Here is a 139,961-nt window from a genome sequence, read left to right on the forward strand (position 1 = left end):
CGCACTGCAACCTCTGGACGGGGGCGCTTTGGGCGCCCCCCGGTGGACACTGGATGGCACGCCGCCCCGGCCACCGCACTTTAACATCTGGACGGGGCCCTTGGGCGCCGCCTTGTGGACACTGCAAGGCACGCCGCCCCAGCCACCACACTGCAGCATCTAGACGGGAGCCCTTGGGCGCCGCCTTGTGGACCCCGGCGGGCATGCCGCCCCGGCCACCGCACTGCAACCTCTGGACGGGGGCCCTAGGGCGCCCCCCGGTGGACACTGGATGGCACGCCGCCCCGGCCACCGCACTGCAACCTCTGGACGGGGGCGTTTTGGGCGCCGCCTTGTGGACCGAGGCGGGCACGCCGCCCCGGCCACCGCACTTTAACATCTGGACGGGGCCCTTGGGCGCCGCCTTGTGGACACTGCAAGGCACGCCGCCCCAGCCACCACACTGCAGCATCTGGACAGGAGCCCTTGGGCGCCGCCTTGTGGACCCCGGCGGGCCTGCCGCCCCGGCCACCGCACTGCAACCTCTGGACGGAGGCCCTAGGGCGCCCCCCGGTGGACACTGGATGGCACGCCGCCCCGGCCACTACACTGCAACCTCTGGACGGGGGCGCTTTGGACGCCGCCTTGTGGACCCCGGCGGGCACGCCGCCCCGGCCACCGCACTGCAACATCTGGACGGGGGCGCTTTGGGCGCCGCCTTGTGGACCCTGGAGGGCACACTGCCCCTGCCGCCTCGCTGACCTCTCTGGAATATTGCCTTTGGGAGCCGCCTGGTGGATACTGGGTAGAACGACACCCCTACGGGTTCGCTGGCCCCTCTTGGATTTTGCCTTTGAGCGTCACCTGCTGGACACTGGGGAGCACGACACTCCTGCTCCTCGCTTGCTCCTCTAGGGGCGCCCCCTTGTCGACATTGTGAGCACGACATCTCTGCTGCTTCGCTGTCCCCTCTGCGATACTGCTGTCTCTGTGCGTCCCCGTGGACATCGGTGAGCCCGACACCCGTGCAGTCTCGCCGTCCCGTGCGCTGAGAGACGTCACGTTGTGGATAGAGCCCGGAACTGAGTTCTAATTCCACATCCTCCACGTGTCTGCTGTATGACCCAGGTCAAGTCACTTCACTTCTCTGGGTCTCACTTCCCTCATCTGTTTATTGGGGATTGAGACTGTGAGCCCCATGTGAGACGGGGATTGTGACCTACCAGATTTGTTTGTAACCATCCTCGCGCTTAGCACAGTGCTTGCTAATAATAATAATAATAATAATGTTGGTATTTGTTAAGCGCTTACTATGTGCCGAGCACTGTTCTAAGCGCTGGGGTAGACACAGGGGAATCAGGTTGTCCCACGTGGGGCTCACAGTCTTAATCCCCATTTTACAGATGAGGTAACTGAGGCACCGAGAAGTTAAGTGACTTGCCCAAAGTCACACAGCTGACAAGTGGTAGAGCCGGGGTTCGAACCCATGACCTCTGACTCCAGAGCCCGTGCTCTTTCCAGTGAGCCACTCTGCTTCCCTACATAGTAAGTGCCTAACAAGTACCACCATTATTCCCTTCTAGTCCTTTGTGGGCAGGGATTGTCTTTCTTTATTGCTGAATTGCGCTTTCCAAGCGCTTAGTACAGTGGTCTGCGCACAGTAAGCGCTCAATAAGCAAATACGATTGAATGAGTGAATAAGGACCCTCTGTGATATTGCTCTCTTTGGGCGCCCCCTTATGGAGATTCATGAGCACGACATCCCCGCGGTCTCGCGGGACCCTCTGGGATCTCGCTGTCCGTCTGTTGGCGCCCCCTGGTGGCCACTCGTGAGCACGACACCCTTGCGGCTTCGAAGTCGTCTCTGCCGGCGGGGCTTCGCTGAGGCTTCACCGTGATACTGCTATTAATTCATTAATTTATTCAACCGTATTTATTAACCAGGACGTAGACCAGGAGTCGGCGGCGAGACAGGCGAGATGGAGGCTAAGACTAAGCCCCCAGACTAAACCCCCCTTCCCCCTCCCCATCGCCCAGACTCCCTCCCTTTGCTCTACGCCTCCTCCCCGCCCCACGGCACTTGCGTATGTATATATCGGCAGTTCTATTTATTTGTATTAATGGCCGTTTACTTGTTTTGAGGTGTGTATATCTACAATTCTATTTATTTATATTGATGCTATTGATGCCTGTTTACTTGTATTGGTATGTGTCTCCCTCATTCTAGGCTGTGAGCCCGTCGTGGGCAGGGCTCGTCTCTCTTATATTGCTGATTTGAACTTTCCAAGCGCTTGGTACAGTGCTCTTGCACACAGTAAGCGCTCAATAAATAAGAATGAATTAATGAATGACTAAAGGAGGCCCAGTGAGAAGACCTCCATGCTATTGCGGTCTTTGGGCACCGCCTGATAGCCATGGGAGAGCAGGACACCCCAGCGGCCTCGCTGCCCCCTGTGCCCGCGGGCCTTCGCCATATTTACTGGTAATAATAAAAATAATGATAATAATGATGGCATTTTGTTAAGCACTTACTATGTGCAAAGCACTGTTCAAAGCGCCGGGGCAGATACAAGGTGATCAGACTGTCCCTCGTGGGGCTCACAGTCTTAATCCCCATTTTCAGATGAGGTAACAGAGGTCTAGAGAAGTTAAGTGACTTGCCTAAGGTCACACAGCTGACAAGCAGCGGAGCCGGGATTTGAACCCATGACCTCTGACTCCCAAGCCCATGCTCTTTCCACTGAGCCATGCTGGTATTTACTGTCCAGAGGGGAAGACAGATATGAAAACAAACACAGATGTGGACATAAGTGCTGTGGGTGGGTGGATAAAGGGTACAAATGTGAAGCGGTGGGGTCTAGTAGATAGAGCATGGGCCTGGAAGTCAGAAGGTTCTAATCCCGCCTCCACCACTTATCTGCGCTGTGACCTTGGGCAAGTGACTTCACTTCTCTGAGCCTCGGTTACCTCATCTGTAAATTAAGGTTTAAGACTGTGGGCCCCATGTGAGACAGGAACTGTGTCCATCCCAATTTGGTTGTAACCATCCCTAGAACAGTGCCTGTCACATAGTAAGTGCTTAGACAGATGCCACAGTTATTATTATATTATCATTATTATTATTAAATGCAAGTGAAAGGGCAATGCAGCAAGGAGAGGGAGTAGGGGAAATGAGGGCTTAGATGGGGAAGGCCTCTTGGAGGAGATGGGATTTTAAACAAAAATGATTATACAGTCGACTCCGGGAAGCAGCACAACCTAGTGAAAATAATAATCGTGGTATTTGTTAAGTGCTTACTATGTGTCAAAAACTGTACTAAGCAATGGGGTAGATACAAGATAATCAGGTCCCATTTGAGGCTCACAGTCTAACTAGGAGGGAGAACAGGTATTGCATCCCCATTTTGCAGATGGGGTCACTGAGGCCCCGAGAAATGAAGTCAGTTGCCCAAGATCACACAGCAGACGAGTGGTGGAGTCAGAATTAGAACCCATGACCTTCTGACTCCCTGGCCCATGCTCTAGCCACTACCCCATGCTGCTTCTCTGCTGTTGTAGTAAACGTTTAACGAATGCTACCATTGCTATTTATTCTGATTCCTCGACTTGTAAACATTTCAATTTCTGTAAGCTACTTGTAGGAAGGGGGTGTGTCTGCGTCTCTCTTGTATTTTTCTCAGTGCTTAGTACCTTAGAGAAACATTTTGGCCAGATGAATAGAGAACGGGCCTGAAAGGCAAAACGACCTGGGTTCTAGTCCTGGCTCCTCCACTTGTTTACTGTGTGATCTCAGTCAAGTCACTTCACTTCTCTGTGGCTCAGTGACTTTATTTGAAAACTGGGGATTAAGACTGTGAGCCACATGTAGGACAGGGACTGTGTCCAACCTGATTAGCTTCCATCTACCCTTAGAACAATGCCTGGTTAAGCACTAGTAAGTGCTTAACAAATATCATTTAAAACTACATTAAATAAGGGAACTGCTAATATTCCCTACTGGGTCTATTTAAGTAAAATTGAAAAAGCAGCATGGTCTAATGGAAAGAGCACAAGATGGGAATTACAAGTCCTGGGTGTTAAGTCCTCCCCCACTGCCCACTGTATAACCATGGACAAGGCATAAGATTTCTCTGTGCCTCGGTTTTGTCACCTGGAAAATGGTAATGAAATTCCCCTCAATCTTCCTTTTAGACTGTGAGTCCCATGTGGGACAGGGCTTGTGACTGATCTGATTGTATTGTATCGATGTCTGTGCTTGGTACAATAATAATGATGGTATTCGTACAGTGCCTGTCATTTAACAAAGTGCTGGGGTGGACATGAACAAATCGAGTTGGACACAGTCCCTGTCCCATGTGGGGCTCGCAGTCTTAATCCCTATTTTACAGATGAGGTAACTGAGGCCCAGAGAAGTGAAGTGATTTGCTCAAAGTCACACAGCAGTCATGTGGTGGAGCTGGGATTAGAACCCTTGACTTTCTGACTCCCAGGCTGTGCTCTATCCACTAAGCCAATTTATCACTGTTATTAGGAGACTGTAAGCTTGTTGTAGGTAGGGAATGTATCTGCTGATTCTGTTGTATTGTACTCTCCCAAGTGCCTAGTACAGTGTTCTGCTCAGAGAAGCATTCAGTAAATGCCACGGGTTGAATGACTGATTGACTGTAAATTCTTTTCTCTGGTGTTTTATGAGGAGACATCTGGGCTGGGATTCGTGGTCGGGGCTGCTGTCCATAGGCCAAGGAGTCCAGGTTTTTAGTCTTTGCAAACTCTCCTCTTCCTCCTCCTGCTCATTATCATCATTATCACAGGCACCAGATTCTCAGTCATGTGTATGAGAGGCAGCATGGCCTAGTAGATAGAGCTTGGGCCTGGGAGTCAAAAGGACCTGAATTCTAATCCTGACTGCCACGTATCTGCTCTGTCACGTTGGGCAAGTCACTTCTGTCTGTTATACTGTACTCTCCCAAATGCTTAGTACAGTACTTTGCATACAATAAGCACTCAATAAATACGATTGAATGAATGAATATTGTTATTCTGTACTCTCCCAAGTGCTTAGCACAATGCTCTGTACGAAATAAATACTATTAAATGAATGAATGGACTGACAGGTTAGGGGCAGAGTTGGGATTAGAAGGCCTTCTGTACAGAATTTTGTATAAAGTAAGAGCTTAATAAATACCATTAATGATAATAATAATAATTGTGGTATTTGTTAAGTGCTTACTATGTGCCAGGCACTGTACTAAACACTGGGGTAGATACAAGGTAATGGTGTTGGACACAGTCCCTGTCCCATATGGGGCTCACTGTCTTTATCCCCATTTTACAGATGAGGTAACTGAGGCCCAAAGAAGTGAAGCGACTTGCCCAAGATCACACAGAAGACAAGTGGCTGAGCCGGGTTTAGGACCCATGACCTTATGACTCCCAGGCCTGGGCTCTACCCACTAGGCAATGCTGCCACCCAGGGAGAGATAGGAATGTCTGTTGCTTCTACTGCTCCCCAGTCATCGTTCAGTTGACAGTGAGAGTGGGAAGATTTCAACAATTGAAGTTGTGGGTATATTTGGGATTGGAGTGGGCTCGTTTGATTTTTCTTTCAAACCACCTGGCCCTTTTGTCTCCTGTCAAACCCAACAAGTTCCTTCTTGAAAAAGCCTCCAGCTGGGCTACTTCCTTCTTCACCTGCGGGACAAAACCCAGCCCCACTAATGCTTAATCCTGGCAGTCGCACCAATGATTACACATTGGGTTGGACACTGGGCTCGAAGAAAAAGCCACTGATGGAGAAATTCACTCCGACCTCGTCAGTGACCGAGAAGGACAAATACAGGATACACAGTCCCATGTGCACATACCTGCACACACGCACAAATAATCAAAGTCTGTCCCTTGTTGCCCTCTAGACTGAAGGTCCTTGTGGGCAAGGACCGTGTCTACCAACTCTGCTGTATTGTTCTCTCCCAAGCGCTTAGTACAGTCGTCAGCACACAGTAAGTGCTCAATACATATCAGCAGTTGATAGACTGATTGATTGGATGGCCAAGGAGCCGTGCCAGGGTGTCCATAGCGTGGAATGGTCAGTTTGCTGCAGGGAGGCAACACCATCCGCCTCTTTATTTAGCCATTTCCCTCCTACTTAGACTAGGACCCCCATGTGGGACCTGACTATCTTGTATCTACTACAGCGCTTAGTACAGTGCCTGGCACATAGTGAGCTCTTAAGAAATACTGCTTTATGAGAGCAGATCAGGTTTGTGAATTGTGTCTGAGTTTTCCTTTTTGCCTTTCTGCCCTCCACACCGGTGAACACACATAGGAAGCGGCAGGATTCATCGGGGCTCATTAGGTCTAAAAGGACACATGATCCTCTGCTCTACTAGGATGTGGATTGGACACTCTGGTATAGCCAGGGATATCTGAGATACCTGATTAATCAATAATCTCTCTAGACTGGAAGCTCACTGTGGACAGGGAACTTGTCTGCCAACTCCGTTGTATTATACTCTCCCAAGTGCTTATAGTACAGTGCTCTGCACACAGAAAGCACTCAAATGCCATCGATAATGAATATCTGCCTTCTCAGGTTATTTCCCCCAACCACGACTCTTTTTGTTGTTGTGGTATTTGTTAAACACCCAATATGTGTTAGTGCTTTCTGTTCTGAGCACAGGGTAAACACAAGTTAATCGTGTTAGACGCAGTTCCTGTTCCTTATGGGGGTTCACCACCAAAGTATGGGGAAGAAAGGGTAATGAATACCCATTTAACAGTTGAACAAACTGAGGCACAGAGAAGTGAAGTGACTTGCCCAAGGATTTCAGCTGTCAAGTGGGGTGGAGCTGGGATTAGAACCTGGGTCCTCTGACTCTCGGGCCCGAGCTCTTTTTGCTAGGCCACAATGCTCCCAGTACAGTGCTCCTTCCTGAACTAGCAACCGTAGACTCACATCCTCTCAGAGAGGATGTATAGTGCTTAACAAAGGATCATATTATTGCGGAAAGAGCTGGGGCTGAAGAATCAGAGGGCCTGGGTTCTAATCCCATTGTGGGCAGGGATTGTCTCTCTTCATTGCTGTATTATAATTTCCCAAGCGCCTAGTACAGTGCTCTGCACACAGTAATGCTCAAAAAATACAATTGAATGAATGAATGAATAAATGAATAATCCTGGCCCTGACACTGGCCTGCTGTGTGACCTTGGGCAAGTCACTTCAATTCTTTGGGCCTCAGTTTCCTCACCTTTAGCATGGGTATTCAATTCCTGTTCTTCTTCCTCTTTAGACTGTGGGGCAAGTAGTTTGCCTGACCTGATTATTTTGTAGCTAGTCCAGCACTTAGTACTGTGCTTTGCATATAATTAGACCTTAAAGAATACTATAGTTAGTCTAGTCTTAATTTTGATATTAAAACGAGAGTTCTGTTTTCCTAAAAGTTGTCGTGTCTTCTGCTAGAGTATAAGCTTGCTAGGTTGTAAACTCCTTGAGGGCAGCAATCATGTTTATCAACTTTAAGATACTCTTCCAAGGGCTTAGTACAGTCTTTCTGCACTTAGTAGGCTCTCAGTACAATCGATCCATCAACAGTATTAATTGAGCACTTACTGGGTGCCAGGCCCTAGGCTAAGAGCTGGAGAAAGTTCACTAGACAATTACTCTCTCCCCCTTCAAAGTCTTATTGAAGGCCCATCTCCTCCAAGAGACCTTCCATGATTAAGCCCTCCTTTCCTCTTCTCCCTCTCCCTTTGGCGTCACCCCCCCCCCCCCGACTGGCTCCCTTCATTCATCCCCCCCCAGCCCCAAAGCAGTAATATCCATACCTGTCCTTTATTTATTTCTATGGATATCCGTCTCCCCCTCTAGCCTGTAAGCTCGTTGTGGGCAGGGAACGTGTCTGTTTATTGTTGTGTCATACTCTCCCAGGTGCTTAGTCCAGTGGTCTGCAAAGGATAAGCACTCAGTAATTACAACTGAATGAACAAACATGATCCCTCCCCTTGAGGAGCTTAAAATGTGGGGGGGGGGGGGGGTGGCGGGACACAGACATCAAAATAGAGAGAGGGAAAGCGGCAGAGAATAAGGATAGGGACCAAAGTGAGAAGCACTGCATTCTTCTGATGGATGGATTTTTTCTTTCTTGGTCTATCTCTTTCATACACAAGTGCACACCCACACAAGCACACACATTTATATATTTACCCTTCATATCTGAAGTCGACACCCCGACAGTGAAATTTATTTGTGGGAATGAATACGGTTATAAAGTTTGCCTAGGGGACTGACAGTCTCTGACCACAGCAGATGCACACAAAGATTGTCCCTTATGCTGACATGTTTACTACTTGCAGCCCTCTGTTCTGTTTTCATTTTCGCTTCTGTCTCAAAATTCTCTCAAAGTTTCTATGTTCTTTCTTTTTTCTTTCTTTTCTTTCTTTTATCCTTTCTTCCTTTCTTTTTCTTTTTTTCTTTCTTTCATATGGTATTTATTAATTGCTTTCTATATATGAAGCTCTTTGCTAAACTCTGGGGTATATATAATAATAATAATAATATTTGTTAAGCTCTTACTATGTTCCAGGCACTGTACTAAGCGCTGGGGTGGATACAGGCAAATCGAGTTGCACACAGGCCCTGTCCCATTTGAGGTTCACAGTTTCAATCCCCATTTTACAGATGAGGTAACTGAGGCCCAGAGAATCGAAATGACTTGCCCAAGTTCACACAGAAGGCAAGTGGCAGAGCTGGGATATAAGATAATCAGGTCGTACAGTTCCTATCCCACGAGGACTCACAGTCTAAATAGGAGGGAGAACGGGTATTGAATCCCCTTTTTACAGATGAGGTAATTGAGGCATTGAGAAGTGAATTGACTTCCCCAAGGTCACCCAGCAGGCTGTCATCCGGTTCTTCAAAAAGGGGCTGGTTGGGGGTAAGGGTGGGACCCCTGTTTGGAGAATTAGTGTGGCCTAATGGATAGAGCCTGGGCCTGGGAGTCAGAAGGACCTGGGTTCCAATTCCAGTTCTGCCACATGTCTCCTGTGTGATCTTGGACAAGTCACTTCACTTCTGGGCCTCAGTTACCTCATCTGTAAAATGGGGATTAAGAGTGTGAGCCCCATGTGGGTCAGGGACTGTGTCCAACCTGATTAAGTTGGATCCACCCAGTGCTTAGAACAGTGCTTGGCACATAGAAAGCGCTTAATAAGTTCTATTAATATTATTATTAAGTCACTGGAAGAGCTAGGATTAAAGCCCAGGTCCTCCAACTCCCAGGCCCAGGTTCTTTCTATTAGGTTACTCTGTTTCTAAGAGCAGCCCCTTTCTGAATAGCAGTACCCCAGGCTTGTACAACTCTTGAGAAGTCTCCCAGTTGCTAGGATCCCGCATTATCTGACAACGCGTCTTATTGCATCCTTAAAGCGCTCCCTCTGTCGTACTTGATTTCCATCAACCCTTTTCAATCAGGCAAACATTGGCATTTTCTGTGAGCTCCTTGTGGGTAGGGGGCCGGTCTGCCATCTTGGCATAGTGGATAGAGCATGGGCCTAGGAGTCAGAAGGTCATGGGCTTTAATCCCAGCTCTGCCAGTTGTCTGCTGTGTGACCTTGGGTAAGTCTCTGGACGTCAGTGACCTCATCTGTAAAATGGGGTTTGAGACTGTGAGCCCCATGTGGGACAGGGACTGTGTCCAACCCGATTTTCTTTTAACCATCCCAGCACTTAGTAGGGTACCTGGCACATAGTAAGTGTTAAACAAGTACCACAGTAATTATTATTGTTATTACTCCCTCTCCAAGTGCTTAGTCCAGTGCTCTGCACACAGTAAGCTCCCAGTAAATACCACTGATTGATTGACTGTGAGTTTACTGGGTGCACAGCACTGTATTGAGCACTTGGGACGGCCCAAAGCAAGAGTTTTCAGATATGATACCTTCTCTCAAGGAGCTTACAATCAATCGGTTGTACTTATTGAGTGTCTACTGTGTGCAGGACACTGTTCTTACAATCTAGTGTAACCCATTTCAGACCATCATTAAGTACTTGTTTGATGAGCCCACGTCCTTCATCCATTCATTCAATTGTATTTATTGAGCGCTTACTGTGTGCAGAGCACTGTACTAAGCACTTGGAAAGTACAATTGGGCAACAAATAGAGACTATCCCTACCCGTCTCTCTTCTACCACTTTTGTCCAAACTCTCTGAATACATTGTTTTCTCCTGCGGCTTCCACTTCTCTTCCAACTGTCTCCTCGACCCCTTACAGTCTGGCTTCCACCCCCTTCAGTCTGCTGAAACTTCCCTCTCAAAGGTCACCAGTGACCTCCTCTTGCCAAATCCAACGGCCTCTACTCCACCCTGATCCTCTTCGACCACTCAGCTGCCTTCGACACTGTCGACCACACTTTTCTCCTGGAAACATTATCTCATCTTGACTGCACTGACACCGTCTTCTCCTGGTTCTCCTCCTATCCCTCTGACCGCTCATTCTCAGTCTCTTTCGTGGGCTCCTCCTCTGCCTCCCACCCCCTAACTGTAGATGTCCCTCAAGGCTTAGCTCTGAGTTCTCTTCCATTCCCCATCTACATCCCCTCCCTCAGAGAACTCATTCACTCCCAGGGCTTCAACTATCATCTCTATGTGGATAATTCCCAAATCTACCTCTCTGGCCCGGACCTTGGCCCCCATCTCTGCAATCTCTCGTCTTCTCCTGACTTCAAGACTTCATCTCTACCTGGATGTCCCCTTATCACCTCAAATTCAACATGTCTAAAGCTGACCTCCTCACTTTCTCTCCCTCACCCTGTCCCTCCCAGACTTTCCCTTCCGTGTTGACCACACCACCCTCCTCTCCGTCTCACAAGCCCACAATTTGGGCATTATCCCTGACTCATCTCTCTCCTTCAACCTGCATATTCAGTCAGTCAGAAAATCCTGCCTGTTCTACCTAAGTAATTTTAATAATAATTGCGGTATTTGTTAAGTGCTTACTATGTGCTGTCCCAAGCACTGGGGTAGACACAAGCAAATTGGGCATCTTCAGAATCTGCCCCTTCTTCTCCAGCCCAACTGCTACCACACAGCTCCAAGCAACTCATCATCATTAATCGTATCTGTTGAGTGCTTATTGTGTGCAGAGCACTGTACTAAGCACTAGGCAGAGTACAATATAACAGAGCTGGTAGACAGGTTACCTGCCCACAGTGAACTTACAGTTTAAAGGAGGAGATATAAATAAATAAATTATGGATACGTACATAAATGCTGTGGGGCTGAGGGAGGGGTGAATAAAGGGAGCAAATCCGAGCGCAAGTGCAATACAGAAGGGAATGGGAGAAGAGGAAATGAGGGCTTAGTCAGGGAAGGCCTCTTGGAGAAGACGTGACTTCAAAAAGGCTTTGAAGGAGAGGAGAGTAATTGTCTGCCAGAAATGAAGAGGGAGGGCATTCCAGGCTAGAGGCAGGACGTGGGTGAGAGGTCAGCGGCGAGATAGAAGAGATCAAGGTACAGTGAAAATGTTAGCAATAGAGGAGCCAAGCGTGCGGGCTGGATTGTAGTAGGAGAGCAGTGAGGTGAGGTAGGAGGGGCAAGGAGATTGAGTGCTTTAAAGCAGATGGTGAGGAGTTTCTGTTTGATGCAGAGGTGGATGGGCAACTACTGGAGGCTCTTGAAGAGTGGGGAGACATGGATTGAACATTTTGGTAGAATAATTATCTGGGCCGCAGAGTGAAGTATAGACTGGAGTGGGGAGAGACAGGCAGCTCAGTGAGGAGGCTGATGCAGTAATCAAGGCGGGATAGGATAAATCCTGGGATTAAGGTGGTAGCATTTTGGCTGGAGAAAAGAGGGGAGATTTTAGCAGTGTCGTGAAGGCGGAACGGACAGGATTTAGTGACGGATTGAACGTGAAGGGGGAATGAGAGCGATGAGTCGAGGTTAACACCCAGGTTTCGAGCTGGTGAGACAGGAAGGATGGAAGAAACACTCCTCATGTCCCATCTTGACTGTTGTACTGGCTTCCTCTCTGACCTCCTTGTTTTCAGCCTCTAACTCTCTGAGCCATACTTCATTCTACTGCTCCACCTTGTTTTTCTGCAAAATTGCTCTGTGCCTATCCACTCTTCAAAAACCTCCAGCGGTTGCCCATCCACCTCCACATCAGACAGAAACACCTCACCATCGGCTTTAAAGCACTCAATCGGCTCTGTCCCCCGACAACCTCTCCGCGTTCCCCTCCTATTGCAACCCAACCTGCCCACTTTATTCCTCTATTGGACGCAGCTTGATCTTGTCTCTTTGGCTGTTGACCCTTTGCTCACATCTTTCCTCTGGCTCGGAACTTCTATCCTCTTCATATCTTCCAGACTCTAACTCCTCCACACTCTTCAAAGCCCTAGAGACTGTTATTTGTTTATTTATTTATTTATTTATTTATTTATTTATTTATTTATTTATTTATTTATTTATTTATTTATCTATTTATTCATTCATTCATTCATTCATTTATTTATTTATTTTATTTTAATGTTTGTCTCCCCCCTAGACTGTGAGCTCGTGGACAGAGAATGTGTTTGATGTTATATGGTATTCTCCCAAGCATTTAGTACAGTGCTTTACACACAGTAAATGCTTAATAAATAATAATAATAATACACTCCACTAGACTAAAATTTCTTTGTGGAACGTATCTCCAGCCCTGCTATCTCTCCCTCTCTGCAGTCTCGTATTTCCTCCTGCCTTCATGACAGCTCTACTTGACTGTCCTTCTGTCACCTCAAGCTTAACATGTCCAAAACAGAGCTCCTTATCTTCCCACCCAAACCTCCCCCCTGACTTTCCCATCACCGTAGACAGCACCACCATCCTTCCTATCTCTCAAGCCCATAACTTTGGTGTTATCTTTGACTCCTCTCTCTCATTCAAACCACACAGTCAATCCGTCAGTAAATCCTGTCAGTTCTACCTTCACAACATCGCTAAAATATGCCCTTTCCTCTCCATTCAAACTGCTACCATGTTCATCAGTGTATGGCTTAGTGAATAGAGCATGGGCCTGGGAGTTAGAAGGTCATGGGTTCTAATCCTGACTCCGCCACATGTCTGCTGTCTTGGGCAAGTCACTTCACTTCTCTGGGCTTCAGTTACTTCATCTGTAAAATGGGGATTAAGAGTGTAAGTCCTATGTAGGACAGGGACTGTGTCCAAACTGATTAACTTGTAACTAACCCAGTGCTTAGAACAGTGCTTGGCACTTATTAAGTGCTTAACAAGTACCATTATTGTTAGTAATTATTATTAATATTACAGATTATAAATAATAATTTCAGCATTTATCCTCTCCTGCCTTGATTACTGCATCAGCCTCCTTGCTGACCTCCCAGCCTCCTGTTTCTCCCCATTTCAGTCCACACTTCACTCTGCTGCCCAGATCATTTTTCTACAAAAAGGTACAGGACATGTTTCCCCTCTCCTCAAGAAACTCCAGTGGTTGCCCATCCATCAGGGCATCAAACAAAAGCTCCTCACCATTGGCTTTAAAGCATTTAATCTTCTTGCCCCCTCCTACCTCACCTCGCTACTCTCCTTACTACAATTCAGCCCGCACTCTTCACTCCTCTGGTGCTAACCTTCTCGCTGTACTTCAATCTCATCTATCTTGCCGCTGACCCCTCGCTCACGTCCCGCCTCTGGCCTGGACCACCCTCCCTCCTCAAATCCGACCACTATTATCCCCCTTCTTCAAAGCAGGCCCATCTCCTCCAAGAGGCCTTCCCCGACTTTCCTCTTTTCCCACTCCCTTCTGTGTCACCCTGACTTGCTCCCTTCATTCATCCACCCCCGCCCCAGTCCCACAGCACTGATGTCCATATCTACAATTTATTTATTTATATTAATGTCTACCTCCACCCCTGCATCCCCAGCCCAAGACTGTAAGATCATTATGGGCAGGGAATGTGTTCTATAGTACTCTCCCAAGCACTTAATTTGGTTCTCTGCACACAGTAGGCACTCGATAAATGCGATTGAAAGACTCTGTTGTATTGTACTCTTCTAAGTGCTTAGCACAGTGCTCTGCACAGAGCAAGCACTCAATAAATACCATTGATTGAAAGAATATCTACCCCAGGAAGTTTAATCTCTCATCTCCTCACCCTATTCCCTGCCCCCCTACCACCTGTGTCACTTGAGCATTTCTTTTAATGGCATTTGTTAAGTGCCTGCTATCTTCCAGGTACTGCGCTAAGCGCTGGGGCAGATCCAAGCTAATCAGGTGGGACACAATCCATGTCCCATATGGGGCCCAATCCATGTCCCATATGGGGCCCACAGTCTAAAACCCCATTTTACAGTTGGGGGTACTGAGCCTCAGAGAAGTAAAGTGACTTGCCCAAGGTCACACAGCAGACAAGAGGCAGAGTGGGGTTAGAACCCAGGTCCTTCTGACTCCGAGACCCAGGCTCTTTCCACTAGGACATGCTCCTTCTCAAGTGTTTAATAGAGTGCTCTGCTGACAGTAGGTTTCTATCAAAGAAGGGGCGTGGCCTACTGGATAGAACACGGGCCTAGAAATCAGAAGGACCCAGGTTCTAATCCCTGCTCCACCACTTGACTGCTTTGTGACCTTGGGCAAGTCACCTCACTTCACTGGGCTTCAGTTACCTCATCTGTAAAATGGGGATTAAGATTGTGAACCCCATTTGGGACATGGACGGTGTCCGACCTGAGTAACTTGCACCTATCCCAGCTCTTAGTACAGTGTCTGGCTCATAGTAACAAATACCATAAAAAAATGCCATCGATTGATTGGGAGTTGCATCCAAAGGAAAATACCCTTTGATCTGATGGTACGTAAGTGACAACACTGATGGTAACGCTTGAATAATAACAATAATAATAATAGTATTTGTTAAACACTTACTATGTGCTAGACGCTGTACTTAGAGTCCCTGTCCTGCGTAGGGCTCACAGTATCAATCTCTATTTTCCAGATGAGGGAACTGAGACCCAGAGAAGTGAGGTGACTTGCCCAAGGTCACACAGCAGACAAGTGGACCAGCTGGAATTAGAACCCATGAACTTTTGACTCCCAGACTGGGGTGGATATGAGCAAATCGGATTGGACACCATCCCTGTCCCATGTGAGGCTCACAGTCAACTCTACTGTATTGTACTCCTCCAAGTGTTTAGAACAGTGCTCTGCCCACAGAAAGCACTCAACCAACACCATTGCATTGACGTGCTTTAAATAAGGCTTGGAAGGTGGGGAGAGAGGGATCATCTGTTGGATTTGAAGAGGGAGGAGTTCCAGGCCGAGAGGCAGAGCATGGGGGAAAGGTCGGCTGCGAGATAGACGAGATCGAGGTACAGTGAGTAGGTTGGTGTTAGAGGAGTGAAGTGTGCGGGCTGGGTTGGAGTAGAAAATCAGCAAACTGAGGTCGGAGGGGTCAAGGTCAGTGTGTGCTTTAAAGCCAAAGGGAAGGAGTTTCTGTTTGATGTGGAGGTGAATGGGCAACCATTGGAGGTTCCTGAGGAGTGGGGAAACGGACTGAACAATTTTGTAGAAGGCGATCCGGGACAGCAGATGAAGTAAGGACTGGAGCGGGGAGAGACAGGAGGAAAGAGAGGAGTCTGATGCGGTCATCAAGGTGGGATAGGATAAGTGTGGGGATCAATGAGGTAGCAGTTTGGATAGAGTGGGCAGATTTTATTGATGTTGCAAAGGTTGAAATGACAGGATTTGGTGACAGATTGAAGCCTTTGGTAGAGATAAGGTAATCAAGTGTCCCACAAAAAGGCTTGAGGTCTGGGTGGGAGAGAGCATAGGTATTGAATCCCCCATTTTAGAGGTGAGGAAACGGAGCCTCAGAGAAGGGAAGCGATTTACCAAGGTCACACAACAGGTGAGTGGTGGAACCAGGATAAGAACCCAGGTCCCCTGGCTCCCAGTCCTGTGCCCTTTCCACGCTAATAATAATGTTATCATATTTGTTAAGCACTTACTATGTAATAATAATAATAATGTTGGTATATGTTAAGCGCTTGCTATGTGCAGAGCACTGTTCTAAGCACTGGGGGAGATACAGGGTCATCAGGTTGTCCCACGTGAGGCTCACAGTCTTCATCCCCATTTTGCAGATGAGGTAACTGAGGCACAGAGAAGTGACTTGCCCACAGTCACACAGCTGACAAGTGGCAGAGTTCTACGTGCTGGGGTAGGTACAAGTTAATCAGGTTGGACATAGTCCCTGTCCCAAATGGGGCTCACGTGGCAGTGGATAGAGCACAGGCCTGTGATTCAGAAGGTCATGGGTTCTTATCCTGGCTCCACCCCTCGTCTGCTTTGTGACCTTGGACAAGTCACTTAACTTCTCTGGGCCTCAGTTACCTCATCTGGAAAATGGGGATTGAGACTGTGAGCCCCACGTGGGACAGGGACTGTGTCTAACCTGATCAGGTCCTCCCTACCCGAGCGTTAGTAGCATTCAACAAACAGCATCATATCATCGTCGATGGAATTTATTGAGCACTTATTATACGCAGAGCGCCCTGCTAAGAGTTTGGGAGAGCACAATATACCAGACAGGAAGTCTCGTTCACCATTCGCAACAAGTTTTCGGTCTAGAGCGGGGAGACCGCTAACAGTCTGAGCCTTTATTGAGTCAGGAACCCGCACAGAGCATGTGGGAAAGCACAACACGGTAGAAGGGAGGAATTCCCCACCCACAAGAAGCTTTCAGTCTAACGGGGAGGACGAAGGCCTTCTCTCCACCGGCCGCCCAGGGCGGCTCTCGAGCGTAGGCTGCGGGCCGGGCCCATCGGTGGTCCGACCCTTGGCTCCATCGGGGGGGACTCTCAGGGGTCGTTGGTGGCCGGAGCGAGCGGTCCTTTGCGTGGCTCAGTGGTAAGAGCCCGTGCTTGGGAGTCGGAGGTCACGAGTTCGAATCCCGGCGCCCCCACTTGTCGGCCGCGTGACTTTGGGCAAGCCACTCCACGACTTGGTGCCTCAGTTCCCTCATCTGTAAAATGGGGATGAAGACTGTGTGTCTCACCGTGGGCCAACCTGATCCCCCCGTAACCCCCCCAGGGCTTAGAACAGCGCTTCGCACATAGTCAGGGCTTAACAAATGCCATTCTTATTAGTCTCGCCTGACCCTCGTGGAGACCGGGGGAGCGGGAGGAGAGTCAGGTCAACTGGGCCCCAGGGGGAGGGGAAGGGACGAGGCGTGGGCGTCGGACGGCGGCCGGGGTAACCGCCGCCCGGCCCTCCTTCGCCCCGCGGGAGGCGAGGAAACGCGTGGGGTGGGCGGGGAGAGGGCGGCCCTGGCGCGGCGCGGTCCCGGGGGCCCGACCCTGTCCTGTCCCGTCCCGTCCCGTCCCGTCCCGTCCCGTCCTGTCCTGCCCTCGGGAGCGGCGCGAGGCCCAACCCGGAAATGCGGCTCCTCGGGGCGGCCGCAGGAGGCCGGGCGGGGCCGGGGATTCCCGCCGAGCGACGCGCGGCGCGGCCAATGGGCGGCGGGCGGGCGGCCCGGCGGCGCCGGAAGTCCCGCCCTCCGGGCGGCTGAGGAGGGCGGGGAGGGGTGTGTGTGTGTGTGTGTGTGTGTGTCGGGGGGGCGTGTGAGGGAGCGAGAGAGAGAGAGAGAGAGGGAGGGAGGGAGGGAGGGAGGGACGGAGGGGGAGGGCGGCGAAGGCGGCGGCGGCGGCGGCGGTGGTGGTGCGGGCGCGGGATGAGGGCGGCCATTGCTGCGTGTCGGCCGCGGGCAGGAAGACGCTGAGGCCGGGAGCGGCCGGGCCGGGCCGGGCCGGGGAGGCGCCCATGGCCAGGACCACCAGCCAGATAGTGAGTGGAGGAGGCCCCCTCGGGCCCGGGGTCGCCGACGCCTGAGGGGCCGGGGCGGGGAGCGGGGGGCGGGGGGCGGGGGCTTGGCTTGATTTTTTTCGGGAGGGGTTCCCCCTCCTGAGGAGGAAGAAGAGGAGAGGAGGGGGGTCCCCCCGAAGCGGGGCGGGCGGCAGCCGCGGCTCCACTCCCGCCCGGGCCGGGGGGGGGGGGCGGTTGTTGACATCTCGGGGTGCGGGGAGCAGGACCGCCCGGGGGGTCGGGGGGCCGGGGGAAGGGGGTCGTCTGGCGGGGAAAGTTGGAAAGAAGGCCCCTGCCCGGACGATGGGGGATCGCGCTGGCCGGAAATTTGATTTTCATTCCCTAGAAGGCTTGAATGAGGGATGCCGGGAGCCGGCCTCGGAACCAACCCCCGCTAAGCAGGCAACTGTCACCCTTATTTTCTCCTCCTCCTCCTCTTCCTCCCCTCGTCTGACTCGGAATGGAGACGGAGCCTTCGGCCTTCCCCGGGGAAGAGGGGCAGGGTGGAGAAGGAAAAGGGGGCCCATTCCTGGGCAGGGCAGAGCCGGGAAAGTCCTTGGCGTGGCTCGCCCCCACCGACGGGGTGGGGATGGGGGTGTAGGGGAAGGCCCTCTCTGCTTGAATAATGATGATCATTTCGGTACTTGTTAAGCGCTTTCGATGTGTCAGGCCCCGCTCTAAGGCTGGGGTAGGTACAGGGTCATCAGGTTGGACGCGGTCCCTCGTCATCCCCGGTGTATGTGTGTATGGGAATGTCCTCTCTGCCTCAGTAATGACAATTTCGGTATTTGTTGTTAAACGCTTACAATGTGTCAAGCCCCGCGCTGAGCCTGGGGTAGGTACAGGGTCATCAGGTTGGACGCAGTCCCTCGTCATCCCCCGTGTGTGTGTGTGTGTTTGTGTGTGTGTGTGTGTGTGTGTATGGGAAGGCCCTCTCTGCTTTAATAATGATCATTTTGGTACTTCTTAAGCGCTTACTATGTGTCAGGCCCCGCTCTAAGCCTGGGGTAGGTACAGGGTCATCAGGTTGGACGCAGTCCCTAGTCATCCCCGGTGTATGTGTGTATGGGAATGGCCTCTCTGCCTCGGTAATGATAATAATTTCGGTATTTGTTAAACGCTCACTATGTGTCAGGCCCCATAGTATTTATTGAGCACTTACTATGTGCGGAGCACTGTACTAAACGCTTGGAATGTACAAATCGGCAGCAGATAGAGACAGTCCCTGCCCTTTGACGGGCTTACAGTCTAATACAGGGTCACCAGGTTGGATGCAGTCCCTCGTCATCCCCGGTGTATGTGTGTATGGGAATGCCCTCTCTGCCTCAGTAATGATAATAATTTCAGTATTTGTTAAACGCTTACTATGTGTCAAGCACTGCTCTAAGCGCTGAGGTTAGTACGAGGTAGTCAGGTCGGACACAGTCCCGATCCCAAATGGGGCTCGTACTCTTAATCCTCAGTGTATGTGCGTATATGTGCATGGGAATGCCCTGTCTGCTTTAATAATGATGATAATTTTGGTACTTGATAAGCGCTTACTATGTGCCAGGCACTGCTCTAAGCCCTGGGGTAGGTACAAGGTAATGAGGTTGGATACAGTCCCTGTCCCACATGGGGCTCATACTCGTAATCCCCAGTGTATGTGTATATGGGAATGGCCTCAGTAATCATAATAATTTCAGTATTTGTTAAATGCTTACTATGTGTCAAGCACTGCTCTAAGCCCTGGGTACAAGGTAATCAGGTCGGACACATGGGGCTCACACTCGTAATCCCCAGAGTATATGTGTTTGTGTGCATGGAGATGCCCTCTCTGCTTTAATAATGATAATAATTTTGGAACTGGTTAAGCACTTACTGTGTGCCAAGCACTGCTCTGAGCCGGGGGTAGATACGGGGTGCTCAGGTCGGACATGGTCCCTGTCCCACATGGGGCTCACACCCATAATCCCCAGTGTTTGTGTGTAAGGGAATGCCCTATCTGCCTTAATGATAATTTTGGTACTTGTTAAGCGCTTACTATGTGCCAAGCAGTGCCCTAAGCGCTGGGATAGGTACAGGGTAATCAGGTCAGGCACAGTCCCTCTTCCACATGGGGCTCACAGTCTTAATCCCCATTTTACAGATGAAGTCACTGAGGCCCAGAAAAGTGAAGTGACTTGCCCCAGGTCACACAGCAGCCATGTGGTGGAGCCAGGATTAGAACCCACATCTTCTGACTTCCAGGCCCGGGATCTTTCCACTAGGCCACGCTGCTTCTCAGACATGTGTGTCCCCGATTAGACTGTAAACCCTTCAGAGGGCGGGGACTGTCTCTATCTGTTACAGATTTGTACATTCCAAGCGCTTAGTACAGTGCTCTGCACATAGTAAGCGCTCAGTAAATACTATTGAATGAATGAATGAATGTGTGTGAAGGATGGGAGGGGGGCGGGAGGACACAGAGTGTGGCTGTGGGAAAAACCCGTGTGGCTGCCCAGTCCGCTTCCGGCAGCGGTGGGCTGGTGATCTGATCGTGTGGTAGTGTTTGAGGAAGAACGGGGGTGGCAGGTGGGCATCCCAGGACCCCTTGGCTGGATCCAGGCTCCTGCACCAACAAGATGCCCGAATAATAACAACAGTAATAATAATCAGGGTATTTGTTAAGCACTTCCTGGGTTGCAGGCGCTGTACTAAGCGCTGGGGTTGATACGAGCAGATCAGATTGAACAGAGTCCCTGTCCCGCATGAGGCTCGCAGTCTCGATCCTCATTTTACAGATGAGGTAACTGAGGCCCAGGGAAGTGAAGTGACTTGCCCTAGGGCACACAGCAGACAAGCGACGGAGCCGGGATTTGAACCCATAACCTTCTGACTCCCAGGCCCGGGCACTATCCACCAGGCTACGTTGCTTCCCTGGTGTTAGGACCCGAGTATCGCCTCAGGTCTGAGGAGTGGCGGGGGGGGGTGGGGGGGGGGGGTGGTCCACAGCCGTTCATACCTTGTGTTGGATTGTGAAATGCGTGATGTAAGAATTTTTTTAGAAATTTTGATTGCAAAACTTGTTTTGCGATGAAAATCCACCCCCGCCCTCTCTTCTTATCCCCTCCCCTCGCATCCCTCTCCCCCTCCCCACGCCACGGAGTGATCCCATTGGAAGGGCCTCGGGAAGGTGGGCCACCGGTCTACCCGCACTCTTCCCCGGAGCCCAAAAAGACAAAGGTGGGGGAACCTATTCAATCGAGGAAGATGGCAGTAATACTAACAATAATAATAATTGTGGTAGTGAAGTGCTTACTCTGTGCAGTGCACTGGGGTAGATACAGTACCTGCAGATGGGCCACAGTCCCCCACATGGGGGCTCAAAGTCTGAGGAGGAAGAACATGTATCGAATCCCTATTTTCCAGGTGAGGAAACTGAGGTCCAGAGAAGCGAAGTGCCTCACCCAAGGTCACACGGCAGGCAGACGGGATCCAGTAGGCGCTTATTGTATGCCGAGTGCTGTAGTAAGCGCCGGGGTGGGTTCGACGGAAACAGATTGGACACTGTCCACGCACCACGTGGGGCTCCCAATCTGAGGGGGAAATGGTGAAAGACGAGTGGGATGAGGCGGACTCTTGTGACCCGCGGGGAGAAATGCATAATAAGCCACAGCGGCGTGGGCGATCAATCACAGGACTGGCAGACCTGGGGACCGGCTTCCAAACTCAACTTTCACACAGTGTCACCCTTTTGCAATGAAAGGTGTGTACTCCAAATGGGACGGAGAGGGGGCGGGGAGATGTGTGTGTGTCTCTATCTCTCCAAATGAGAAAGGTAGGCTGTGTGTGTGATGTGTGTGCATGTGTGTGCGCTTATATGGGAAGAAGAAATTCCTTCCTTAGCCAGTGGCCGAACAGGATTTGGCCATCCCCTTGTATCCAAAGCTCCGCCGGTGACCGGAACATAATTTGTCTTCTAAGTCATCACCACGACCTCTTCAGTGGAATGAAAGGAATCTGGTCGGCGGGGCTTTGTGAAGCAAGTGCCTTCCCTGAGGCCTCCCCTGCCCCTCGGACTTAGGGCCGGCGCCTGGTCTCGTCCCGTCCCCGCCATCCAGGATGCTCCCCGGCCAGGGGACCCGGGACCTCTTGGTGCCGTAGGCCCAGAGCCTCGAATCCATAACTTCCGGCGGCCAGCGGAGCCCGGAGGACCGGCTGGCTGGCAGCTTCTAACGACTTGGGCGTCCGTGGTCCGAAAACCGGTCCCAGTCCCCTCGCAGGCCGATTGGACGGCCGATCCAGGGGGAGAGCAAGATCTGAGGCTAGGGAAGGTACCAGTCGTTCAGATAGTGAAGGGGCTGAGGTGGTCTGGATGGGGACGGCTCTTAGTCCGTTGCTTAACCAGCCCAAAGGACTTTCTGGCTGTAGCCAGTAGGGTGGAGTTATCATTTATTCCGACATTCTTAGGGAGCGTGTCCTAGGTGCTGAAGCACCTGGTTACATCCAGGATAATCCAATCGGACACTGCCCTGGCCTCACTTGGGCCTATCAGGCCTACAGAGGGAGAGCCAGGTGTGTTCTCCTCATTTTACAGATGGGGAGACTGATGCCCAGAGAGGTGAAATACCCCGTGCAAGGTCACACAGCAAGCTGCTGGTCTTCTGGCCACCTTGTACCTTTGAGCTGATGTCCTCACTCCCTGACCCCGGGTGTGCATTATCCTCTCCCAAGCGCTTAGTACGGGGCTCTGCACACAGTAAAGTGCTCAATAAATATGATTGAATGAATGAATGACCTGGTGCTGTTTGGGGCAGGTACTTGGAGTTCACTTGCCAAAGGAAAAGGCCAGCCCTTTTTTTAAAAAAAAAAAAAATAAAGTCACATCCTCTTGGTTGGCATTTCCAGGTCAGGGCTGTACCTGGTGGCGTACCCCCTCCCCACCCCCGAGGGAAAGAGGCGGAGAGAGAGAGAAAAGGGCTCAACGCCTGGGCTACTCTCACACTGTGCTGGTGCTGCTTCCACCAGCCTTCCCTCTTTTTTTCTGTCTTCCCCCATAATTAGAAGAAAAACTGTGGTGTATTTTGTTAAAAGCCTACTATGTGCCGAGCTTGCTGCAGTGGATCCAAGGTCATCTGGTAGGACATAGTTCCCGTCTCACAAGGGGCTCAGAGTCTAAGGGGGAGGAAGAACTGGTGTCAAAGCCCCATTTTAAAGATGAGGAAACTGAGGCCCGGAGAAGTGACGTGACCTGTCTGAGGTCACCCAGCAGGGGGCCCCTGACTCCCAGGCTCTGGCTTTTTCTACTAGGCCACTAGGAAAAGTGGCCTCCTCCCTCCCCCTCTCCCCACTGTAGTGCAGGGTAGGTTTGCCTGGGATAGCGAGGTGGCCCCTGACCAGGCCAGAGAGCCCACGGGGTTTTTAGGGATAATAATAATAATAATAATAATAATTAATACTGATGGTACTTGATAAGTGCTTACCATGTGCCAAGCGCTGTTCTAAGCATTGGGGTAGTTGCAAGTTAATCAGGCTGGACACAGTCTCTGTCCCACATGGAGCTCACACTTTTAATTCCCATTTTCCAGATCAGGGAACTGAGGCCCAGAGAAGTGAAGTGACTTGCCCAAGGTCACGCGGCAGACAAGTGGCTGAGCCGGAATTAGAACCCAGGTCCTTCTGACTCCCGGGCCCGTGCTCTATCCACTAAGCCGCACTGCTTCTGGGTTTGTCCTGGTCCACTAAGGGGAGTGCCCAAAGGTGGTGACGGCAGCAGCTGTGGCATTTATGGAGCACCCACAGAGGGCAGTGCAGTGTGCTTTGGGAAGGTATCTGTCTACCCATTTCCGTCATAGTGTCCTCTCCCAAGCGCTTAGAACAGTGCTCAGCACATAGTAAGTCCTCAACGTATGCCACTGTTTGATTGACCGAAGGGTGTTCACTGCCATCTCGCCGACTAGACGTTGGAGGGGGGAGGGTTGGAGGGATCGCGGGGAAGCAGCGTGGCTCAGTGGAAAGAGCACGGGCTTTGGAGTCAGAGGGGAGAGAGCCGGGCCTGCCCTACTACCCAGCTCCTTCACCCCCTCTGGGGAGGGAGCCCGTTTCTCCTTGGGGTCGGACTTTCCCGAGCGCTTAGTCCAGTGTACGGCAGTGAGCTCTCAGTAAATACCGGGATGTTGATGACTACTACCGCTACTTCTGGACTAGCTGGAGGGGAAGATCCGGCCAGTTGGTTCTTGTACTTTCCCCTCAGCTGGTGGTGGGAGACCGACTGTGGCAGGAGAGCCCCGAGGGGCCGAGGTGACCCGGCTTTACTTGGTTCATCCTCTTGTCCCTCCTCCTCCTCTTCCTGAGTCCAGGATGCTTCCTAAATACCCGCTTCTACCCCCCCACCAGGGTGGGCTCTCTGAAGGCCGAATTGCCTCCGGCCGGGTCACAATCTTCCTGGGGCCAGGCTGGGGCCTCGAGTGGTAACACTTACTAAGAAAATGGAAGTGGTCGCATTTTGAAGTGTGAGGATTGGAGGCTTCCGAGCTCCATTTTGCCGCTACGGGTGGCTGGTGGGGAGGGGGGGTGTGCCACCATTGTTGGCGGGAGAGGAAGCAGCCCCGGCCGGGGGTGCCTGCCAGACCCCCTCCTCTCCACCGTCCGGCCGAGCGAAATTCCCCTCCCCACCGTCCCGCCGAGCAAAGCCGGGGCCACACGTCTTTTCATTGATTTTTTTTTTTTTCTCCCCCATCTCCCTGCGGCAACCCACCCGCTTGCTCGAAGATTGAGAAATAACGGCCGGGACTCCAGGCCGCATGTTTTCGAAGAAGCGCCCGTGTGGGTTACGCGCTGACTCAAAAGGATTTTGTTTTTCGCTCCCTCGGCCCACTGGTGGAGTCCTAGAAGTCTGAGGGGAGAACATCTCAGCCAGTCAGCCAATCCATCCGTTGGTGCTCTTTATTGAGCTCTCACTGTGTGTGGGGCACAGGGCTAAGCCCAGGATCTCATGCCAGCTGGAAGCACGATAGCCATGGCTCTCAGCCCGTCAGCCTCACCGGCCCCCTCCTTGGGCCCAGTCGGTTTTTCCTGCTTTCTTTGGCTCAGATTTTCAGCTTTTTAAAATGGAAAGTGCTTAGTACAGTGCTCTCCACACAGCGCTCAATAAATACCGTGGAATGAATGAAGTAATCTCCCTCCCCAACGTTAACACTCTTTACTTATTTAGAGTTAGTTACCCTAAGTCAGTTTGGTTCTCTTTATGCAAGAGTTAAAGCACATGCGCGCTCTCTCTCTCTCTCTCTCTCTCTCTCTCTCTCTCTCTCTCTCTCTCTTTCTCACTCTCTCTCTCTGTCTCTCTGTCTCTCATAAACTACAATTTCTTGCCACAGAACCTAGCCTTATTTCGTTTTGAGTTGAACCAGCGTAAGAGCATCAATTAGGTCTTACTTAATTGGACCAATGGTCCTCCCAGCCCAGGACCCTCTGCCAAGGAGCAGGCGATGATAATAATAATGGTGTTTACTAAGTCCTTTTTTTGAGTGCCAAAGCACCATGCTAAGCACTGGGGTAGATGCCAGAGGATCGGATCGGACCCAATCTTTGTCCCCTTTGGGGCTCTTAGTCTGTGAGGATCGGGGAGAACCGGTCACTGTACCGAACGAACTCACGGGGCCTCGAGCCCGTCGGTTTCGTCGCTGACCCCCTGCCCACTTCCTCCCTCTGATGGAAACTCCCTCTCCGCTCATATCTGGGGGTTCACCACTGCCCTACCTTCAGAGCCCTTCTAAAAATCCCATCTCCTCTAAGAAACCTTCCCTGCTAACCCACCATCCTTCCCCACCCTGTTTGCCCTCCCTTCTTCGTCACCCGGGCGCTGGGGTCTTCGATGCTCACCCCACCCCCATAGGCACTTATACTCCTCTGCCACTTCCCCTGTGATTGATTTTAGTGTCTGTCTCCCCCTCTAGACCATCTGCTCCTTGTGGGCAGGGATTGTGTCTATCAACTCGACCGATTTGGACTCTCCCAAGCGCTTAGTCCAGTGCTCTGCACAGGGAAGCATTCAATTAATATAATTGAATATAGGAAACGTTTGCTGACTGCCCTCCTAAACATCCTCTGTCCCTGCCTCTAGTAACCCAATATGCCCTCATCACCACAGATCCCTTAATTAGATTGAGTGCCTGTTGTATGCAGAGCACTGTACTGAGGACTTGGGGGAGCACAGTGTTATTGGTAGATGTGACATCTAGTGCTTACCATGGTCTAACGCTACTGGGCTGGATGGATACAGGCCTTTCCTGATGAAGCCCTCTTTTCATTCCTTCATTTAATAGTATTTATTGGGTGCTTACTATGTGCAGAGCACTGGATTAAGCCCTTGGGAGAATACAACAATAAAGAGATACATTCCCTGCCCACAATGAGCTCCCCTTGAGAGGAGGGGAGACAGATGTGAATAGAAATAAAAAACCTCAGAGATAGGGACATGAGTGGTGTGGGGCTGGGAGGTGGGGAGAACAAAGGGAGCAAGTCAGGGCGAAGCAGAAGGGAGTGAAAGAAGGGGAAAGGGGGGCGCTTAGTCAATGAAGGCCTCCTGAAGGAGAGGGGCACATCTTTTCCTCGGCTCCCTCTCCGTTATGTTTCGACCGTGCACTTGGGAAGGTGACCTTTGGGCATTTGATATTTGCCCCACCCTCAGCAGCCCAGCACTTATTACACGTCTATAAATGATTTATTTACATCAATGTCATTCTCCCCCTCCAGGCTGTAGGCTCATCGTGGGCAGGGAACATGCCTTCCAACCCTGTTCTACCCTCCTCTTCCAAGTGCTAAGCGCTCAATAAATGTCTCTGATGATGACTTAAGATGGTCAGATTGGACACAGCGCCTGTCCTACATGGAGTTTCCATTCTAAGAGGGAGGGTGAGCAGGGATCCTATCCTCAATTTGCAGATGAGGAAACCGAGACCTAGAGGAGGTGAAATGACTTACCCAGAGTCACCCAGCCAGCCAGTGGCAGGCCTGAGACTCCAGTCCAGATCCCCTAACTCGCAGGCCCCTGGTCTTTTCACTTTCATTTTGTATTGTGCCTTTCTAGCTCTTTCTGCCTCAAGAGAGTTCCCCCTCAAGGTCAGTGACACCTCTATTTGTCAGGGAGTTTTCCCCGGCAACTTGGGAGAGCCCTGACACCAGAAAGCTCAAGGAGCTTCCAGTCTGAGCGGGAGGGCGTCTAGATCTAAAATCCATGCCCTCTTCTCATCCCCTCCCTCAGAGTGACGAGTTGGCACTTCCATTCCCTCCATCTTCAAAGCCCTTCTCAATCGATCAGTCGGCAGTATTTGTTGAGCGTTTGCTGCGTATGGGGCACTGTGCTAAGCACTTGGGAGAGGGCAGTAGATCAGAGTCAGTAGATACATTCCCCACCCAGGAGCTTCCAGTTTACAGGAAGAAATCGCAACTCCACCAGGACGCCATCCTTGATTCGTCTCTCATCTCCCCGCCCAGTGTGCCCCTCTCCTGCCGCTTTGGCGTTTCCACGCCACCTAAGGGGCTTAAGCAGTGCCAGCCCCCTCCTCCTCCTCTTCCCGGAACATTTAGGTTCATATCTTTTTACTCTCTTACTTCCTCCTGTCTGTCCATTTTTGTCATTATCCGCCTCCCCTGTCCGCTTGTAAAATCTTCGAGGGCAAGGATCGTGTCTACTGATCTGTTGAAATCTCCCAAGCGCTGGCACGGACCTCTTATCACGGTAGGGTCTCAGCAAATATTACTGATTGACCTACTGATGTGGCATTGCTCTCGATGTTGGGAAACAGCCTTGTGGAGAGCAAGGCCCCCTCTTGTCTCTGCTCCATCTCCGGAGAAAGAATCACTCTCCCCTCCGTGTGTCCGACAGCTCCTTGTGGGCAGGGAATGTGTCTGTTGTTGTATTTTACTCTCCCGAGCACTTAGTAAGGTTCTTTGCACACAGTAAGCGTTGAGTAAATACGACCGAATGAATGAAACCTGAGGCGGGGTCTCATCTTTCCTGTTGTCCCATTTCTCGGAGGTCAGGGTTAATAATAGCAGTAATAACTGTGGTACCTATTAAGTGGTTAGTCTGTGTACTAAGCGCTGGGGTGGATACAAGCAGATCGGGTTGGACACAGTCCCTGTCCCATGTGCGACTCTCAGCCTCAATCCCCGTTTTCCAGATGAGGTAACTGAGGCCCAGAGAAGTGAAGCGACTTGTCCAAGGTCACACAGCAGGCAAGTGGCAGAGCCAGGATTAGAACCGACAGGGCTATTTTACGCGGAAAGCAGGGTGGCCTAGTGGAAGGGCCTGGGAGTCAGGGATGAGGGTTCTAATCGTAGCTCTGCCGGTGGCCTATGTTGGGACCTTGGGTAAGTCACTCCTCTAAACTCTAAGCTCACCATGAGCAGGGTCTACCAGCTCTGTCATTTTGTTCTGTGCAGTTGTACTGAACAGCGTGACCAAGTGGAAAGACCCCGGGCCTAGGAGTCAGAAGGTCATGGGTTCTAATTCCGGCTCCACCACTTGTCTGCTGTGAGACCTTGGGCAAGTCACTTGATGTCTCTGGGCCTCAGCGATGGGGAATCAGAATTTGAGCCCAATTTGGGCCTGGGACTGTGTCCAACCTGATTAATTTGTATCTACCCCAGTGCTTAGAACAGTGCTTGGCACATAGTAAGCGCTTAACAAGTACCATAATTATTATTATTATTAGGACCTGGGTGCTAATCCCAGCTTTGCCACCTGACTACTGGGTGACCCTGGGCAAATCACTTAACTTCTCTGTGCCCCAGTTTCTGTCTGCATAATGGGCACTCAATACCTGTTTTCCCTCAGACTTAGAATGTGAACCTTGGCTGGGGCAGGGACTATGTCCAGCCTGAATTCCTTGTATCTATCTACCCCAGGGCTTAGTACAGTGCTTAGCACGGAGTAAAGTGCTGAACAAATTTCACAATTCTTATTACTCCTTCAACTGCTTCGTACAATTCTCTGCACACAGTAAGCGCCCAATAAATACATTTGACCGTTTACCCTCTTGGGTCCTCAGTTTCCTCATCCACAGAATGGGGTTGAGATAGCTGTACCCAATCCTCTCTGGTTATCGCCTCTCTACCGCAGCACTTTGGGCCGGTGCCTGGGCCCAAGTATGCTCTTAATTGCTGCCGAAAAGAATGAAAAATAAAAACAAAACTAAGTCTTCCATTTCTGCTCATTCTTCCCTTCTTCCGAATGTGAATGGGCAAACCATCTCGCTAACTCGCCAGTCAGACTTTTACGGGGGTCATTTTTCCACCCCGTGCTTAAAGAAACTTCCAGTGAGGCAGTGGAGGCTCTGTGGCCTCACTGATATCTGGACCACCTCTTTATTAATTTTTTTAACGGTAATTGTTAACCAGATACTCTGTGCCAGGCACTGAACTAACCTAATCAGGTTGGGCACAATCCCAGTCCCAGGTGGGACTTCATCCCCATTTTACAGATGAGGGAACTGAGGCCCTGAAAAGTGAAGCAACTTGCCCAAGGTCACCCAGCAGACAATCAGCCAGTCAGTCGTATTTATTGAGCATTTACTATGTGCAAAGCACTGTACTAAGGGTTTGGGAGAGTACAATAGAATGGACACATCCCCTGCCCACAACGAGCTTACAGTCTGGAGGGGGAGACAGACATTAGTATAAATAAATAAAATTATGGATAGGGACATAAGTGCTGTGGGACTGGGAGGGGGCATGAATAAAGGGAGCAAGTCAGGGCAACTCAGAAGGGAGTGGGAGAAGAGGAAAGACAAGCGGCAGAGCCGGGATGAGAACCCAGGTCCCTCTGGCTCCCAGGCCCGCGCTCTTCTTACACTGGGCCACGCTGCTTCTTTTGAACTAACCTCCCACCTCTTGAACTCACGACCCTTGTGGTAATGTAAAAATGACGGTATGGATTGAGCGCCCCTTGGGTGCAGCACTCTGAACTGAGCCATCACAGGCCTGGACTCTTCCCACTGGGCAACACTGCTTTTCTTGAACTCACCTTTGCACCTCCTAATAACAATAATAATAATGATAGTACTTATTAAGCGCTTACTATGTGCCAAGCACTGTCCTAAGCACTGGAGTAGGTACAAGTTAATCAGGTCGGACACAGTCCCTGTCCCACATGGGTTTCACACTCTTAATCCCCATTTTCCAAGTGTGGTAACTAAGGCCCGGAGAAGTGAGGTGACTCGCCCAGGGTCACGCAGCAGAAGTGGAGGAGCCAGGATTAGAACCAAGGTCCTTCTGACTCCCAGGCCCGTGCTCTATCCACTGAGCCACACTGATTCTCTCACTTGAACTCCCCACTCTTGTGGTAACAATAATAATGGCGGTATGGACAATCCCTGACCAACAATGGGCTCGAAGTCTAAAAGGGGGAGACAGACAGCAAAATAAAACAAGTAGCCCAGTGGTGCCATCGAGGAGAGCCCGTCATCCTGAGGGGAGAGCGGCAACCAGGAGGGTCACATGGGGCCCCCCTTTTTATGGTATTTGTTAAGCGCTTACTATGTACCAGGCATCATTCTAAGCACTGGGGTAGATACAAGCTAATCAGGTCGGACACAGTCCATGTCCCATTGGGGCTCACAGACTTAATCCCCACTTTTACAGATGAGGGAACTGAGGCCCAGAGAAGTGAAGTGACTTGCCCAAGGTCCCCGTAGCCCCTTGTCCCCGAGCCCTTCGGTCTCCAGGGACTTGCCAATGAATGGCATTTATTGGGCACCGCCTCCGGACCGAGCACTGCATTAAGCACTCGGGAAGGTACAGTAATAATAATAATTATGGTATTTTTAAAATGCTTTCTATGAGCCAGGACTGTACTAAGTGCTTGGGTGGATACAAGGAGATCAGGTTGGACACAGATCCTGTTCCACTTGGGGCTCACGGTCTCAATTTTACAGATGAAGTGACTGAGGAACAGAGAAATGAAGTGACTTACCCAAGGTCACACAGCAGACAAGTGGTGGAGCTGGATAGGGTTTGGTAGCCCCATCCCTACCCTGAAGGAGCTCACCGTAGCTGTGGAGTTGCGACTGATCTGGCCGGGCGACCATCTGCGGCCCCCACCTACCTGGACTGCAGGGTAGTACCCGCCCCCCCCCAGTGGTCATCGCTACCTGTGAGAAAGAGGGTGGGGCTCCCGCTCACCCACTCTCAAGTATTGGACTCTCCCAAGCGCTCAGTACAGTGCTCCGCCCCCAGCAAGCTCTCAGTACCATCGAGTGCTGGAGACATTCTGCAGTGAGGTTTATTCGTTCACTGTCGTATTTATTGAGTGCTCAGTGTGTGCAAAGCACTGTACCAAGCATTTAGGAGAGTGTAGTACCCCAACAGACACGGTCTCTGCCCATAACGAGCTCACAGTCGGGCCACAAAGCTGGAGTCCTCCCGGGAGGGGAAACCTTGGGGATCAGGCAAAGTCAAAGTTTGGGCGGGAGAGGGCTTCTCCAGCCACTGCGGGCGTTTATGAGACTCCTACTCTGTGCTGAGCACTGTGCTCAGTTCTGGGGTAGACGCATCAGATTATGTTGTACTCTCCCAAGTGCTCAGTACAGCGCTTTGCACACAGAAAGTGTTTAATAAATACTGTTGAATGAATGATAGAATGAATTGGACAATGGACCCCATCCACATGGAGTTCACCATCTGGGGCTGGGGAGTCTTCTCTCATTGTGGCAGGGAACGTGTCTGTTTATTGTTGTATTGGACTTTCCCAAGTGCTTAATAAATATGATTGAATTTTGCAGGAGGGGAACCTGAGGCCCAGGGAAAGGAGTCGGGGCATCCCGGTCCCTAGCTCCGCCTCTTTGGACCCCAAGGGCCCTGTCCAGCAAGAGGTCTAGCCATCGGGCACCCCCCCTCGGCCCGGGCTCCTTGGACCTGGTCTCTGAGGGTCCAGATCCCTCTGGCTGCCAGACTGCTAGAGCCCCACGGGGCCGTGCGGACCGACGAGGCTGCACAGCGTCTCCGGTTCCCCCGATTCTACCTCTGTTCCATCTTGGACCCCAGACCCCAGCCTCCTTCCACTCAAGGCGGTGACTTTCCATCTGGTAGGAGTAGAACCTGTTTGGAAACTGGCCTTGAGGGAGATCTCGGGCGGAACGTTTTTCGGGATGGGTTAAGCCTGATTTGTGTGTCTCCCCGCCCCACTCTTGGAAACTAATTTTCCCTGGATACGAAAGCTTAAAGCTACAGGACACCCACAGGAGGCCCGGATTCAAAGTCAGTCTGCCCAGAAACGGGGACCCTTCAGTGAAGACCCCAGCCTCACCCTTGTTAACAAACGCCCCCCGGTCCGTGACTCAGCCGTTATCGGGGAGCACGCCCAAGGCGGGCCAGCCCGGGACACTTGACATCTACCCTGGCTCCGTTTTACCCACCTCAACCCCACCTGCCCAGCCTCAGTTTCTCTAGACTGTAAACTTGTTGTGGGCAGGGAATGTGTCTGTTTAGTGTTGCATTATACTCTCCCAAGAGCTTAGAACAGTGCTCTGCACACATGAGGCGCTCAGTAAATACGATCGAATGAATGAATGAATGCCAGAGGTAGCAGTGGTGAGCTTTTTGTGTTGGAGCTCACTCTGTTTTATTGGAGTCTCCCAAACGCTCAGTACAGTGCCCTACATATAGTTAATTCTCAGTAATAATAATAATAACTGTGGTATTTGTTAAGCACTTACTAAGTGCCATGCACTCTACTAAGTGCTGGGGTAGATGCAAGATAATAGGGTTGGACACAGTCCGTGTCCCACATAGGACTCCCCGTCTCAATCCCCATTTTACAGATGAGGGAACTGAGGCCCAGTGAAGTGAAGTGACGTAACTAAGGTCACACAACAGACAGGTGGCAGAGCATGATGAGAACTCAGGTCCTTAGTAAATACTGTTGATGGATTGATTAAAGGATCTCACAGACAAGAAGCAGGAGACAGACATTAAAATGCACTCCAGTTTGGGGAAATAGCGTATAAGGATATGAACACAAGTGGCCTGGAGCTGGGGTTGGAGTGAAAATCAGACCTAAATGTATAGGCAGTTAAGAAGGGAGGGAGAATTGGGTGGGGAAATGATGGGGTAGTCAGGGGAGGCTTCTTGGAGGAGATGGGATTTTAGTAGGGATTTGACGATGGGGAGGGGGTTGGTCTGTTGGATCGATCAATTGTTGGGATTTATGGAACGCTTACCATGTGCAGATATGAAGCGGGAGGGAGTTTCAGGCCAGAAAGAGGGTCTGGGCAAGGAGTCGGCGGCGAGATCGAGGTCCGGCGACTAGGTTGGCATTAGAGGAGGAGAGATGCGGACTAGGTGGTGGTAGGAATTCAGCGAGGTAAGATAGGGTGAGCTCATTGGAGCCTTAAAGCCGACGGCCTGGATTTGTATCCCAAGCGGCGGTGGGTGGCAACTACCAGAGTTCCTCTAGGAGTGGGGAGGCGCGGACTGAACGTCTCTGTAGAAGAGTGATCCGGACAGCGAAGGGAATTATGGACCGGAGTGGGGAGAGGCTGGAGGCAGGGAGTTCAGCAAGGAGGCTGAGGCAGTAATCAAGGTGGGAGAGGATAAATGCTGGAATTGATGTGGTAGCAGTTTGGATGGAGAGAAAGGAGAGGATTTTAAAGATGTGGTGAAAGCCAAACGGACAGGATTCGGTGACCCTCGGGGAGGACCAAGTCTGATTTAGGTAATTATTATTATTATATGTTAATTTATTTTTATTTAGTCGACGTAGTCCGATTTAGTTGAGTTAGCTCAGTGTCGGGCCCGGAGTAAATGCCCAGCGGAGACTCTCCCGAGCTGACTGGCCACCGAGCTGGTCGCAACCAGCCAACCCAGCTGCCCTCGGCCACCCGGCCTGCAGAGACACTCAAGGTTATAATGTGCCCATCGGAGAAGTCCTCTGTTGGGTATCGGACAAAATTCTTTCTCGCCCCGGTGGGTGCCCCCAGTCTCACTTCACTCGAGGGGTACGGCCCCAGGAAGGTTTTCTTGGAGACTCTCCTCCCCGAGGGCCAGGGGCGGGGTCCTGTTCCCGTTGGCACCTCCCGAGTGCTCAATATAGCACTTCGTGCTGTCAGTACCACTGATTAGCCGCCTTCAGCAGCTCAACTCTTTACTTATCGTCGGCTTTAAAGCACTCCATCCCCTTGCCCTCACCTACCTCACCTTGCTGCTCTCCTACTCCCACCCAGCCCGCACACTTCAGCCTACTCACCGTACCTCCATCTCACCTATCTCGTTGCTGACCCCCTCACCCACGTCCTGCGTCTAACCCGGGAGGCCCGGCCTCTTCACATCCGACAGACAATCACTCTCCCCGTCTCAAAACCTTATGGAAGGCGTGTCTCCTCCAACAGGCCTTCCCCGACTAGACCCTCATTTCCTCTTCTCCCACTCCCTTCTTTGTCGCCTTGCACTTAGATTCGCTCTGTTTATTCAATCCCTCCCTCAGCCAACCCAGCACATACGTCTGTGGCCGTAATTTATTTTACTTATATTATATCTGCCTCCCCCTTTAGACTGTAAGCTCGTTATGAACAGGGATCATGTCTACCACAGACTCTGTTATATTGTAGTCTCCCAAGTGCTTAGTCCAGTGCTCTGCACACAGTAAGAGCTCAGTAAATACGATTGATTGATCGGCTCAACGCTGGTCCCCCGCCAAAGGCCAGTTTTATTCCCATCTTTCAGGTTACCCTCTTTTTCTCTCGATTCCTCCCACCTGGCTTCGCACTCATCCTCCACCTCCAAGCAACGTGCCCTACCGTTATCGTTCTTGTGTCTCTCCTGGGCATTTACTTTGTGCCAGGCACCACGCCAGGTATCAGATGATGGGCCCCAGCCATCCTCATCCCCCGACAGGGCTCACGGAAGAGGAAACGGGCCCAGAGAGGTTAGGCGATTTACTCTAGGTCACCCAGCAGGCTAGGGGCAGAGATAGTAATAACAGTGATAATGATAATTGTATTTGTTAAATACTTACTGTGTACCAGGCATTGTCCCGGGTGCTAGGGTGGATTTAAGCAAATCAGATTGGGCACAGTTCCTGTCCCATATGGGGCACACAGTCTTAATCCCCATTTTCCAGGTGAGGGAAATGAGGCCCAGAGAAGTGACCCAACAGACAGGCGGCAGAGCCGGGATTAGAACCCATGTCCTTCTGACTCTCAGGCCTAGGCTTCTCTGTTGAGCTCTCCCAAGTGCTTAGTACAATGCTCTGTACACAGTAAGTGCTCAGTAAATATGATTGAATGAAGGACTGAATAGTTGGGACTAGAGTAACCAGGGACCTTAACTCCCCACCCACTGCCCTAGCTCCTGAGTGCCCATACTGCCCGTCTTGGTGGGTCACCCAGGGCCGCTCTCCATGATCTTCCTCCCCATCTGATGGGCTGGTCCCAAGCTGCCCCAGTGCCCTGTCCCTCCCAGATAAATGGGGACAATGTCCCCCTTGTTCCCCACCCCCCCAATTTCCTGGCAGCTCCTCCCACCAACCATTTGTAATAATAATAATAATAATTGTGGTGCTTAAGTACTTACTCTGTGCCAGGCACTGTACTAAGCACTGGGCCAGATACAAGCAAATTGGGTTGGACACAGGCCCTGTCCCATAGGAGGCTCACAGTGTTAATCTCTATTTTCCAGATGAGGTCACTGAGGCCCAGGGAAGTGAAGTGACTTGCCCAGGGTCACCCAGCAGACAAGTGGCAGAGCCGGGGTTAGAACCCAGGTCTTTCTGACTCCTAGGCCTGGGCTGTAGCCATTAGGCCATGCTGCTTCTCTACTGGGGAATCCTTCCCCCCGCCCTGCGGCTAGGATGGGGACCACCAGCCGAGGATTATGGAGAGCGGCAGGAGGGGAGGCCAAGCAAGGGAGGCAGCTATGAGAGGCTGCGGAGGAGGAGGATTATTCACCTTATTCATCGGCTGCACGTGGTCGGTCGCCTCTGGACTCACTGGTAGAACTGGTTCCCATTTTGGGGCAGCAGCCTGGGATGTGGAGAGCATTTCAGAATGAGGGCGCGGGTTCTAAACCATCCCCCTGGGCAGCAAGGACTAGTGGATAGAGTATGGGCTGGGAATCAGGAGGACCTGGGTTCTAATCCCAGCTCCTTCACTTGTCTGCTGGGTGACCTGGATCAAGTCACTTCACTTCTCTGGGCCTCACTAAGCGCTGGGGTAGATACAAGGTAATTGGGTTGGACACGGGCCCTGTCCCACACTGGGCTCATGGTTTTAATCCCCATTATACAGATGAGGGAACTGAGGCACAGAGAAGTAAGGTGACTTGCTCAAGGTTACACAGCAGACACCTGTTGGAGTCGGAATTAGAACCTAGGTCCTTCTGACTCCCAGGCCCGTGCTCTATCCACTAGACCCTGCTGCTTCTCTGCTGCCTCTCTAGACTAGACTAGAGCTCAGGTCTTCTGACTCCTGGCCCCGGGCTCTTTCCACTGGGCCACGAACTTGGCAGGAACATGTCTACCAATTCTGTTATATTGTACTCTCCCAAACGCTCAGTACAGTGCTCTGCACACAGTAGGTGCTCAATAAACCCTATTAAGTTGCGAGAGGGTTGTGCCAGTCCTCCCTCCCTCCTTAGAAGGTGAGCCCCATGTGGGGCAGGAACTAAGTCTGACCTGATCAACTTATACCTACCCCAGGGTTTAGAACAGTGCTTAGCACATAGTAAGCACTCACCAAATACCACAATAATAATAATGATAATGATAATTGTGGTGTTGGAGGAATCCAGTGTTTCCTGGTGGTAGTTGTCAGTACTTAGGGGAGTGGAATAAGCCCTAAACACTCATTGTAATAAACCCTCAACAGTCGTCATACTGTAGATGCCTCGGGCAGGATCACTAGCGGGAAGGAAAGCTTTTACCGAGCACTAATAAGTGGGCGGGACTCAGTGTAGACTGAGACCCAGGTCCTTTCCTGGGGATACTTTGACCCCGTAGGCCCCTCCCAACTCCATCCCCACATTCAAGGAATTTACGATCTGGCGAGAGAGGTGGACACCAAAGTAATTTCCCGACAGGAGGAAGAAGGAAACGGATACAAACACGCGTGAGCACTGAAATGACGGGTGTGTAATAGCAGTCGTACATAATAATATAATAATAATCATGGTATTTGTTAGGTGCTTGTTGTGTGCCAAGCACTGTACTCGGCAAATAATATAATAATAATCATGGTATTTGTTAGGTGCTTGTTGTGTGCCAAGCACTGTACTCGGCGCTGGGGTGGAGATGAGATAATCAGCTCCGCCGCTCCCCGACCCCGGTGGGGCTCACAGTCTGAGTAGGAGGGAGAAATCAGGCACTGAATCCTCTTGTCTTACAGCTGAGGAAACTGAGACACAGAGAAGTGGTCAGTTGCCCAAGGTCACACAGCGGGCGAGTTGGCGGGTTGGGATTTGGACCTGTCTCTTCTGGCTCCTGGGCCTGGACTCTTCTTTGCTTCATAAGCGGCACCCCTGTCGTTATGTACTCACACTTTTTCTGTTTGTAATTTATTTTAATGTGTGTCTCCTCCTCTACACAGGAAGCTCCTTTAGGGCAGGGATTGTGTCTGCCAACTCTGTTGTACTGAACTCTCCCAAGCGCTTAGTCCAGTGCTCTGCACACAGTAAGCGCTAAGGAAATGCTGTTGACTGAGTCGTTGAGGTTGTGAGTCCCCAGATGCCTTGCCCTAGGATCTCAGAATGATAATTATTTTTATTTTTTGCTTGTGTAGGTGCTTACTGTATGCCAGGCTCTGTGCTAATCACTGGAGTAGGTACAAGATGACTAGGTAACTGAGGCCAAGAGAAGTGACTTAATGACTTGCCCAAGATCTTACAGCAAGCAGAGAAGCAGCCTGGCCTAGTGGCTAGAGCAAGGGCCTGGGAGTCAGAAGGACCTGGTTCTAATCCTGGCTCTGCCACTTATCTGCTGTGTGACCTTGAGCAAGTCGCTTTATTTCTCTGGACCTCATTTACCTCATCTGTAAAACGGGGTTTAATACTGAGAATCCTATGTGGGTCAGGGACTGTGTCCGACCCGATTTGCTTGTAGCTACCCCAGCCCTTAGCACTTAGAAATTTTCTCTGGTAATTTTTTTTTTTTGGTACCCTTTAAGAATAATAATTATGGTATTTGTTAAGTGCTTACTCTGTGCCGGGTACTGTACTAAGTGCTGGGGTGGAAACAAGCAAATCGGGTTGGACACAGTTCCTATCCCATGTGGGGCTCACAGTCTCAGTGCCCATTTTACAGATGAGGGAACTGAGGCACAGAGAAGTGACTTATGCAAAGCCACACAGCAGACACATGGCAGAGCCGGGATTAGAATCCATGACCTTCTGACTCCTTGTCCCATGCTCTGTCCACTACACCATGCTGCTTCCCTTGAGATGGAAGTACTTGGAGTCAAGATTTGGACTGAGGTCCCTCTGTTGTTTGCCCTTCCTTCAACCCCCCTCAGTTTCCATTTTTGTGTTTTCCATGGTATTTCTTAATGCTCACAGTGTTCCAAGCACTGTCCTAAGAGTTGGGGTAGATACCAGCTCATCAGGTTGGACCCAGTCCATGTCCCACAGGGGACTCACAGTGTTAATCCTTGTTTTCCAGATGAGGTCACTGAGGCCCAGAGAAGTGAAGTGACTTTCCCAAGGTCACACGGCAGACGAGTGGCAGAGCCGGGATTAGAACCCGGGTCCCCTGTCACCCAGGCCCGGACTCTTTCTGGTAGGCTCTGCTGCTTCAGCATTCCCTTTGATGTCTTGAAATTGATAGTCATCCTTTCGGAGTTGGAGAGTTATCGTTTTCTTGAACGGAGGGGGAAATGGGGGAGACATCGCAGCCAAAGCAGACTTTGGCTTCCACCCCTTGATGTCAATATCACATCCGGAGAGTGCCCCTTTCCCCCCAAAACGTTCTGGGAGGCGGGAAATGTGCTCTGCTGGGAAAGGCCATCCAGGGATTGTTGCCATCTGGGGCAAGCGCTGTTGGCATCAGCGAGATTTTCTGTCCTTCTCAACGGAGAGTGGAAGCTCCTTGCGGGCAGGCTACGGAGCTTGTGCCTATGGTTGTACTTTGCTCAGCCCTTAGTCTGGTACACTGTTCCCCAGAGGGGGCAGGGGCGCATTAAAGTAAGCGCCCTCTAGACTGGAAGCTCGTTGTGGGCAGGGAACATGTCTACCGACTCCATTCATTCAGTTGTATTTATTGAGCACTTACAGTTTGCAAAGCCCTGAACTAAGCCCTTGGAAAGTATAATTCACCAACAAATAGAGACAATCCCTACAACAGCCCACAACAGGTCATTCAGAGAACACGGGCCTGGGAGTCAGAAGCACCTGGATTCTAGTCTGCCACTTGTCTGCCGTGTGGCAAGTCACTTCACTTTTCTGGGCCTCAGTTGCTTCATCTAGAAAATGGGGATGAAGACTGTTGAGCCCCCTGCGGCACAGGGACTGGGTCCAACTCAGTTTTTCTGTATTCATCCCATTACTCGGTACAGTGCCTGGCACAAAATAAGTGCTTAACAAATATCACGATTATTATTATTCATTCATTCATTTATTCAGTGGTATTTATTGAGCACTTACTATGTGCAGAACACTGGACTAAGCACTTGGAGACTACAATATAACAGCAGACACCTTCCCTGCCCACAACAAGCTTACAGTCCAGGTGCGGGGGGAAAAACAGACATTAATGGAAAGAAAGAAATGTCAGATATATACATAAGTGCTGTGTGGCTGGGAGGGGGAGAAGAGCAAAGGGAGCAAGGCAGGGTGATGCAGTAGGGAGTGGGAGATGAGGAAAGGGGGAGCTTAGTCTGAGGAGGCTTCTTGGAGGAGATGGGCCTTCTATAAGGCTTGTGCTGACCCTCCCAAGTGCTTAGTACAGGGCTTGGAACACAGTAAGCACTTAATAAATACCACTGATTGATTGACCACTCTCACCATTAATAGTAATAATAATAATAATTACTACTATGGTACTTGTTAAGCACTTATCATGTACCAAGCACTGTTCTAAGGACTGGGGTAGATACAGGTTAATTAGGTTGGACACAGTCCCCGACCCACCTGGGGCTCACACTTTTACTCCCCATTTTTTAATAGATGAGATAATTGAAGCTCAGAGAAATTAAGTGACTTGCCCAAGGTCACACAGCAGACAAGTGGCGGAGCAGACAAGTGGGATTAGTACCCACTAACCCACTTCTGACTTCCAGGCCCTGCTGTGTCCACTACCCCATGCTGCTTCACACTTCATAGAACTTGGGGCTCTTCAGCCCCGAATAATGAACTGTCAGTGAATGGTTTTTATAGAGCACCAGCTGTGGGTCCCTCTCCTCCCCCGATCCCCCGTACCAGCCCCCTCCTCCTCCCTCTCCTCACGCTCCCAGTCACCGATCCCTGTCCTCCTCCTCCCCGTCCCGCTCCTGGGCACTGGCCCCTCTCCTCCTCTACGTCCCGCTCCTGGGCTCCTGCCCCTCTCCTCCTCCCCTCTGTCCCACTCCTGGGTGCCAGCCCCTCTCTTCCTCCTCTCTCCTCTTCCTCCCCACCCCTAGCTCCCCCGCACCAGGCCTTCTCCTTTCACCGCTGCCCTGCACCGGCCTCTCTCCTTCTCCCGCTCCCCAGCACCGGCCCCCCTCCTCCTCCTCCTCCCTCAAGCTCTCCCTGCACCGGCCCCTCTCCTCCTCCCTCAGCTCCTCTGCACCGGCCCCTCTCCTTCTCCTCCCTCAGCCCCTCTGCACCGCCCCTCTCTTCCTCCCTCAGCCCCTCTGCCCCGGCCCCTCTCCTCCTCCTCCCTCAGCTCTCCTTGCACCGGCCCCTCTCCTCCTCCTCTTCCCTCAGCTCTCCCCGGCACTGGCCCCTCTCCTCCTCCTCCCTTTCCCAGGCACCGGCCTCCCTCCTTCTCCTCCTCCCACTCCCTGGCATCAGCCCCTCTCCTCCTCCCACTCCCCCACAATGGCCCCCTCCTCCTCCCACTCCCCTGACACCAACCCCTCTCCTCCTCCTCCTCCCTCAGCTCCCCAGCACTAACCCCTTTTCTCCTCCATCTGCTTCCCGCACCGGCCCCTCTCCTCTGGCCCCTCTCCTCCGGCCCCTCTCCTCCTCCTCTTCCCACTCCCTTGCACTGGCCCCTCTCCTCCCCTTCCCGCTCCCCCCACACTGGCCCCTCTCCTCCTCTTCCCTCCTCCGTTCCCTGGCTTGCTCATGAAAAATTCAAATAATCAATCGGTGGTTTTTATTGAGCACTTAGGGCATGCAGAGCACTGAACTTTTGGCTTGGGAGAGTCCAATATAGCAGTGTTGGTAGATGTGGTCTCTGCCCCTAGGCTCGGGGCCGTGTTCCTTTCCCAGGTTGGGAGGCGGCCACCCGGCCAAATCGCTGAACTCCCACTGGGCTCATGCAGACATTTGCCATTGATCCGATTTTTACACCCACTCTGATATTCGTCCTTTGTCATTTGGAGCCCAGTCCTGCAGTACCGAGCAGCAGTGTGACCTAAGTGGAAAGATCCCTGGGCCTGGGCATCAGAAGACCCGGGTTCTGATTCCAGCTCCTCTACGTATTGACTGTGTGATGCTGGGCAAGTCTCTTCACTTTTCTGGGACTCAGTTCCCTCATCTATAAAATGGAAATTGAGACTGTGAGCCCCATGTGGGACAAGGACTGGGTCCAACCCGATTTACTTATATCCACCCTGGGGCTTAGTACAGTGTCTGGCATATAATAAGTGCCTAGCAAATACTGCCATTAGAAGCACAAAGTACATTCCCTGCCCACAAAGAGTTTCAACTCCTATGGGGATAGTAATAGCGATGGCGGTGTTTGGTTGATGGTATTTACTGAGTTCCGTGTGCAGAGTGCTGTACTAAGTGCTTGGGTGAGTTCAGTACAGTAGGGTCGATGAGCACGTTCCTTGCCCACAAGGAGCTTACGGTCTATGTGCCAAGCACTGTCCTGAGCGGTGGGGTAAATAGGAGAGAATCAGATTGGGCCCAGTTCCTACCCAACAAGGGGCTCTCAGTTCTCCTAGGAGGGAGAGCAGATCTTGGGGAGGCAGTGGGGAATTTTTCCAGGTCCCCTAAGAAACAGCATGACCTAGTGGAAAGAAGACCCGGGTTCTAAACCCGGCTCTACACTTTCCTGCTGTGTGACCTTAGTCAAGTCACTTCGCTGGGCCTCAGTTCCCTCATCTGCAAAGTGGGGATTCAGTACCTGCTGTCCCTTCTGTTTAGCCTTTGAGCCCCACATGAGACCAGATGATCTCCTGTCTACCCAGTACTTAGTCCAGTGTTTGGCACCTAGTTAGTGCTTGATAAATTCCACAATCATTACGCTCTTTACTTTTATTATTGTTAAGAATCATGATAGTAATAATAAGGATAGATTAATTTATTGGGTTGTATTTATTGAGGCTTAGTGTGTGGGAGAGGACAATACAACAATAAACTGAAACATTCCCTGCCCACAAGGAGCTTACTGGGGCCCCAAGGGTGAAGTGTTGAAGTAGGGAGGGTTATGTTAGCATGACACCCCTGGGTCCCTCCCCTCTCTCTGGGATCTCATTCCAGGTACCCTCCCCTGGGAGCGGGTGTGCCGAAAGAGGAAGGTGGGTAGGGCTCTGAGCAGGCCTCCGCCCCCGAAAACCTTCCCTCCTTATCTCGCCAGGGCCAGCGGGGATCCACCTGTGCCCGGAAATGGGGCCGATAAGGCCACCACCTGCCCTGCACCATCCACAGGTCCCTCTTGCCAACGTGGGGCGCCAGTCCCAGCCCGGTGTTCCCCGTGACGCGCGTTGCCGTCGGGCGCCTCTACGTCCAGGGCGGGCGGAAGGCAAGGCACCCCACGGGCCAGTTAGAGGGGATCCCTGTGCAGGGAGCTGACCGGCCCTTCGCTGCCCTGCCCAAAATCCGCCCCTTCCTTTCCATCTAAACTGCTACCATATTAACCCAAGCACTAGTCCTCTCCCTCCTCGATTACTGTATCAGTCAACTTGCTGACTTTCCCATTCCAGTCCATACTTCACTGTGCTGCCTGGATCATTTTTCTCCAAAATCCTTCAGTCCGTGTTTCCCCGCTCCTCAAGAAACTCCAGTGATTGCCCACCGACTTCCGCAACAAACAGAAACTCCTCACCACTGGCTTTAACTCAGTCCCCTTGCCCCCTCCTACCTCACCTCGCTGCTCTCCAACTACAACCCAGCCCACACACTTTGCTCCTCTAATGCCAACCTTCTCACTGTACCTTGGTCTCATTTATCTTACCACCAACCTCTCGCCCACGTCCCGCCTCTGGCCTGGAACGCCCTCCCTCCTCATATCTGACAGACAGTGACTCTCCCCTCACTTCAAAGCCTTACTGAAGACACATCTCTTCCAAGAGGCCTTCCTGGACTAGCCCCTCCTTAATTCTTCTGCCACTCCCTTCTGTCGCCCTGACTTGCTCCCTTTATCCATCCCCCACCCCCACAGCACTTACGTATTTATCTGCAATTTATTCATTTATTCATATTGGTATCTGTCTCCCACTCTAGACTGTAAACTCATTGTGGGCAGGGAATGCATCTGTTCTGTTGAACTCTCTGTAGCGCTTAGTCCAGTGCTTTGCACACAGTAAGCACTCAGTAAATACGATTGAATACAAAAGAGCAGCCCGGGAATCTGAGGGAGAAGCACGAGTCGCCGAGGGAGGGTGCGGAACATCGGCTCGCTGTTCCTGTGGTCCTCACTCCGTAGCACGGCAACTTCTGGGATCGTTCCCGCAGGTCCCATCCTCTGAAAATGCTGGCCTTCCCTGAATGGTTCTTCTCCCCCGCCCCGCTACCTGCTCCTCCGCATTAACTACACACTTTTAAATACCCTTTGATACTCACTTTTTGATATCTCACAGCATTTAGGTTCGTATCTTGCTGATACTTGACTCTCCCCCCTCGGTCCATAATCTATTGTAATAGCTGTCTCCCTCATTAGACTGTCGGCTCTTGGTGGGCAGGAACTGTATCTTTCAACTCATGAGATAGTGGCTAATGCCCAGGCCTGGGAGTCAAAAGGTCATGGGTTCTAGTCCCGGCTCTGCCACTTGTCAGCTGTGTGACAATGGGCAAGTCACTTGACTTCTCTGGGCTGCAGTTCCCTCATCTGTCAAATGGGGATCAAGACTGCAAGCCCCATGTGGGACGGGGACTGTGTCCAACCTGATTATTTTGTATCTACCCCAGCACTTAGAATAGTAGTGCCTGGCACATAGTAAGCACTTAACGAAGACTGTAATTGTTATTATTATTATTATTATTAGGGAGTTGCGGGATGGTCAGGGAGTCACATACAGGAAAGGCCGGATATAGAGTGAATCTCTGGCCCTGTGTCCCCTTGCCTGATTTTTCTCATGGGCTCAGAGAAGAGGGAAAACTGTGGGGAGCAGGTAAGGGGGTTTCTCACTGTGCCACAGATTCTTAGCCCGCAAAAGCATCCTACACACAAACAGCCTAATGTGCATTTGCCATGTACCCCCACCCCTCACCAGCCAGGGTCAAGATCATGCGTGGTGCTAGACAGACCGGTGGTCACCATTTCTGCAGTTCTTTCCTGAGCTCAGGGATCTCAATCCTGAAGCCGCAAGACTGAGGCAGGGCGACTCTAATAATAATAATAATAATGTTGGCATTTGTTAAGCGCTTACTATGTGTCGAGCACTGTTCTAAGCGCTGGGGTAGACACAGGGGAATCAGGTCGTCCCACGTGGGGCTCACAGTCTTAATCCCCATTTTACAGATGAGGGAACTGAGGCACAGAGAAGTGAAGTGACTCGCCCACGGTCACACAGCTGACAAGTGCCCTCGGCTTGTTAGATGGCAGACCCCGGCAGGGGGTGGATCCTCAGGAAAGCTTAGCCTACCCCTCCCTGCTCAGCTTCTCCTTTAGGTGGTCTGGGAGCGACTTCTGGCGAAATCAATCAATGGTATTGATTGAGTGCTTACTTTGTGTAGAGCATTCATTCATTCAATAGTACTGTACTGAGCACTCGAGAGAGCTCAGTACGACAAATTAGCAGACATGTTTCATGCCCACCGTGAGCTTATAGTCTAGAGGGGGAGCCAGATGTTAATATGCATAAATAAGTAATTTTTAATGTGTAATTTAAAGATCTACACATCAATGCTGGGGGACTGGGGGTGGGGTGAATATGAAATGTCCAAAGGTCACAGATCCAAGTCCATAGATGGCAGAGAAGGGAAGGCCGGCTGGGGAAAGGAGGGCTTAATAAGGGAAGGCCTCTTGGAGGAGATGATAATAATAATAATGAAGGCATTTGTTAAGCGCTATGTGCCAAGCACTCTTCTAAGCCCTGTGGTAGATACAAGGTAATCAGGTTGTCCCACGTGGGGCTTGCAGTCTTAATCCCCATTTTACAGATAAGGTAACTGAGGCCCAGAGAAGTCAAGTGATGTGCCCAAATTCACACAGCTGATCAGTGGCAGAGCCAGGATTACAACCCTTGACCTGTGGCTCCCAAGCCCGTGTTCTTTCCACTAAGCCATGCTGCTTCTCATTCATCGTATTTCATTCAATCATATTTATTGAGTGCTTAGCATGTGCAGAACACTGTACTAAGCACTTGGAAAATAAAGAGAGACGATCCCTGTCCACACCGGGCTCACAGTCTAGAGCTGGGGAGACAGACATCAATACAAGTAAACAGGCATCAGTATGGGCAACCGCTGGAGGTTCTTGAGAAGTGGGGAGATGTGAACTGAACGTTGTTGTTGATAAAATGGTTCATGCAGCAGAGTCAAGTGTGGACTGAAGTGGGGAGAGACAGGAGGTTGGGAGATCAGCGAGGAGACTGATGCGGTAGTCCAGGTGGGAGAGGATAAGTGCTTGGATCTGCGTGATAGCAGTTTGGATGGAGAAGGGGGAACAGGCAGGATTTGGTGACAGATCAAATATGTGGGTAAAACGTGAAAATGTTGGTAAGAAACGTAGGACGTGCCGCCTCCGCCCACGGGAAGCATAAGCCAAGGACGGGAAGCCCGTTGGTGGTGGCTTCTCTGACCTTCAGACCCCCCCGGCGGAGTGGATCTCACTTCAGCAGCACAAAATGACCCCTTCTGGCCGTGGCACGGAGAACGGAGGGGCCCCTCCACCTCCTGGAAAGGAGCGGGGGAAGAGGAGGGGGAGGAGACACAGAGTGGGGGAGACACAACTCCGGGGGCTGCCCATCCACCTCCACATTAAACAAAAACTCCTCACCGTCGGCTTTAAAGCCCTCCACCCCTTAGCCCCCTCCTTCCTCACCTCGCTGCTCTCCTACTCCAGCCCAGCCCGCAAACTTGGTTCCACTAATGCCAACCTACTCACTGTACCTTAATCTCATCTCTCTCACCGCCAACCTCTCGCCCAAGTCCTGCCTCTGGCTTGGAACGCCCTCCCTCCTCAAATCTGACAGACTATTCCTTCCTTCAAAGGCCTTATTGAAGGCCCATCTCCTCCAAGTGGCCTTCCCTGACTAAGCCCTCCTTTCCTCTTCTCCCACTCCCTTCTGCGTCGCCCTGACTTGCTCCTTTTATTCACCCCACCCGCCCCACAGCATTTATGTCCACATCTGTCATTAATTTATTCCTATTAATGTCTGTCTCCCCCTCTTGACTGGAAGCTCGTTTTGGACAGGAAATGTGTTTATTGTTCCTGAGTGCTTAGTACAGTGCTCTCCACACAGTAAATGCTCAATAAATACGATTGAATGAATGAATGAATGAATGCAGAGAAGAGAGGGGACTCCAAGTGGTTGTCCCCTACAGTTTGGGAGTGGGGGGTAGCCGACCCTCCACCCTTAACCCCCGCCCGTCTCGCCTTTCCTTTCTAGTATGATGCCGTCCCCATCCAGCCGGGCGTGGTTCTGCGCCCCTGCCCATCCCCATCCATGGTGAGAGCACCGAGCGACGCCGCCCGCCAGGGAGCCAGCATGGACGGCGCTGCCACGGCCGAGCCCCGGCCCGGTCCCCTCCCCCAGACCCCGGCCCAGCAGCCCCCACCACAGCCCTCTCAGCACCCACAGCCGCCGCAGCAGCCGCGCAAGAAGCGGCCCGAGGACTTCAAGTTCGGGAAGATCCTCGGCGAGGGGTCCTTCTCCACTGTGAGTCCCGCTGGGGGCCGGGCACCAGATGGGGGAGCGTAGGAGGCCGCGAGTCAGCTTGGCCTCGGGGGTTGGCGAGCGGCAGCCCCCGAGCCTCTGGCTGACCGGTCTGTGTCGGAGGTCGCCCTGCCGACAGGGCGGAGGGGCTCGGGGCCAGGCTGGCGGCGGCAGGGAGACCTGGGCTTGGGGGGAGGTGGGTGGGTTGGGGTCGGGGGGCACTATTCAGGCCACGCTGTCTGGGGAGCCCCTGGGCCCTTCCTTCCCTGGGGTGACCGGGTGGAGGATGGGGTGCAGTGGAGGAAAGGCTGAACTCCAGACTTCTCCCTTTTTCCCTGCCTCAGCTGCCCTCTGTGGGGATCCTGCCTTCCCCAAGACCCCCCTCGGGCCCCATCCTCAGTTTGACCTGTAAATTGATCCTCCGTCATTCTTCAGCGAATTTGTATCTTGGTGACCAAAGCCCACATAATAATAATTATAATTGTGTTTGTTATGCACTTAATGTGAGCCAGTCACCGTACTAAGCCCTGCAGTGGATACAGACAAATTGAGTAGGACTCAGTCCCTGTTTCACATGGGACTCACAGCCTCAGTCCCCATTTTATAGATGAAGTAACGGAGGCACAGAGAAGTGAAGTGACTGGCCCAAGGCCACACAGCAGACAAGTGGAGGAGCTGGGATTAGACCCCATGACCTTCTGACTCCCAGGCCCGTGCTTTGTCCACTATGCTAGGCTGCTTCACTTGACTTTGACTAACCTGTCCAGCTCCGGGCCTGTGACCCCCAGGAGAAAAGGTGCCGGTTCCATGGGACTGGCTGAGAAATCCAAGGAAAACCCCTCTTCTGGTTGCCCGGGAGTTAGATGATCTGCCTCATCAGAGAAGCAGCATGGCGTAGTGGATAGAGCCCAGGCCTGGGAGTCAGAAGGTCATGGGTTCTAATCCCGGCTCCTCCACTGGTCTGCTGGGTGACCTTGAGCAAGTCACTTCACTTCTCTGGGCTTCAGTTACTCCATCTGGGAAATGGGGATTGAGACTGTGAGCCCCAGGTGGGACAGGTAGTGCGCCCAATCCGATTTGTTTGTATCCACCCCAATACTTAGTACTTAGCTGACATATAGTAAGTCTCAGCTTGCTCTGTGGTCCTTCTCATTAATTAGCCTTTGTGCCGAATCACTGTGCTAAGCACTGGGAAAACTCGTCGGTGAAAACCTCAAACCCTCCCCCCGCTCCATTCCTACAAGGCTCACAGTCGGTCTAAGAGGCACGTAGGGCAGGGATCTCATCCCCTTTTTACAACTGAGGAAACTGAAGCCCAGAGAAGTGAAGTGACTTGCCTAAGATCACCCAGGAGTCAAAATGGCGGAGCCAGGATTAGAACCTCCATCCTCTGACTCCCAAGCCCGTGCTCTTGCCACTAGACCAAGCCGCTTCCCCTCAGTCCCAGGGCTTTGCTGGCGACTGAGAAGGCTCGTCCACTATAGAGCCCCCTCTCCTTTCAGTCAAGTCAATCTATCTGTGATTGAGTGGTGAGCTTAGACCGTGAGCTCCAGGCAAGTCAGGGATTCCATTCTGACCTGATTAACTTCTGTCTACCCCAGTGTTTAGAACAGGGCTTAGCACGTGTGAGCACTTAAATACCATCCAAAAAATCAATGGTATTACTCGAGTAGAGCCCTCTACTCAGTGCTTGGGGAAGTTCAATTCAGTGTGGTTAGCCACAATCCCTGCCCACGGGGAGTTTACAGCCTTATCGGGGAGACAGACTTTAAAATCAGTTGCAGTTAGGGGAAGCAGGATAATAAAAGGGTGTAAATATAACAGCTGTAGCGTTGGAGTCAGTATCCTTCAATCATTCGGTGGTATTTATTGAGCGCTTACTGTGTGCCAAACAGTCTACTCAGCACTTGGGGGAGTACAATGTAACAGAATAGGTGGACACATTCCCTGTGCATTAGTGACGAAAAGTGAGTGGAGACTAGGGGTAAGGAGGTGAGATGGTAGTCAGGGAAGGCTTCCTGGAGGGGATGTGATTCTGGGAGGGCCTTGTAGGTGGGGAGAATGGGGGTCAGTTGGGTACGTAAGCTCGTTGTAGGCAGGGAACGCATCGACCAACTTTGTTGTACTGTACTCTCTTAAACGTTTAGTAAGGTTCTCTGCACACGGTAAGATGTCAGTAATACCACTGATGATGGGGTTTATGGGGAGAGAGCTCTGTGCAGGAATTAGGAACTGATGGTGAGATACGAGATGGAGTTATGGTGAGAAGGTTGGCGTTAGAAGGGCAAAATGTGAGGGCTGGTGATGATGATGATTGTGGTATTTGTTAAGCGCTTACTCTGTGCCAGTCACTGTTCTAAGCATTGGGGTGGATACAGGCAAATCGGGTTGGTTGTAGTGGGAGAGGAGCGAGGCAAGGTGGGAGGGGCTGAGCCTAATGAGCACGGAGGGCACCGGGGTCGGGGGGCTTTCACTCCCATCCCCTGGCCGGGCTGTCACAAGTCACAAATTCCTGGCCTCGCTCATCTCAGCTCCTGAGGCTTGAGACTTTCTAATCTGGGTTGTACAGACCTCTCTGAAGCCCCCCATCCTCCCAGGCCTCCCTGTGTCCTTGGGCCATCTGGGCTTGGCCTCTCTGGGCCGGCTTGGGGCTAGGCAGGTGGGGAGATCGACTCCCCAGGGCAGGCCTGGCTCTTGAGACTTGGTTTGCATTCGGTCCGCAGGGGAAGACTTTCCTCTTGGTGCCCGGGTGTGAGTGACTCGAGGGCTCTGTTGCCATAAAGAGTCCTTGTCCCGGGATGCGAAGAAGCGATCTCAATGACGAGAATTTGCCAATGATTAGGATGGTACTTACTAAGTATATTCACTAATAATAATAATAGTAGTAGTACTGGTTAAGCTCTTAGTATGTGCCAGGCACTGTTCTGAGCACTGGGAGAGATACAAACAAATCGGGTTGGACACAGTCCCTGTCCCACATGGGGCTCACAGTCTTAATCCTCATTTTCCAGATGAGGGAACTGAGGCCTAGAGAAGTGAAGTGACACAGGTCACACAGCAGGCAAGCGGCAGAGCCGGGATTAGAACCCATGACCTTCTGACTCGCAGGCCCAGGGTCTTTCCACTAGACCATGCTGCTTTTGCTTTTATCCACTACATCCTAAGCACTAGCGTAGATGTGGTTCGAGTAGATTGGATACAGTCTGTAGGATCACTGGGATCATGGTGTATCTAAGAGGGAGGGAAGGATCATTGGGATATCTTCCCCGCCCCCATATTCAAGGGACAGAATATGGGGCACAGAGTGCTGAAATGACTTTTTTATGGTATCCATTAAGTGCTCGCTATGTGCCGGGCACCATAGCTTGATGAAGTGGATAAAGCAAAGGCCAGAGAGTCAGAAGGTCATGGGTTCTGATCCCGACTCTGTCACATGTCTGCTGTGTGACCTTGGGTATGTCACTTCACTTCTCTGGGCCTCAGTTACCTCATCTGTGAAACGGGGATTAAGGCTGTGAGCCCCAAGTGAGACAGGGACCGTGGCCAACCCAATTTTCTTATATCCACCCCAGTGCTTAGTACACTGCCTGACACATAGTAAGCGTTTAACAAATGCCACAATTATTATTATTATTATAAAGTGCTGGGGTACATACAGGCTTATCAGGTTGGACACAGTCCATGTCCCAAATGGAGCTCACAGTCGTAATCCCCATTTTACAGATGAGGTAACTGAGGCCCAGAGGAGTGGAATGACATGCCCAAAGTCACACAGCAGACAAGTGGCAGAGTCCAGATGAGAAGCCAGGTCCTTCTGACTCACAGGCCTGGGTTCTATCCACTAGGCTTCTTCCCCAAGGGCACACAGCTGGCCCATGGCGAACTGGGACTAAATCCCAGGTAACCCCCAAACTCCTTCCCCTGTGGACCACACTGCCTCCCTTTGCAATCCCCCCGGCCAGTGGGGTGGCCCAGTAAGCCCCTCCTCCCATCCCCCGGAGCCCAGAAAAAAGCCGAAATCACCTCAAACCACCGCTGTGATTGGCTACAAGGTGGCATGGGGCTGAATTTGAAACGGTTCCGTTCCATCATGTGCTTTGCTTCCCCTCTCCTCCCTCCCTCCTTCTCCACCCCCTCCCCATACCAGGTCGTCTTGGCTCGAGAATTGGCAACCTCAAGAGAATACGCCAGTAAGTAACGATTCCTCAAAGTTTCCGGGTTGCCGACCTGGTGGAGAGTCCGTCACATACCCCCGGGCATGCGGGCGTGGGGTAAAGTCAGCCTGGGATGGCGCGGGATGGCATGGGAGGGGTTAGAAGGCTCGTCCTGTCAAGCCTGGAAAAACCTGCCTGTGTAGCGTTGGCTTCATCGACAAGGGAGGTCTCGAGGTCAAGTGTCTCTTTGTTGTTGTTGCTGACCGGTTGGTTGTTGTGTTCTGTTTCGAAGTTAAAATTCTAGAGAAGCGCCACATCATCAAAGAAAACAAGGTACCCTATGTCACCCGAGAGAGAGACGTGATGTCCCGCCTGGATCACCCATTCTTTGTAAAACTCTACTTTACCTTTCAGGATGATGAGAAGCTCTGTATCCTTTGAGTCCCCCGTCCCCCCGGAAGTGGTGGACGAGAGAGCCCTTCCGTTCTGTTAGCGACAGCGCAGTCTCAGAGAAGAGAAAAGGTCCGGCAGAAAATCTCATCACCCCTGGCTATTTTTGACGTTGCAGTCGATTTTTTCAGAAAAGTCTATGCATGTCTAAAAAAAAAAAAAGTGAAAACCCCCCCACAAAACCCTGGAGGGGTGAGGGAGTACCCGCCCTGTAGATTGGAAGGTTGGTGGAAAGGAGGGGAAGCATTTTTGGAGCTCAGGAGGGTTTGGTCAGGAGGAAGATGGGTCAGGATGGCCTTCTTGGCCCCATTTGGCTTCCCCGGGCTTCCAGTCTGGCCTCCGGCGCCGACTGTGACTGCCTGGCCCAGAAGAGGGACCTCAGCGGGCACCCGGCCAACACTCGTACCTCTCAGTCGCCTCAGTCTCCTGCTCTGAGGCTCATCGGGTCTGAGGAAGGTTCTCGGTCTGATCCTTAGCCCCGACCTCAGATTTTGGCCTCAGCTACGCCAAGAATGGTGAACTGCTTAAATACATCCGCAAGATCGGTTCTTTCGACGAGACATGCACCCGATTCTACACCGCCGAAATTGTCTCGGCCCTAGAGTATTTGCACGGAAAGGGGATCATCCACAGGTACTTGCTTTCCCTTCCTTCTTGGACAGACCCATTCTTGCTCAGTCTCCTCCTGGTCCGCCCCGTGGGGGCCGGTGGTCTTTCGCCCCGCAGGCACAGACCCCCGGGTTCAAGGAAGCCCTTGGAAAACGACAGATGGAAGAGTTTTTTGGGGGCTGAACCAAGGCTACAAAGAGCCAAAGTGGCAGCTTTCTGACCCCAGTTAAACAGTGCTATTTAGTGAGTGCTCACTGTGGGTGTGAGCACCCGGGGGAGTCCAGTTCACTAGAGTTGGGAGACCCTATCCCTGCCATCAAGAAAGCTTACCTGGCTATTGTAGGTCCCCCTGCCCATCGAGCCCCCCCGCCCTGCTCTCCGCCCTCGCAATGAAGAGGTCCGCCCCTCTGGCCACCGGTGCTAATTTTCCCAAAGCACGTACAACTCGGCGACCTCATCTGCTCCTCCCAACATTCTTGTGAGGTGCGGGGGCGGCTGATCGCCACCACTCCCATTTTACAGAAGAGGAAGCAGGCCCACAGAGGTTAACAGATGAGGGAACTGAGGCCCAGAGAAGTGAAGTGACTTGATCGAGGTCATACGGCAGACTAGTGGCAGAGCCCGAATGAGAAACCAGGTCCTTCTGACTCCCAGGCCTGGGTTCAGTCCTCTAGCCCATACTGCTTCTCGCCCAACGTCACACAGCCGGCCCATGGCAAACTGGGACTAAATCCCAGGTGACCCCCATGCTCCTTCCCTTGTGTAACACACTGCCTTCCTTTGCAATCCCCCAGCCAGTCACCGGCCACCTAGTGGACCCAGGACTGGAACCCAGGCATTCTGATGACTCCCACCCTCGGACTTTTCCCACTGAGTGAGGTGGCCTCCCTTGGAGGAAAGGTGGCCAACTTTTTTGTTTACCTCACTGTTCGCCCGCCCATCATGGCCTTCGCTCCATTCGTTCATTCAGTCGTTTTCATTCAATTGCATTTATTGAGTGCTTACTGTGTGCAGAACACTGTACTGAGCACTTGGGAGAGTACGAAATAACAGTAAACACACACATTCCCTGCCCACAATGAGCTTAGAGTCTAGAGGAGCTTACCATCTACAGGTCCGGCTGGGATCTTTGAAAGTTGGAATTTTGAAGGGAAAAAGGATTTAGGGTCTCGGTTGGTCATTGGGTTGGACTTCCTATTTGGGTCTCTCCTGCCCCCAACTTTCCCCTTTCCCCACTGGGGTCTGGGGCAGTAATGGGACGAAGTTCGTGTTGGGCAGTTCGGATGGGCCCGCGAGAGTGTTCATTCTCCAGATGGTAGGTCTGATTTGTGACCCCTTGGATCCCTCTTTAAAGTGCGGCTAAGATCCCCGCTCTCCCTCTCCCCGCAAGCCCCGTGCTTGGCCCCCAGGAAGAGCCTCACGCCTCAGGTCCTTTGGGGTCGGGGAGGGCAGACCACTCCAATGGCCGAGGGAATAATGGCAGGGAGGGCGGTGGCTGGAGTTCGCCTTGCCTGGGCGTAAACCGAGTCAGGAGGCTGAAAGAAAACAAAGGTGATAGAGAAGGACGGCCCCAAGCTGCCGGAGAGGGAATGTCAAAGAACAGCCGAGCGTTCTGCCCGAGGCGAGCGAGAAATGAGACAAATAATAGTAATGCTGATGATATATGTTAAGCACTTACTATGTGTCCAGCACTCTTCTAAGCACTGGGGTAGATACAAGCTCATCAGGTTGGGCACAGACACTGTCCCACTCGGGGCTTTGCAGTTTTTTAATCCCCATTTTACAGTTGAGGTAGCTGAGGCCCTGAGGAGTGAAGGGACTTGGCCAGGTTCACATAGCGGACATGGGGCAGAGCCAGGATTAGAACCCAGGTCCTCCCAACTCCCAGGCCTGTGCTCTTGCTTCCGGCAGTGAAAGCCGAGACAGGTTGAGTGTCACGGGGGTGGAGCTACTGCACACAACCCTGTCTCTAATGCCGGGGTGGGGCCTGGCCCATCCCGGTAGGCCCGAGCGAGCACCACAGTGCCAACCCTCTGAGGGTACGGGATTGTTGTCACCCACTGGCCCGCCGGATGGCCTCGAAGATGCAATGGCATCCCACCGTGCCCTCCCCTGGCTCCCTGGGCTTCGTTTCCCCCGGGGGGAAAATGGTGTTCAGCCCACCGGGATGATACCTGATGGCTCGTTCTTCTCTCAGCCTGGTCTGCCCAACCAAGCTCCAGCTTGCCAGGCTGATGAACGGTCAACTCCTCCAGGGCCCACAAATCGTCTCCTTGAGGCCCGGGGCCAAGCGGCCAGCTTCATCGGCACCCCATCCCATCCCTCCCCACCTTGCCTTCAAGTGGCTGCGGGTGACCCGATGGAGGCAGAGTTCTGCCGTCCCAGGCCTTGAATTGGACCCAGATCCTTTGCCCGACTTCCAGACCTGGAAGGAGTCTTGGTGGGGTGACGTACTCCGGCAGCACCACTGGCAGCTTGGAGAGTCATTCATTCATTCAGTCAGTCATATTTATTGAGCGCTTACTGTGTGCAAATCACTGTACTAAGTGCTCGGGAGAGTACAATGTAACAACAGACATATTCCCTGCCCACGTCGAGCTCATGGTCTTGAGGGGGTGTTTGGCTCCGAATAACTGTGCCCTTTGGCCCTGCCCCTGTTTCACAAGGTTTCTGGTCCTCGTTTCCTCATAATAACAATAATAATAATAAAGGCGTTTAAGTGCTTACTATGTGTCAGGCACTGTACTAACACTGGAGTGGATACAAGCAAATCGAGTTGGACACAGTCGCTGTCCCACGCGGGGCTCGCAGTCTCAATCCCCTTGTTCCAGTTGAGGTATCTGAGGCCCAGAGAAGTGAAGTGACTTGCCCTTGTTCTCGCAGCAGGCAAGAGGCAGAAACGCGATAAGAACCCTTGACCTTGACTTCTGACTCCCAAGCTTGTGCTCTCAAACTGACTGGAGTGGAGAGGCCGGGCCTGCCCTGGGTGGAGAATGGCCCTGCCTGACCACCTTTTGGGGATATCAGCGTTGCCCCTTTGCCATAATAATAACAATGATAATTATGGTAGTTGTAAAGCTCTTACTGTGTGCCAGGCACTGTACTAAGTACTGCAATCTTGAGCAGCCTCCTGGTCCCTGACTGGTTTGGCCTAGTAATGTGCAGGGACGAGGAGAAGCTGTCGGTCTTTGTTTCGCCCTGTCCGTAGAGAACGCTGAAGGGCAGTTCCAGTCTGTCAGCCCACCTTCTCACAGAAAAATCCCCTTCACCTCCTTCCTTTTTTTTTTTTCCGTCCTCAGGGACCTGAAACCAGAGAATATTTTACTAAACGAAGATATGCACATTCAAATTACAGACTTCGGAACAGCCAAAGTATTATCAGCAGATAGCAAACAAGGTAGGTGAGCGTTCTTCTTATCCCCGAGCGTGAGTCCGAGCCGCCCTCTCGAAGACGGAAAAGAAGAGGGTCGGCCGTCGGTGTGGGCGTGTGCCCGGCTCTCCCCCATAGGGAGCAGCTCAGTCATCTCTCGCCCGACAGTCAATCGTATTTATTGAGCATGTGATGTGTGCAGAGTACCGTACTAAGCGCTTGGGAGAGCACAGTATAACAGACACGTTCCCCACCCACAACAAGCTTCTAGTCTAGTGGGGAGACAGGCATAAATAAGTAAATGATGGGTATGGACATAAGTAGTGTGGGGCTGGGAGGGGGATGAATAAAGGGAGCAAGTCAGGGCGATGCAGGAAAGAGTGGGAGAAGAGGAAAGGAGGGCTTAGTCGGGGAAAGCCTCCTGGAGGAGATGTGCTTTAAGGCTTCGAACGGTTTGGGGGTTGGGGGTCGGCTGGCTACTCTGCCGCCGGGCCTGGTGTGATTTGGGGGTGGTCCCCTGGGGAGGCTGGGGCTCTGCGGGTTAGGGGGCTCCAGCGGCGAGAGCAGTCGATCAGTGGCATTCATTAAGTGCCTGTTGGGTGTAGAGCACCGGACGAAACAGTGTGGTCTGTGGAAAGAGCCCTGGCCTTGGAGGCAGAGGACCTGGGTTCTCATCTCAGCTCCGCCACTTGTCTTTTGAGTGACTAAGGGGCAGTCCCTTGGCTTCTCCGCATCTCACTTTCCTCATCTCTAATCAGTCAGTGGTGTCTACTGAGCGCTTTCCGGGTGCAGACCTTTGTATTAAAGTCTAGCTCCTCCTCTGGACTGTAAGCTCGTTGTGGGCAGGGAATGTGTTTGTTATTGTTGATAATAATAGTAATAATAGCGGTGATGGTACTTGTTAAGCGTTTACTATGTGTCAGGCACTGTTCTGAGCGCTGGGGTAGATACAGGTTAATCAGATCCCTGTCCCACATGGGGCTCACACTCTTAATCCCCATTTTACAGATGAGGGAACTGAGGCCCAGAGAAGTGAAGTGACTTGCCCAAAGTCACACAAAAGACACATGGTGAAGCTGGGATTAGAACCCAGGTCCTTCTGACTCCCAGGCCCAGGCTCTATCCACTTAGCCAGACCCCTTCTCAAGCACCACCCCTTTGGTTTGGTTTGACTCTCCTCTCCCCTAAGCTTAGGATGGAAGCCTGCTTGGAGGAGTTCCTCCACAGATCTCCGCTGAGGTCTGACACCTTTGGGATGGCATTCTGCTTGCAGTGGCCACTCCGTCGGCGCCCCCGTGGTTTGAAACGATCACGATCCCATGTGCGGTAGCCACTCGGCAAACGCCACTGTGGCGCAAAGCCAACGCCACCCCCATCCCCATGTGCGCTTAGTACAGCGTCCCGCTCAGAGCGGTTGCCCAGGGAAAGCCAGCGATGGATTGGGTGGATGGCCGAGCTCCAGTTCCTCCCTGGGAGCCCAAGTCTAGGGTTTCTTTTCTCTAGTGCCCGGGGGTGGCACAAACCTCCTGTGAGGGGAATCCCGGCCGCGAGCGGCATCTCTTGCCGTGCCCAGAGTGCCGAGGAGGAATCGAGGAGAGCGCTGCTGATTCAGTAGCGATGCCGATAGTGATCATGATGATAATGATGAGGGTATTTGTGAAGCTGTATCATCAGAGGCCAGAGGCTGGCCCTCCCTTTGGTAGAGAGGTGCACCCCGATGTCCATCAGGGCACCCCAGGGCAGAAGGGTCATTTGATGAACAAATTCAGGTTGATTGACTCCAGCCACCCTCCCCTCCCCTGATCCATATAATCGGGGGTGGGATGGTGGGGGGGCAACTAGTAGAAGTAGTATCTGTCGATCAGTGGTATTTGTTGAGCACTTCCTGTGGTCTGGATATTGCAGTAACTTCTTGGGAGAGTCCAGTACAGTAGAGTTGGTAGCCACAGTCCCTGCCCACTGGAGCTTAGTAGCACTAGTAGAATGGGATTTTAGTGCCCACTAAATGCTTGGGAAAGTACTCTAAGGACATGTTTCTTGCTCTCCAGGAGCTTATGCTCTCTATTTTTTAATGGTATTTAAGTGCTTATTCTGTGCCGGGCCCTATAGTAAGAGCAGAGGTGGATACAAGCAAATCAGGTTAGACACGATCCCTGTCCCACGTGGGGCTCACAGTCATAGTCCCCATATTAAAGACGAAGTAACTCAGTCCTGGAGAAATGAAGGGACTTGCCCGAGGCCACACAGCAGAGGCATGGCAGAGCTGGGATTAGAACCCAGATCCTTCTGATTCCCAGGCCCTCGTTCTTTCCACTAGACCATGCTTAATGCAGTAAGCACTCATATGGAGGACTGAACTAAGCACTTGGGAGAATACAGTAGAACAGAGTCGGTCGACATGTTCCCAGCCCGCAAAGAGCGTCCGGTGTGGAGAGCATTGAGTACAAGACCGCTGAGCGGTGGGCTGAACGCTGGGGAGAGGACATCGCTATCCTTATGCTCAAGGAGTGTACTGTCTGGGGGAACTCAGACCCCATCCTTTGCACCCGCCCCAAACACCCAGCCGCCTCCACCCGGCAGGTGCTGGACTGAACACTTGGGAAGGTTCAGTTAAGGACAACGATACTAACAGTCATCATGGTATTTGTTAAGCACTTACTGTGTGCCAGGCACTGTACCGAACACTGGACATGAGCAAATCCGGTTAGACACAGTCCCTGTCCCATAATGGGGCTCCCACTCTCAATGTGAGGCATGGGCGCTGCCCTCAAGGGGTTTTCGTTTGAAAGGGGGATTTAGAGGAGAAGCCTGCTGGGTGGAAAGTGCTGGAAGCGGAGGGCGAGGGGCCGGGGAAGAGAAGGACCATGATGTCCCCAGGGCAACACGTGAGTTGCCGGCATTGACTGAGAGCACCTCCTGAGTGCTAGGCATCGTATTGAGCGCTTGAGAGCACAGCGGGAGCAAGATACTGCCTCTAGGTCTCAAAGAGCTTGCCGTCCAATCAGTCAGTATTTTTGCAGCACTGACTATGTGCCGACCACTCTGCTCATGAGAAGACATGAGCCCTCCCCGCAAAGAGCTGAGAGTCTAATGGGGAGGATGGGCAAAAGCAGCGTGGGCTAGAAGGAGTCAGGCCTGGGAGTCAGAAGATCATGGGTTCTAATCCCTGCTCTGTCGCTTGTGTGCTGTGGGACCTTGGGCAAGTCGCTTCACTTCTCTGGGCCTCAGGTCCTTCTTCTGGAAAATGGGGATTGAGACTGTGAGCCCAACATGGGACAGGGACTGTGTTCCACCCGATTTCCTTGGATCCACCCCAATTCTTAGTGCAGTTCGTGGCACATAGTAAGTGCTTTACAAATATTCAAAAAAAAAAAATTTACAGACAATGAGACCTGGAGGGAGAATAGGCCTGACTTGCCATTATTCCGTCTGTTGAATGGCTTGTTTTGGTGAATCTAAAATGTGATTTCCCATTTCCTCCCCTGCTCTCCCTCTCCTTGCTCCCTCCTTCCTCTCTTTCCATCCTCCACCTCTCTTCCTTTTCTCTTCTCCGTCCTCTGTCCTCTCCTCCCTTCCGCCCTTCTTCCCCTCTTGCCCTCCCCCTCTCTTCCCTTTCTTCTGCCCTTGCTCTCCCCTTCCTCCCCATCTCATCCCTTCCCTCCCCATTGCCATTCCTCCCTCCTTCCGTCCTGTACCCTGCTCTCTTTTCCTCTGCTCACCAGCCCGGGCAAATTCATTCGTGGGAACGGCGCAGTACGTGTCTCCAGAGCTGCTCACAGAGAAGTCGGCCTGTAAAAGGTATAACCTGTCCCCTGCTCCACCCTGCCCGGCCTCTGTGGGGGCTGCCAGGGTGCCGGGGGGAACGGCTGTGGGCCTACGGTTTGAGAGGAGAAAGACCTAGTTCTCTGTAGACTTCCTTTTTAGACTACGAGGCATGCATTTAGAACTCAATGTTCCTTACTTTTCGGCCAACCCTTTTCCCCCACTCTATTACATTGTACCGCCGGTTAGCATAGAATCACTTCCTGGGTCAGCGTTCACCTCCCGGGGCAGAGATTGTCATCGTGACCCACTTGGGAAAAGCTACAGAAATTAGCGAGGGGGTGGGAGAGGAGGGTGTTCTCGCCCCAGTTCTCTCCCCCATTGGCCTTTTGGCCCCATGACGGGGGAGCATTTGGGAGGCTTGAATAGGCAGTAATAATAATAGTAATAGTAGTTGTTAAGTACTTATTACATACCCAGCAATGTTCAAAGCGCTCGGATAGATACAAGTTAATCAGGTTGGACAAAGTCCCTGTCCCACCTGGGGCTCACCCTCTTAATCCTCATTTTACTGATGAGGTAACCGAGGCCTAGAGAAGTGAAATGACTTGCTTAAGGTCACATAGCAGACATATGGAGGAGCTGGGATTAGAACGCAGCTCCTTCTGACTCCCAGGCCCGAGCTCTAGCCACTAAGCCACGCTGCCTCTCACAGATCGGGGCAGAGGAGAGGGGTTGCGGGGTAGGGTTGCCTCTGCCTGAGAGAGCCAGGCCCTTGCCAAGGCCTTCTCAGCCTGGACCCGTCCCCAATCCCTGCCCGCTCCCAGTCGGGCCCCTGGGCTGCCCTAACCCTCCGCACCTCCTGTTCCCCACAGCCGGTTTGGGTCAGGCACCCCCTTCTTTTAAAATAAATATGGTATTCGTTAAGTGCTTACTATGGGCCAGTCACTGTATCAAGCGTTGGGAGAGAGCCAAGCTAATCAAGGTGGACACAGTCCACATCCCACCTGGGACTCCAGGTCTTATTCCCCATTCTACAGATGAGGTAACTGAGGCCCAGAGAAATGAAGAGACTTGCCCAAACCTCACGGCAGACGTGGGGCAGAGCCGGAGTTGGAGCCCAGGTCTTCCCGACTATCAGGACTGGGCTATATTCCCTAGGCCAAGCTGCCTCCTGCCCCAAAAGAGGGCTGGAATGGTCCCCCTGGCCTGACTGGCCAGCATGGCCACTGAGGTGAGGTTGCCTCAACCGAGGGGGCACTTGCCATGGAGAGGGGGAGGCCCCTTTCCTTCCTCAACAGTGGCTTTGATTCCCCTCCTCCTTTCTGCATAGACTGGGAGCCCCGTGTGGGACAGGGATTGGGTCTACCCTGATGGGCTAGTGGCTAGAACACCATCCCGGCAGTCCAAAGGACCGGGGTTCTAGTCCCGGCCCCGCCACTCGTCTGCTCTGTGACCCTGAGCAAGTCACTTCACTTCGTGGACCTCAGTTCCCTCATCTGTAGTGTGGGGATTAAGAGTGTGAGCGTCCAAACCGATTATCTTGTGTCTATCCCAGGGCTTAGAACAGCGCTCGACACATAGTGAGCTCTTAACCGATGCCATCATGATTATCATTATTACTATTACTTCCATCCCAACGCTTTCCCCAGTGATTCGCCTCTAGTAAGAACTTTCCAAGTGCCACAGTGTTGACTATTATTATTAGTCGGGGTCCTTGCCATCAAGGAGGTTAGAATCGAGCACTGTAAGCCTCTTTCTGCCTCTCGCATACACAAACACAATCTCTGTCTCTCTCTTTTTCTCTCTCTCACCTCATGAGCACTCCGCAAATTCTGGGTGTCAAGGAAAGAAATCCACGCCAGCCAGAACCCCCTGTAACCACAGATCCACAAAAATGGATGACTGCAATGATGAGGCCTGTTCCCTGCCTTGACCTGATCTCGTCCCTTTCTGTGTTACAGTTCGGACCTGTGGGCTCTCGGCTGTATAATCTACCAGCTCGTAGCGGGATTGCCGCCGTTCAGAGCGGGGTAAGAGGTGACTCGTGCTGGTGGGGAGATAGCATTCAGAGCTGACCCTCCCTCTGCCCAACTTTAGGAGGATGGAAATGTGTTAAGGTGAAAGGAGGCCTCTCCTTTGTACTTCCAGGCCTGGTAGTTACGTGGCGTCTGTCCTAAGCGAACCCCAGTCGGTTCTCTGGTGAAGGGAAGTTCTGGGGGCCAAAAAGAGGTTTTCGTGGGCCAGTAAGGGCTGCTTTTATGGGGTCCTCCCTCCTGGAGTCTAGCCCTGCTGCTGGCATCGAGCAGGGAGGGAAGAAGGGTGAGGAGAATTTTGAAACTTGAGGGTATGGCCAAAGATGGGGGGATTGGGATGAGTCTGGTGGAATGAAGAGGGCGTGTTTGTGGGGGGGTGTGTGTTTGTGTAAATCACCATCCAAACCTAAAGCAGCTCAAAGCAGAGATCTCTGCCGGTGCACTCTCTGATGTGTCGCGTTGTGTTTTGCAGAAATGAGTATCTCATATTTCAGAAGATCATTAAACTGGAGTACGACTTCCCCGAAAAGTTCTTCCCCAAGGCCAAAGACCTCGTGGAGAAACTTTTGGTAACTGTCCTGTGGGTTTGGCGCGAGCAGGACGATAGCGGGTGGTGGTGAAGCAGCCCGCTCCTAGCAGAGGCGGTCACTTCACCTGGGCCTGGATCCCGCTGGAGGGCCTCAAACTTTGGGAGGGGACAACCCCTGCCTCCCGGGGGGCCGGGGAAGGGGAGCATCCCCAGGCACGAGCAGTTGTTGGGAAGGTTGGGTTGAGGTGGAGCTGTCAGGCGCTGTTGGAGCCCTCAGCATCTGGGGAGACACTCAGACGTCCGTGGGTGAAGACCCTCTCCCGGGTGGCCGCTACTCGGTACTGTTGCGGGGTTCGGGGATCGCTTGTTGACCGGGGGAGGCTGTGTGGGCACAGCACCCCCATCACCGAGGAAGCAGCATCTGTGTGGGTGCGGGGCACGGGCAGGTGTGGCCAGGCGGGGGCTCCTTCCCACAGTGTAGCATAAGGGAGTCTCCCAGGGTCTGGGAAAACCGTCAGGAGCTCTGCCGGACCCTCGGGCCTGGAGTTTTGCCCACTAAAATGGCGGGGCAGGCCGTCTCCGGGATATGAGCGGAGGGACTCGTCACGACAGCTTCGTCTAGCCCCCGGATACTTGCTCTGAGCGGTTACCGGGCAACGAGCTGGGGCCCAGAGCCCCCCAGGGCCAACGTTCCCGAGGCTGAGCCGAGGGACGGAGCCGGGATGGGGAGCCGGATCAGTTGTGGCTGGGGGGTTCACGCCCGCGCCCTCTCTCCACGGTCCAGGTCCTCGATTCTACCAAGCGGCTGGGCTGCGAGGAGATGGGGGCCTACGGACCCCTGAAGGCCCACCCGTTCTTCGAGTCCTGCACGTGGGAGGACCTGCACCACCAGACGCCCCCCAAGCTGACCGCCTACCTGCCGGCCATGTCCGAGGACGACGAGGACTGCTACGGGAATGTAAGTCCACTGGCCCCCTTTGACCCTCGCCCAATGGACGGCTCCTTCTGGCGCGCGCGGCCGGCCAGGTGCAGGTGGCCCGGGCATCGGCATCATGAGGGCCACGGGAGTTCCCGGGGGTCAACTGTCCCGTAGCTCTCTGGGCAAGGTGGACAGCCAGAGCCAACCCACCCGGCCTCTTGGAGCCAGAGGGGCCTGGGGATTCAGTCAGTCAGAGATTGAGCACCTGCTGAACACCAAACACTTAGTACAGTGCTCTGCATATAGTAAGCGCTCAATAAATACGATTGAATGAATGAATGAAGCGTTAGGACTACAGTAGCAGCGTGGCCTAGTGGCAAGACCCCTGGCTTGGAAGTCAGGGGTCGTGGGTTCTAATCCAAGCTCCGCCATTCGTCTGCTTTGTGACTGTGGGCAAGTCACTTAACCTCTGTGTGCCTCAGTTACCTCATCTGTATAATAGGGATTGAGACGGAGCCCCTCGTGGGACCACCTGATCACCTTCTATCCTCTCCAGTGCTTAGAACAGTGCTTGGCACATAGTAAGCACTTAACAGATGCCATCATCATTATTATTAGTGTTATTTACAGTAAAGTGAGTAGGACGATCACTGCCCTCCAGGATCTTAGAGTCCTAGTGGGGAGACGAATGGTGAAAAGCAGCATGGTGTAGCGGGTTGAGCAGGGGCCTGTGGATCAGAAGGTCATGGGGCTAATCCCCACTCTGCCTCTTGTCTGCTGTGTGACCTTGAGCAAGTCACTTCCCTTCTCTGGGCCTCAGTCACTTCCATCTGTAAAATGGGGATGGAGACCATGATCCCCATGTGGGACCCTAACTGCGTCCAACCCTATTTGCTCGGATCCACCCCGGTGCCCAGTACAGTGCCTCACACCTAGTAAGCGCTTAACAAATACCATAAGTATCATTATTATTATTATAATCCCAGCTCCATTACCTGTCTGCCGGGTGACTTTGGGCAAGTTACACTTAACTTCTCTGTACCTCAGTTTCCTCATCTTCTAAGTGACATTTCAATGCAGCTTCCTCTTACATAGACCGTGTGCCCCATGTGGACCAGGGACCATGTCCCACCTGATTATCTTGTATCTACCCCAGTGCTTAGTATGGTGCTTGGCACAAAGTAAGTGCTTAACAGGTGCCTTAAAAAATAACAACATACGGGGGTAGGGGGGGTAGAAGAAAGTGGTTCTGTAGGTGAGTGATTGAATGAGTGCCCGAGTGGGAGGGCCTAGGCCAAAACGCTGTGGCTGTGAGGCGTCAGGGCAGCAGCGGGTTTGGAACCTAGGGATCGAATGTGGCCCCTGGATCCAGGGCGCAACGGACACATACCCGATTCCTGCCCGCAAGGGCCTTCCCCTCTAGACCCTAAGCTCATGACGGGCAGGGAACGTGTCTCCCAGCTCTGTTATATACCATCCTCTCCCAAGCTCTTCGGGCAGTGCCCGGCACGCAGCAAGCGCTCAACAAATACATTTGGGGGACCGACGGATCAATGGGGGAGACGGACACGAAAGCATCAATGAGCCGGGGAGTCGGAATAAGTGATCACTCAGCGGTATCGACTGAACACGTACCGTGTCAAGAGTGTTGCACTGAGCACTCGGGAGCAGCTGTAGTAGTCATAGCATTGATTGAGCATCCGATTTGGGGTGGTGAAGGATACCCCGCCTGGGAAGTACAGAATAAAGACGTGGCCTGTTCCCTGCCTACAACGAGTTTGCTTACACTGTAGCAGGGGAAGACAAGCAGACAAATATTTGCCACGCTGTCAAAATAAGTAAAGTAGACATATATATTTATATACGTGTGTGTGTGTGTATTTACCCACCTAATTGCCACTGTCACATAATTCTCTCCTCTCCCCCCCGTCCCGTCCCAGGCCTAAATTTCAAGGGGGAAATTAAAAGTTATTTTGCAGGTAAGGAAGGAGAGAAGGAGAGTCTGGGGTGCAGGCTCCTAGCTAGGAGTTTCTTCGCTGATAGACTGTCAGCTTCTTGAGGGCAGGGAGCATATCTTCCAACTCTATTATTCCTCTCATGATCATTATCATTATTATTATCATCAACATCAACATCGTGGTTATATTAAGGGCTTACTTTCACTTCTCTGTCCCTCGGTTTCCTTCTCTGCAAAATTAGGGATTAAGTCGGTGAGCCCCAGTTGGGTTAGGGACTGTGTCCAACCCAATTATCTTGAATCTACTCCAATGCTTAATACAGTGCCTGGGACATAGTAACCGCTTAAAACACACACACACACACACACACACACACACACACAGAGCCAGGATTAGAACACAGGTCTTCTAACTCCCTGGCCTGATTCTCTTTCCATTAGGCCATGCTGCTTCTCATTCCCTTGCTGCTCTTGAATCCTCCCAAGTGCTTAGCGTAGTGCTCGCCATGCAGTAAAAGCTCAAGAAATACCACTGATTGATTGGGTAGAAAGGATCAGAAGGCTAAATGGCAAAGCCACTGATGAAACTTCCAGGTGGGGGACCCGCTCCTTGGAGGAAGAGAAGGAAGTGGGGAGAGGTAACCATAATTCATCGAGGACCTATTTATGCAGAAATAATAGAGTATCAATTATGTACATAAATGCCGTGAGTTTGGAGTTAGTATCAGAGTGCTTGAGAGATACACAGCCATGTTCACAGTTGGCACAGAAAGGAGGGTGAAGAGGGGAAATGAGGGCTTAGTCGGGGAGCCCTCTTGGGGAAGATGGGTCTGTTGAATTCTCCCAAGCGATTAGTACAGGGCTCTGCACACAGTCAGTGTTCAATAAATGCAATCAAGTGATTGATGGGACTTTTGGATTGTTTTGAAGGTGGCGAGAGCAGTGGTCTGTCAGAGGTGAAGGGGGCCGAGGGCAGTTCCAGCCAGAGACAGAGAGTGTGGGCGGATCATAATTATAGTGGAAGCAGGGTGGCTCAGTGGAAAGAGCCTGGGCTTTGGAGTCAGAGGTCATGAGTTCAAATCCTGGCTCTGCCACTTGCCAGCTGTGTGACTGTGGGCAAGTCGCTTCACTTCTCTGTGCCTCAGTTACCTCATCTGTAAAATGGGGATGAAGTCTGTGAGCCCCACGTGGGACAACCTGATTTCCCTGTGTCTACCCCAACGCTTAGACAGTGCTCTGCACATAGTAAGCGCTTAACAAATACCATCATCTGTTAATAATAACACTGATGGTATTGGTTAAGGGCTCACTCTGTGCCAGGCCCTGAGCACTTATTGTAGGTTGAGCCCCGAACTAAGCACGTGATCATCAGGACAGATGCAGTCCCTGTCCTATGTGAAATTCACAGTCCAAGGGGAATGGAGAGCAGATAGGGAACCCTCATTTTACAGATGAGGAAACTGAGGCATCGGGAAGTTGAGGCTTGCCCAAGGTCCCTCAGCAGGTGAGTGGCAGAGCTGGAAAAGAACCCAGGTCCCTCGACTCCCAGGCCCGTGTTCTTTCCACTGCTTCTTGGTATCCATTGGCGACGTTTCCAATGAGGAGGGATCAATGAGCTGGCTGTGACCCAGGTGCTCTGTAGTCACCCAAGCGGTCGATACAGAGCTCCGTACAAAGGAAGCGCTCGGTAAATATCAATCCATCGATCCAGTGATTTTTCTCCCAGGATTGGCAAGTGCCAACCAGACCCACATCTTTTTTTCTAGTGTTCCTCATAGTGGCATCTTGGAGGAGATGGGCCTTCAATAAGGCTTTGAAGCGGGAGAGAATCATTGTCTGTAGGGTTTGAGAAGGGAGGGTCTTCCAAGCCAGAGGCAGGATGGGAGCGAGAGGCCAGCAGTGGGATAGGCGAGATCGAGGTCCAGGGAGAGGATTGGTGTTAGAGGAGTCAAGTGTGCTGGCTGGGTTGGTGTAGGAGAATAGTGAGGCGGGGGTAGGAGGGGGCAAGGAGTTGGAGCGTTTTAAAGCCGATGGCGAGGAGCAGGAGCCCCCCTCATTCCCCGAGGCACCTGGCTAGGGCAGCCACCTTTCCCGTCCCCGACCTGGAGTGGGTGAGGGGGTATCATCGCTTCCGTGCCCAGCTGGGTCACTCCCCACAACGACCCTCTGTCCCTTGCTAATTGGCCGGTGAGTGGAATCGATCGGACACCTTAATGCGGGCAGGGTACGCTGTACTAAACTCCCAGAGGAGTGCAGTGGTGGGACCGGATATGATCCCCACCCTCAAGGAACTCCCGACCCCGCAGCGGGAGAAATCAGAAGGGAGAGAGCATTTAGTCGGAGAAATGCGACTCCCTGAGTTCGCAGCAGACAGGTAGCCCACGGAAGTACCCCGATTCTGGCGGGGTTGGAGCGAGGCTGGCCTGTCCGTCTTGGCTGCCCCACAGCAGTCGAGCAGCAGGTCTGAGGTCCCCTTCCTAGGAAAGCAGAAGCACTGCCCGCCGTGGCCCTGGAAACCCTCTGACGGTAGCATGCCGGCTGCTGGGGTGGCAGGGACACCTGAACGCCGGTGCACTGGGGGGTTTCCTGGGTCTTTTTGCCCCACGGGCCCGGGCCGGGGAGGGCCGTCTCCTTCATTCCTGATCTGCTACCGGCCATACTTCTCCCCACCTTCAGCGTCATCCTGAAATTCCTCCTCCTCTTCTTCTTCCTCCTTTTCCTCCTCTTCCTTCTCTGCTTCTTCCTCTCTCCCTCTCCCCATCTCTCTCTTCCATTTTCTCCTTCCCCCTCCCCTCTTTTCCTCCCTCTCTCTTCATCTCTCCCTCCCTCTTTCTCCTTCGTCTCCCTCCTTCTTTCCCTCCCCATCTTCTTCCTTCCTCCTCCCCACTTCAACCCTGAGCCGAGAGAAGGGGCACAGATTGACTCCAGGCTGCCGGCCAAACCTCGCCCCGCCTTCAGAGTCGTCTTGACATTCCGCCTCCTCCTCCTCTGCCTCCTCCTCCTCCTTCCTCCTCCTTCCTCTCTCCTCTCTCCTCTCCCCTTCTCCTTCTCTCTCCCTTCCTCTCCCTATCTCTCTCCCTTTTCTCTCCCTCCCACTTTCTCCCTCTCCCTTTTTCCCCTCTTTCCCTCCCTCTCTTCGTCCCTCTTCCCCCCGTTCCTCTTTCTCTCTCTCTCTCTCTCACCCTCTCTCTCTCACCCTCTCTCTCTCACCCTCTGTCTCTCACCCTCTCCCTCCTTCCTCCTCCCCAGTCCAGCCCCAGCCTGAGACGGGACATAAACTAACTCCAGGCTACCGGCCACACCTCTCCCCACCCTAAAATCCTCCTCAAATCCCACTTCCTCCTCCTTTCTCCTCTTCCTTCCCCTCCAGCACCACGTCAGCACTTGGACCGTCTGAGCCCTCGTAGCACTTGTGTGCAGAGTGCTCTGCAGACTCTGAGCCTGGTCCGATTGTCCTATATCTCTCCCCTCTGCTCCTTCAGACAGTGCCTGGCCTAGAGTGAGCACTTACTAGACACCACTGAAGCATTTTCTCACCTACAGCTTTCCCATCTCCTCTTCCTCCTGGCTGGAATGAAGGACCCCGTGGGTCGCGGCCGTGTTGGGCCGACGCTAATCAGCCGCTCTCTCCTCCTCTCTGTTTCCCCCAAGTATGACAATCTGCTGAGCCAGTTCGGCGGCCTGCAAGTGTCCTCGTCGGCCCCCGAGGCTGGCCCGCCCCAGCGCTCCGGCAGCAACGTGGACCAGTACATCCACGGCCTGGATGGCAACGCCTTTGAGCTGGACCTGCAATTCTCCCAAGACGAGAAGCGGCTACTGCTGGAGAAGCAGGCCGGCGGCAACCCCTGGTGAGCCAGCCGGGGCCGGGGTGGGTGAGGAGGACACGAGGTCGATCCACCTGACCCCGTTCTGAAGAGGTCCCTTTTACAAACGGAACCACTAGACTAGGCTGCGGTGGCCACCTAGGGCAACGGTGACCCGGGACCGCGGAGCCTAATGTGGCTACAGAGGCAAGAAGGCTTTCTGGGTTGTTGGGGGCAGGAGTGGAGGGAGGGCAGGCAGGTGGGACCGGGTGGCTTGCGGCCCCCGCTCCCACAGGGGCCACAGGAGCATAGCCACAGCAAAACCAAAGATGCTCGAGCCCCCAGTGGCTCACAAGTCACAATTTGGCCTCCTCAAGCCTCCGGGCCGCAGCCCGTTCTTGTAGGCGGCCCTTCTCAACCGTGGTCTGTTGGAGTCGGCTCCCTCGGTCTCCACGACGCCACAGTCCATTTGTCGGCCCACCCCCTCGATCTCTATAATTCCAGTAGGCCAGTATTCCAGTAGGCCCCCTACTCCGGTCTCCACGAAGCCACAGTCCATTCCAAGAGCATTCCCCCCCACCCAACCCCAATTTCTGAAATCTGTCTCAATAGCACATGCCACCCCTCACCCCACCCCGCGTCTCTACGGGGTGCTCCGGTAGTGTATCCCCCAGAATGCATTTAGTCCAGTGCCGGGACCCGCGAAGCCCGAGGGGATGACAGCCGGGTGGCGTGCAGGCTGGGTTTCTTCTGGTTCAGAGCTCCCCCGTTGCCCCCGAGAAGAATCTTTGTTCTTTGTGGCCTTTGTCAGCATGATGATGATGATGATGGTGCTTGTTAAGCGCTTACTAGGTGCCAAGCACTGTCTAAGAGTTGGGGTAGTTACAAGCTAATCAGGTTGGACACAGTCCCTGTCCCACATGGGGCTCACCCTCTTAGTCCCCATTTTGCTGATGAAGTAACTGAGTCCCAGAGAAATGAAGTGATTTTTTTGCCCAAGGTCACAATGTGGCCAAGGGGCAGAGCTGGGATCAGAATCCACAACCTTCTGAATCCCAGGCCAGGCTCTATCCTGTAGTCTTTCTGTGGGAACAACCCTGGGTTAGGCTGCAAGGCGCGGGTACCCCCCCGCCTCATCCCCAGGCTTTAGCTTCAGTCCCTCTGGGCCGTTGCCTCGTTGCCTCGTCCGTCCGGCCTTCGATCCTATAGGGAAACTCAGGGGCTGGAGCTTTGGATGCTGGTTGGTCCTTAACTCCCTTCTTCCCTCCCACCCCCCCAGGATCCCCGCCCTTCCCATCCAGCCTCGGCTGCCCTCCTCCTCCTCCTTATGCAAGTTTCCCTGAGTCTTTCGGGGCCCTGGCATGGGGTCGGGGTGTGGGCATCCAGCCCGTGGTCCCCTGCTCCATTTCAGTTCTCCCAAAGCTCCCGAGGGGCAGAAGCCCAACACCTGCAGGCATAATGGGGTTAGAAGAAAACCCGGTGGGTCTTTCTGAGCAATTCCTTTTTGCCTGTGGCCGAGGAGAAAGCCCCTTTAGTCCCCCGGGGTGGGGGTCCGGGCTGGCGGTTTTGGTGGCGTGAATTGGGTCACTGGTCCTGAGCCCCGGCAGCGCCCGGAGCATCGTGGCCCACACAGTGACCCCCGGGGCCACCGTGGAATCGTGAGGTCCGACCGCGGTCATTACCGAGGGAGTGATGATGATAATAGTGATGATGCTGATGGTATTTGTTAAGCACTCATTATGTGTCAAGCACTATTAGTAGCTCTGGGGTAGATACAAGCTAATCACCCTGTCCCACTTGGGGCTCACAGTCGTCATCCCTATTTTACAGGTGAGGGAACTGAGGCCCAGAGAGGTGAAATGACTTGCCCAAGGTCACACAACAGACAAGTGGCAGAGCTGGAATTAGAACCCAGGTCCTGACTTCCAGGCCCATGCTAGCCACTGGGTCATGCTGCTTCCCTCTGACCCTGGCTAAGAAAATGCTCCAAAACTCTGTTTCGAGGGAGAGAGAGGGCACACAGAACATTTTCTAGAGAGAGTGGGAAAGCCCTCCCCGCCCAGACCCCTCCCCGGACAACTTGAGGAGGAGATGGGCCGGGACCCTCGGAGAGCCCACCTCAGTCAAAGTGGAAGGCAGGGGAAGGAGGCGGGAATTCCCTCCACCTGGTAAGAGAATTGGTCAGGATTTCTCACCGTTCCTCAGGCAACCGTGACGCCTTCTTTCCTTCTCCCGACAGGCACCAGTTTGTAGAAAATAATTTAATACTCAAGATGGGTCCAGTCGATAAGCGAAAGGTAAGTAGTTATAGTAGTGGATGACTAGGGATTTTACGACAGATACCATCGATTGATTATGAAGCGTTTATTCTGTGCTAAGCAAAAGTGAGTGTCCTTTCCCATCCACCCTGGCAGTTCTCAGCATTCTGAGTCCACACAGGAGCTGGGGGACACCCCCCCCCCCGTCCCACTCCCACCCCTGGTCTCACAACCTTAAGAGGGAGGGACAGCAGGCATTCATTCATTCACTCAATTTTATTTATTGAGCACTTGCTGTGTGCAGAGCACTGTACTAAGCACTTATCTTAGTCCCATTTTACAGATGAGGAAACCGAGGTCCAGCGACATTAAACACCTCTCCCTCCTTCACGCCGCAACAGGCTGGGGGCAGAGCTGAGTCTGGCTGTCAGATGGGAAACTGATCCAGAGCGGTGTGATCAGTGTTTAACTTTGGGTGGGGGGACAGTCCGAGGGTTGCCCCCTCCCGGGGGCCACTTGGTGGGCCCTTCCTCCCTCGTCCCCAGCTGTGGGGACTTTGGATATGGCTTGGTGCCCCAGGTCACACGTCACTCCAGAAAGGCTCCCCCGTCCGACCAGTGTCCTTCCAACCCCCTGACCCACCCGGGGTCGCCCAGTAGGGAGCGGGCCCAGGGAGGTGGGGGCCGACTCCCCCGGTGGGCTGCTGCCTGGATGGTGCCCGCTGGGAAGGTGTGGGCCCCTTACAACAGGGTCGGCCCGGCTGCGAGGGGAAGGGTAAATGGTGCTCGGGGGTGAGCGGGGCCCGGGAAGGGGAATGAAGGGGCTCTGGAGTTGGGGAGAGGGGTTGACGCCCTCGCCCGTGCCATCGCCGAGGCCCGCCGACCGTGAGCCCGCACACACACATGCCGCGGGGCGGGGCGGCGGGCCTGACCCTCCCTGGGGTCTCTCTGCAGGGTCTGTTTGCCCGCCGCCGCCAGCTGCTCCTCACTGAAGGGCCCCACCTGTACTACGTGGATCCCGTCAACAAAGTCCTCAAAGGGGAGATCCCCTGGTCGCAGGAGCTGCGGCCCGAAGCCAAGAACTTCAAGACCTTCTTCGTCCACACAGTAGGTGGCCGGCCTCCCTCCCTCCCTCCCCGGCTCCTCCTTTGGGCCTCTGACGCTCTTCTCCCCGATCCCGCCGGGCCGGCTGGGGGTGGTGGGGGCGGAGCAGGCCGGGGTGTCCCGAGGCAGCCGCGGGAACACCGGCGAGAGGGCTGGGAGGCCGCCGGGGCCCCGCTTCGGTCCGGCAGCACGGCCGGAAGGGTCGGGGACGGGCACCTTCGGGGGAGCGTGTCGGCGGGGCCGCCTGGGCGCGGCGGCCCGGGACCCGACCGTCTCACCGAGAGCCCAGCCAGTGGCTCGCCGGCTCCAAGCCGAGCTTCGCCTGACCTGGGAAGCTTGCTTCGGGGCCTCGCCTGAGCGGCTTCGCTCGCCGGGGTCTCCTGGGGGCCCCCGAATCCAGGGCAGCCTCGGGTCTGCCGACCAGCATCAACACACATGGCCCACCTGACCCTTCCGCCCCCATCCAGGCCAGAGGCGCGGGAAGCCCCACCCGGTCTGATGCTCGGGGTGCCGCATGCCCCCTCCTCAGCGCCCGCGGCTTGGCAGGCCTGGGAACGGCCTGTGGTTTCCCCGCGGCCCCCACTAAAGCGTCCTCTCCTCTCAGCCCAACAGGACTTACTACCTGATGGACCCAAGCGGGAACGCTCACAAATGGTGCAAAAAGATCCACGAGGTCTGGCGGCATCGCTACCAGAGCCACCCTGACACCGCCGCTCACTAGGAAGGCCCCGGACTCCCCCCGCCCCTGGCTGCTAGACCTCTCCGTGATCGGGCCCCTGCACCGGGCCCTCCCCCTCCCCCTCACCGGGCCCCCGGACGAGCCATCTCAACGGGACCGAAAGCCTTCGTCCCTGTTGTTGCCGGTTTATTTTGGGGTTTTTTTTTGTTTTATTTTGTTTTGGTTTTGTTTTGGTTTTGTTTTTCTTTTTTTAATTTAAGAAACAGACGAACATCCATGGAATTCAGGGTTGCTTTGCTTGCTCTCTGGGCTTCTGTTGAGGCTTCCAGCCACCCGGCGCTGCAGTGAGCATCCCGCTTTGGCGCCATTCCGCCCGCCGCCGCCCATGCCCCGTTCCTGCCCCACACTGGCGCCTGGGCTTTGGGCCGCCAGCTTCTCAGAGGATCGTGGGAAACAAGTCCGTGCGCACTCGCCCTCCCTCCTCCTCTTCCTCATCTTCCTCCTCCTCCTCCTCGCTTCCCGCCTTCCTTTTCCTCCTCAGTCACGTACTGGTGGGCCCTTCCAACGCAGCGGGACCCAGACCGATCTGTGATCTTTGCACCCCCTCACATCTCATCGTGGAAGGTGATTTCCATCAGGGGTCACTCGTCCCCCGCCGTCCATGGGCTGACCCCTCTGGGGGTTTTTCCCTTGGTCAAGTTTGGTTTCTCCCCATCCCTCCTGGCCTCCTCCCCAGCCTCCCTCCCTCCTTCCCTCCTGGCCTGCCCTCCAGCACACGCCTGGGACGCGGTGGTACCGAGCGAGATGGCTGGAGTGGGGCGGCCGGCCGGCCTCTGCGCACAGCCCTGACATTTTCTAAAATTAAAAAGGATCTCGGTGTCGGAGGGGCACAGAGTCGAAAACTGGTCATTTCGACCGCCTCGGTCAGGGGCGTCGAAGCCCGCAGTCGGCTTCGGGGCCCGTCAGAGGAGATGGGATTTTGGCCCTTCCAGGGGACAAGATGGCCATCCCCGCTGTCAGTTAACTGCCAGGGACACCCAGGCCACGCTATCACGAAATGACCCTTAGAAGGCCCCAGGCTGGCTGTTAAACGGAGCAGTTGGGGGTGGCGGCGCCACAAAAACCAGGTCCCGAGGTGGATGGAGCAGAGGGAACTCGGGTTCTATCTTACCCGCCGCCGACTGTGGTGGCGGGGTGGCTACCAACGGCCCGCAGGTGTCCTCCCGGCCCAAAACCGCGGTCCAGCCCCTCCGGTAGCTCGGCGGAGATAACGCCCTTTCCTTGAACTGATTTCCCAAGAAGCGGACTCCGTTGCCATCTCGGAGCCGGCCGGGCCCCGCAGGCAGGAGCCTCCGCCTGGAGAGAGCAGCGGGTACTCCCAGCTGGCTTGAGAGGGGCGGAGAGTCCACCCCCAACCTCCTTTTCTCCTCGTGGAGAAGGGTCCCGTCTGTTTCCAGCCCTCTTCTGATTCCTAGGGTTCTTTAGGAAGTTGAAGCGGAAGGGGAGTCGGGACCTGCCGCATTCAGTAGCCATCGGCTCCTCGAGCCCAGCGGGACCGGGATGGGACCACCCCCCGCCGGCCCCTCGGTGGACTGGGCGGCATCCTCTTTCGCCCCCGGTGTTCGTTCAGTTACGTCGGAAGGATTCTTCCCGCCTCCGGCCTAGCTGTCCCTCAAAGGGTGAACCCGGCATCCCACCTGCCAGGGGTGCTGAGCCCCTCTCCCAGTCCAGCTTCCGGCCCGGCCCCCTTTCTCAAAACATGGATGGGCCCCAGGTGAAGCATTTGAGGTCCAAGGGCCTCAGGGTGGGCCCGTTTGGCTCCCTCCGGCTCCCAGGCGGGGCGGGAGATGGTTCAAGCCACGTTATGGGAGTAAACGCCTGCCTGAGTCCCTATCTCTCACGGGACATATATAGGCGGAGTGGGGCGCCTCTGGGTCAACCGCCCTGTGATTTCGGGTCTCAGACGCGCTGTGGCCTTAGGCCTAGAACCGCCTATTGTCCAACGTGAACCAGATTTTGCTGGCCAATGGTTTTTGGAACCGACTTCACCCCTATCGGTCTGGGCCCTGGGAACGTTTTGGGGTAGGTGGAAGTGTCCATGGGGATGGTGGGTGAGGGCACCTCCTCCCCCCGCCCTTTCCAGAGATGGGTGCAAGAGGGGGTGTGAGGCAGGGGAGTTCCTCGGTTACCGTGTGACCTCCCCTCGGGGGGTGAGGTGGGTGTCGAGGGCTTCGAGTTCTCGTCACCCAGGGGCAAAAGCCAGACCGAGGCCCAGGGCCGGGCTAGGAGAGGTGGCCACCTGGGTGGCTCTTCTGTTTGCTCTGAGAGGAAAAAAAGCTTCGCGATCCAGTAATTCATCCCGACAGGTAGCACTCCGAGAGCCGGAGGGAAGGAGCCAGGAGTCATTTGTTGCCTGAAACCCTGGTTCCCACCCCCTGGCTCTCCGAGCGGGTTGTTAATCCGGTTTCATGTGTCTCTTTCCGGGCCGGCAGACTCTCGGGAAGGCAGAGCTGAAGGAACGGGTGTTTCGTGCATTTTTTTTCCCCCTCTCCGCACTTCATCATTAGCCCCCCATGGCTGGTGGATTAGCTGGGTTGGATCCCTCCAGGCTGGGCCTCGGAATGAGGCCGTCTTTTATAGCTCCTCATTGCACGTGTCAGATGGGGCTCAGGCAGCTGCACCCTCTGGACCTTGGCAGAAAGTTGTGCCAGACTTCCACTAGACTCCCAGGGCTTCTGGCCTCCGACCAGGTCGGGAAACGCTGGAGGAAAGATCCGAGATGGATGCGGGTCAGAGCCGTGTGTCGATGATTGAGCGAGTTGGAAGCCGACCGGTTCTCGGCCTCCCCCGGAGGCCACCCCGCCAGGCGCCCCCACCACTGTATCTCTAGGCCCAGCTCCGTGAGCGTGGTCGGGGGTTACCGTCTGGCTGGCGGATCGGTCCCTCCCTTCACCATCCTCACCCGGGGAACCGGTGGTGGATCCTGGCACATCGGGAATGAAGCCACCGGGCCCAGAGACACGCTCCTCCGTCGGGGGAAAACGGTCCCGGACTACCGAGGGGGTGGGTGGGTGGACACCTCATTCCGGCCATCAGCGGGCAGGGTACCGGACTAGGCCCTTGGGAGGACCGCGGACAGTCGTGGAGAAATCAGACCCACCCGGGCCAGAGGCTGGGCCCCTGGGCTCCACGGCCCCAGAGGAGCTGCCATCTCCCTGAGGACGCTGAGATCGGGGAGGGGTGTAGTAAGGGAAGTAGGAAAGGAAGGCGCCCCTCACCTCCAAACCTCAACCCATCGATCGATAGCTTTTTGTCCTGGCATCGGGCCCGTGCTCGAGCCCTTCCTGAATCAACTTGCGATTGTAGCGATGCGATACATCTCTCCCCGTCTCCGATCCCTTCCCCACCCCGCATGACCCCAGCCGCCGAGGGTGCCGATTCTCCCCCTTGCCCTCTGCTGGCCCTCGGAGGGTCCCCGCCACCACCCTTTACTTGGAGATCCATTGGTTCCGAACAGCTTGCCGAAGGTACTATATTTTCCAGACGCTCACCCCCGCCCCCACCCCGGGTCTCCGTCTCCCTTCTTTCCGCGCTCTCGGCTTGCCGAGCTTGCCGGCTTTTTTGGTGGGCGGGGATGGCTCTCTCAGCAAGTGTTTCTGTGGTCAGAGTGAGGGACCCTTTCCCTTTGGGCACCTATCCAGCGGTCACTCACCCAGCACAGCCCTGGGTAGACTCTTTCTCGGTAAGCGATGGACTGGGTCGGCCAGAGCGCTCCAACTCCAGCCCAGCTAGGAAACCCCGGGGGGACGGAAGGCCGGGACTCCCTCCCCCCACCCCCCCAATCCTCCACACCCTCTTTCTCTCTGACCCGTTAATTTATTTCTTCAGTCTCCCAAGAAACCCCTGCACAGCGAACCTATTTCTAAATAGGAGGAGGCGGTTTGGGTAGGCGGGACCCCAACTGATGATTCCGAGCAGAGGATTCTTTTCCCCGCAGGCTGTCGGATTGGATGTCGTCCAACCCTCAGAGCGGGGGCAGTGCGGAGGCCGTCTCCCGGCCACTTGAAACGGGGCGAGTAGGATGCGTTTTGGTCATCCGTAAGCTGGCGGTGGGTTAGAGCCCGCGAATTATCCTCTACCCGGTCCGTAGCCGTGACTGGGGTGAACAGGCAAAGCAAAACGAAAAAACAACCAACCAACCAACCAGCAAAAGACCTTATGGAAACAGAAGCAAATAATGCAAGGACAGGACACACACTTTTGTATTTTTATTCTTATATGAGGTTATTTGCCGGCTCTCGTCGGCCTCTAGTTCAGTCTGTGTTATTTAAATTCTAATATATGAATTATTTGGATTGGATTCATGTTCGGGCCCCGTTGTTGTATGTATTGATGTACAGCCTTGAATGTGAATAATTATTGTAAACTCTATTTTACAACTTGTTTTCTGGCTTTGTTATATATAAATTTTCTATTTGGTCCATGATTTAATCATATCTCATAATTTAATGAACCTTATTCTCCTCTTTCCAAATATTTGTGCTTTAGATGTAGTTACTGAATGATGACTTTTTCACATATGCTCGCTAGTCTTGTAATAAAACGCATGTAGGGTTCCAGGTGTGTGGCGATTGACTCCTTTTCCCTTCTCCCCTCGTCCCTCTCCACATCCCATCCCTCTCCTCCTCCTTCTGAATTTACGGCATTCGTTTCCCCGCTCTCTACCTCTCCATTCTCCCGCTCCCTCCTTCCTGACTTCCTTCCCCTACGGGTCGCCTTTCCCCTTAACCTAATGACAGTGTTATTACTTAAGCACATCCTAAGTGCCAAGCACTGTACCAAGCATCGGGGTCGATAGAAGAAAATCAGGTCGGACACGGTCCCGGTCCACCGTGGGGCTCGCCATCTAAGAGAATGGGGATCAAATCCCCGTTTTACAGATGAAGGAAACGGAAACACCGAGAAGTGAAGCGACTTGCTCAAGGTCACCCAGCAGGCTAGTGGTGGAGTGGGAATCGGAACTCAGGTCTTAATAATAATCATTGTGGTCTTTGTTAAACCCTTACTCTGTGCCAGGTACTGTGCTAAGCTCTGGGGAAGATACAAACAGGCCGGGGGTGTCTTTCCGCTAGGCCGTGTTGCCGCTCACCTCCACCTCCTTCCCTCTGCACCCCCCGCCCCACACCACCCCTTCCCCCTGTCCCTTTCGCTCTCCAGCCTCGAGCAGTCCATGGTGTTTAGTGAGCACTCACTGTGGGCGCTGCACCGTACTGAGCGCTCGGGAGAGTCCCGGGCAATAGAGTTAGGTAGATGCCATCTTGTGCTTGAGGTCAGTCTGGAAGGGGAAACGGGTAAAAATGAATTCCCAATAGGGGAGGCAGCAGAGGATACGACGGAGGGGGACACGTAAGGGCTATGTCCTCCGCACTGTGAGCTAATCGTGGGCGGGGAATGTGTCTGTTTATTGTGCTACTGTCCTCTCCCAAGCGCTTAGTGCAGTGTCCTACACACGGTAAGCACTCAATAAATACGACTGAATGAATGAAGGGGGCTGGACCCCCCTGCCACAGGCGCCCTGACCGTCCAAGGGGGGAGGGCAGAGGAGGCAACACAAATGACGGCTTAGTTGGGGAATGCCTCGCCCGCCCTCTGCCCCCTGACCTCTGACCTCTGGCCCATCTGTCTCCCTTCCTTCCCACCCTTCCCCCTCCCCTCCTACCGTCTGCCCTCCCTCCCCCCACCTCAACTTCCCTCTAGTAGTAACTGTGGCATTTGTCAAGCGCTTACTATGTGCGAGGCGCTGTGCTAAGCGCCGGGGTGGCTTCAAGCAAATGGGGTTGGACGTAGTCCCCGTCCCACGTGGGGATCACGGTCTCCGTCCCCGTGAGGCAGGTGAGGTGGCTGAGGCCCCGTGAAGTGACTGGCCCGAGCTCACAGGCAGACGCCGCCCCCCCCCCCCCCCCCCCGTCAGAGCTGTCGGGGAGAGAGACCACTTCCGCCAGGACGGGTTCGGGGCCGGCAGCTGGCGGACTGTATGAAGGAGCGGACGCTTCCGGCGGGGGGGGGGGGAAGACACCCGGCGGACCGCATTAAAGGCCGGACGCTTCCGGCGGAGGCCCCCTGGCGAACTGTATTAAAGACCGGACGCTTCCGGTGTACGGGTCGGAGGGGCGGTGGGGAAGAGGCGGCGGACGGTATTAAGGAGCGGACGCTTCCGGGGGAGCGGGTCCTGGGGCCGGTACTAAAGGGTGAGTTCCGGGGGAGGCGCCGACGGCCGCTATGAAAGGGCGGACGCTTCCGGGGGCGGCGGGGCAGGAGCGGCGGGAGCGTCATGGCGGAGCAGCGCTGGGAGCTGGTCCCGGGGACGGGGACGGGGACTGGAGCGGCAGCGGGAGAGGCCCCGCCGGGCGGCCTCTGCCAACGCTGCGGCGGCGGCGGCGGCGGCGGCGGCGGCGGCGGCGGCTCCTCCTCCAAGTGGGTCCGCCTCAACGTGGGCGGCACCTACTTCCTCACCACCCGCCAGACGCTGGGCCGGGACCCCAAGTCCTTCCTCTACCGACTCTGCCAGGCCGACCCCGACCTCGACTCCGACAAGGTCAGCCCCGCTGCTGGTCAGCCCGCCCGGGGGACGCCCCTCGCCCGCGCCCTCCGCCCAGGCCGGGGCCTCCCCCGCGCCCGCAGCCTGGTCTCCGCTCAGTCCCGGGGGCTTCCCCGCACCCTCACATCCTAGCCCTGCTCAGTTTGAGGGGGCTCCCCCACCCCCACATCCCATTTCTGGTCAGTTTGGGGCCCCCCCGCCCCCACAGCCTGGCCTCTGGTCAGTGCCCACAGTCCCCTCAGGCCATCTCCGGTCAGTCCTGGGGTCTGTGCGCCCCCGCACCTCGGCTGTGGTCAGTCCGAGGCCCCCCCACTCCCACCCCCCACCTCTGGTCGTCTTGGGGGTCCCCTCCCTCCGGCTTCTGGTCGGAGCTGGGGTCTCTTCGCCCCCACACCCGGGTCCCTGGTCAGTCCTGGGGTGTCCCGCGCCCCCGCCTCTTCTCTGGTCAGTTTGGGGGGCTCCCCCAGCGCACATCCCGTCCCTGGTCAGTTTAGGGGTCCCCCCCCGTCCCCTCCCCCTTCTGCCCCCCGCCCCTCGGGTCTGGTCAGCCCTGGACCCCGCCTTCTCCCGACGGCCATCGAGGGGCTGCGGGGGCCACACTTCCACCCCCGCCCCGGCTGGGAAGCCCAGGCTGCGGCCTCGACCTCTGACCCGGCGACCTTTGACCTGCCCCGCCCCCTCCCCTCCTCCTCCTCTCCTTCCAGCCTGGCGGGGCGTCACTGTGCCCACCGCCCCATCGGCATTGCCCCGGGGCCCCCCGCCCTCCCTGTCGGTCAGTCGTATTTACTGAGCGCCGACCGTGTGCGGACAACGGTCAGCGGACGCATTCGCTGCCCACAACCAGCATCTACCCTAGAGAGGAAGACGGACGTTAATGTAAATAAATGAGAGATCTGGACATCAGTGGCGTGGGGCCGAGAGGAGGGAGGAAGGAAGGGAGCCGGTCAGGGCGACACAGAGGGGATTGGGAGAAGAGGAAAGCAGGGTTGAGTCAGGGAGGAGATGGGCCCTCTTGCCCCACCCAAGAGCCTCCTACCGAGGACTCTGGCAGCAGGAGCGCTTAGTATAATGCCTGGCATATAATAAGCACTTAACAAATACCATTATTATCGTTAGCAGAGTGCTTTCTCTGGGCCGAAAACTAGGGCGGGTACAAGATTCATTCATTCCATCCCATCTATTGAACGTTCCCTGCGTGCGGAGCACTGTGCTAAGCTCTTGGGAGAGGACAACAGAACAATAAACAGGCACATCCCCTGCCCCCAAGGAGCTGACGGTCTCGGGGGAATGGGAGTGTCTTACAGGATCAGGCACTGGCCGCCGGGCTCACCGTCCAAAGGGAAGGGAGAACGGGTCTTGAATCCCCCATTTTACAGAGGAGGAAGCTGAGGCACAGGGAAGTTAAATGATTTAATATTAAGAGCAATAATGATGGCGATGGTGGTGAGTGGGCCACGGAGTTGCAAGACAGGGTGGCCGCCCTCAAGGAACTTCCTGCCTAGTTCAGGGGGAGTCTACCAAGTGCCTCCTCCCTGCAGAGCGCTGTACTGGTCGCCAAGGAGAGTTACAAGAGGCAGCCCCTGAGCTGCGGAACACATGCTTTGTGTGTGTGTATGTGTGTGTAATAATAATGTATTTGTTAAGCGGTTACTATGTGCCAAGCAGTGTACTAAGTGCAGGGGTGAATACAAGCAAATTGGGTTGGACACAGTCCCTGTCCCATGTGGGGCTCCCAGTCTCAATCTCCGTTTTACAGAGGAGGTCACTGAGGGCCAGAGAAGCAAAGTGGGTTGCCCAAGGTCACACACAGCAGCAGACAAGTGGCGGTCCTGGGATTAGAACCCGGGTCCTTTCAACGCGGCTTCTCGTTTGATGCCAAGCTCTCAGTAGAGATAGGAGACGCAAGCAATCCTTGCCCTTGAGGGCTATCCGCTGTCCATTACAACCAAGAAGAAATCCTTTTAGTAAGCCACAAGTCTTCTAAAAGTCAATCAATCAATGATGTTTACTGAGCACTTACGGTGTGCAGAGCACTCCCCCGCCCCCCAGCGCTTAGTACAGTGCTCTGTACACAGCACTCGATAAATACGAATGAATGAATGAGAATCCATTTATGGTATTTACTGAGCGCTTAATACCTGCAGAGCACCATACTAAGAGCTTGGGAGAATAATAATAATAATCGTGGTACTTGTTAAGCGCTGACTGTGTGCCAAGCACTGTTCTAAGCACTGGGGTAGGTACAAGTTATTCAGGTTGGACACAGTCCCTGTCCCACATGGGATTCAGTCTTACTCCCCATTTTCCAGATGAGGGATGAGGTCCAAAGAAGTGAAGTAGTTTGCCCAAGATCACACAGCAGATATGTGGCGGAGTCAGGATTCGAACCCGGGTCCTTCTGGCTCCCAGGCCCAGGCTCTATCCACTAAGCCACACTGCTCCTTTCCACCAAGCCACGCTCAATCAGCAGCCACGTTCCCTGCCCACAGAGACCCTATCTGCCCTTCTCACTGTCCATCTCAAGCCCAGACTGGTTTTTCAAATGGTCTGAGGAAAAGGAGCAGCACGGCCTAGTGGGTAGAGCCCGGGCCTGGGAGTCAGAGGACGTGGGTTCTAATCCCGGCTCCGCCACTTGTCTGTTATGTAACCTGGGCCTGTCGCTTCGCTTCTCTGGGCCTCTGTTGCCTCATCTGTAAAATGGGGATTCGATACCCATTCTCCTTCCTGCTTAGAGGGCGAGGCCCATCAGGACCGTCCGACCCGATTAGCTGGTATCTACCCTAAGTACTTTGTCCAGTGCTCCACACAGGAAGTGCTCAGTAAATACCATTGAGTGATGACTATTTGAGTGATGACTATCAGCTCAGCCCTTTCACACTCCCTCCTTCTCAGTGCAGTCGCTTGTCCTGTTTGAGATGTCCTGCAACTTCACCCCTTCTTTCATTCAGTCGTATGTATTGAATGCTTACCGTGTGCAGAACACTGTACTGAGCGCTTGGAGAGGATGGTACAGCGATAAACAGTGACATTCCCTGCCCACAATGAGCTCAGTCTAGAGTAAAAGTTAGGGTGAAACTGAGGGGAGAGGGAGATCCTCTGCCTCTTTGAGATTACTACCGAGCGAGCAACTACTCAGAGAAGCATCACGGCCTACTGGGTGTCGGAAGGACCCGGGTTCCAGTCCCGGCTCTGCCACTTGTCTGCTTTGTGACCTCGGACCAGTCACTTCACTTCTCTGTTACTCAGTTCGCTCATCTGAAAACAGGGATGAAGACAGGGAGCCCCACGTGGGACAGGGACCGTGTCCAACCCGATTATCTCGTATCTACCCCAGTGCTTAGAACAGTGTCTGGCACGTAGTAAGTGCTTAACAAATACCGTGGTGATGACAGATATCATTATCAGGAATAGGGCACCGTCGAGAGCACTCGGCAGAGTACCAGGGAATTAAGAGATGCCATCCCGGCCCCTGAGAAGGGTCTGATGGAAGGAGGGAGAAGGATCGGAAAGAAAACTCAAGGTTCTTAGCCGTGAACCCCAGGGGAGGAAGGATGGGGGGTGCTCATCTAGTACCAAACAGGTTCTAGACTATGAGCCTGTTGTTGGTTAGGGATTGTCTCTATCTGTTGCCGAATTGTACTTTCCAAACGTTTCGTACAATACTCTGCACACAGCAAGCACACTATAAATACGATTGAATAAATACGATTGAATGACTCGAACCCAGCCCTCAATATTCAGCTTGGCGCATGGGATGCCCCAAACAGCCACCATTATTATTCTCATTAGTCAATCAGTGCTAAGGATTGAGCGCTTTCTGTGTGCAGAGCACCGTCCTAAGCGCTTGGGAGAGTCCAGTACAACAGAGCTGGGAGCCGGGTTCCCTGCCCACAACGAGCCGATAGTCTAGAGTCGATTCAGTCCGTTGTCGTCGTCGTGATCAGCCGAGGGCCAGGAGTGTCCGCGTCCCTGAATTTTTCCCGGGCTGGAGGCGGCTCGCTCTTCCTTCCTGCCCGGGGGCTCCCGGGGATGGGGATGGTGATGGGGAAGAGGGCGATAGGCGGGCGGGCGGGCGTTGGGATTGGAAATGGGTTTGAAAGAGCACTTAGCGGGGCCGGGCCAAGAGCATCGATCTCGCAGACGCGATGTGACCGGCCTCTGCGGGCTATTTCTCAGCTCAGCCGGCTTCCGTTTCTCGGCAGCTTCTCCGCTCCCACAGTGGCTCAGGAAAGTATGAGAGCCGGTCAGAGCCGGCCAAAGCCAGCCACAGGGACGTGGGGCTGGGAGGGGGAAGGTGGGCTGGACCACCCCGGGCTAGGCAGTGGTCCCCATGTCCACCGGGCTCCTTCTGGGGCCATTAGGAGCAGCGTGGCTTCCTGGCTAGAACCCGGTCCCCGGAGTCAGAAGGACCTGGGTTCTAAACCCAGCTCAGCCGTTTGTCTGCTGTGGGACCACGGACAAGTCGCTTCACTTCTCAGGGCCTCGGTACCCTCATCTGTAAAACAGGGTTTAGGGCTGTGAGCCCCCATGGGGGATGGGGATTGTGTCCAGCCTGACTGGCTTGTATCCACCCTAGCGCTCGGTACGGTGCCCGGTACATAGTAAGAGCTTAACAAACACCATTATTATAAGTATTTGGGCCCCGCTGAGCACACCCACGATAGCTAAGGGGCTGCCCCTGGCCGGCGGGGGGGTGGAGGAGGGGCCTAAAGCGCTCAGGCCTGGGAGTCGGAGGACCTGGGTTCTGGGTTCTCCTCCTGGCTCCACCACTCATCTGCCGTGTGACCTTAGGCAAGTCATCTCGCTGTATTTATATTACTGTCTACCCTCCCCCTAGGCTGTAAGCTCACAATGGGCGGGGCCGGTACCTGTTTATTGTTGCATCCTACTCTCCCGAGCACTTAATGCAGTGCTCCGCACACAATAAGCGCTCATTACGAATGAATGAAAATGGAGATTCAAGGCTTAGACTGGGAGCCCCACACGTGGGACCGGGACCGTGCCGATCTCGTAATAATAATAATGTTGGTATTTGTTAAGCGCTTACTATGTGCAGAGCACTGTTCCAAGCGCTGGGGTAGATAGAGGGTAATCAGGTTGTCCCACGTGAGGCTCACAGTTAATCCCCATTTGACAGATGAGGTAACTGAGGCACAGAGAAGTTAAGTGACTTGCCCACAGTCACACAGCTGACAAATGGCAGAGCCGGTATTCGAACTCATGACCTCTGACTCCCAAGCCCGTGCTCTTTCCACTTGTATCCACCTCAGTGCTTAGAACAGTGCCTGGCACAGAGGAAATGCTTAGCAAGTACCATGATTATTACAGCTCAGCCCCCGCAATTCTTTCCTCTAACACCAGCTCCTGTCGTGGCCTCCCTCTGGCCTGGAATTCCCTCCCTCTTCATATCTGACAGACCATCTTTCTTCCCCTCTTCAAAGCCTTCTTAAAAACACCTTTTTGTGTGTGTGTGTGTGTGTGTGTGTGTGTGTGTGTGGCATTTAAGCACTTACTAAGTGCCAGGCTCTATACTAAGCGCTGGGGTAGATACAAGTTAATCAGGTTGAACACAGTCCATGCCCCATACAGGTTTCACAGTCTTAATCCCCATTTTACAGACGAGGGAGCTGAGGCCCAGTGAAGGGAAGGGACTTGCCCGAGGTCACACAGCAGACAAGGGGTGGGGCAGAGATTAGAACCCTGGTCCTTCGGACCCCCCCAGGCCCGGGCTCTTTCCACTAGGCCACACTGCCATGAGAGACCACTGAGGGACAGTGTTGTATCTGTGCACTTGTGCACTTTCCTAGCACTTAGTAACAGTAATAATTCTGGTATTTAAGCGCTTACCATTTACCAGGCACTGTACTATACCATATACCAGGCGCCGAGGTAGACCCAAGCAAATCGGGTTGGAAACGGTCCCATGAAGGGCTCACAGTCACAGTCCCCATTTTCCAGATGAGGTCCCTGAGGCCCAGATAAGCGAAGCGACTGGGCCAAGGTCACACAGTAGCAGACAGGCAGCGGAGCTGGGATTAGAACCCATGACCTTCCGACTCCCTGGTCCGCGCTCTAGCCACTAGGCCGTGCTGCTTCCCCCCTAGCACTTTAGTGCCGCTTGATAAATATTATTACCAGGGTCTAAGGTGAGGCAGTCAGCACCACTGTGTTTTTCAGAGTTAAAAATTAAACTGCACAAAGGTCCATCCAGACAATAAACTAGGACACATTTAAAGATCACTTTGCGAGCCTGTCTGGTGCCGGGCCTGGGAGAATCCCGCTGACGTTCTCTTTCCCGACAATCCCCACCTCTGCCCGGCACGAAATGAATCCGCGTCTACCGCGTCTCGGCGTGGGCCGGAATGGCTATCGATCCGGTCACCGCCGAAATCCAAGATTGAGCCCTCGGTCTGGGTCTCGGTCTCGCCTCTCTCTCCGTGTCTGTTTTCCCCGCCCCCGAGAGGTTGTCAGCACCCCGAGGGCAGGGATCGTGTCCTCTAGTTCTTGAGTATGCTCCCAAGCGCTTAGTACAGTGTTCTGCACAGTGTAGGGGCGCAGTCAATGCTGTTGGTTGCTGGCTCTCTGCCCCCCTTGCCACCCCTTTTCTGCTCACTCGTTGTGGGTGGGGAATGTGTCTGTTTTTGTATCGGACTCTCCCAAGCGCTTAGTGCAGTGCTTGGCCCACAGTAAGCGCTCAATAAATACGATTCATTCAGTCATATTTATTAAGCGCTTACTGTGGGCAGAGCTCTGTAGTCAGCGCTTGGAAAGTACAATTCAGCAACAGAGAGAGACAGTCCCTGCCCACAATGGGCTCAGTCTAGGAGATTGAATGCCCGCTCCCTGCCTGCTCGCCCCATCCCTTAGGAAGCCGCCCCGGCCGACCCCCGCAGCAGCGGCTTTTCACAAGGATGAGGCCCCATTGACACGTCGGCCTCTGGTGCTGGCTCAGTGACAGTGCACTCCTCGCTGCCCCCTTATTAATAATATAATAATAATAATGGCATTTGTTAAGCGCTTATTCAAATACGACTGACTGGATGAATGAGCGCTGGAGTAGGCCCAAGGAAACGATGTGGGATGCGGTCCGCGACCCACCTGGCCCTATCCATCTTATCCCCATTTAACAGAGGAGGAAACTGAGGCCCAGAGATGGGAAGTGACTTGCCCGTCCCATAGCAGCCAGGGGCAGAACTGGGCCTTGAACCTATTGATGCCTGTCTACTTGTTTTGTTGTCTGCCTCCCCCTTCTAGACCGTGAGCCCGTTGTTGGGTAGGGATGGTCTCTATCTGTTGCTGAAGTGTACTTTCCAAGCGCTTAGTACAGTGCTCTACACATAGTAAGCACTCAGTAAATACCTGTGAATGATTGAACCCGGCTCTCCTGAACCCCATTCTCCCGCTCTCTCCACTAGGCCACAGCATGGCGTATTGGGTAGAGCCCGGGCCTTAGAGTCAGAAGGTCATGGGTTCTAATGCCGACTCTGCCACTGGTCTGCTGTGTGACCTTGGGCCAAGTCACTTCACTTTTCAGTACCTCATCTGGAAAATGAACACTGAGACCGTGAGCCCCAGGTGGGAGAGGGACTGCGTCCAACCCGTTTGCCGGGATCCACCGCAGTGCTTATTGCACTACCTGGCATAGAGTAAGCGCTTAACAAATAGCGTAATTAATTATTAGGCCATGCTGCTTCTGAACTTACTGAGCTCCGAGCAGCGGACTGAGCTCTCGGGCGAGTCCAGCCCATCAAAACCAACAGAGACAAGTCTTGGCCGCGAGGAGCTTCCGGTCCAGGGGGTAGACGGATCTTAAAATAGATTGGAGAGAGGGCAATTAGTACAGCGACGGAGGCGCCCGGGGAGCAAAAACACAGTCTTGCTCGGGTTACGTCGTGACTTGTGTTCCTGCTAGCCGTAGTCCAGCTCCCGAGTGAGTCACTGCACTTCAGGTAAACAGGACGGGAGCCCGTCCCTGGCCCTCAGGGTCACCACGGGGCCACCGGGCCTCTGGCTCGAAGGCCAGTCCGTTCCAGCTCCCCGCCGATCCAAGAGGAGACCCCAGAACCGACTCAGCCTCGGGGCAGGGGTGGGAGGGTAGCTGTCGCCCCCCTCACCTCCCGGACCCACTGGCGTCCGCCCTCAGGCTGCTTAATGATAACAATGATGATGATATTTGTTAAGCACTTACTCTATGCCAGGCACTGTACTAAGCGCTGGGGTGGATACAAGCAAATCGAGTTGGACACAGTCCCTGTCCCACGAGGGGCTCACAGTCTTAATCCCCATTTTATAGATAATAATAATAATAATAATAATAACGATGGTATTTAAGTGCTTCCTATGTGCCATGCACTATTCTAAGTGCTGGGGTAGATACAAGGTAATCAGCTTGTCCCATGGGGGACTCATGGTCCTCATCCCCATTTTACAGAAGAGGTAACTGAGGCCCAGAGAAGTGAAGTGACTTGCCCAAAGTCACACAGCAGACAAGTGGCGGAGCCAGGATTAGAACTCATGCGTAGCTGAGCGAGGGCTTGAGAGCAGTGGGCTCGGAAAATCCAGCAATACAGAACACCCCATCTCCTGCCCGTCTCCTCAGCTTATCCGAAGTCCCTTGCTGGCAGAAGTGATCGACAGGGGAGCGAAAGCCGGAGGGAGGAGAGGGCAAAGCGGGAAGTGGTACGATCGTGTCGAGGCGGAATGGCCGGACAGATAACTGGACCCAGTGGGTGCTCGGGAAATAACCATGTCCGTGTCCCCGTCTAGGCTGTGTTCTATTAATATTCATTGATTAAGTCGTATTTATTGAGCGCTTACTGTGTGCAGAGCACGAGGGAGGGTGCAGTAGAACAATATACAGACATATTCCCTGCCCACAACAAGCTTACAGTCTGGCGATAAAGGGCTCTATCCGTTAAGCCACGCTGCTTCGCGAAGGGGAGGGAGAATTTTTGTCCCTGTTGTACAGGGAAACTGAGTTGCAGAGACGTTCAGTGACTTGCCCGATGTCACACAGCAAGGGTGGGGCAGAGCCAGCCGACTCCCAGCCCCAGGAGTCCACTAGGCCACACTGCCGCCCGGTTTTCTGGTCTTTCCTCTTTCAGGGTAGGTGGGCCTGGTTTAGGCCTCACGTGTCATGCCTTATTAAAGTTGAGGCAGGTGTGGCGGGTAGGACGTGGGTAGGAATGCCAACTGGCCACACTGCCCTGTCGTAAGAATGATCGCTGGGGCCTTTCATCAAGCGATGGGCGAGCATTCGCCAAGTGCACAGCACTGGATGAAATGCTTGGGTGAGTCCGATAGGGGGAAAGAAAATGATTGTGTTTGTTAAATGCTTACTATGTGCCAGGCACTCTACTAAGCACTAGGGTGGATGCAAGCAAATCGGATTGGACACGGTCCCTGTCCCACATGGGGCTCACAGTCTCGATCCCTGTTTTACAGTTGAGGTCACCGAGGCCCAGAGAATTGAAGTGGCTTGCCCAAGGCCACACAGCAGACAAGTGCTGGAGCTGGGATTAGAACCCATGACTTTCTGACTCCCAGGCCTGTGCTCCAGCCAATAGGCTGTGCAAAACAGAGTTGGCAGGCATGTTCCCTACTCAGAGGGAGCTTCCCGTTTCGAAGGAGCTATTTAAGTGCTTGGTGCTAAGCGCTGGGGGAAATACCAGATCATCAAGTCAGAAACAGGCCCTGCCCCACTTGGGGCTCACAGTCTTAGTAAGAAGGAGAATAGGTATCAGTCAGTCGTATTTATTGAACGCTTACCATGTGCCGAGCACTGTACTAAGGGCTTGGAAAAGGACGATACAGAACAGATAGACACATTCCTGCCCACGGCGAGCTTACAGTCTAGAGGAGGAGACAGGCATTAGTATAAATAAAATAATTATTATGGCCTGGAACCCCGGGCAAGTCACTTCCCTCTGCCTCAGTGGCCTCATCTAGAAAATGGGGATAGGGACTGTGCCCATCCTGATTAGCTTCTATCTACCCCAGCGCTTAGAACAGTGCCTGGCACATAATAAGCTCTTCACAGATCGATTATTATCATTATTCATGTCTCCCCCTGTAGATTGTGAGCTCGTTGAGGGCAGGGAAAACGTCTCCCAACTCTGTTGTATAAAACTCTCCCAAGCGCTCTGCACCTAGAAATCGCTCAGTAAATACCACCGGTTGATCGGGGAGCTCCTCAGAGTTCAGCAGAGAGCTGGTTGTCAGTGTGAGGGAGGAGGGGGAGGGTTCAACCACTTCCCCATGGTGAGTTCCGGGTCACCTTCCCTGCCCGCTCCCACCCACCAACACCCACACATCCGCCTTGGCGGCCGGTGGGAAGTCCGGGCGCGATCGAGGGCTGCAGCCTAGGTGGTGGTGATAATGATGATGATGGCATTTGTTAAGTACTTACTATGTGCCAAGCACTCTTCTAAGCACTGGGGTAGATACAAGGTTATCAGGTTCTCCCACTGGGGGGCTCAAAGTCTTAAATCTCCATTTTACCATTGAGGGAACAGAGGCCCAGAGAAGTGAAGTGACAAGCTGATGGGTGGCAGATCCAGGATTAGAACCATGACCTCTGACTCCCAAGCCCGTGTTCTTGCCACTGTCACGCTGCTTCTGGCAAGGCTCCCCCCTCTGGGTCTTTCAGTCGGTCACCATCACCCCATTTTCCTGCCTGCATGGTGATCCTCCCCGCCTTAGGCTGCGAGCCCCCAGCCGGGCAGTGATCCAGGTTAGTTTCTGTGGCACCTACCTTGGCATCTAGCCCGCTCTCCATCGGGACCGCGATTCCAACGCTGGCCCGCGTTTTCCCCCCGGACTCTCCGGGGCCGGCGGCTGACGGCAAACCGCAGCTTGGATAGGGGGTCTCGGGATCGCCGCCGATAGACGCTGAGATGTTTTGGGCCTGGGGAAGGGGAGGGTCCCCGGCGGAGGCCGGCCAATCTGCCAGTGGCTCTCCTATCCAGCCTCCCTCACCAAGTCGGTGGGTCACTCGGCATCGACGGGTTAGGCTGGGCCCGGCCGCGGACCCCGAATCTCCCTGGCCTTTGAATGAGCCCTCTCCTCTTCTCCCCATTCCTTCCCCATCCCCCCGTCCATCTCCTACCGATCTTTCAGGATAAAACAGGTGCCTATCTAATAGACCGAGACCCTACGTACTTCGGACCGGTGCTGAACTATCTGCGACACGGAAAGCTGGTTATCAACAAGGACCTCGCGGAGGAAGGTATGCTCTCCGGCCTCGGGGTCCCCTCTGGTGGGGGGCCGGGGGGACTGGAGGGAGAAGTTTCCCCAGCCATTCGGGGGCAGCTGGAGCTCTGGACCCACTCATCCGCCTGGGTTTTTTGGAGGGGCGGTCACGGGCTCCCTAACAATTATTTCTTCATTCATTCATTTTTATTGCATGCTTACTATGTGCAGAAGACTCTACTGAGCGCTTGGGAGAGTACAAGAAAATAATAGAGACACATTCCCTGCCCACAACAAACCTACAGGCTAGAGGAGGGGAGGCAGCCATTCATTGAAATAAATAAATGACAGATATGGACATGAGTGGTGCGGGGCTGGAAGGTGGGGGTGAAAGGAGGAAAGCAAGGCGACGCAGAAGGGAATGGAAGAAGAGGAAAGGGAGGAGGGCTTAGTCAGGGAAGACCTCTTGGAGGAGATGGGCCTTCCGTAAGGCTTTGAAGGGGAGGAGAGTCATTGTCTGTTGGATTTGAGGAGGGAGGGCGTTCCAGTCCAGAGGCAGGACGTGGGCCAGGGGTTGGCGGCGAGATAGGCGAGCTGGAGGCAAAGTGAGAAGGTATTGCTAGTATTGTGGCATTTAAGTGCTTACTCTCTGCCAAGCACTTGAGAGGCAGCATGGCCTAATGGATTGAGCCCGGGCCTGAGGGACAGAAGGAGCTGGGCTCTAATCCCAGCTGTGCCACTTGCCTGCTGGGTCACCTTGGGCAGGTCACTTCACTTCTCTGGACCTCAGTTATCTCATTTGTGAAATGGGGATGAAGATCGTGAGCCCCATGTGGGACCCAGACTGTGTCCAATCTGATTATCATTTACCTACTCCAGCACTTAGTCCCTGGCACATAGTAAATGCCTAATATAGAGTCCGACACTTAGTAAGCGCTTAACAAATACCATTTTTAAAAAAAAAATGCCCTGGGGTAGATCCAAGATCAGGTCGGACCCAATGCCCATCCCTGGAGCTCACCGTCTAAGTGGGAGGGAGAACGGGTGTCGACAGTCCCCATTTTGCAGATGAGGAAACCAAGGCCCCTGAGGAGGGATGAGAAGGCAGGTCCTCCCACTCCCAGCCCTGGACTTTTCCCGCCGGGCCCCACTGCTCCATAAGCACTTAGTCCAGGGATCGCCATCCAGGAAGCACTCAGTGAAGAGCACTGATTGATGCCTCTCAGCCCAGCCCTTCCGCCCTCGTTCTGCCTCGATGCACTTTGGAGCGTCGCGTCTGAGGCCCTTTGCGATTTCACCCCCTCGGCTCCCGTTCTGCGAATCCTCATAGCATCCGCCTGCCCCTGCTCGGTCGGAAGTCCCCTTGTGGACAGGGACGGTGCCCACCGGGTTGCTCAGCACACGGGCAGGCAGCAGCGTGTCCTAATGGGTAGAGCCCGGGCTTGGGAGTCAGAAGGTCATGGGTTCTAATCCCGGGTCTTCCCCGAGTCTGCTATGTGACCTAGGGCAAGTCGCTTCGCTTCTGGGCTTCAGTTCCCTCATCTGTAAAATGGAGATTTGAGATTATGAGCCCCACGTGGGACAGGGACTGTGTCCAACCTGATTTACTTTCTTCCTCCCCAGCGCTTAGTACAGGGCCTTGCACATGGAGAAGCAGCATGGCTTAGTGGAAAGATCCTGGGCTTGGGAGTCAGAGGACGTGGGTTCCAATCCCAGTTCTGCCACTCGTCTGCTTGTGTGAATTTGGGCAGGCCACTTACCGTCTCTGTGCCTCAGTTAGCGCTTACTATCTGCCAAGCACTGTTCTGTGTACTGAGATGGATATAAGGTAATCAGATTGTCCCACGTGGGGCTCACAGTCTTAATCCCCATTTTACAGATGAGGTCACTGAGGCACAGAGAAGTGAACCGACTTGCCCAAGGTCACGCAGCAGACAAGCGGCAGAGCCAGGATTAGAACCCATGCCCTCTACTCTCACTGGCAAAGGGTGGGGGCGCACAGCCGAGGGGCCACCGGCTCCCGCCTCCATTTTGTAGGACCCTGGGACCTCTCATTCATTCATGGTCATATTTATTGAGCGCTTATTGTGTGCAAAGCACTGTACTAAACCCTGGGGAGAATATGGTACAACAACAACAGACCCATTTCTCGACCTCTGTCTCTGCCTCCACCCCTTTCCCCCAGCTTGAGGTGCCACCTGGAGAGCTCCCGTCATCTCAGAGGGCATTCTCTGACTTCCCAACCCTCTTCCTGTATCTCCCCTGGGCGCCAAGCACTGTATTAAGCACTGGGGTGGATACAGAATAATCAGGTTGGACACAGTCCATGTCCCCCATGGGGATCACAGTCTGAGGAGGAGGGAGAACCGGAGGGAGTCAAAAGACTTGCATTCTAATCCCGGTTCTGTGGCTTATCTGCTGTGTGTCCTGGGGCAAGTCATTTCACTTTTCAGGGTCTCAGTTCCCTCATCTGCAAAATGGCGATTCAATACCTGTTGTGTTTTTTGGAACGGTATTTAAGGGCTTACTGTGTTTCCCTCATCTGCAAAATGGGGATTCAGTGCCTGGAATTTGTTTTTTGTTTTTTTGAATGGTATTTGTTAAGCGCATACCATGTTCCCTCACCTGCAAAATGGGGATTCAGTGCCTGGTTGTTTTTTGTTTTTTTGAAGGGTATTTAAGCGCATACCATGTTTCTCCACCTGCAAAATGGGGATTCAGTTCCTGTTTTTTGTTTTGTTTTTTTGGATTGGTATTTGTTAAGCACTTACAATGCCAGACATGGTACTAAGTGCCATGTACCCAAGATAATCAGCTTGGACTCAGCCCATGCTCCACATGGGGCTCACATTCCCCATTTTATACGTGATGTAACTTGGGCCTGGAGAAGTGACTTGCCCAAGGTCACTCAGAGAAGTGGCAGAGGCAGAGTTTAGAACCCAGGCTGTTTCAAACTAGGCCATGCTACTTCTCACCTGTTCTGCCTCTTACTTAGACTGCGATTCCCATGTGGGACAAGGGCTATGGCCAACCTGATTATCTTGTATCTATCCCTTTGCTTAGTTCAGTGCTTGGAACACAGTAAACACTTAAATACCACCATTAATAATATTAATAACTGAGTTATTCGTTAAGCACTTACTATTATCAGGCTTTGCAATAAGCGCTGGAGTAGATACAAGCAAATCAGGTCAGACACGGTCCCATGTCCCACATGGGGCTCACAGTCTTAATCCCCATTTTACAGATGAGGGAACTGAGACACAGAGAAGTGAAGTGCCCAAGGTCACCCAGCAGACAAGCGACAGAACTAGAATTAGAGCTCGGTCGTTCCGACTCCCAGGCCTCCGCTCTAAGCATTGGTCCATGCTGCTTCACTGTTATCGTTATCATTAAGATTTATTGTGATAATTACCATCATCCTGGCAACACCCCTATGTGATAGGGAGATCCCCATTTGACAGATGAAAGGACTGAGGCCCAGAAAGGGGAAGCAACTCGCCTAAAGTCACCCAGCAGGCCGGGGGCCAAGCCCGTAGATCCAGAGCCGCTGGATCACGGTGCCTCCGTAGGTCCCCTCCCCTAGCCGGGAAGGAAGGTGGGTAGGTGCGAGCCCCAGCTGTGGGGACCCAGCAAGGAACCAAAAGCCCGTCCCCTGTTCAGGTTTGGTGGGTGGAGCTGGGGGATGGTTGGGTTGAGGGTGGGGGTCTTTGCCTGGGACCCTTCCCCTCCCCCTGGCTAGGCCAAGCGGGGGCCTCCAGGCGGCAGGTAGGGATAAAGACGCGTTGCCTCCGGCCTGCTAGAATCATTCTCCAGTCAGTTGATCAATAGTAGATATCGAGCGCTTACCTTGCAGAGAACTGTACTGAGCACTTGACTCCCTTCTAGGGGCCAGTGTGTGGTTCTCTTCCCTCCCCATCCTCCCGCCTCCCAGCCACCCCCAGCTTCCAGAGCCGGGAAGGTGATGGCGGCTTCTCTTCCCCCGCAGGGGTGCTGGAAGAAGCGGAGTTCTACAACATCACCTCACTAATAAAACTCGTAAAGGACAGGATAAGAGAACGAGACAGCAAAACCTCACAGGTGAGACCCCACCTCGGGTACCCCGGCTCCCGAGCCGGAGGACGAGGCCTTCCACTCCGAGCCTCCTCCGGGCGACGGTTCGTTCCCGGCCCCGGCCGCCTCCTGCCATGAGAAGGCGGGACTCAGCGTGGCGATGGAGCGCGGACAGAGCCGTCTCCGGCCAGGATGGCGGTGCACGCCATTCCCCGGGGTCTGTCTCTGCCGGAAGTCCCTTCTGCCGGCCCTCCACTCTCTCATTTCGGGCCGGAAAGCTCCTCGTGGGCGGCGGGTGGTGGGGGAGTCTCCCAGGCGCTTCGTGTCTCGATGCTCTGAGAGAAGCAGCGTGACTTAGGGGAAAGAGCTGTCCCCCGGGCCCGTGCTCTCTCCACTAGGCCAGGCTGCTCGGTTGGAGCGGGAGCTCCTCTTGGGCAGGGAACTGGATTGGTCCTCCTGTTGGACTGTCCCAGAGCTCCATCTGTGGTGTCTGGTGCTCAGGATGAACTTCGAGACCTCCCTCACACTTTCCTTGCCTGGCAGGGAGAGGCGGGAATTGCTCTCTCCCATTCCAGAGGCCCAGATTCCCGCCATGGGCCTCTCTCTAACCTCTCCCACTCCGTTTACAGCTGTTGCCTGTTTCCATCTCTCCCTTCCCCCCATTAGATGTACCTGAGCGACACCGTGCTCCGGGGAGGATGGGGGTCCGCGACCACAGCTGGGGTGCCGCCCAATTAATGTCAGTCACGCCTTGGGTTGCACACCTGAGACACCCCTCGTGGACGACTTGCCCCCTGGGGCCTCCCTCCGGGGCTTCCCTGCCCTTCGGCGGAAAACAAAAGGCGGCTGGCTCCGAAGTAGGGATGGTCCACCATTCCTCCCTCCCTCTAGGCCTGAAAAAAGGACTGCCTCAGCTCTAGTTCCCCGGGGGTAGATGGTGGCAGTGGTATTCGTTCAGCACCTCCTCTGTACCGCATACCGTGCTAAGCGTTGGGGTCGAAAAGCAGCACGGCCTCGTGGATACGGCACAGGCCTGGGCGTCAGAAGGACCTGGGTTCTAATCCCTCCTCCTCCACTCATCTGCTGTGTGACCTTAGGCAAGTCACCTCACTTTTCTGGGCCTCCATTCCCTCATCTGAAACGGGGGTTAAGACCATGAGCCCCATGTGGGACAGGGACTTTCCGACCCGATTTGCTTGTATCCCCTGCCCCAGTGTTTAGTGCAGTGTCTTAGGGACATGGTAAGCGCTTATGCCACCATTAACTGCAGGAACGAAGACCTGGCTTGGGCCTCTACGTTGTTGGGAGGCCTTTGCCGTGACTGTCATTACAGTGACTGTTAGTACAGTGCTTTGCACACAGTAAGTGCTCAGTAAATATGATTGAACTGAATGAATGTTGAGCGGAAATCAGTCAGTCAGTGACATTTATCAAGCACTTACCTTGCACAGGGCGCTGTAGTAAGCACTTGGGAGAGTCCAATACAACAGAGTTGGTGTTCCCCACCCACAGCCAACCCCACCGTGCGTTCGCCTCGTGGGCTTCCTCTTGCCTCTGGACCCTGGAGGGAGGTCGGTTCTCGGGGGGACGGTGGGAGGCGATGGAGCCCCTCGGAGCCTCCGACGCTTCCCCCTCCCCAAGTCACCCCCCTCCTCCACCAAGCCCAGATGGAACCCCAAGCGTGCGTGTTTCCCCGCAGGTGCCGATCAAACATGTGTACCGGGTGCTGCAGTGTCAAGAGGAGGAGCTCACCCAGATGGTGTCCACCATGTCCGACGGCTGGCGGTTCGAGCAGGTGAAGGCGGCCGCGTGGGCTTCTCAGGGCGGGGGCGGGCCGCAGTGACTTCACCCGTATTCCCAGCTGGCTTCCGAAACGCCGCGGCTCCCTCGTCCCCAGACGCTTGGGTCCCGCCGGGCGAGGCCTCCCATGGCCCGGGTGCTCCGGGCAGTACATCCGGTACTCTCCGTAAGCTGTCACCGGTGATTCCCTTCCCACCCACATCCACCCCCCAGATTTGAGGAATTAGCAATGAAGGGCGGGGGGAGGAACCCCATGTCTTGAGCCACCATCTCCCCCGGCTCCCGGCATCGAGATCTCCCTGCCGCTGCCCTCTGTGCCCACCTCAGGTCCTTGCCCGGACCTCTGCTTGTCCTCCCTCCTGTCTGCTTCTCCACCATCTCCCCTATGCCCCCCGCCGCCCCCCGGAAGCAAAATGGAGGTGGATTCAGAGCGTCTCTGCCCTGTTAGGGCTGGAGCGCGCCCGAGAACGTGGCAAGCCGTGTCGGCCCTCCCCCGCCACCTTCCTCTCTCGGGGCTCTCGACTGGGTGCCCTTGTATCTCTGCCCACCCCGGAACCCAACCATCGCTTCCGTCCGCTTCCCGAGCGGGGACCCCGGTCCCACGCCCGTCCCTCCCTCCTTCCTGTCTTCCTTCCGTCTCTTCTATCTCCCCGGCTTGTCTGCTTGCCCACAGTCAGCTCCCCTCCCCATCCTGGCCGGAGCGGTCTTCGCCCTTTCCCTGAGGAAGTTCTTGTGGAGGTCTGGCTGCCGTTCATGGGACTGGCCCCCGAGTTACCCCCTTAGCCTCCCATTCGGGTTTTACCACGGGAATGAGCTGCCGCAGCCTCGCCATGCACCTGATTGATCAACTGCTCCCACCTGATATTCTCCCGGCACTTAATTATGTGATGCGTAGTGGACAGAGCACGGGCCTGGGAGTCAGAAGGTCATGGGTTCTAATCCCAGCCCTGCCAGTTAATCACTGTGTGACCTTGGGCAAGTCGCTTGACTTCGCTGGGCCTCAATTCCCTCATCTTTAAAATGGGGATTGAGACTATGAGCCCCACGTGGGACAGGGAATGTGTCCAACTTGATTTGCTTGAGTCCACCCCAGTGCTTAGTAAAATGCCTGGCACATAGTAAGCTCTTAATAAATACCATTATTATTATTATTGAGGGGAAAGCGGGCTTTGTGAGGCTCAAGGTAGGCGCACCCATTTGCTAGGTAGGGAAGCCAAGGCTGGGTTACTGGGTCACCCCTCATGGAATCCACGTGACTCAGAGCCAACTGGCCGGCGATGCCCAGGTCCACGCCTCGGGGACCTCGATCTCTCCGGGTCCGAGTCCGTTGCCTAGCGTCTCCCAGAGGTGAGGGCTTGTGCTGGGTTCCTGCTGTGGTACCTGCCCGTTCCACGCCTCCTCTTCCTCCCGGGCTCAGGGAGGGGGACCCCAGCATTCCGCCGCCCGCCATGGTTTCTCCGCAGATGGAGCAGGGCGATTCAGGGGGCCACATGCCCGCCGGGCCTGCCCTCTCCCTCCGGGATGCCCGGCGGGGACCAGGGCCGCCGACCATATCCACCCACAATTTCTCGCCCATTCCTTCAGCAGCTCGGCAGGGAAGTTAGGGCCCGTGCTTGGGAGTCAGAAGGTTATAGTTCCAGTCCCGACTCTGCCGCTTGTCTGCTTTGTGACCTTGGGCAAGTCAAATCACTTCTCTGTGCCTCAGTGACCTCCTCTGTAAAGTGAAGATGGAGACTGTGAACCCCCTGTGGGATAGGGACTGCATTCAACCCATCTGCTTGTATCCTCCCCTGCGCTTAGTAGAGTGTCTGGCACACAGTAAGCACTTAAATACCACAGTTATTCAGCAAAGATGATGTTTCCAGAATCTCTTTGGAGTGCCCCCCGCCCCCCGTGACCACGAGCAGAAACGATTCCGTTTCCCACCGGCCCCACTGCCGCGGACGAGCCTCCCGGTTATGACCGGAGGCTCTATTTGCCTCCCCCCACCCCCGGACCCCTCGTTCCCCCCGACCCGTCGAATGCCGCGGCATCACCAAGATCTCTGTTTGTCTTTTGCTCCGATGGGCTACCGCAGCTGGTCAGCGTAGGCCCCGCCTTCGGCTTCGGCCGGGCCCACCAGTCAGAGTTTCTGCTGATAGTGTCGCGGGAAGTCAAGGGGGAGGAGACGCGTCTCCAGAAAAGCGGCGGCGAGGTGTGTCACGTTCTGTATCCCCCTCCTCTTCCCTCCTCCTTCCCTCCCAGCGGGCCCCATTCCCGGTGGGCGTTCACCCGGGAGACCAGTCTAGGGTGTGGGGTCGGGGCCGCCAGGTTGACCTGATGGTCTTGGGAGGCGAGGACCCCCACCGCCTGATCTCAGAGCCGTCGGACTCTCCCCGGCGCTTGGCACAGTGCTCTGCCCACAGTGGGAGTTTGACCCAAACCGGGAACTGCTTGAGTGAGAGCGAATCCCCAGTCGTTCCTCTGATAGGCTCTGAGGGCGCCTCCCGTCAGTCAGCTCTTCCCCAGCGTGGCCTAGTGGACAGAGCCCAGGCCCGGGAGTCAGGTCACAGGTTCTGGTCCCGCCTCCGCCACTTGTCTGGTGGGTGTTCTTGGACAAGTCACTTCACTTCTCTGGGCCTCAGTTCCCTCATCTAGAAAACGGAGATTAAGACTGTGAGCCCCAACAGGGACAACCTGATTACCTTGTATCTACCCAGCACGTAGAACAGTGCTTGCCACCTAGTAAGCGCTTAACAAATTCCATAATTATTATTATTATTATTATAAGTCCCCCGGCCTCGCCTCCTTACACCCGGTCCTAGTGTGGGCTGCGGGATTCCTTTGTCATCAGAGGATTTGTTGCTGAATTGTACTTTCCAAGCACTTAGTACAGTGCTCTGCACTCAGTGAGTGCTCAGTAAATATGATTGAATGAATCAAAGGCCCCAGGTCTTGATCCACATGACGGGGTGCAGGGGACAGCCTCTCTAGGTAGCAGCTTGGACCCCATCTTTTCCCCCAGCCCCCGCAGCCTCTCCCACCTTCCTGCCAGCACTGGTGGGAAAGAGCTAGAGTGAGCACTTGAAGTCTGTCCCCTTGTCTCCCATCTGTCAGCCAGTCATCGTTATTTATAGAGTAATTACCGGGGGCAGAGCCCTGCGCTAAGTGTGGCTGAAATACGGTCCCTACCCGAGGATTGATTGATTTTGTATTATCTGTCTCTCCCTCCGGACTTTGAGTGGGAAATGTGCTTATTGTTCTACTCTACTCTCCCAAGCGCTTAGTACAGTGCTCTGCCCATGGTAAGCGCTCAATAAATCCGACTAAATGAATGAGGCCCGGCGGCAGAGGAAGGAGAGCCTTTGGCCCAACGGAGGGTTGTTAATGATAATAATTGTGATATTTGTTAAGCGCTTACTATGTGCCAAGCACTGTACTAAGCCCTGGGATGGATACAAGCAAATCAGTTTGGACACAGTCCCCATCCCAGGTGGGGCTCACAGTCTCAATCCCCATTTTCCAGATGAGGTAACTGAGGAGCAGAGAAGTGAAGTGAGTTGCCCAAGGTCACACAGCAGACAGGCGGCGGCCCCAGGATTAAGACCCATGACCTTCTGAATCCCAGGCCTGTGCTCTATCGACTACTCCACGCTGCTTCTCTATTGTTAGATGATCAACTTTTCCCCGAAAGGGCCGGGCAGTGTGGTTTTATGTGTCTGACCAGGCGGCTGTTCTCCCCTCCCCCTCCACTTCCTCCCCCATCTCCCCTGGACCCTGGGCTGGAGGGAGGTCAGCTGGGGGTGGGAAGGGATGTGCCCAAGGCTGGAGCCACCCCTTTGCTCTCCCGTCCCCTGCCAGCCATCAACCAGGAAATCGGTCGTATTTTGGGAGCGCTCCCAGTGTGCAGAGCTCTGTACTGAGAGCTTTGGAGGGTACGAAGTAACACTCTAACACACCCGTTTCCTGCCCGCAAGGAGCTTACAGTCTAGAGGGGAAGGCAGGCGTTAATAGTTAATATAAACAAATGACAGCTGTGGACATGAGTGCCCTGGGGCCGAGGAGCCGGTGAATAGAGAGAGCAGATCAGGGTGATGCAGAAGGGAGTGGGAGGAAAGGAAATGAGAAGGCCTCTTGGAGATGAGGGGGATAGTAATTGTGTGTTGCATGTGAAGAGGGAGGGCGTCCCAGGCCAGAGGCAGGATGTGGGCGAGAGGTCGGTGGTGAGATAGACGAGATCGAGGTACAGTGAGTCGGTTGGCATTAGAGGAGCGGAGTGTGCGGGCTGGGTTAGAGTAGGAGAGCGGTGAGGTATGGAGGGGGCAAGGGGATTGACTGCTTTAAACCGATCGATGATACGTACCGAGCTCTTTCTATTTGCAGAGCACTGTACTAAGCGCTTGGGAGAGTACAATACAACAGAATTAGCAGGCACGGTCCCTGCCCGTAACTGGCTCCCCAGTAGAGAGGGGGAGGCAGACGTTACTATGAATAAATAATTTGTAATATATAATTTAAAGATACGAACGTAAGTGCTGTGGGGTTGGAGGTGGGGCGAAGAGCAGATGTACGAAGTCACAGATTGAAGTGCGTAGATGGCACAGAAAGGAGAGCCAGCTGAGGAAAAGAGGGCTTAATTGAGGAAGGCCTCTTGGAGAAGATGTGACTCTAATAAGGCTTTGGTGGTGGAGACGGTGGTCTGGCGTTTATGGAGGGGGAGAGAGTTCCAGGCTCGGGGGAGGACGTGGGAAAGGGGTCAGTGGCCAGATAGACAAAATGGGGGCACGGCGAGTAAGCTGGCGCTAGAGGAGCGGAGTGTGTGGGCTGGGCTGTAGGAGGAGATCGGTGAGGTGAGATAGAAAGGGACGAGCTGTTGGAGTGCTTTAAAGCCGTGGTGAGGAGTTTCTGTTCGATGCAGAGGTGGACGGGCAACCACTGAAGGTTCTCGAGGAGGGGGGACACGTGGATCAAAGATTTTTGTAGAAAAATGATCCGGGCAGCAGAGTAAAGTGTGGACTGGCGTGGGGAGAGACACGAGGCCGGGAGGTCAGCAGGGAGACCGATGCGGTAGCCAAGACGGGATAGGATAAATGCTTGGATTTGCACGGTAGCAGTTTGGAGAGGAAAGGGCGGGTTTTAGCAGTGTTGCGAAGGTTGAACCAACAGGATCTAGTGATAGATTGGATATGTGGGTTGAAGGAGAGAGCAGTGATTGAGGAGCAGTCCCATCAGCCCCTTTGCTCTCCTGTCTCCCGCCGACAATCCCGTCAGCCCCAGAGGTCTCCTGATTCCCATCAACAATCTCATCTTTCTCAGAGGTGTCCTGTCCTGCCGACGATCCCATCACCCCAGAGGTCTTCTGTCCTTCCCGCCCCATCAACAATCCCATCATTCCCAGAGGTCTCCCATTCCCTGCCAACAATCCCATCATTCCCAGAGGTCTCCTGTCCCCCGCCAACAATCCCGTCGGGCCCGGAGGTCTCTTGCCTCCTGCCAACAATCCCATCAGCCACGGATGTCTCCTGTCCCCCATCAAAAATCTCATCATTCCCAGAGGTGTCCCTTCCACTGCCAACAATCTCATCATCCCCAGAGATCTCCCGACCCCTGCCAATAATCCCATCTGGCCCAGAAATCTCCTGGCCCCCCACCAACAATCCCATCAGCCCCAGAGGTTTCCTGTCCCTCACCGACAGTCCCGTCAGCCCCAGAGGTCCTGCTGCATTGGCACTCTCAGTCCATCAGTGGCATTTAGTGAGCATTTACTATGGGCAGATCGCTGTACCGAATGCTAGGGAAAGGACAATACAGTTGAGTGTTCCTGCCCTCAAGCTCAATCAGACTTACTTCCCATGTGTTCAGGTGGGAGGAGGGGCCCGAGTCCAAGCACTCGGTGACATCGTTGTCCTGCCGAAGCATCCCCTGCTTGGAAAACAGTCTGTCAGGAGCGCATGCTGGGCGCCTGCCTCGGGTGGAGTGCCGGATTAAGCACCCTGAAAGCAGCGTGGCTTAGTGGGTAGAGCACAGGCCTGGGAGTCAGAAGGATCTGGGTTCTCATCCTGGCTCTGCCACTTGTCTAGTGTGTGACCTTCAGCAAGTCACTTCTCTAGGCCCCAGTAAACTCATCTGTAAAATGGGGATTGAGACTGTGAGCCCCATGTGGGATAGGGAATGTCCCCAACCTGTTTAACTTGTATCTTTCCCAGTGGTTAGAACAGTGCTTGGCACATAGTAAGCGCTTAACAAGTAGCATCGTTATTGTTATTATTATTGTAGAGCACCGTAGTCATGGTCTTCCACAGCACCAGTCGACTACTGCAGCTCTGTACAGTGGTGGGCCCTGCTCCCGGGGTCACCTCCTCCCAGGTTTCGCTAGTTCCCTCGCTCTCCCCTTCCCACGGAATTCTCTCTTTCCCCCGTCACTTTTCCCTCCTGTGTCAAAGGAGCACCTCAGCTCCGGCTTTTCCACTGGGCCCCGGGCTCAGGAAAGCCACCTCCTCCTGGGACCGCCATGCTCCGAGGGGAAGTCGAGGAGCTGTGGGCGAGGACAGGGACGGGAAGGGGATGGCTCTGTCTTGGCCCTGGACCCCCCAGCCCCGACCCTCTTCCGCTCCGGAGGCCCCAGTGACACGAGCGGGCCCGATCCCCACCCGCGAAAAGCTCACGGCCCGGCGGGGAGGTGATGCGAAACTCTGGGTGAGGGGGTGATTCCCCAGATCTGGCCGGGGAGGGGAGGTCCCCTCACCGGGGCGAATGGGGGATGCGATTTCCTCCCGCTGCTGCTACCTGGTTCTCCGTGGCAGGAACCGGACCCCAGCGGGATCCCACGGGCCCAACACCGTGGGTATCATCGGCCCCCTCTCCGATCAGTCAGCGGGCCTCAAGGCCTGAGGGCTGCTGAGGCCACCCTCTCTTCCTCTTCCTCCCGGGGTGGACCGTCTGGACCTCCAGCAGGTCTGATGGGAGCACTTCCAAAGCCCCGGCGCTGCCGGGCTAGTGGGGACTGGCCTCCCAGTCAGTCGGGCAATGGTTTTTATTGAGCACTTGCAGTGTGCAGAGCACTGTACTAAGCGCTTGGGAGAGTACAGTATCACAATAAACAGACACACTCCTTGCCCATAACGGGCTTACATTGTAGGAGGGGAGACAGACATTCGGAACAGTTTTTCATCTTGCCGTAGGCCGAGGGAGTGCGGTAGGCCTGGAAGCCTGTCCTGCGGGGGGTGGGGGCCGACCGGTCCTTTTCACAGCCCCGAGGTGGGCCCCAGGTCCGGGCACCCGAGTGGCCGTGCCTACCTGCCCCACCATTGCCAGAGTCCTCTTGGCAGTCGAATCAAGGAGACACCCGCTTAGAAACAAGATTGATCTTGGCCCTCCAAAGCCCGTTTGGGCCGGTCTCCTGTGGGCACCTGGCAGGGCCCCCGTCCATCGCTCTGCCCGACACCTCCCTCATGGCGAGGCTCTCCTGGGTTCCTCTCCCCGGCCGGCTCTGTCGGACTGCCCCCCCCACGGGACCCCTCGGTCTGAGGCCCTTGCTGCTCCTGGCAAATGGGTCGCGGGAAGGAGCCAGAAGCCGGAGCCGAGAAACCAGACCCGAGCCTCACCCCCTGCTGGGCTTCGGCTCCTGACCCGTCTTGTTCTGTGAATCTCTGACTTGCACATGCGTGCATGTGTGTGCTTGCATGTATACATACACACATACACCACCCCTCTCCCCCCCTCCAGAGGTGGGGGAAGAAACGTGGACAGTGGATAGAGTATGGGCCCGGGAGTCAGAAGATCATGAGTTCTAATCCTGCCTCTGCCACTTGTGTGACCATGGGCAAATCACCTCACTTGGGTTCAGTTTCCTCATCTGTAAAATGGGGATTAATACTGTGAGCCTCATGTGCGACAGGGACTGTGTCCAACCCGATTTACTTGTATCCATCCCAGAGCTTAGTACAGTGCCTGGCACGTAGTAAGTGCTTAACAAAAACCACAGTGATTTTTACTATTATCTTGAGCCCAAGCAGGGATAATGGATTGGAGCAGGCTTCAAAGAGAGGCCGTTGGGTAACCCTCAGGTCCAGTCAAGGCCATGGGAAAAGCGAGGCCTGCAGGCCGCCGAGGGAGCGGTGGCTTCCCAGCTCCGTTCCGTGGACCGTTCCGGCTGTTGGTTCCGACCGTTTCTCCAGCCACCCCTACCTGCCCAAAGTCGGCCCCGGGAGAGCTGTGGCTCCTGTCCGGCGGCCAATTAGGAAGTCAGACTCCTCTCTGCGGCTCCGTCGGGGCAGGTGGTGAAGCCCACTGCCCACGATTCTGAATTTTCCCTGGGCCCACCCCTGCGGGGAGAGACTCCAAGGGGCTTCTTGTGCCCCCCGCCCCTCAGTCGGCCGAGCCCAGTCCCTAACTGGTCTGGAGAGCCGTTCCTCTCTCCGGGCTCCCCTCTTCTGGGCCGGAGGAGACACCCTTGGGCCGGGCCGGAGCCCTGCTCGTCGGACCAGGCACCTCATCCGTTAACTTCCCTCCCTCCTTCCCTTCCCAGGGGCCTTCCTTTCATCCTCTCCCTCCTGACATCAGCCGGTCACGGCCACAGGGGCCCATAGGAAGGAGAGTGTGCCCCACCGGGGCCCATAGGAAGGTGCCCAGGTGTGAGCCGAGCGTGCCCAGGCACGACCGGAGCGGGTCCCCGAGGGGTGAAGCAAGTCCAGGCCCGATAGAAAAGCCGCAGCCTGGCCGCCTCGGGAATTTGTTTTCCATAAGTAAGATGGGGGGACAAAAAGGTCTCAGGCCCAAGGTCCGGTTCTCCCCTTCCCACTCTTCCCCTAGCAACCACCGGCCTCTCTTTGGCCCCTGGATTGTGGGGAAGCAGGCGTCCTTCAGGGTTAGAGGATGCCGAGGCCACCCTTGAGTGGCGTCCGATCTAGTCCCTTGGACGAGGGAACCTCTGCCCCCAACCCTGCCGAGCTTACCTTTGCCCCAACCCACCATCCCCAGATGCTCACCCCGACGGGGCAGCCCGGGGGGGCCGAGAGATCCCGGCATCGGGGCAGAGGGAGGGTGAGCAAAATTCCCGCTTCCAAGGATGTGACGGAACGCTTCTCCTTCCAGCTGGTCAGCATCGGTTCTTCGTACAACTACGGAAACGAAGACCAGGCCGAGTTCCTCTGCGTCGTGTCCAAGGAGCTACACAACACCCCCTATGGCACAAGCAGTGAGCCCAGCGAGAAGGCCAAGGTGGGTCCCCCGCACCCCGGCCGGTCGACGAGCCGGCCTAAGGACTTCCGGGGGTGGCTTCTGGGAAGTGTACAGGAGGGCCCTGCAGGGGGCAAAACCAGGCCTAGCGCCCCAGGCTCCATCTTCATCTCTCTCTCCCTCACCTCTTCCCCTCTCTACTCAAGCAGTCAGTCGATCAGTGGAGAAGCCACGTGGCCTAGTGGATAGAGCACGGGCCCGGTAGTCTAATCCCGGCTCTGCCGGTTGCTTGCTGTGTAACCTTGGGCAAGTCACTTTACTTCTCTGGGCCTCAGTTACCACATCTGCCAAATGGGGATACCTGTTCTCCCTCCTGTTTAGCACGTGAGCCCCATGCGGGACCAGGACCGTGTCCGACCTAATTAACTCGTACCTACCCTGGCGCTTAGAACGGAGCTTGACGCAGAGTAAGTGCTCAACAAATACCATTAAAAAATTGGTATTCAATTCTTACTGGGCGCAGAGTACTGTACTAAGCCCTCGGGAGAGTCCAATATAACAGAGTTGAGAGACACGTTCCCTGATCTATCTTTATACCTCTACTGATATTTACACGTGACGTATATAAATGTACATACGTATCAGCTGCCAGCAGGTACCAAATTCATTCATTCATTCAATAGTATTTATTGAGCGCTTACTATGTGCAGAGCACTGTACTAAGCGCTTGGGATGAACAAGTCGGCAACAGATAGAGACAGTCCCTGCCGTTTGACGGGCTTACAGTCTAATCGGGGGAGACGGACAGACGAGAACAATGGCAATAAACAGAGTCAAGGGGAAGAACATCTCGTAAAAACAATGGTAAATAAAGCCCATTAGATTTTAAGCTTCTTGAGGGCTGGGATGGGGGAGTCTGTCTTCTGTAGGACTCTCTCAAATGCTCAGCACAGTGTTCTGCACCCGGGTGCTCAATCAGCACTGGCGACCGACTGCCATCTCCTCACGGCACTGAATCAAACGCAGTTCAGGCCATGAGAATGTAAGCTCCCAGAGGGCAGGGAACAGGCATCCAGCTTCCATCGGATTCCCTCGAGCTGTTTTTTGTAGAGTGCTCCGTGCCCGGGAGGTGCTCAGTAGGATCCGACGCAGGGGAACTCTCCCCGTGTGGTCTCGTGGGCGAGGCCGTGGTTTGCGGTCGAGCCCAGCGGCCAGCGGACGGCATTCTTGTCACGCCCCCTCCCCCCACAGCCAGGTGCAGGCGGCCAGGGCCCCTCTGGGAGACCCCCTCCCTCCGGCTGGGGATGGGCCGCTTGAGTCCGTGTGCCGGCTGACCCTCCGCGTCTGCTCTCTTTCAGATCTTGCAAGAAAGAGGCTCCCGGATGTGAAGGCCCGGTATTGCGAGCTGGAGGATTTTTTACAGTTTGATTTTATTTGATTCCCCCCCCTTCTCTCCCACTCCTCTTCCATCCTCACCCGCTCCCTTCCCCCCGCCAAGGTCCGGTGAACCGCCCGGCTCCCCCCGGGCGGACAGACAGACAATTTTCCCGTCGTCGGCCCGGGCTGGGACCCCCTCCTTCCCCCCGGCCCGAATCGGGGCCGGGAAGGGCGGCAAAAGCACTACAGGTCGAAGCCCGTGTGTGGGCCCGGACCGTTGGAGCTCTGGGTGTCTTCCCGCCGCCCAGGGCCGGGCCCTCCCCCCGCTCCCCGGCCCCGAGCGGTCAGCCGCTTTTTGGTATTAATCGTTGGCGAGAGCCGAGAGGACAACCGACTTGGTGCTACACAAATTATCGTCCTTAACTATAGGGCCAGTGGCGGGGGGCTAACGAGAGGGCTCGGGAACCGCCCACCCCCTGGGAACACCGATCCCAGCCCACGGCAAGAGAGCCACCTCCCCCCCCCAGGAGAGAGGAGGCCGGGGCTGTGTGGCCGGTCTGCCTCTGGGGAGGCGAGGACCCCTCCGGTCTCCCCACGGGGAGCCGTTCCCTCTGGCCCGGATGGCGCGAGAACCCGGCCGAGCCGAAGCCCTGCCCCGGCTCCTCTGGGCCAGGGAGACCCGGGGGCAAGGGGGCTTCCCCGAGGGCCAGCCTGCCGCCGGTCAACCGGCCCTGGCCCCACTCAGAACGGCGCTCGCTGCCTTTGGTGTGATGGGAGATTTCTCAGAGAGAGGGTGCTTCGCCACACCAGCTGCCCGGCGGGAGGCGTGGCGCCCATCAGGGTCTCCGGGGTCGTGGTCAGAACGCTCAGCCCTTCCCCCGACCTCTCAGGTCCGCGGCACCTGGATCGCGTCGAAAGCTCGGGATGTTTACAATTCGTCATCGGTCTCTCTCTCTCTCTTCCCGTCTCGCTTTCTCCCCGGGCGGCTGCCTTCCGGGTGGCTTTTTTTGTGTCTGTTGGGGGGAGTTTGTTTGTTTGTTTGTTCCCTGGTTGTCATCTCGTCCTTTTTTTGTTTTTTAAACTATGCAGTTCTTTTCTTTCTAGAAACATTTGAGGGCTCTCACACCCAACCCGGGTGAGCTCTGCTGACCTCATGTGAGATTGGAGCTGTTAAAGAGTTGTTTAAAGGGATGGGGGCGGTGGGGAGGGGGGCAACGGGGACCCGTTGGCATGCTTTTAAAATAGATTTCACCATTAAGCGGTAGAGTAGAACTCCTGTTGCTTAGAAGCACTACTAGGGGGAAGGTCGGAATTTTTTTTTATTTTATTTTTCCCAAGTGTGGTGAGCAGTGAGTCGGGGGAATGAGCGGTGTCTGAAGGAACGCGGGACATCTGGAGTTTGAGGCCTTTTTAAAACCCCACAAACGTACATAGATACGACCCCCCGCACACAAACACAACCCTCCCCCCGCCCACACACATAACTCTACACACCCACACACACACAACCCTGAAATCTCGCCTGCGCTTTCTCCTCCGCCGTGCTTCTCCGACATCCGAGCGTCCCGCTCCTGTCCGGAAGGCCACGTGGGCTCCCGGTTCGGCCGATACCGTCGGTAGAGACCTTTCCATCTGGTCGTGGGGGGAGCAGCGGGCCGTGGGACCTCTCGCCGCCCCACCCCTGACCTGGAAGAACTTGAGAGAGTTCGTTTTTGCCACCCGCGTGTGTGTGTGTGTGTTTGCGCGCGTATGTATGTGCGTGTGTGTTTTGTAAAAGATATCAAGACCTGATGAATCGACTAAACTTTATTCTAAGGGGATATTTATACTTTTATACTTTTTTAGGTATCCGTATTTTATCAGCTTCGAGTTTAGTGCCTAGGTTTCCCCTGAAAATAGCAAATAAAGCCGTGTACCTGCAGAGAAGCCTGTCAACTGTTAGTGTCTTACCCTGCCTGCCTTAGCTTCGCTCTGACAGCGGGGGTCCGGGAGGGTCTGGGAGGGGGGAGATTCTGACGATTCTCCTCTCCTCCCCCCCCAAAAAACAAAAAAAAACTCTGCCCTCCTCCCTGCCCCCAGCCGCATCCTCTCGTGCCTGAGATGGGTGGAATTCACTGCCAAGTTCCACTTTGGGGAATTGGTTTTGCCGAGGCCGCTGGCTCCACCCTGGCCCTGTGAGACCTCTCTGGGCACATTTGGGGAGGTAGGGGATGGGGGGATGGACAGAGGTCCTATCAGGGCCCACAAGACAGAGGCGATGCCTGCCGTCCCCCCAGCTAGAGCCGGGGATCGGGGAGGCCGGTGGGGGACTCTCACCCGGAATCCACTGCCGCCCCGGTCTGCCAGAGGAGTTTTGGGGGGCGAGGGGCGCCGATTAGGAAAGGGGAGTCTCCCCTCCGGCTGGAGGGTTTGCTTGTCAACTGGCCCTCCTCCACCTCTGGACCCCGAAAGCGGCCTCGAGGACTACTTTGGGGCGGACCCACCCTCGGCAGTCTGTGGCTGCTGTGGGCCCCTGCCGGGAGAGGGTCCGCCCAGTTGCCAGTCACGGAGCCGGCTCGCCTTCTGCAGTTCGCGACTGTGGCCGGGAAGCCCGCCGGGGCTGGTCCCGGGGAACGGGCCAGGCCTCCTCATAGTGGCCTCCCTTTCCCCTCTGAGAAAACCCGGGCCCACCTGGTTCCCCTCCTCTTCAGAACCACGGCTGAAGGATGAGCCTAAGACCCTCTTCCTTCCCGCCCCGGCCACTTCTGCTACTGCTTGCTCGCTCTGAGGATCGGTCGTATTTATTGAGCACTTACTAGGTGCAGAGCACTGAACTACTGCTCTTGCCGGACTGCCGTCCTGCACTGGGCTCAGTGGGAGCTAGGCAGGAAGCTCCTGGGGGGGGGGGGGGGTCGGTCAGTCAGATGTATTTAGTGGGTGCTCGCTCTGTGCAGAGCACTGTCCTAAGCACTTGGGAGAGGACAATAGAATGAGAAACGGGCACATCCCCCACCTGCAGGGAGCCTCCAGTCTAGAAGGGGAGAACCAAATTCTTCGTGTCAGCCTGACCCAAGCGCTTAGACCAATGCTTCCACCCTGTAAGTGCTCAATAAATACCACTGATTGATCGGCATGAGCGGAGTTCAAGATGGAAAGTGCCGTTTCTCCATCCCATCCTCTCCTCTTCCACCTGGCCTCCTGGAAACCACGTGGAATGCACAAGGGCTGAAGATGCCGTTGTGAAAAGAGGGTCCCTCAGTCTCCCGGGGGCCGTTTTGTCTCGGAAGGCCACTGGACTTGTCGGGCTCCTCCAGCACCCACCGCCCCGCCCCGGCGCACACCCCACCCTCCCACCCCGTGCCTGGCCGTGACACACTCTAAGGGCTAAGTTCCACTACCGGAAAGGCTTCGCACTTTGAACCCCACGGGGACCCCAAGGGCTAACCCCTTCTTCCCGGTGTGACTCTGGAGACGTGTGTGTGTGTGTGTTCGTGAGTGTATGATTGTGTCTGTGGGTGGGTGCGGGCGTGAGGGAGGGGAGGAGTGGGGCTCGCGAGCCTTAGCAGAAGGCCGCGCCTGCCTCTTTGTGGGCCCTGGGCCCCGCGTGGCAGGAATCGGTTGACCATGCCGCCCACCCGCCCTGGTGACTCCAAGTGCCCGGGTGGGCCAAGCCCCGTGGAGGGGACGGGTGCCTCCTCCCCATCCTCACGCCCGGGACCGCCCACCGGCCTCCGCAAAACCAATTCCGCCTTGGGGCCTTGCACCCGGCCTGCTGCCTCTGCCTCTCTGCCCGCCTCATGGGGGTGGTGGCGAGGGACCAGATGGGAGGCACACCCGCCACTCCCCCCACCAAGGGTGAAAAGGGCCGCCGGCTCCACCTGTGCCCTGACGGACTGGCACGGGCGGTAGTCCACCGGCAACCGCCCCGTAGAACGGCTCCCAACGGCGGCCTACGGGCCAGCCTGCTCTCCTCCCGGGGGCTCGTGAGGGAGGGTCTCCTGGGGGGCCGCCACTTCTCTCTAAAGTGTTCTTACCGCAAGGGAGTCGTGCACCCCCGCCTAGGGGTGTGGGGTGTGGAGGCCGCCCTCCGACCGGCTTTTCCGGAAGAAGCGAACGACCAACCCGTGCGGGTGTTTTTTTTAACCTCCTTTTCGTAACACTAAGCGAGTCGTGAACTGAAAATCGCATGGAATGAACCTGTTTTCCCTTCTGGAACAAAGGGCGGTTTGGACCCTGCAGGCCTCTCCCTCCACACCCCCACCGCCCTTTTGTCGTCCCCCCCGTGGGTCTGGGGTCCTGCCCTTGTCGGTCCCATCTTTCTGTACACGGTCCCCTCCGCTCCCCACCGCTCTCAGACCCTGGTGGTTACCCACCCTTCCCTGCATCAGAACCTCCTGCTCGTTGGCTCTTAGTCCCCCGATCAGCCCTTCCTCCTTATCCTCGCCGCCCTCCCACCGCACCCCAGCTCGGGCTCTTCATTCCTCTCCAGCCAACGTATTCACCGAGTCTCCTCCTCATTTTTCTCACCTCCACCCTCCCCAGCCAAGTTCCCTCCCTTTATATCCAACAGGCCGCAGTTCTCCCCGTTTCCAAAGCCCTTCTGGGATCGGATCTCTGTTGGGAACCTTCCCCAATTCTGCCACTTTGGCCCCTCTGCTCCGACTGCACACTTGTGTAGTTTGACAACACACCGCACCACCTACTGTTTAAGCACTAACCAGTCTCCGTCGCCACTTCTCCTTCTGCCTCGCTGTAAACCCTCTGAGTGCCTCTCCCTTTTACCCCCCCCCCCAATAGACTGGAAGCTCCTTGAGGGCAGGAATCGTGTGTACTAACTCTGTTGTACTCTCCCAAGTGCTTAGTACAGTGCTCTGCGTACTAGGTGCTCAATAAATCCTGTTGATTGATTGCACCTGCCCATAGTGGATTGATTAGGGGGGGCCATTTTGGAGCAGGAAATTGGGGGGCGCGTACATGTAATTATATTTAATAGTAATGAGGGTACTTGTTAAGTGCTTATGATGTGCCAAGCACTGTTCTAAGTGCTCGGGGAAGATAAAAAGATCATCAGGTTGTCCCACATGGGGCTCACAGTCTTAATCCCCATTTTCCAGATGAGGGAACTGAGGTACAGAGAAGTTAAGTGGCTTACCCAAAGTCACACAGCTGTTAAGTGGCAGATCTGGGATTAGAACCCACCACCTCTGACTCTCAAGCCCGGGCTCTTTCCACTTAGCCACGCTGATATATTTGTTAAGCGCTTACTATGTGCTAGGCACTCTGTTAAGCACTGGGGCAGATACAAGCAAATGGGGTTGGACACAGTCCCTGTCCCACATAGGGCTCACAGTCTCAATCTCCATTTTCCAGATGAGGGACCTGAGGCCCAGAGAAGTGAAGTGACTTGTCCGAGGTCACATTGTAGAGAAGGGGCAGAGCTGGGATTAGAATCCAGGTCCTTCTGACTCCCAGGCCTGTGCTCTAGCCACTAAGCTATGGGCGTGGGGCGGGGGGCTGTCCGTGTGTCTGTCTGTCCACCTGAACTAGGCCTGGAATAGGGGAGGGGGCAAAGATCCCACCCTCCTCCCCTCTCTCCTGCCCATCTAGCCCACGGAAACCCCTGGCCCCTAAGCACCTTGAATAGCAGCTATAGAAATGGTATTTATTGAGCGTGAATCAGGTGCGGTGCACTGTATTAAACGCTCAGGAAGGGGCAGCAGTAGCAAAAGTTACGCTTCCTGCCCCCTAGCCGACTCCCCCCACCCCAGTGGGGCAGAGCAGCCCCTCCTGGAGAGAAGGGGAGGAGGTCGGGCCCATCCAAGTCCCTCGGGAGACGAGGGGCCGGGCTGGTAGAGGGCGAGTCGGTCAAGGCACGCCCTGGCACCGGCTTGGTCTCCGCCCTCCACTTGACCTCGGGCACATTGAGTTATGAGTATTAAGTGCCTGTTGTGTAAGCATTAGACTGGAAGCACGCCGTGGGCAGGGACTGATGTATTACTCCCTCCCACGTGCTTAGGCCGGTGCTCCGCGTACGGTAAGCGCCCAATATATACCATCGACTGGTTGACGTAGTAGGCGGTGTGAGGAGATGGAGGATGATCAAGTTGGACACGGTGCCCGGCCAACGTGGGACTCACGGTCCAAGAGTTGGGTAGCCACGGGGCCCAAGCTTACCGGTCAGCAGACCCCCCGACCAGGCCCTCCAGGGTTAGGGGAGTCCCGGGGGGGGAGGTGACAGCGGGCCGGGCTCAGGTTCCCCATCGCAGCAGAGGGCCCGAGCACAGCCAACGTCCTGGCGATGCAAGGGATTTGGATTTCGGAGCCTGTGTCAGGTTGGGGCCCCGGAGACGGGCCGGGGCTGGGACGGCCCAGCGGGCAGCCGCACCCCGAGGCCAGAGCGGTTGCCCGGTGGCCCCGTGCACCCCTCCCGCCCCACCCTCCCTCAGCCGCCAGCTCCTGGAGCTCGGGCCACCTGAAGGCCCGGTTATTCCAGACCGCCCAGCTTGTCTAATACAGTGGGGGCACTCAGTAATAATAATAATAATTATGACATTTGTTAAGGGCTAAGTATGTGCCAGGCTCTGTTTTAAACGCTGGGGTTAAACAAACAAATTGGGGTGGGCACAGTCCCTGTCCCACATGGGGCTCACAGTCTTTCCCCATTTTCCAGATGAGGGCACTAAGGCCCAGGGAAGTGAATCGACTTGCCCAAGGTCACACAGTAGATAAGTGGCGGAGCCAGAATTAGAACCCGAGACCTGAATTCCAGCCTGGGCTTTAGCCGCTTCACCGTGCTGCTTCTCCAGTACAAGCCACTCCATAAAAAAATGCAGACCCACCCTTTCCTACAAGGAACTTATTTTTCTGTCACCTTCCTCACGAGCAAATATTGCAGTGAGGGGAAGGAGCTGGAAGTTGGAGTCTGGGCTGGCGGGGTGGGGCACAAACTCGATCCCTCTCAAAGCAGCAGTCATTCATTCGTATTTATTGAGTGCTTACTGTGTGCTGAGCACTGTACTAAGTACAAGGAAAGTACAATTCGGCTATAAACAGACCATCCCTGCCCAACAATGGGCTCACGGTCTAGAAGGGGGGGATACAGAACAACAAAACAAGTAGACAGGCATCAATAGCCTCAATATAAATTGATAGAATTATAGATATCTACACATCATTAATAAAATAAATGGAATAGTCAATATGTACATAGATATCCAAGTGCTGTGGGATGGGGAGGGGGGTAGAGCAGAGGGAGTGGGAGCAATGGGGAGGGGAGGAAGAGCAGAAGAAAAGGGGGGGCTCAGTCTGGGAAGGCCCCCTGGCCTCCTTGGGAGGCATCCATCTCCCCCTGCAACCCAGCTCCCACTCTCCGTTCCCCCCCAAGCTAACTTAATAATTGTGGTATTTGTTAAATTCATTCAATCATATTTATTGAGTGCTGACCATGGGCAGAGCACTGTACTAAGCGTTTGGGAAAGCAGAGTATAACAATAAACAGTGACATTCCCTGCCCACAAGAGCCCAGGTTTGGGAGTCAGAGAACGTGGGTTCTAATCCCAACTCTGCCACTCGTCTGCTGTGTGACCTTGGGTGAGTCCCTTCCCTTCTCTGGGCCTCAGTTCCCTCATCTGTAAAACGGGGATGAAGACCGTGAACCCCACGTGGGACAACCTGACACCCTGTATCTACCCCAGCACTTAGAGTGCATGGCGCATAGTATGCGCTTAGCAGAGAGCACTGTTACTTTACCGATGGGGTGACTGAGGCCCAGAGCAGTGAAGCGATTGGCCCAAGGTCATACAGCACCCAAGGAGTGGCGGAGGTGGGATGAGAATCGGGAGCGTGGCTCAGTGGAAAGAGCCCGGGCTTGGGAGTCAGAGGTCATGGGTTCTCATTCTGGCGCCACCATTCATTCATTCAATTGTATTTATTGAACTTTCTGTGTGCAGAGCACTGTACTGAGCGGTTGGAATGTACAATTTGGCAACAGGGACAATCCCTACCCAACAATGGGTTTACAGTCTAAAAGGGGGAGACAGACAACAAAACAAGTAGGCATCAGTACCACCAAGATAAATGGAGTCATATAGACACATCATTAATAAAATAGAGTAATAAATAATATATGCAAATATTCACTTGATAAGCAGTTACGTTGATATATAGAGAGAGGATGCTGTGAGGAGCAGCGTGGCTCAGTGGAAAGAGCCCGGGCTTGGGAGTCAGAGGTTGTGGGTTTTAATCCTGACTCCCCCACTTGTCAGGCGTGTGACCTAGGGCAAGTCACTTCACTTCTCTGGGCTTCAGTGACCTCATCTGTCAAATGGGGATGAAGACCGTGAGCCCCACCTGGGACAACCCAGTGCTTAGAACAGTGCTTGGCACCTAGTAAGTGCTTAAAAAATACCATCATTAATATTATTATTATTACCCACTTGCCCTGGGCTGAAACTGAATGGTGAATTTGGCCTGAGGGACTGCAGTTTTAAAAATTTCAAGATGTCATCAGAACTTTGCAGATGTGACTTTGGGCAAGTCACTTCACTTCTCTGGGCCTCAGTGACCTCATCTGTAAAATGGGGATGAAGACTGCGAGCCCCACGTGGGGCAACCTGATCACCTTGTATCATCCCAGCGCTTAGAATTGTGCTTGGCACACAGTAAGTGCTTAACAAATAACATTATTATTATTATTACCCACTTCACCTGGGCTGAAACTGAATGGTGAATTTGGCCTGAAGGACTGCAGCTTTAAAAATTTCAAGATGTCACCAGGACTTTGCCAGTGTGACTTTGGGCAAGTCAGTTCTCTGGGCTTCAATGACCTCATCTGTAAAATGAGGATGAAGACTGTGAGCCCCACGTGGGACAACCTGATCACCTTGTAATAATAATAATAAATAATAATAATGGTATTTATTAAGCGCTATGTGCCAAGCACTGTTCTAAGCAGTGGAGTAGCTACAAGGGGATCAGGCTGTCCCACGTGGGGCTCACAGTCTTCATCCCCATTTTACAGATGAGGGAACTGTATGTACCCCAGTGCTTGGCGCAGGGTAAGGGCTTAACAAATACCACTATTATTATTATTATTCCGAGTCCCCGGCTCGGGCTGCGTCCATGAGGCCACATCGCTGTTTTGGGCAACTTTACGGCCCCCTCCTTGCCGTCCCCTGCTCCACCCCCATGGTGTTAGGCCGCCAAGCTACTTGTTTTGTTCTGTTTTGTTGTCTGTCTCCCCCGTTTAGACTGTGAGTCCGTTATTGGGAGGGGATTATCTCTATCTGTTGCCGAATTGTCCCTTCCAAGCGCTCAGTCCAGTGCTTTGCACACACTAAGCCCCCAATAAATAGTACTGAATGAATGAATGAGTGAGTGAGTGAGTGAGTGAGTGAGTGAGTGAGTGAGTGAGTGAGTGAGTGAGTGAGTGAGTGAGTGAGTGAAGGCCGGGGCGCCGCTAGGGACCGTCGGCAAATGTCCTGGCGCTTCGGCGGTCGGGAGGGCGCGTTTTGTAAGCGGCGCCGCCATTGGGCGGATTGGCGCCCGCCCCGCCCCCGGGCCCCGAGCCGCCCAATGGCGGGGGGCGTTAGAAAGCGCGGCGCTGGGGGACGGCCCCAAGGCCGAGGCGCCTCGCCCGGCCCCCTAGGCCTCGGCGGGCTTTGCCCCCAGCCGGCCGCCCCCGCGCCCCGAGGCAAGGCCCGCGCCGGACGGCCGCGGGGACCCCCGCCGCCCGCCCGGGGAACCCGCCGCCCCGCCGGCCCTCGGAGCCCCGGGGAGCCCGCCCGGCCCGCGGCGGCGGCGGCGGACGGTCCCTGCCCTCCGGGACGCGGCCCCTTTAAGGGCGCGGCTGCCCCCGCTCCCGCCTGCGGCGCCGTCCGTCCCCGCCGCCCGCCCCCAGCCCCGCGAGCCCCTCGGGGCGGCCCGTCCCCTCCCGCCGCGGCGGGGGTGGGCGTGGGGGGGGGCTCCCGGCCGGCCGGCCGGCCCCGGGCGGCGGGGGAGGAGCGGGCGGGTCAGGCGGGCGGCGGGGCAGCCCCGGGCGCGCGCGTGCGCGGTGGCGTCCCTGGCGCCGCCCCCCGCCTCGCGCCCGGGGTCCTGCGGTCGTGGGTCAGGCTGCGCGGCGCGCGGGCTCCCCCCGCCCCTCCCCCCTCGGCCGCTGAGGAGACGACGAGGCTGAGGAGAACGACGACCCGCCGCCGCCGCCGCCGCCGACGACGACGACACCGCCAGCACCGCCGCCGCGACGCCGCCGACGCCGACGCCGCCGCGACGCAGACGGAGCCACGCACGGACCGGAGGCCCCGCCGACAGGGAGGCCCCGCCAGCGGACAGGCCGGCGGAGCCAGGGCCGCCTCAGACAAAGGGGACCCGCCGTCGCCGCCGCCGCCGCCTAAGCCCTCGCCCCCCGACCCCGCCGCCATCCCCCGGCCGCTGCCAGGTCAGAGCCCCCGATCCTCACCGTGGGCCGGGCCGGGCCGGGCCGGGCCGGGCCGGGGCCCCCCTCCTCCGCTCCGCTCCGCTCCGCTCCGCTCCGTTCCGCTCCGTTCCGCTCCGCTCCCCTCCCCCCGCCGGCGGGCCGGCCTCCCGCGCCCGGAGGCTGCCGGGACGGCGTCCGTTGGGCCGCTCCTTGCCTCGCCGCCTACTTGGGGAGCGCCCCCGGCGTCCTCACAGTCGCCCGGGCTTGGCTGGGGGGGCGGAGGCCCCCGCGGCTCGGGACCGTCCCGGGGGCAGCCGCCCAGCCCTCGCCTAAGCGCTGGGGGAGGCGCAGGGCGGGCGGGGTTGGCCCCACGTGGGAACGACCGGACGGACGGACGGACGGCCGGCCGGCCGGGATCCCCTCTCCCCCTTCCCCACGCACGCACCCCTTTTCCGGATGAGGGGCCCGAGGCCCGCAGAAGGGAAGGGGCTCGCCCAAGGTCACGCAGCGCGGCGGCGGCGGCGGCCGGATCCGAACCCACGACCGCCGCCTCCCCGGGCCGGCTCTTGCCCCTCGGCCCCGCCGCTTCCCCGCAGACCCTTCTCCGCGGGGTGGCCTTGGGCCAGTCGCTTCACTTCATCACAGTAATAATAACGGTGTTTTCCAAGCGCTTACTATGTGCTCGGCATTGTTCGAAGCGCTGGGGGAGATGAAAGGTAATGAGGTTGTCCCAGGTGAGACTCCCAGTCTTCATCCCCGTTTTGCAGACGAGGGCACTGAGGCCCAGTGAAGTGACCTGCCCCAAGTCACCCAGCTAAGTGGCCGAGCCGGGATTAGAACCCACGACCTCCGACTCCCCGGCCCGGGCTCTTGCCCCCAGGCCGGGCCGCTTGCCCAGCAGATAATTCTTTGCCGGGTGGCCTTGGGCGAGTCACTTCACTTCTCTGCCGGGTGGCCTTGGGCAAGCCGCTTCACTTCTCTGCCGGGTGGCCTTGGGCGAGTCACTTCGCATAATAATAATAGTAATGAGGGCATTTGTTAAGCACTTACTATGTGCCGAGCAGTGTTCTAAGCGCCGGGGTGCGTACAAGGTATTCCGGTTGTCCCACATGGGGCTCGCAGTCTTAATCCCCGTTTTACAGACGAGGTCACCGAGGCCCAGAGAAGTGAAGTGACTTGTCCAAGCTCACACAGCAGACAGGCGGCAGAGCCGGGATTAGAACCCACGATCTCTGACTCCCAAACCTGGGCTCTTGCCACTAAGCCACGCTGATTCCCGTAGCTGCACTTCTCTGCCGGGTGGCCTTGGGCGAGCCACTTCACTTCTCTGCCGGTGGCCTTGGGCGAGCCACTTCTTAGGGCCTCGGCGACCTCATCTGGAAAATGGGGATCGGGGCCGGGAGCCTCCCCGTGGGACAGAGGCTGTGGCCACCTCGGTTTGTCCGGATCCACCCCAGTGCTTAGCACAGGGCCCGGCCCAAAGTGACTGCTTCACAGGTACCGTCATTGTTGTTAGTATTGGAGCCTTTCCGCCCACGTGGACCTCACAGTCGAGCTAGCAAAACAAACGTTTTGTCATTGGACGCTTAGCGAAGTCTTCCCGGCGGGCCAGTAGGGTCGGAAGAATAGTTATAGTAATTAAGCACTTACTATATACTGAGCAATCATCAGGTCTCACATGGGGCCCACAGCCCAAGTAGTTGGGAGACCGGGCAGTGGATCCCCATTTTGCGGGAGAGGGGACTGAACCCCAGATAAGTGAAGTGACTCGCCCAAGGCCGGGAAGCAGGTAAGCGGCGGAGCCGGGGGTGAGAGCCCAGACCGTCCGACTCCTAGGCCGAGCCTCTTTCCGCTAGGCCACACTGCTCCTCCGTAGCCGGGCGATATGTATGTCTGCTTCGGGGAGCTTGCAGGCTAGAGAAGCATGATTTAAATCGGGGTGGGGGTGGGGGGGGAGCAGTGGGAACAAGGGCAGAGGTGAGAGATGGAAGGAGGGAAAATAATCGGGGAGCTTCCTGGAGAAGGGGAGATGAAGTGAAGTTCCGGGACGCGGGAAGGGCGGGAGACCCTGACCCGAGGGAAGAGCTGCAAGAGTAAGGAATAATGAAGAGGTGGGCTTGGGCGGGTGGAAAGGGCAAGCTGGGATGGGGTGGGTGAAGAGGTAAGAGTCGGACAGCTGATAGAGGTGTCCCGTCCCCGTCCCGTCCCGTCCCCGTCCCGTCCCCCCGGTCGACTGATGGTATCTACCGAGCTCTTACCGTGTGCAGAGCATTGTACTAGGCGCTTGGGTAAGTATAGTACAAGAGTTGATAGGTGCAATCCCTGCCCACAAGGAGTTTACGGTCTAAAGAAGCAGCGTGGACTCGTGGAGAGAGCCCGGGCCTAGGAGTCAGAGGGTCATGGGTTCTAATCCCTGCTTTGCCCCATGTCTGTTGTGTGACCTTGGGCCAGTCACTGCCCTTCTCGGGGTCTCAGCGACCTCACCTGTAAAACGGGGATTGAGAGTGAGCCCCATGTGGGAAAGGGACTGTGTTTAACTCGATTTAACTGTATCCACCTGAAAGCTTAATGCAGTGCTCAACACACAGTAAACGCTCAATAAATACCATTGGATGAGTGAATGAATGCCTGGCACATAGTAAGCTCTTAACAAGTCCCGTTATTATTACAAAAAGCTGTGGTCTTAAACAGCACCATATCCCATCTTTGCCAATCAATCACCCATATTTATTGAGCTGTTACTGTGTGCAGAGCACCATATGAAGCATCGGGGAGAGTGCGCTACAAAGTGAATTGGTAGACGATCCCTACAACGTGGCTTAGTGGTTAGAACCCAGTCCTGGGAGTCAGAAGGACCTGGGTTCTCATCCCGGCTCTGCCACACGTCTGCTCTGTGACCTTGGACAAGTCATTTAGCTTCTCTGGGCCTCATCTGTAAAATGGGGATAAGAGCGTGAGCCCCATGTGGAACTCCCAGGGACTGTGTTCAACCTGTGTAATTTGTATCCACTCCAGTGCTGAGAACAGTGCTAGGTGCTTAATAAGTACCATAATTACTGTTATTACCCACCAGTAGCTTACAGTCCACAAAAGGTTCTGGTTTTAAACGGCACCTTATCCCATCTTTGACATAATTGTTCGACTCAAGTAATATCGCCCCGACATAGGGGGTGAGTGTCAAACGCCACCCTGGTGCCCCCCCAAGAATCACTAGAAACAAAATTCTCTCCAGGGCTATCCTCGGGACACTGGGAGAGGCCTCTGGGTGGCTATGAAACTTTGTCGATCAGTGGTATTGATTGAGCACTTGTCTTTAAGCTCGTTGTGAGCGGGGAACGTGTCTACCAACTCTATATTTATTGTCCTCTTCCAAGTGCTCAGTACAGTAAGTAATAAATACCATCGATTTTTTGCGTAGCACTTTCCTACAGGCTTGGGATAGTATAGTATGATGGAGTTGGTAGACGTGTGCCCTGCCCACAAGGAACGGACAGTCTAGAAGGGAGCAATGACCATTTTTTCGAGAGAAAATTATCCATGATGCAGTGGTGGCAGTGGCTAATTTACTCTGAGAAGGATTAGCAAACCCTGGGAAATCTAAGAGAGGTACAAACAAAAATCCAGTCCCGAGTTTCAAACCTGGTCATCTACTTCTGCATCTTCTGAATATCCGTCTCCCCCACTAGACTGTCAGCCCCCGCCCCCCCTCCCCAACCCTCCCCCCCCCACCCCGAGGCCAGGGATCATCAATGTTTTCCCCTGAAAGCCAGCTGTTCCGTGGCTCGGCAAAGAGAGCTACTTGGGATAGCTATAAATAATAGTTCTCCACTAGATGTCTAAAGCAGAAAAGCAGAGAACGTTTTTTTTTCCTGTGTGTGTGTGTTTTCCCCTTCTGGGGAGAAAAAAAGAGCGCACTCTTTTTGCCTGCTTGGCCCCGTTTCAGAGGTGCCCCGTCACATTTGGAAGTAAGGAAAGGAAGCAGTCTGTCCGCAAGCTAGCATGGCCGAGGGCAAGCGCGGGTGACAGCCATGCAGAGCAGGAAGGAAGAGTAATGGAAACCTGACTTCCCTTCCTCCCATGGGGCCTGGGAACACCGCAGAAATCCCTTCAGGTGTGGGGTCCTTGTCATTGCTGGCCAGCTGAGACCATCCGTCCATCCATTTCATGTCCCCCTAGAGACTGTAAGCTCTGTGAGGGCAGGGAGCGTGTCTACCAGCTCTGTCGTATCTGACTCTCTCAAGCTCTTAATTGTATCCACCTGAACGCTTCCAGCGCTGTGTACGCAGTAAGTCCTCCCGACTGTTGACAGTGCTTTGCGGCGTGCGGAGCCCCAGACTCAGGAGAGTACAAGGGAATTGGAAGCTCTTCTCCCCCCGCCCCCCAGCTCTAGGAGCTACAGTCTAGCAGGGGAGATCGGCGAGGTAAAAGACAAAGGAAAGAGGAATTTGTGGGCTAGGAAGTGCTAAAGTAGAGGAGCTTCAGTGTGAATCCACGGCTCAGTAGCAGGGCGAGGGATCAGCGTAGGGTGTGTGTGGTCTAAGGAGGAGAGGGCCGAATCGAGGGAGCGTCTCCTGGAGGAGGTGGGATCTTAGTGAGTTTTCAGAGTGTTGGCGAAACCTCCCATTCAGCCGACGACAAGCTTCCTTCTGGTTTTTTGCTTTTGTTTTAATGGTATGTAAGCCCTTACTGTGGATCAAGCACTGTTCCTCAGAACACTGGGATTGGTAAAAGTTAATCAGGCCCAACACAGTCTCTAATTCCCCACGGGGCTCACGGTGTAAGTAGGAGGGAGGACAGGTATTGAATCCCCTTTTTGCATTTGTGGAAACCGAGGCACAGAAAAGTGAAGCGGCTTGCCCCAGGTCACATAGCAGGCCAATGGTGGAGTTGGGATTGGAACCCAGGTCCTCTGGCTCCCAGGCCTGTGCATTATCTACTAGGCCGTGCTGTTTTCTAGTCCTCCATCTTCCCCATAAGACCTGTGCCTGGAAGCAAGCCGAAGTTACTACTATAGTAATAATACTAATAATAAATCTTAACGATATAGTAGTTACAGTGGCATTGGTTAAGCACTTATTTTGAGCGAAGCACCAGGGTAGATACCGTCTAATCAGATCGGACTCAACCCCCATCCCAGTAAGGCTCGCAGTCTGAGGGAGAACAACACTGAATCACCATTGTACAGGTGAGGATCCTGAGGCCCAGAGAAGCCAAGTAGATTGTCCAAGGTCACATAGCTGATAAGTGGCAGAGCCGGAGTGAGAGCCCGGGTCCCCCGACGTCCGGGCTCTTTGGGGAAAAAACGTGTGGATGACGCTAGTTGAGACCAGAAAATCTCAGCCTCTGCCGGCTTTATTTTGGAATCGAAAGGCGCAGAGCCTGGAGGTACTGTGCTCCTGTCTGTGGGGATTTTGGGGGGGGGGGGTGGGGCTGGGGTCAGCCACGGTCAATCTCGTGAGCACTTTCTGTGTGCAGAGCACTTGGAGGAGTACAATATAACAATATGGCAGACTGAGTGTGTGGGGGTGTGTTTTGAAAACAATAACAAATACTACCTTAACTCTTTTCTGTTGCCAACTTCATTCTCTGCCAACCCGGAAGTGCCCGGGTGGTTTCTTTCGTCAAATGCTAGTCCTCAAACGTATCCTTCATGGCAGACCAAGTGTTGGGCTGACTGGCTTGTGACTAAGTAGCCATTAAAGGGCCGGCCATGCAGGCTGCCCCGCCCTTGGGGAGTGGAGCCCGGAGAATCCTCCCCACCCCAGATTCCCAGGCCAGCCGGGGAAGCGAAGCAGCTCTGCCGGGACGCCGACAGGCACCCGCGAGGATAGAAGCCCATCTGACCTAGGCGGTAATCGGGGAACACTTTCTGGAGGAGATGCTTCCCTCTCCGGGCTGTAAGCCTGCTCCCAACTCTGTTGTATTGGATGTTCACGAGCAATTAATACAGTGTTCTGCACACAGGAAGCACTCAGTAAATATTGATTGAGGCACCTCCTTCAGGGGCCTTTGAAGGAAGCTTCGGCTGGACCTTCCGGGACCCAAAGCGTCTTAGACTCATGGCCTTTTGCCAATTTCAAAAATGTGTCCTCGAGTGAGTGAGTGTGTGTGTGTATGTGCGCATGTGCCTCCCAATTAGGTGCCTTAACTTGAGACGGTCTCCCATGGCATGCTAGGCACATCTTGGGGAGCTCTTCACCGCATCATAACACTGGAGGACAGTGCAAGGGCTTGGCGACCTGCGCCGTTAGATGTCCATCTATCATCATCATCGTCCCCCCACCGCCCGACCCAGGGCGAGAGAGCCAGCAGTCCTCGGGCCAATCAGCAGGCCACTTTGGGGGGCTGGTGGCCGAGGGGAGAGGGAGAGGCTCCCCGGGACTTGGTGCGGATCCAGCTTCCCCCTGGGCCCCTCTTCTCCCGGCTGCTTGCGCCTCAACTGCCGCTCGGCCGAGCAGCCCACCTGAGGAGTGGCCAGTGAGCTCAGGGCACCCTGAAGCGACAGTCAATCAGTTGTATTTACTGAGCACTTACCGTGTGCAGAGCATTGTACTAAGCGCTTGGGAGAGTACAATAGAGCAGACACATTCCCTGCCCGCAACAAGCTAGAGGGGGAGACTGACAGTATAAATGAATTAATGGCAGATATGTGCGTAAATACTGTGTGGCTGTGGGGGGAGGGGGGTGAATAAAGGGACAAGTCAGGGCGACACAGAAGGGAGAAGAGAAAGAGGAAAGGGGCATAGTCAGGGAGGGTCTCCTGGAGGAGATGGGCCTTCCGTGAGGCTTTGAAGGTGAGGAGAGTCATTGTCTGGTGTGAAGAGAGAGGACATTCCAGTCCAGAGGCAGGATGTGGGTGAGAGGTTTGCAGAGAGATAGGCGAGATCGAGGTACGGTGAATAGGTTGGCATTAGAAGAGCAAAGTGTGCCGGCAGAGTAGGGGTAGGAGAGTAGCGAGGTGAGGTAGGAGGGGGTAAAGTGACGGACTGCTTTAAAGCCGAAGGTGAGGCGTTTCTGTTTGATGTGGTGGTGGATGGATGGGCAGTGAGTAGAGTTACTTGAGGAGTGGGGAATCGTGGATTGAACGTTTTTGTAGAAAAGTGATTCAGGCAGCAGGGTGAAGTCTGGACTGCAGTGGGAAGAGGCAGGAAGCGGCACCCCTCAGCCCGCCCTCCCGCTCAGCTCGGGACAGGGAGCGGGGTGCGGTCCCGCTCCATCTGGAGTTGGCTCCTTCTCCACCGGCAGGAGTCCCGGATGTGTCCGTCCGGGACCGCCTCGGCGACTCCCTGCGGGAGGACTGGCCTTGTGAGCTGAGGCTGTGGGCCCAGAGGGTCTCGGAGATCGGCTAGTCCACGGTTAAATCGGAGGCAGGGTAGCTTACTGGGAAGAGCTCGGGCCTGGGAATCAGAAGACCTGGGCTCGATCTTGGCTCCGCCACTCACAAGCTATGCGACTTTGGGCTTCTTGCTTAGCTTCTCTGGGTCTCCATTTCCCCTTCTCTAAAGTGGAGATCAAATCCTCTTTCTCTCTCCTACTGAGACTGCGAGGCCCCAGATGGGACAGGGACTGTCTGACCAGCTTACCTCGTAATAATAATAATGATAGTATTTTTTAAGCGGTTACTACATGTCAGGCACTGAACTAAGCCCTGGGGTGGACACAAGCAAATCGAGTTGGACACTGTTTCTGACCCACATGGGACTCACAGTCTCGATCCCCATTTTATGGAGGAGGTAACTGAGGCACAGAGAAGTAAAGTGACTTGCCCTAGGTCACCCAGCAGACAAGTGGAGGAGCCGGGATTAGAGCCCAAGGCTTTCTGACTCCCGGGCCTGTGGTCCATCCACTATGCCATACCTATCCCGATGCTTAGTACAGTGCATGGCACAGAGAAAGCGCCTAACAAATATCACAGTTGTTATTTTTCACTTCCCTGTGTCTGTTTCCTCATCTGTAAAATAGGGTTCAAAATCCCTTCCTCTTTCACTGGAAGCCCCACCTGGATCAGGTACTGTGTCCAACCTGATGGTCTTGTATCTCCCCCAGTGCTTAGTACAGTGCTAGCATTTAACAGATATCATTATTACCTTAATCAGATTGGCAGCTATGTACCCAACTAGGCATGGTAACCGTGGCAGAAGTCATTGTGGTGGTCACAGGCTGGGTGACAGTGTGGTCTGATGGTCGAGGCTTGCTCGACATCCCCCTAGACTGTAAGCCCTTCTTGGGCAGGGATGGAGTCTACTGACTCGTATTGGACTCTCCCGAGTGCTCAGCCCAGTGATGTGCACTCAAGAAGTGCTCCATAAATACAACTGATGGATCGGTGGGGTTGAGTCCCCAGGCCAAGGCCGTTCATCAGTCCAGGATGGATTTGGTGCTCGTGGGGGTTGAAGGAAGGGGGTGAGTTAAGCGCGGGGGCGGGGAGGGGCGAACCTTTCAGAGAGCGCCTGCTTCTTCTCCGGAGCCGGCCTGCTTGCCTACAACATTCCTCTGGAGCCAAATGGCTCCTTTACCCAAGTGGTTCCGACATTCGAGGACCCTTTTATCTGACGTTTTGAGGTGGGGGTGCCACCCTGCCTCAGGGTCGGGGGTTGGGCGTCGGCAACCCCCCTCACCGCGCCTCATCTCGTCCTCTTCCCGGTACTGAGCCCATGCTAAGAGCTAAGCACGCTCTGCCAAGCCTTGGGGCAGCCAAGAGATAGATGGCTCACAGTCTGAGGAAGGGAAAGCCGGTGCCCCGCACACAATGCTGTGCACACGGTGCTCCAGACACAACAGATACTCTTGACAGAAAGCAAGTACGTTTATCCCCATCTCTCAGATGAGGAGCCTTGAGGCACAGAGAAGCCAAGTGACTGGCCTAAGGTCACAGAGCAAGCCAGTGGATTGCTGGCACTAGCTCCTGGTTCCTCATTGGCCCAGGACACGGTGGTGGGGACTAAGATGGGGCCTGGTGGCAAGGCCTGGCTGCCACTGGAAGCCTCACATCCTCCTCCCTCACAACTGCTTGCCTGGCACTGGGGCTCGGCCTGGTTCAAACTGGGGACTCTGGAACCTGAGGGTGGCACGTTTGTGGGGTGAGACCTAGTGGATGGGCGGGCAGGTGGGTGACCGAAGCCATGATGCCCAGCGTCTGAGGGTAACCCATTCTCTCTGGCCTGCCTGCCCCTCGCTTCTCTGCCACCTTTCCAGCAGTCCATTGCTGACCGCGCATGCGTGTTCTCTGTCTCTCTCTGCCGCTTGCCCAGAACTCCCATAATCGAGGAGGGGAGGCAGGAGTCGGAACCCCCCTGGGCCCCTGCCAACTCTCTTCAGACCTCCCTCCCGGTGGAAGATCTCAACGCCACCGGCCAGGAGGAGCCATCTACGGAAGGAGCCCATGGCCGGGCTGGGACCCCTCAGAAGAGGCCACCCGGGGGGGCGTCAGGGCAGACCGGGATCTGGGGCTCAGGGTCCCCCTGCTGTAGGAACCGGGCATCTGGGAATCTGGTGGCTGGACTCCCGCCCATTGGCCAGTTAGAGCCCGGAAGCTAATGCGTGGGCCTTGGGGCGGGGTGGGAAGTAATGATAATAATTATTATAATAATGGCATTTAAGTGCTGGGGTTGATACAAGATCATCAGGTTGGGCACAGTCCCTGTCCCACATGGGGCTCTCACCACCTGAGTGGCAGAAGGATCCCCAGATCCCACTGAAGCCACTCGTCACCCCACTAACACCGAGCAGAGTTAGCTGGTCGCAGGACAGGGTCGGAGCTGAGAGATAGGGAGGCTGTTGAGCACCCACTGCGTTCAGGAGTGATGTACCAGGCGCTTGGGAAAGTACAGTGCTAGCTTCAGTCTTCTCATCTGAAGAATTGGGGGCAGGGGGGTATGACCCCTCCCATCATAGACTGAATTCTAGGGGGGTCTGGGTCCTCTATCCAAGGTGGTCAAGTTACATCTACCCCCTTGTTTAGCTCAGTGCATGATGCCTAGTGTATAATAAATTCTGTGTAATTGATTAGTGCTGTTGTGGGAGCCCTACTAAAATTACATCTCCTCCAGGAAGTCTTCCCCAACCAATCTTTCATCTCCCCATCCTATTTTCTCTCCCTACTGTGTACTCTGTATTGTGTACTGTGTACTCCCCATATCCGATTACTACCTGGAATTTATTTTAGTGTCTGCCTCTCTCCCCCCTCCCTCACCAAATTGTAAGCTCCTTGAGGGCAGAGATCCTGGCTACTGGCTCGACAAGGGAATGGGTCCAACCTGGATATCTTAGTACAGTGCTCTGCACCCAGTAAAAGCGCTGAAAAAATACCATTGATTGATTGAAGCTGGGCTGCCCGGAGAAGAGGCAGACCCAGTTCAGGTTGCTGGGAGGATAAAGGAGCGGCTGCCTGGGATTTTATTTCCATTTCTCTTCTCCTGTCCCCACGACCAGGTCCTCGGGAGATCCTGGCTGGGGTTGGGGGTGGGGGAGCGGGCAGGGCCTGTGGGGGTGAGTTGTGGCTTGTCAGTGCGAGGGTTCACCGGGGCGGGGGGCTGCAGGTGGTGCTAAACTCGGCCCCCATTGGCATTGTTCTGCAGGGCGACTCTGAATATGTCGGGCATCGCGCTCAGCCGACTGGCCCAGGAGAGGAAAGCTTGGAGGAAAGACCACCCGTTTGTAAGTGGGGCGCTGTTGGGGCCAGGGGCGGGCGGGAAAGAGTGGAAGGGGGTAACCTCTGTGCCCCGGACTGTGCTCCCACCCGCTGGGGAAAAGCAAGGGACTGCTGGGGACCTGACCATCACCCTGGACTAATGGAGTTGTGGGTTGATGGACTGGTAAGGAAACCGCTAGAGGTGACACACATTATCTTTTTTTCCTCTCTTCTCTCTCCTTCCTCTCCTCTCTCTCATATTCAGGGATTTGTGGCAGTGCCGACCAAAAATCCAGACGGGACGATGAATCTCATGAACTGGGAGTGTGCCATTCCTGGGAAGAAAGGGGTAAGGTTCCCCCTCTGACCAGCCCTCGTGCCGTGCCGTGTGCGGCCCCCCCCCCCGCCCCCCCACCTATTATGAAGAAATAGATGAAATAGATGGAAGTCCTCTCTCTCTTCCCCAGCCCATCCCCCAAGGGCCTCGCCCTTGGGCTGTTGAGAGGGAGGCCTTCAGTCAGGCACAAGTCGAGGGCCTGCTGAGGTTTCAGCCCATGGTTGAAGATCCCAGAGGCACCCATGGCCACGGGCGGGGGAAAGGCAGGGTCCTAGTGGCCGGAGGCAGGAGCCGGCTCACCCCACTAGAAGCCCAGGCCTGTGATGGCGCCCAGCTGAGCCCCCTTCCTGACCCCACAAGGTGCCATTGGATTGCTCCCTCAGATCCCCTCCCCCATGATAAAACTTAGTGCTGTCTCCCCCCCCCCCCACACACACACACTACCACCATCGAGTTGCTAGGAGTTGCCAGTGGGGCCCTTTGTTATGCTCAGGGACTGGCCTGAATCCCTTTGTCCCTCGGGCCTGGATCCCTTTGTCCCTCAGGCGGGCCAGATTGGCTTTCCTGTCCCCATGACCCCATGGCAAGAGAGAGAGGACTCCCCCTGTGGGGTCTTGCCCAAGGTCTGCCCTTAGGCCTCCACTCCTTTTTCCAGGCGTCCCTGCAGCCGCAGAAAGGAGACCCCGGTCTCCCCCAGGTCTCCCCCACCGTGTCCTCCTGAAAGTGGCCAGGTGTACAGTAGGTAGAGTAAGAACGTAGGGGCAGGTGACCAAAGCAAATGAAGTGACAAATAGTCCCACCAGTGCTAAGGAAACTATTTAGGTTGGCACGACAGGATGGGGGAGTCTTCCGAAATGTCTCCCAGCGTCCTCCGGGCTCTGAGCCAGCTTCCCCTCCTCGGCGAGGGTCAGGCCTAACTAGCCCCTCCCTGTCTCCCGTCATGCCTCCGTTCACCCATTTCCAAGGCCGCTTCTCCAGACCCACCCTTACGGGCCTGAACGGTCCAGAGCCCAACTGAGTGAAGAGGATCATGATTTTATTCCCAGGTTTCTGAACCTGGGGGGCTCCAAAGGTGGGCAAATGGTTCCGCGGGCCATAGGATGGTAGTTCCTCTCTATCAGGGAACCCGACCAGACCTGGTTCAGGTGGTCCAGAGGGTGGACAGGGAGGGAGGTTCCTCTGGGAGACCCAACCTCCCAGACTGACTCAGTCGTGGGCCCTGCAGGGCCCTGCAGACACGGAAATACGGTAATCTTTTCCCCCCGGCCCTGAATCGCAGCCAGACTAGAGAGAGAGATTGTGTGTGTACACACATGTGTGCGCACGTGTATTGATTGGGGGGTTTGGAGGATCCGTCTGTCGGCTCAAAAAAAAAAAACCAAAAACCAAACCCCTTCTGCTGGCTTAGAAGGAGCAGCGCATGACACTGCAAACGAGGCGGCCTCCTCCCCCGCCCCCCACCAGCCGGAGTCTGCCTCAGTGGAGTCTGCCTCAGTGGCCGTTTGGCCGTTCTCTCAGGGGGCTGGAGGGAGGAGGGGGAGGGATAGCTCTGCCCTCGCACCTGGTGACAGCCAGGGGGCTCTACCTGTGTGGCCACGGGTGATCCCTTCCCTCTGCCTAACTCTGGTCCGGTTCCCCAACAGACACCGTGGGAAGGAGGGTTATTTAAGCTGCGGATGCTTTTTAAGGACGACTACCCATCTTCGCCACCGAAATGTAAGTGAGACTCTCCGGGCTGTGACTGGCAGGGACCACCCCCCCCCCGCCGAGGGCTGGGCTCCGGGTAGTGCGGATTTCGGGGCCGATGCCAACTGGCGTCCTGTCAGTTGGTCCTTCTCAGGGTGTGGCCGGTTGCCCGGGGCCTGCTGGGCAAGTTGAGGGCCAGGCGAAGCCTGCGGTGATCGGGCCCAGAGGCCTTGGCAGATGCCGTCGGCTTCTCCGTCGGCTTCTCCGTCTGGGTTTTCCATATGAACTCTGGCTAAACCTTGCCCCACACCTTCTAGGTGCCCCAGGGGATGGTGAGAACCTCTGAGGGAGGTTGGTCCTGAGAGAGAAATTTGGGATCTCTCTCTCTCTCTCCTTTTTTTCTCTTTTCTCTCTCCCTCCTTCTCTCTCTCTCTCTCTCTCTCTCTCTCTCTCTCTTTTTTTTTTAAGAAAAGCCCGTCTGTTTTAACATATAGCGCCTGGAGGGGGTTTTGGCAACTCCTATGGGCAGTCGGTTTGCTGCAAGCCAGTGAGCAGAGTCAAACAAAAAAAATCTCTTACGAAGGCGGCAGCTAAATCCACCCAGTTACGGTGTTTATTCTGTACTTTAGATGCCTAGCGCTGTGCCGCGCTGGGCCAGGGGAAGGAGAGTTAGATTGGACATTGTCCCTATCCTCAGGGGGTTTCCAATCCAATCAGAAGCATTTATTGAGCTCTTAGGCTGTGCAGAGTTACTAACTGTAACTAAGTAACTAACTGTAGTTAGTGCTTGGGAGGTCACAGTAGAATTAGCAGACCCAATCCCTGCCCTCAAGAAGTTTCCAATCTAGTGGGGGAGACAGACGGACATCAAATTACACTCAAAAGAAACAGCAGAGCTTAATGGGGCCAGCGGTGGTCCGGGGCCAGCCAGGACCCAGAGAGTAAGTGTTGCTCAAGTGGGAGCGGAAGGGGAAGTGGGTAGGGGAGAGGAGAGAAGAGATTCATCGGGCTGGACCTCTTGGAAAGGATGTGAATTGGGGGAGTGCCGAAGGTGGGGAGAGCAGTAAGTAGTTTGCGCGATATAAGGCGGACGGGAGTCCTGAAGGCATGAGCAGGTTGCTTTGAGAGGAGAGAAGCCTAGCAACTGGAATGTAGGTGGGGAGGGGAGTCAGGAGTGGCAGGTGGGAGAGAGCTGATTGCTTTAATAATAATGGAATTTATTAAGCACTTACTATGTGCCAAGTGCTATACTAAGCCTTGGAGTAGGTACAAGATAGGGCAAACAGTCACTGTCTGACATGGGGCTAAGTCTAAATGGAGGGAGAAACGGATTGATTTCCCATTTTGCAGCTGAGGAAACCAAAGCACAGAGAAGTGAAGTGACTTGCCCAAGGTCACACAGCAAACTGGGATTAGAATCCAGGCCTGGGCTCTCTTCGCTAGGCCATGCTGCTGCTTAAAAGACTCAATTTGGGGTTTCTGGTCAATGTGCAGGGGAGTCGGCAACCACTGGAGGTTTTTGAGGCGGAGGGAGGCTTGTGCAGAATGTTTTAGAAAAATGCGGGCAGTAGTGATGGTAGGAGGGCCTCAATTTCCTCATCTGTAAAATGGGAATTAAGACTGTGAGCCCCATGTGGGACGGGGACTGTGTCCAACCCAATTATCCTTATATCTACTCCAGTGCTTAGTACAGTGCCTGGCACATAATAAGCACTTAATGCATAATTCAATTTTTAAATTATTATTATTATTAGAGGAACTAAGTTTAGCTGGTGTTCTCTGGGAGACAGGAGTGGCCCAAGGTGCTACAGTCAGCCAAGGAGACAGGGGGGATTTGGTCAGAGTAGAGTGTTAGATTTGGGTGGGGGGGGCAGTGAGTCACACATATCAATGAAAGGGTAAGGAAGCCAGGTTGTGGAGAGTCAAGGAGGGAGTTGGAGGTGAAGTGGAGGCAGTGTGTTGACCTTAACCTTTTTGGAGAGAGTAGTAGGAAGGAGATAGGGCAATAACTAGGTGATGTAGTGGGCTGTTTGTTTTATTCTGGGGACACCCTTGGGTAGGTTGAAGAGGAGAGGGAAAGAGCCCTTGGGGAGTCTAGAAGATGGTGTTGAGGAAGGGGAGAAGGGAAAGGCCAACTAGGTAGCTTATCCCCATTTTATGGGGGAGAAAACTGAGATTTGGGACTAATAATAGCTTTTACTGATTAAGCCCTTGCAGTCAATCCCGTTTTTGACCCTTGGCTTCCTTGTGAGAGGAGAGTCCGGTTGAATTCCCCAAGAGGAACCTTGAGCCTCAGAGAGGTTAAGTTGACCCGCTCGAGGTCCCACGGCAGCCTCAGCCCCCCCGGGTCTTCTGACACTCTGGCTGTTGGGCCAGCAGTCCTGCCCACAGCCCCCTGCAACGCGCACGCCTCCGCCCGAGACATGATTTGGGGGTGGAAGGGACAGAACCTCTTTGCTTTAACTTGAGGGGGCCCGGAAGGCTGGGGCATCCGGCCTGGGGTCCATTCCATGATCCTTTGCGGCTTTCCTCCTTGCCCCAGGCCAGAGTTAGCCTAGAACTTTAGAGCCAACTGCCCCTCACCCCAATCCCTGAGCAGGGCTTGCGGGGGGGCTGCGCCCTGGGAAGTTTGGGATCCTGCCAGCAGGGGGCGTCAATGGAATTCCGCCTATTAGTACCTTGAGTTCCATCGATCAATCACCGAGTACTCTGTGAAGAGCACTGTACTGAGCACTCGGAGAATGATCCAACAGAGTCAGCGGACACCCACCCCGCCCGCAACAAGCTGGCGGTGTCGAGGTCACCGGGTCCCACATGGGGCTCGCAGTCGAAAGTAGTAGGGAGAACATGTTTTGAATCCCCATATAGCAGAAGAGGGAACTGAGGCACAGAGCAGCTAGGCAACTGGCCCCAGGTCACACGGCCGGCGCGTGGCGGAGCCCGGGATTAGAACCCAGGTCCTCTGACTTCCAAGCCTGGGCTCTTTGAATTGGGATGTGGGTTCATTCTTGGCTCAGCTGTTGGTTCGTTCTGACTGATCTCTCCGTTTTCTCCCACCACCCGGTCACCCTCTCCCCCTCGCCCATCTAGGTAAATTCGAACCACCGCTATTCCACCCAAATGTGTATCCTTCAGGCACGGTGTGCCTGTCCATCTTAGAGGAGGACAAGGATTGGCGGCCAGCAATCACAATTAAACAGGTAGGGGGCGGCGGGCGAAGGCGGGAGGGATCTCCAGTTCAAGGGCCTCCCCCACTGAGGTGCAGGTTGGCTTGCCCCCCGGCCCCGAGCTGACACCTCCCGTCCCTCCCCCGCCCCATCTGGTCTCGCCCGCAGATCTTGTTAGGAATACAGGAGCTTCTAAACGAACCAAACATCCAAGACCCAGCGCAAGCAGAGGCGTACACAATCTACTGGTTAGTGGGGGCCCATCCGGCTCAACCCCCACGCCTGCCCCCCGGGGGGCTGGGCTCTGGTGGGGCTGGGGGGCCGAGATGCCGGCGTCAGGGACTGGCGTGTTAGCTGATGGGGTCTGGGGGAGGGGGAGAGGACTCGGCTGGTGCCAGAGCCTTCTTAGGCGGGTTCCGTCCTCCAGTTGGTCAGCTGGACTGGGCCCGGCCTCCGGTCTGGGAGAGGGCCACGGGGTTGTAGGGAGCCATATTCTAGGATCTGGAAGGGAAGAATGACATCCCCATGGGGACCCCGAATTTGCCAAGTGGCTCAACAGCTTCTCGTTGAACCGCGCCCCGCCCCAGGCCCTTGTGGCATCCAAGGTCCCTCCCCTTGCTCCCTGGCTGCCGCCTTTTTCTCTGGCCTCGTCGCTGCCCATGGGCCATGGGCCACGGGCCACGGGCCACGGGCCACAGTGGAAGGGCCTTGGATGAAGGCCCCGGGTGGGTCCGCCGCCCAGGGCCAGGCCGGGGGTCCTCTCCGCCCTGAGAGTGACTTTATTTCCCAGCCCCGATACCCCGGGGGGGCCGGGCATCCTCCTCCCCGCCAGCCTGGCTCCCTGGGAACACAGCTGGCCAACGGGAAGTCGCCAAGGCCATGGCGGTGTTGGGTGGGGAGGCGGAGGGGCAGCCCAGGGGGGAGGGTGACCTCTCTCAGGAGCCCACAACCGACCTCTGCACCTCCCCTCTCCTCAGAGCTGGGGTCTTCCTCAAAGGTTAGTGCAGCTGCTGCTCAGCCACCCGGGAGCCCCTGGCGGGGAGGGGGGACCGAGGGAGGGGGGCGGCCAGCTGAGGACTCGAGGGTGGTCGGAATTGGCCCAGAGCCAAGTGGTCTCCGTTCCCGGAAGAGTAGCGCAGCTATTGCCCCTTCCCGCCGTCTCGTGGCTTGGCAAGGGAATCCGGAGGGAAGGGACCCGGGTTCGGAGGGTGACCGCCGGCCGGGGGCTAGTGGACGGGGTTGGGTGAGGTGGGCTGCCAGGAGCCTGGGGGCTGGGTGGCGGAGGAGGGGGCGGCGGTGGCTCCGGCTACCCCCCACAAAATGAGCCCCGGCTCCCGTGGGCCCTGGGTTCCCCGGCCCCTGTCCACCCTCGGGTGGGCGGGGATTTGGGGTTCCACTTCTCTCGCCCCCGTCCGTAACTGAAAAGGTGTGTAGGGGGAGACCATGAAAACCCACTGCCCTCCTTCCCCCTAACGCACCCTCTCTTCTCCCCTCCCCCCTCCGCAGCCAAAACAGAGTTGAATACGAAAAGAGGGTCCGAGCACAAGCCAAGAAGTTTGCCCCCTCATAAGCGTCAACCTTGTGACATCCTGAGAAGGAAGGGATCGGTTTGGCAAGAACTTGTTTACAGAATTTTTTGCAGAATCTAATGTCGCTCTGTACAATTACTCTTCACTTTGGGCGGGGGGGGGGTGGGTGGGGGGAGGGAGGGAAGCTCTATGTGTGTGCCATTTCTCCATTTTCGCCACTCGTTCACAGTTCGGAACCTCGCTGAATCGCCCCCAGTCTTTTCATACAGGGTCTCTTCCTTCAGTCTTTTTGTATTTTTGATTGTTATGTAAAACTTGCTTTTATTTTAATATTGATGTCAGTATTTCAACTGCTGTAAAATGAACTTTTATACTTCTACAAAATTCCCTAGTATCTCCTTTCCTTTGCCCTCCCCCCACCGCCACCACTGATGCAGGCATGCTTTAAAAACGTTTAGAATAATATTTAGCCTCTAGCTGGCTGTAGGGGAATGAAAATTCATACTCTGCCCTCCCTCCCCCTCCTTCCCCTCCCGCCCCCAGCCCTCCCTCAATTTTGTTTTCTTCCTATCTTTCAGAAACTAGGTTGTATCGCTTATGAGCCTCAGAGATCCAAACTCAGCCAGCGTCTTACTTCTGCATCACCTCCTTTGTGTTTATATGGCGTTCTGTCTGTGTTGCTGTTTAGAGTAAATAAACTGTTTATATAAAGGTTTCGGTTTCATGATCTTCATTAAAGTGAGCGCAAGAGAGAGGCCTCCCGGGTCGGGCTGGGCCCAGTCACCCGGCACGGGGCGGAAAAGCTCGTCCGTCGGTCGGCCTGCCGGACCCTCCCCCCGAAAACCTCCGCATCCAAGCCGGGGATGGGCGGGAGGGGTCCGGCTCCGGCACGGAGAGACCGCGAGCCCCGGACGCCAAGGGGGCCCGCTGCTGCCCTTGAACAGGGCGAGGCCCTGGGGGCCCCCAGAACGGCAAGCCTCCTCCGTGGTCCGGCCCGGCCCGTGGGGCCGCACTCCCCTTCCTCCGTCTTGCCGCAGCCTCCTCTTCCTTTCCTCCGGAGAGAGCTTCGCCCGGGACTCACGATGGACTCTACCGGCAGCGGCCGGGCGGCGGCGGGGGAAGACCGCCCCGGCCCCGCCGCAGCCGGCCACGGAGTCCAGGCCTCGCTGTGGCGCCCCGGGTGGGCCCGGCGGCCCATCTCCTTGGCCCAGGACGGCTCGCTCCGGACCTCCCGGGGGTCCAGCAGCTCCCAACACTAATGGGAGCCGCCCCTGAGACCCGGGCCTGCTTCTGGGACCGGCCGTCACTGCTCCAAGCCTGCGTGGGATGCTTCGACGGGACCTCTAGGCCCGTGCACGCCGTAGTCCAGATGGGGCCGGACACTGGCATCCGGAAGAGGTCCCTCGGCCCTCCTGTGACTTCCCTGAGATTATTCCGAAAAGACGGTGTCGGGCACCGGGGAAGCCGTCCTTCCTTTGACCTTCCCTGCGACACAGTGGTGAGCAATTCCCTGGGTCGGTGGGCGTCCGGCGGGCCGTGGGCACCAGGCGGGGTGGCGCCCCTGGGCCGGGAGCCCTGGGGGGTTTGAACAGAAGAGTTTCAAGGGACCCGGCTCCTATTCGGCTTCCAATGGTGTGGTTTGGGGAAACCTTAAATCAGGCCTCCTCTTTCCCCAAAACTGTGTTTTTGAAGAGGAAGAGGGGGCAGCACTTGGAAGACGACCTCACCGTTGGGAAGGGGGCGGTCAGAAAAGGAGGGGTCTCGTGTCGCCTCCTGCATGGGCAGCAGCGGTAGGAGCCCACTCTTCGGGAGACCGGGAGGGGGAGCAGATAGCTATCCGCTGCCTACGCAGAACGGAGATATATATATATATATATATTTTTTTGATTCTACGGAATTATGCGAAATCAGGGGTGCTGGTGCAAATGGGGAGGGGACGAAGGGCTCAGCCGAGGGGGCTTTTTCCCCACCGGTTCCGGGGGCAGAGGTCGACGCTGCCGTGGTTTGTCTCAGCCCATTGGAGGCAGGAGATCTGGGTGCGAAAGGGGGGGCATCAAGCCCCCCCCGCCCAACATTGGGGACACAGTTTGCTCTCGACCCCCGCCCTTCCCCCACCGTCCCCTGAGGAAATCTGCGGTGCAGGTGGCCTGGCCCTTTTTGAGTCTCGGCCTTTGGTTAAAGTGGAGGTGGGCAGTGATTCAGTTCAGGTCTGCCATTGGAGCTGTGAGTGCCTTTGCTTGCTAGCCGTCTCTTTTGTAACGCTCCCCGCCTCCTCCGTCTGTTGTCCGCGACTTATTTATGATACGGATGATTTCACGTGGATGATTCCGCCAGATTGTAGGTCGGACGCCTGCACCCAGAATGTCTTATTTTGTAACGACAGAACTAAACCTAGTAATAGTCGAACATGTACATGGTTAATATATATGGAAATACGATATATTTTATAGTTAAAAGTATTCTAAAGTCAGTCGATGTTTCTAGCAAAATGTAGTGACTCGAAGGTAATGTTTTTGTACCACAATTCTCGGTGTGACTCTTGTAACACAAGGCTATGTTACTTGACCGTCCCGTATGTTAAGTGTGAGGGGAAAGATTGTCAGCGTGAGGCTCCTATAGCAAGGAATTGTGGGAATAGATAACCACTGTATCAGACGCCTCTAATTAAAAAATTTCCACAAAACTGACACAGAGTATGTTTCCGTTAATGGTTGGGGGTGGGGAGAAAAGATATCGACTACCCGTTTTACAGATGAGGAGACTGAGGCCCAGGGAAGAGAGGTGACTTCTCCCTGGTCACACAGAGGCAAGTGGCAGAGCCAGGAAGGGGACCCAGGTCCCCTGACCCCCAGGCCTGGACTCTCTCCCCTAGGCCCTGCTGCCTCTCTGAGTTTCACCGGTGCTATGCAGCAAGGCTGTGCTGGGAGAAGCTAACAGGACAGAGGCTCTAACTAGCCATCCTTCCCTCCTCCCCCAAGATGTTTGGGTCGTGAGGATCCCCCCCCCCCCAAAAAAAAAAGACATGTGCTGGGTCTCTATTATGTCTCACATTGGGCCGTGTGGATGGCAAACTGAGCCCACGGCTAAGAGACATTGGCATACGGCCAGTCTTCACTTCAGGGCTCAAATGCCTGCATCCCACGACCTCCCTCCTTCTCCTTCACATCCGACAGACCCCCCCCCCCCCCCCCCGCACTCTCCCCTCTTTCAAAACCCTCCTAAAATCCCATCTCCTCCAAAAGGCCCTCCCTGATTAACCTCTCATTTCCCCTCCCCACCCTCCCCATCAAGTATGTACTTGGCTGAAGCATCTCGCTCCTCAGGCCAGCCCCAGAGCACTGAGGTAAATATCCTTAAACTCAAGTCTTTCCCCTGCCCGTAATTTAGTCCGTCTCTCCCTGTAGACTGTAAGATCTCTGGGGGCAGGGATCGCATCTGCTAGTTCCACTAGGCTGCACTCATCGAGTCTGCCAATCACTCTTCTCCCCTTTCAAAACCCTACAGAAGGTGCACCTCCTCCAAGAGGCCTTCCCAGACTACGCCCTGCTTTTCCTCAGCTCCCCCTCCCTTCCGCCTCACCACGACCTCGCTCTCTTTGCTCTTCCCTCCACAGCCCTTATGTCTATATGTATATATCTAAAATTCTATTTATTTATATTGTTGCTCGTTTACTTATATTGATATCTATCTTACCTCTTCTCCGGACTGTGAGCCCGTTGTGGGCAGGGGGCAAAGACTGAAGAGCGCTTAGTACCGTGCTCTGCCCTCAGTAAGCACTCAAATAGGATTGAATGAATGAATTGTGTTTGTTGAACACTTACCGTGTGCAGAGCACTGTACTAAGCGCCTGGGAGAGTCCGATACAGCAACAGACACGTTCACTACTGTGCTTTCCCCGGTGCTTAGTGTGGTGCTCTGCACGCAGTAAGTGTTCAATAAATGCTGTCGGTTGGGGTTGACCACTGCTCAGCAAACAAGGCGGGGGGGATATGGCCCTTGGCTTCTGTGGGCGCTGAGCCTCTGCCCGGCTCCCCCAGAGTCCCTGGCACGGAGTGAGGTAGAGGGGTGGGCAGGATGGGCGCGGGAACACGGCACGGGGGTTGCCATGGTGATGGGTTGCAGAGCCTGGAGGGCGGGCAGAGCTGACAGCCCCCAGGAGAACAGTGGTCCCCTGCCCCTGACTCAGTTCATCCAGCCCGCAGACCAGCAGCGGGGCGTGTGGGCCAGGGAAACACACCTGTGGGCTGCTAAACCTCTGCGCTTTGCCCGCAAGGCTGCAGTATTCACTCATTTAACCATACTGAGAGCTTATTGTGTGCAGGGCACTGTACTGAGCGCTTGGGAGAGTCCAATAGAACAATAAGCTGATACATTCCCTGCCCACAATGAGCTCCCAATCTAGAGCTATTTATTTATGTCTTTTACTGTATTGTATTCTCCCAAGCACCTAGAACAGTGCTGTGCACACAGTAAGTGCTCAATAAATACAATTGAATTAATGGAGGGGGAGCCCGACATAAATAAATGACAGATATGGACAGGGGTTGGGAGTGGGGATGAACAGAGGGAGCCAGTCGGGGCGAGGCAGGAGGGAGAGGAAGAAGAGGAAAGGAGGGTGCAGTCAGGGAAGGCCTCGTGGAGGAGATGTCCAGGATCATGGGGGTGGGGCTGTTGATGGGGTGGAGGGGAATGAAGTGATAATAACAGTGATGAAGGTATTTAAGTGATTACTATGTTCATTCATTCAATGGTATTTATTGAGGGCCAGGCACTGTTCTAAGTGCTGGGGTAGATACACCCTAGAGGCGTTGGACCCAGTCCCTGTCCCACCTAGGGCCCACGGTCTCCATCCCCATTTTCCAGGTGAGGGAACTGAGGCCCAAAGAAGTGAAAATGACTTGGCCAAGGTCACCCAGCAGACAAGTGGCAGAGATGGGATTGGAACCCGTGACCTTCTGAGAGTCAGGGGGGTCAGGCCTCCCCGGATGGTGGCCCTCAGTCAGTTCGGGCTATTTACTGAGCTGCTGCCGTGTGCAGAGTCTGTACTGAGGAGCTGGGAGAGGACAGTAGAACGACAGAGAGACAGAGGCCCCGGCCCTCCCAGAGCCGGCAGCCCTGGAATTCCCCTCTCCGCCCCTCCCGGCCTCCCTACCCAGCCTCTGCCGGCCCCCACCGCCGCCGCCTCCGGGCAGCCTTCCGCCCGGGGGGGGGAGGAGGAGGGCGACTTCCCTCCCCCCGCCCACGTCAATCACCGCCCGGCAGCCAATCCGCCCCGCCCCGCCCCTCCGGGCCCCGCCCACCGCCTCTGAGGCGCTGAGGCCCGCGATTGGGCCGCCGGGATGGCTGAAGCGGCCAATGGGAGCGCGGGCAGAGCCAAGCCCCGCCCACCGCCTCTGAGGCGCTGAGGGCCGCGATTGGGCCGCCGGGGGGTTGAAGCGGCCAA

At 54.8% G+C, this 139,961-nt stretch overlaps 3 protein-coding genes across 6 annotated transcripts; all 3 read left to right on the forward strand.

The window, feature by feature from the left end:
* Positions 1-17,670: 17,670 nt before the first annotated feature.
* On the forward strand, positions 17,671-77,219 carry PDPK1 (3-phosphoinositide dependent protein kinase 1). Of its 2 annotated transcripts, none has more exons than XM_029048889.1 (14): positions 17,671-17,820; positions 46,707-46,976; positions 51,121-51,163; positions 51,420-51,557; positions 52,066-52,210; positions 55,486-55,583; positions 59,279-59,354; positions 61,283-61,351; positions 61,827-61,923; positions 62,668-62,841; positions 68,411-68,607; positions 70,802-70,859; positions 71,774-71,926; positions 72,528-77,219. In XM_029048889.1, the coding sequence occupies exons 1-14, from the start codon at positions 17,797-17,799 to the stop codon at positions 72,642-72,644; spliced, it is 1,659 nt and encodes a 552-aa protein (XP_028904722.1). In that variant the 5' UTR covers positions 17,671-17,796; the 3' UTR covers positions 72,645-77,219. The 2 variants fall into 2 exon arrangements, with proteins under 2 accessions (XP_028904722.1, XP_028904723.1); XM_029048890.2 differs by lacking the exon at positions 17,671-17,820 and adding an exon at positions 38,546-38,563.
* Positions 77,220-78,907: 1,688 nt separating this feature from the next.
* Positions 78,908-108,697, forward strand: KCTD5 (potassium channel tetramerization domain containing 5). 2 transcript variants are annotated; one of them, XM_029049161.2, is made up of 7 exons: positions 78,908-79,197; positions 90,319-90,427; positions 94,379-94,470; positions 96,143-96,238; positions 98,321-98,437; positions 105,316-105,441; positions 106,758-108,697. In XM_029049161.2, exons 1-7 carry the CDS (start codon positions 78,934-78,936, stop codon positions 106,785-106,787), a joined length of 834 nt encoding a protein of 277 aa, XP_028904994.1. In that variant the 5' UTR covers positions 78,908-78,933; the 3' UTR covers positions 106,788-108,697. The 2 variants fall into 2 exon arrangements, with proteins under 2 accessions (XP_028904994.1, XP_028904995.1); XM_029049162.2 differs by lacking the exon at positions 98,321-98,437.
* Positions 108,698-117,033: 8,336 nt separating this feature from the next.
* UBE2I (ubiquitin conjugating enzyme E2 I) lies at positions 117,034-137,205 on the forward strand. Of its 2 annotated transcripts, XR_005661244.1 has the most exons (8): positions 117,034-117,190; positions 127,747-127,825; positions 128,065-128,148; positions 129,780-129,852; positions 132,913-133,022; positions 133,158-133,237; positions 134,496-134,656; positions 135,049-135,230. XR_005661244.1 is itself a non-coding variant. In XM_029049183.2 (7 exons), exons 2-7 carry the CDS (start codon positions 127,760-127,762, stop codon positions 134,557-134,559), a joined length of 477 nt encoding a protein of 158 aa, XP_028905016.1. In that variant the 5' UTR covers positions 117,034-117,190; positions 127,747-127,759; the 3' UTR covers positions 134,560-137,205. The 2 variants fall into 2 exon arrangements, 1 of the variants encoding a protein (XP_028905016.1); XM_029049183.2 differs by having other exon boundaries at positions 134,496-137,205.
* Positions 137,206-139,961: the final 2,756 nt, after the last annotated feature.

Source organism: Ornithorhynchus anatinus, chromosome 21, assembly GCF_004115215.2.
Source record: "Ornithorhynchus anatinus isolate Pmale09 chromosome 21, mOrnAna1.pri.v4, whole genome shotgun sequence".
In the NCBI taxonomy this organism is placed as follows: Eukaryota; Metazoa; Chordata; class Mammalia; order Monotremata; family Ornithorhynchidae; genus Ornithorhynchus; species Ornithorhynchus anatinus.

Coding starts and splice junctions, on each gene's coding strand:
- PDPK1 (XM_029048889.1), top strand. CDS start 17,797: ATGGCCAGGACCACCAGCCAGATA. Junction 51,164..51,419: donor AACCTCAAGAGAATACGCCA/GTAAGTAACGAT, acceptor TCTGTTTCGAAG/TTAAAATTCTAGAGAAGCGC. Junction 62,842..68,410: donor ACGAGGACTGCTACGGGAAT/GTAAGTCCACTG, acceptor GTTTCCCCCAAG/TATGACAATCTGCTGAGCCA.
- KCTD5 (XM_029049161.2), top strand. CDS start 78,934: ATGGCGGAGCAGCGCTGGGAGCTGGTCCCGGGGACGGGGACGGGGACT. Junction 90,428..94,378: donor CAAGGACCTCGCGGAGGAAG/GTATGCTCTCCG, acceptor CTTCCCCCGCAG/GGGTGCTGGAAGAAGCGGAG. Junction 105,442..106,757: donor AGCCCAGCGAGAAGGCCAAG/GTGGGTCCCCCG, acceptor GCTCTCTTTCAG/ATCTTGCAAGAAAGAGGCTC.
- UBE2I (XM_029049183.2), top strand. CDS start 127,760: ATGTCGGGCATCGCGCTCAGCCGACTGGCCCAGGAGAGGAAAGCTTGG. Junction 133,023..133,157: donor CAGCAATCACAATTAAACAG/GTAGGGGGCGGC, acceptor TCTCGCCCGCAG/ATCTTGTTAGGAATACAGGA. Junction 133,238..134,495: donor GAGGCGTACACAATCTACTG/GTTAGTGGGGGC, acceptor CCCCCTCCGCAG/CCAAAACAGAGTTGAATACG.